This window comes from Hyperoodon ampullatus (assembly GCF_949752795.1).
Source record: "Hyperoodon ampullatus genome assembly, chromosome: 7".
In the NCBI taxonomy this organism is placed as follows: domain Eukaryota; kingdom Metazoa; phylum Chordata; class Mammalia; order Artiodactyla; family Ziphiidae; genus Hyperoodon; species Hyperoodon ampullatus.
The window spans coordinates 56,504,403-56,648,581 of NC_136920.1; the positions used below are offsets into that span (position 1 = coordinate 56,504,403).

The following is a 144,179-nucleotide window of genomic DNA, read 5'->3' on the forward strand; positions in this document are numbered from 1 at the left end:
GTACTTCTGGAGAGCCAATCTGATCTGGTCCCAAATTTGTGTAATTCTTACCAGCTCCCACTGTTCATAGAAAAAAGTCCCCCTCCATCCGAGGTCTGCAGGCCACACCGAGGCTGGACACGCCTCCTCCGCCTGCCCCAGCCTCCTCTTTCTTTGTGCTCTGAAACCAGGCTGGCCTCTATCCACTCTTCAAACTGCTGACAAGTCACCCAGGAGTTTCACAGGCTTCACCTTATTTCATCCTCACCATGACCTTCAGGCAAGTGTGCCTTTCAGGGCCAAGGGTTGGGAGGAAGAGATGTTTGCAAATATGCCTGCCACACAATAGGGCCTTAATAAATGTTGGGTTTCTTCCTTCCTTCTGAACACACACCCTCTGTTTTGTTTTTTGTTTTTTTTTTTTAACAAAACCCCAATGGCATCACATAAATCTCACTCCAGCAGCTGCTGCTGTTGGGCAGGCATGGGGACAGGAAAACCCAGGTGAGCCCACACCAGGGGCAGGCGCCAGGCCCCGGGACATGAGGCTCCCAGGAGCCCTGCTCACTAATGCTTCCCGGCCTTCGCCGTAGAGCTGGGAAGCTGTGCAACGAGCTCTTCACATCCTCAGCAGAGACGGGGCTCTGTCTCCTACGAAAGCCTGGAGGAGGGTCTTCCTGAGGCAAGTCCCAGCGGGAGGGAGGAGCAAATTGAGACTTCTTGATCCTGAAGGTGAAGCAGGAGTGGGTGGAGAGGAGAGTCCCAGAGAAGGGAGGACGCGCTCCCCAGGAGGAGTTTCAGGAACCTCTGGACAGCCCGGGGTCGGGGTGCTGGAGTGAAGGGAAGGAAGCATCTTGAAGCTCCAGCCACTTACCAAAGGCCAGAGCCGGAAGCCCTTAGGGCTCCTCCAGCCTCTTGTTCTTAAAAGGTGGTCCAAGGGCCAGCAGCATCAGCAGATTCTGGAAGCTTGTTAGAAACGCAGTCTCTCAGGCCCCGCCCCCGACCTGCTGAATCAGAATCTGCCTGTTAGCAAGATGCCAGTGATTCACAAGCACGTGAGAGTCTAAGAAGCACTGATCTTGGTGATGACCCCATTTTACACTAAAGAATGGCCTTGGGACTTCCCTGGTGGCGCAGTGGTTAAGAATCCGCCTGCCAGTGCAGGGGACACTGGTTCGAGCCCTGTTCTGGGAAGATCCCACATGCCGCGGAGCAACTAAGCCCATGCGCCACAACTACTGAGCCTGCGCCCCAGAGCCCGCGAGCCACAACTACTGAACCCACGTGCCACAACTACTGAAGCTCGCGCGCCTAGAGCCCGTGCTCCGCAACAAGAGAAGCCACTGCCATGAGAAGCCCGCAGACCGCAACAAAGAGTAGCCCCCGCTCACCGAAACTAGAGAAAGCCCGAGCACAGCAACAAAGACCCAATGCAGCCAAAACGAACTAACTAACCAACTAACTAACTAAATAAATAAATAAATAAACTTATTAAAAAAAAAAAAAAAGAATGGCCTTGAGAGGAGAAATCCTCTCCCAGTTTCCCACAGCAAGTCAGTGACAGCCTAAGCCTAGAGCCCAGCACTCCTGGCCTCATCCCAGGTCCTTGGACTGGTTCTGCCTCATCCTGGCCTCCCATGCAGGAAGCTGTCCTTCCTACCTGAGTGTGTTCAGGACAGAAAAGACTGAAACTGGGGTAGAAGAGCCCTGGTTGTGAAGACAGGGACCTGGAGTCTGATCCCAGCTCTGTTAACAGCTCAAGGTGTAATCTGTGCTCTTGGGGCCTCAGTTTCCCCTGTGGTTCTCTGAGATGGGCTGGAGTAGGCAATTCAACCAGGTAGTACAAACAACCATATTCATTTTCTCACAGCTGCCTGGTGAGGCAGGCAGGGCAAGAAATACCATCCCTGTTCTACAGATGGGGAAACCGAGGCCCAGTAGGTAGTGGCTTCTCCGAGGCTGCCAGTCCTGACTGCCTTGCACCATTCTGCCTAGCCCAGGCGACCCTGAAACATGCCCCTCGAGCCAGGCTTCCTCTCTAATGGTTCTTTCAGCTCCTGTCAGTTATCAGGAGCCCTGGCTCGGCTGACAGCCAGCGTGTCTGCTGCTGATGCTTGGATGCCCACATTCCTGGGCTGTGACAGGGAGCGCACCCGGAGCCCAGGCTGGGGGTACCCGGAGGGGTTCCACTTGGCTGCAAGCCCTGGGGCCCGGCTGTCTGGGGAGTGTCAGGAAGCAAAGAACTTTCTCTCCTTCTCACTGATGGGGGCAGGGGGAGATGTCTCTAGAGGCTGATATGGCAGGAGCTGGATAGGGTGCAGGCTCAGCTGGGCCCTGAGGCAACACCCGGCCCTACGGAGGACAGACGGAGTGGCAGGGGTGGCGGAGTGCAGAGGCAGGAAGTGTGAGGGGGCAGGAATGAGGCTAGGGGTCAGTGGCTGATCAAAGGAGAGCCATCTGAGCCGCAAGACTGAAAGACCTCAGGCTAGAAAGCCAGACCTAGCTGGATTTGTGTCCAAGCTCTGACATTTCTTAGCTCTGTGACTAGGGGTGAGGCTCCCACCACCTCTGACCCTCAGTTTCTTCATCCTTAAAGTCCTTAACACAGCCTGGTACATCCACAGCAAGCCTGCAGTGGAGCCCTTCTGAGGCCAGAGACACTCAGAGTTCACTCTCAGACTGGAATTGCATTAAGTGCACCTAAACAGATAAAGCCAATAGAATAATTTATCCTTTTTTTAAAAAAATCATTCTAAACATTATTCAAGTTTAATATAGAGGACAAACTAGTGGTTACCAGCGGGGAGAGGGAAGAGGGGAGGGGATTAAGAGGTTTAAACTATTATGTGTAAAATAAGCTACAAGGATATATTGTACATCTCAGGGAATATAGTCAATATTTTATGATAACAAAAGAATTATTCAAGTTTATTAAACAAATTTTTAAGGTCTTATAAGATGTTCAACTTTCATCAGCTTCAAGGTTTATGTTGCCCCAAATTTTGCATATAACTGAACTTCCGAATCTAACACTCACTGAATTGATTGCAGTCTGGATGCTAAGGCATCAATTTCTTCTGGTAAATTTTTCTTTGCTTCTTCTAACACTTCTTGTGCTCATTGTTGAGAATCGCTAATGAAAACATCGCCAATTTTAAATCATTTTGATATCATTAAGCAGTCATCACCTGCAAGCATGATATCCCCACAAGCATCTTCCAGATTTCGAAGTTGTTTCTTTTTTACTTCTATTTCTTCCTTCAGTTCTGGGATTCTACTTGTATTCTGTGCAAATGTGTCTTTTGTTTGTCTTCAAAAGTAACATTGACATCTTCTGCAGCCACCTTCTTCATAGTGGCCACCATCTTGGTAGAATAATCCATTCTTTACTTGATTCTGTTGAAAAGAAAAATGAATCTAAAAACACTCCATGCAATGCTCTCAGAATCCATTTTCTTCTCCTGTCCACTTCTATCCTCTGCTTAGTTTGGCTGCTCTCACCTCAAAGGCCCTGAAAACTTCTCCAACACCAAACTATTCAGCTCTTTCTCATTTCCCTCACCTCACCCCCAGTACTTTATTATGTGGATTAACTTGGCCTCTTGTCCAGCAATAGGGAAAATAAAGGGGAAAACTGCAGGATCCCTCATAGGATTCCCTTTGGCAGGATGGGATCCTGTGTAGTGACCCCCTGTCCCATTCCAATTACTACTATTATTTAAAGTTGTGACAGGACAAAAATGATTAACATATGAGTATTCAAGAGCTTGTCCTAACCCCTGCCCACTAAAAAGACTACATTTTCCCTTCAGTTTCTGCCCATCCTCGCCTGTAAGGAGGGTCTTGCAATGCCAGGTAGAATCTTTTACTTTGGGAATGGAGAACAGAGTTGGAGGGAAAGCAGAGAGGAACCAGATCAGAGGGCAGCAGGGAGGGGGAGGGACTTGGCAAAAGAAGTTAAACCTATTTACTTTCTTAAGAATACAGGAGGGAGGTTTCACTACTGCCCAAGATGTAGAAAGCTGGAAGGAATTGTGCCCCCATCCTCACAAGAAAAAACCAGATAAACTACAGATAAGATTATAAAAAGGCAGCTTTGGGAGTGAGGATGTTCAGGAGAGGTAGTAGAGGAAAGGTACACAGTACTGTCCCCCTGCCAAGACCCTTCTCTCATCTGGAACAATACCCTTAAGCTACTTGGGCAAAGGTAGTGAACATTTTTGTCCCCAGGGGCACAGGCAAGATCCCACTGCTGATGAGAGAAGGATAAAAGAAAACTCCCTCTACCCTGATAGAGGGCAGAAAACTGTCCCAGGCCCAGAAGCCTGAACTAATACCACTGCTAGAGGTCCCCTCCTGCTGGAGGAGGGCAGGAAATCCTATCCAGTGCAAGACTCACCACAAATATAAGGCAGAGATTGGCTTCTATGGGGAGGAGCGGTAGGAATGCTGAGAAAGCCCCACCTCTGAGGCCCAGGCACACAGGTCCAGCCCAAGACTCAGCCAGGAACATGACAAAGAGAACATCTCCCCACTCACTGATCCAGATGTTGGGACTATCAGAGGAGGACTTTAAAATACCTAAAAATAACATATTATAGAATCTAGTGGAAAAGGTGGACAACACACAAGAACAGATGGAAGAATTTCAGCAAAGAGATGGAAACTCAGATTGAGCCTAGTGGAAATCCTAGAAATAAAAATCAAAGTATCAGAGATGACAAATTCCTTCAGTGGCTCATCAGTAGACTGAAAATGGCTGAGGGGTGATTCAGTGAAGATAGACCAATAGAAATTACCTAAACTAAAACAAAAAGCAAACAATAGTGACAAAAAACAAACAAGCAAAACAGAGAACTCAAGAGCTGTGAGATAATATCCAACAGTCTAACGTAAGTGTAATTGGAGCCCCAGAAAGGGGAGAGAGCGTGAGAGCAAGAGCGAGGGTCCTTTTATTGTTCAAGAAGAGGGTAGGGCTTCCCTGGTGGCGCAGTGGTTGAGAGTCCGCCTGCCGATGCAGCGGACACGGGTTCGTGACCCGGTCCGGGAAGATCCCACGTACCACCGAGCGGCTGGGTCCGTGGGCCATGGCCGCTGGGCCTGTGCATCCGGAGCCTGTGCTCCGCAACGGGAGAGGCCGCAACAGTGAGAGGCCCGTGTACCGCAAAAAAAAAAAAAAGAGGAGGGTAAAGATATTAACTACATTGGATTTTGGTAAATTCATGATGATCTTTTAATGTCTAAAGAAACCACTAAGAAGATAAAAACAGAGCATATATCTTGATATGATTTCAATTTTCTTAAATTTACTGAGGCTTGATTTGTGACCCAAGATGTGATCTATCCTGGAGAATGTTCTGTGTGCACTTGAGAAGAAAGTGTAATCTGCTGTTTTTTGATGGAATGTCCTATAAATATCAATTAAATCTATCTGGTCTGTTGTGTCATTTAAAGTTTGTGTTTCCTTATTTATTTTCTGTTTGGATGATCTGTCCATTGGTGTAAGTGAAGTGTTAAAGTCCCCCACTATTATTGTGTTACTGACGACTTCCTCTTTTATAGCTGTTAGCAGTTGCCTTACGTATTGAGGTGCTCCTATGTTGGGTGCATATATATTTATAATTGTTATATCTTCTTCTTGGTTTGATCCCTTGATCATTATGTAGTGTTCTTCCTTGTCTCTTGTAACATTCTTTATTTTAAAGTCTATTTTATCTGATATGAGAATTGCTACTCCAGCTTTCTTTTGATTTCCATTTGCATGGAATACCTTTTTCCATCCCCTCACTTTCAGTCTGAATGTGTCCCTAGGTCTGAAGTGGGTCTCTTGTAGACAGCATATATATGGGTCTTGTTTTTGTATCCATTCAGCAAGCCTGTGTCTTTTGGTTGGAGCATTTAATCCATTCATGTTTAAGGTAATTATCGATATGTATGTTCCTATTACCATTTTCTTAATTGTTTTGGGTTTGTTTTTGTAGGTCCTTTTCTTCTCTTGTGTTTCCCACTTACAGAAGTTCCTTTAGCATTTGTTGGAGAGCTAGTTTGGTGGTGCTGAATTCTCTTAGCTTTTGCTTGTCTGTAAAGCTTTTGATTTCTCCATCGAATCTGAATGAGATCCTTGCCAGGTAGAGTAATCTTGGTTGTATGTTCTTCCCTTTCATCACTTTAAGTATATCATGCTACTCCCTTCTGGCTTGTAGAGTTTCTGCTGAGAAATCAGCTGTTAACCTTATGGGAGTTCCCTTGTATGTTATTTGTCATTTTTCCCTTGATGCTTTCAATAATTTTTCTTTGTCTTTAATTTTTGCCACTTTGATTACTATGTGTCTCGGCGTGTTTCTCCTTGGGTTTATCCTATATGGGACTCTCTGCACTTCCTGGGGGTGGCTATTTCCTTTCCCATGTTAGGGAAGTTTTCGACTATAATATCTTCAAATATTATCTCGGGTCCTTTCTCTCTCTCTTCTCCTTCTGGGACCCCTATAATCGAATGTTGTTGCGTTTAATGTTGTCCCAGAAGTCTCTTAGGTTGTCTTCACTTCTTTTCATTCTTTTTTTTTTTATTCTGTTCCTCAGCAGTGAATTCCACCATTCTGTCTTCCAGGTCACTTATCCCTTCTTCTGCCTCAGTTATTCTGCTATTGATTCTTTCTAGTGTAGTTTTCATTTCATTTATTGTATTGTTCATCTCTGTTTGTTTGTTCTTTAATTCTTCTAGATCTTTATTAAACATTTCTTGCATCTTCTCAATCTTTGCCTCCATTGTTTTTCCGAGGTCCTGGATCATCTTCACTATCATTATTCTGAATTCTTTTTCTGCAAGGTTGCCTATATCCACTTCATTTAGTTGTTTTTCTGGGGTTTTATCTTGTTCCTTCATCTGGTACATAGCCCTCTGCCTTTTCATCTTGTCTATCTTTCTGTGAATGTGGTTTTTGTTCCACAGGCTGCAGGACTGTAGTTCTTCTTGCTTCTGCTGTCTGCCCTCTGGTGGTTGAGGCTATCTAAGAGGCTTGTGCAAGTTTCCTGATGGAAGGGACTGGTGGTGAGTAGAGCTGGCTGTTGCTCAGAGCATGTATCTTTCAGACTAGTAGAGGGGAAAATGGAATGGCACCAAATAATCAATCCAAATGAAGGTGAGAAAGGAGGGAAAAAGAAATAAAGTAAATAGAATAAATAGAAGCACAAGTAAGTGATAGATATAAAACCAATATATCTGTCTTTAAATTAAATATAAATAGAGTAAATGCTCTAGTTCAAATACAGAGGTTTTCTGTTCATCAAAAGGCATGATAAAGAGTGAAAAGCAAGCCATAAAGTAAGGAAAAACATGTTCAATGCATTACACCAGAAAAGAAATTACACCCAGAATATATAAAGAAGTTCTAGGAAATAATGAGAAAAAGATAAGAATCAAATTGAAAAATGAGCAAAAAAACTTGAACAAGCACTTCATAAAGAGAAAATTCAAATGTTCAATAAATATATGAAGATAAACTCAACTTTAATAATAATCAGAAAAATGAAAATTAAAAATATGATTACACTCAAAATAATTTGTCATTAGAGAAACACAAATTAAAACAATGACATTCTACTACACAATTATTAAAATGGCTAAAATCCAAAAACTGGACAATACCAAATGCTGTTGAAGATGTGAAGTAACAGAACTCTCATTCACTGCTGGTGGGAATGAAAAAAAAAAGTATATATACACACACACACACACACTAGGCTTGGAAAAACTTGTACATATACAAAAATATTTCTAGCATAGCAAAAACTAAGAACCATCCACCTTTGTTAGACTGGAAAATAAATAGTGGGATGTGCATTCAATGGAATACTATACAACAGTAACAATGAACAGCCACATCCATCAACATAGAAATAACTTACAAACATAATGTCGAGTGAAAGGAGTAAATCATAGAAGGATAAATTCAGTATAACTTCACTTATATAAAGTTCAAAAACTGAAAAATGTATTATTTAGTCATGTACAAGTAGATGATAAACTATTAAAAAAAACAAAATCAAGGACATGACTATAATAAAAATCAGGAGAGTGGTTTTGTCTTGAGAAGAAAAAAGGAATGTGACAAGAAGAATCACAGACTTGGAGGGTAGCTGGCAGTGTCCTATTTCTTAACTTGGTTGGCTTCTACATGAATGTTTGATTTATAACTATCCTTTAAACTGTATAAAAATGTTATATACTCTTCTGTATAGATTATATATTTCTAATTTTAAAAATTATTAATGAAGAGTATAGAACCATCTATTCCTACTGCATTAGCCTCTTTCTAGTGCTAGCACTTTAGCCTGCTAACTTGCAGAGAGCAGTCAACCTACCCCCTCAGGCCCTGCCACTGGTAGAGGCAAGGTTGGTATCACTTAGGCATGACCTTCACCCACTCCTGCTACACTTCATGCCTTGCTCCCTAGTGCTACTATTTCTACCACCAGTGCACACTTCTGGCAATTCTCTTTGGCCTGGGTAGCTCTTATGCAGTTAACAACTATGTGCCAGGTACTGTTCTATGAACTGTGGATATAGCAGGGAACAAGACAAGAAAACTTTTCCTCAACAAATTTACATTGTATTCTAGTGCAGGCAGACACATATGTCAATAAACAAAGAAGGTGGTTTCAGGTACTAAGTTCCATGGAATAGATAAAATAGGGTAACATGGAGTCAGAAGTAGGCTTTTGCCAGGACAATGTGGGAAGGCCTTTTGGAAAAGATAATACTTGAGAGGAAACATGACTGACGAGAAGGAAGCAGTTCTGTAGAAAAGACTTCAAGACAAAAGTAACAGCAAGTGCAAAGGTCCTGAGACAGGAATCAGTTTGCCATGTTTAGGAACAGAGAGAAGGCTGCTATGGCTAGAGCATATGAATGAGGAGAAGGATGAGATGAGGCTGGAGAGGTAGGCAAGGGTCAGTCGCACCAGGGTTAGGGGAAGGGATGTCATCCTAAGTGCAGTGAGAAGCCATCGGGTGTTTGTTTGTTTGATATTTAACCCAAGGGTTAGTTACAAAATTTAAAACAACTCTTTAACAACAGCTTAACTGAGGTATAATTCACAAGCCACAGAATTCCCCTTTTTAAAGTGAAAATTCAATGGTTTTTACTGTATTCACAGTTGGACAATCATCTCCACAAACAACTTTAGAACATTTGCATCATATCAACATGAAAAAAAAAAGATGAAAACCACATACCTATTAGCAGTCACTTCTTCTCACTCTGAAACCCAAGCTCTAGGCAAAGGATGATCTACTTTCTGTATGGATTTGCCTATTCTGTACATTTCATATACATGGAATTATACAATATGTGGAGTTTTGTGACTGGCTTCTTTCACTTGGCATAATATTTTTTTGGGGGTCCTTTTTTCTTTTTTTTTTGGCTTTCTTAGTGTAAAAACTTTTTTTTCCTTTACTTCTTTTCTGTCTATTAATTAATAAGAAAGAGATGTTGAAGTCTCTGAACATAATTGTGATTTTGTCTATTTTTCCTTGCAATGCTAGCAGTTTTTCTATAATATACTTTGAAATTATTAGGTGCATATGCTTTTAGAATTATGTCCTTTTGATGAATTCACTCCTTTCTCATTAGGAAATGATATTCTTTATCCCTGATTATATTCTTTGCTCTGAAATCTACTTTATCTGACATTAATATAGTCACTCCAACTCTCTTTGTACTATTGATAGTATGGTATATATTTTTCAATCCTTAAAATTGAAGTATAGTTGATTTACAATATTATATTGATTTCAGGTGTACAACATAGTGATTCAATATTTTTTATAGATTATACTCCATTTAAAGTTATTATAAAATATTGGCTATATTCCCTGTTCTGTAGAATCGATCCTATAATCTTGTATTATTTTATATATAGCAGTTTGCACATCAGTCTATTTACTTTTAACCTACTTATGACTTTATTTTTCAAGTGAGTTTCTTGGAGGAAGCACGACGTTGAGTCTTGGTTTTATATTTAATCTAATGCTTTATACCTTTTAGTTGAAGGTATATAATTTACATTTAATGTGATTATTTATATGGTTAGGGTGAAATCTATCATCTTGCCATTAGATCTATCTCTTTGTTCCCATTTATGCTCACCAAGCTTCCCTTAAGGACAACATCCCACATAACCATAGTGGGTTGTCAAAAATCATCACCTTCATTTTTGAGACTTATTTTCAGTGGGTACAGAATTTTAGGTTGATAGTTCCTTCAGTACTTTAAAATATTGTCCCACTCTCTTCTTGCTTGTTTCTGAAGAGAAACCTGTTATTATCCTTATTTTTGTTCCTTCGTGTTGCAGTATGTCTTTTTCCTCGTGCTGGTGCTAAGGTTTTCTCTTCATCATTGATTTTGAGCAGTTGACTGTGAAGTGTCTAGGTACAGTCTTCCACATTTCTTGTACTTGCAGTTCATTGAGCTTCCTGGATGTGTGGGAAGCTTCATCAAATTTTGGGAAACGTTGGTCATTATTTTCAGGTATTTTTCTGTCCCCCACTCCCTTTTGTTTCCCCAGGGTACCAAATTACACACATATTAGACTGCTTGAAGTTGTCTCACAGTTAACTGATGCTCTTGTTCATTTTTAAAAGTTTTCTTCTTACTCCCTGTGTTTCAGTTTGAATAATTTCTATTATTGTCATTAAGTACCCTAATTTTTCTTCTGAAATGCCTAATCTGCTGCTAATCTCATTCACCATATATCTCAGATATTACAGTTTTCATCTCTAAAAGTTTCACTTGGCTCTTTATATCTTCTATGTCTCCATTTAAAATTTCAATACATATATGTAGTTATAAAAACATTTTAAAACGCTCTCCTCTGTTAGTTTTTACATCTGTGGTAATTCTGGGCCTGTTTTGATTATTTGATTTTTCTTATTGTAGGTTGTATTTTCCTGCTTATTTGCATTTCTGATCATTTTTATTCGATGCAAGTAATTGTGAATATTACCTTGTTGAGTGTTGGATATTTTTATATTTCTATAAATATTCTTGAACTTTGTTCTGGGGTGCACTTAAATTAGTTTGAAACAGTTTGATCCTCTTGGGATATTTCTTTTAAGGTTTGTTAGGCAGGATGAGAACAGCAATTCATCCAGGGCTTATTATTCCCCACGACTAAGGCAAAACTCTTTTGAGCACTCTACCTGAAGCCTTGTGAAATATTCAGCTTTTCAGTCTGGCTGGTGGGAACCAACACTATTCCTGGCCCTGTATGGGTGCCAGCTACTATTTCCTCTAATCCTTCCAGGTGGTTCTTTCCCCAGTCCTTTGATAGTGTCTTCATACACGTCCCATCAGCATTCTGCTGAACACATGAGGTGTCCCTCTGCAGATCTCAGGAGTTTCTCTGTGATGCGCTCCTTCCCTGTACTTTGTCCTGCACAGTCAATCTCCCTTAGTCTCTCTGGACTCTTAGTTCTCTCTTCTCAAGCACCAGCTCTTCCTGGGTTCTCCTGTTCTAGGGTCTGGAAACTCTCTCCTGTGTTTGGTTTCCACCTCTCAAGAATCACTGTCCTTTGGTGTTTGCTGTCTAGCATCTTGAAAACCATTGTTTCATATATTTTGTTTGGTTGTTGTTTTTTCAGGCAGAAGAGAAATCTAGTCCCTGTTATTCCATTTTGGCCAGAATCAGAAGACCGTGGCCTGAGGCGTCCTATTGAGGCATGTTTGTAGGTTGGAATGATCTAGGAAAGGGAGAGAGGGAGAGAGAGAGAGATGGTGCTGCAGAGAAAGGAGATAATTGAAGGAGGGAAATCCTTAAGAAACAGGAGGATGTCATCCAGATCCCTGGGAGAGGGTGTGATCTTACTAAGGAACTGGAATACTTTCTCCATTATGACTAGAGGGAAGGCAGGCATGTGGGTCCAGCTGTAAATAGATCAGTAGGAATAGTGGTTGGGAGAAGTGTCTTAATTTGGGTTCCCCCAGTGAACCATGAGACAAAGAGTTGCGTGTAAGTCATTCTTTAGGAGGGGATCCCTGGAAACACTATTACAGGAGTGGGGAAGTGAGGCAGGGAGGGGAAAGCAGCAAATAAAGGCAACATAACCAAGCAAGTTACCACTGTGGGTAAATGGAGCTTAGTGTGGGGAAAATGCCTCTGAGTTATCCCAAATTAAGAGGTGAGAGAGCTGGGTTATTTTGTTATCAGCTCCCATTGGTCCCTGGTTGACTGGAGGGCCATAAATTTCCCAGCATTTCAGCACCTGCATGGGGCACAACAGGTCCCTGTGCCAGAGAAAGCCCTTGGGTGGACAGAGAGGCCAAAGCTGGGAGATGGAGCCCAGCCAGCCGGCCCTGAAATGGAAATGCTTAAAGGGGCAATGAGTGGGGCGCCAACAGCATCTCAGCATACGCTGCAGACGGTCACTGCCGCTTGTGAGTCCAGGGTTTAGTCTATACAATATGAGGCAAGGTCATTGTCTGAGGGGGAGATTTGAGGGATGAGGAAATGTCACTCTCAGTTGGGGTGTCCTAAGTGAGATTGCACAGGCCCGGGTGCTACAGCTGTTGATCAGCCCTTGATTTTAATACAGGCACACACGTGTGTGTGCACATGCAGCCATCTTCCTCAGAGCATCCCCACGGCGCTGAGTCCATAGGGCTGTGCAAGGCACACAGCACAGATGTGGCGGAGGGAGCAAGAAGCAGTGGAAAGAGCACTAAACGTGGAGCCATGAGCCCTGGTTCTTCCCTTTAGTGATCTGTGAGATGCCAGGAACTGGTTTCCCAGTCAGTAAAATGGCGCTAACTTACCTCCCAGGACTATTGTGAGAAAGAAGGGAAACAGGGCACGTGAGAGCACTCCATAAACTTAGAGCACTGTGTGCATACTGCCAGAGGCCACCTGGTACTTGTAAGACGCCCCACAGAAAGACTCGCTAAAGAAAACCACACAAAATCACAAGCAAACCTCTGGTAGGTCAACAAAAGACTTGATATTGAAAGTGTGGTCTGTGGTTCAGCAGCACTGGCATCATCTGAGATCTTGTTTAAAATGCAGAATTCAGATACCAGCCCAGAACTGAACCCAAATCTACTGTATCAGAATCTGCTTTTTAACAAATCCCCATGTAGTTCAAATGCACAAAGAAGCAGGAGACTCACTGGTCCTGTGGTCGGGTCAGGGCCTGCCTCTGTTCCCTCACTTACCCCTCTGACTTCTGGGGCAGCTCAGCTGCCTCCACCTTAGATTTTGGGCTCTGGTCTGGATCTGCTCCAGGGAGAGACTGAGCCTGAATTATGCCCCCCTCTTACTCCTTTAGCAAGGCTGTGTATTCTCATTGCGGAGCTGAAAAATTATAACTATGTTCATAATAATGATTCTGAAGAAACAAGAGATGGCAGAATCATGTTCAGGATGGTAGGATAATGTATTTCTGAAATTTACCTTCTAAAGAGGTTAAAATTAACAACAACAACAACAATGTCCTGTTGCTTAATTTATTTGAACTGTGGCAATCCGGAAAAGTCGTCACTATGAAATGACTCATTCCCTGAGGGTTCTGAATAAGATTCTAAAATCACCACCCATGGTTTTCCTGCACTTTGAAGTGACAGAACAAATGACAGCAGAGATGGGCACTGTGCTCTGAGTCCAGAGTGGCTGATATACAAATATTTCACAACAATAACATCCTCATCCAAAAACAGCCTGCAATAAGGATGTTATTTCTGGGATTTGCTTGTGCATTTTAATGTTAATAAGCATTTGTGCAACTGTGGGCAGAGCCCCAGGACCAGAATGGTCTGAGTTTTTTTTATACAGCCAATCAACAAATTTGTTGATGCCTCATCCACGCCAGGTCCTATTCTAGGGACATGAAGAGGAATCCGACTCTCAGAGCAAAACTTTCATGGAGCAAAAATTGGGAGCCATAATGAAAATATAGAAGAGCTATAATGGAGATATAGATGAGAGGCTCAGGGGGAAAAGGTTCGGGTAAGTATCTCTGGAAGTGACCTTGGAGATGCAGGGTGAGAAGTGATTTGGTCAGTAATCAGGGATAAGTGCAGTGTAGTAGGAACACAAGGCCCAGGAGGTGAAAGAGCTGGTCGGGGTTCTTTTTCCAGCAGGATAACAATCTAATGCTATGGAGAAAAACTGAAGATAAATAGCCCTTTCGATCATGTAACAAACCATGGATAACTCCATAAGACACTGACAGAATGCTTTGTTGGCCTCTGGGTGTGTAACAGCCTCCAGGGGACCGCTCTGAGCTCACTGCTCCCTAGTCACTCCACACTCAAGCCCAATTTCCCACCCCATCTTTGGGTTACCTGCCTATTCCATTCTCTTACCCTCTTGCCCATGGAAGATGTCTACCCTCCTTCCAGCATCAGCTCTGGTGTCGCTAATGAAACCAAGAATTAGAAGAAAAGGAGTTGATTTTTCTTGGTTTGGGACAACTTGAGGCTGAAGTACTTATAGGAAATCCAGTTGGGGATGTCTCAAGGCAGTTTGGTTTTGGCTCAGGGAAGAGATAATGTTGTAGATACGGATTTCTGTTGAGACTCAACAGAAAATTGAAGCAAATGTTACCTACCCACCTACCTGCTTCTGTTCCTGAATATCTTTTCTCTTCTGTTGTAATGGATGAACCCAGCACGTCCGCAAATCCCTTCCCTTCCCACTATTCAAGAACAGTGCACGAGGGCTTCCATGGTGGTGCAGTGGTTAAGAATCTGCCTGCCAATGCTGGGGACACAGGTTCGTGCCCTGGTCTGGGAAGATCCCACATGCCACGGAGCAACTAAGCCCCTGCACCACAACTACTGAGCCTGCACTCTAGAGTCCACGAGTCACAACTACTGAAACCCACGCGCCTAGAGCCCGTGCTCCGCTACAAGAGAAGCCACCGCAATGTGAAGCCCGCTCACCGCAACGTGAAGCCCGCTCACTGCAATGAAAGGTAGCCCCCGCTCTCCGCAAATAAGAAAGCCCGCGCACAGCAACTTAGACCCAACGCAGCCAAAAATAAATAAATAAAACAAATAAATTTATATTATAAAAAAAAAATAAAGAACAGTGCACGAGCGATTCTCCTCTCCTGAACTATAAACTTTCTCCTCTCCATCGGATCAATCTCATCAGGAATCCCATTTCCTTAAGTTACAAAACTAAAATAAAAAACAAACTTCTTGACCCCACTTGCCTTTCTAGAAATTGCTCTTTACAGCAACTCATTATCTATATTCTCAGTCACCAGTTTCCTCCTCACATTCTCCTCTAGCTTTTGTCCCTATCTCCACCATAACTGCTCTTCCCAAAGTCACCAATGACTTCACATGGCTAACTCTGTGAGTTCTCATTTTATGACTTAGCAGCTTTTTTTAGCTGTTTCCGAGATACTACCACCTCAATCTCCAGCTTTACTTCCCATCCTTCTGGCCACTCCTTCTCAGTCTCTTTTCTGGTTCTGCCTCATCTTCCTGACCCCTGTGTGTTGGACTGCCCAGGGATCAGCCCTTGGACCTCTTTTCTTCCCTACCTATCTACTTGACTTTTCCACTTGACGTCTAGCAGGTATCTTGAATTTAATTTATCCTAAACTGAGCCTTTGATATTCTCCTTCAAAATTAGATCTTCACAACATTTTAAAGCAACTATACTCCAATAAAACTTAATTTTTAAAAAATTAGATCTTCCCACAGTCTTTCCTACTTCAGTTAATGGCTATTCTACTCTTCCAAATAGCTCGTGACAAAATCTTGTGTTGATGATGATGCCAGCAAAATGGTGAAGTAGTCAGCTCCAAGCTCCCATCGTCCCACAGAAACATTGAAAAACAAGCAGAAACTGTCAGAACCAACTTTGTCAGACTCTGGAATATAGTCAAAGGTTTACAGCAATAACCAAATGCTGAATCAAGCAAAAGGCAACTTGAAAAGTGTAGGATAGTCACTAGGGGCTGGGGGGGTGGGGCAGGAATACAAGTTATTATATAATGGGTACTGAGTTTCAGTTGGGGATGAGGAAGAAGTTCTGGAGACAGATAGTGGTAATGGTTGCACAACAATCTGAGTGTACATAATGTCAATATGCACTTAAAATGGTTAAAATGGTAAATTTTATGTTATGTATATTTTACCACAATAAAAAAAATGAGACAGAAAAAAACATAGGAAAGCTTTATCACATTTTACTAGCCTTCAGCCTATCCTTTCCCAGGCTTGGCAGTAGTCTTAAAGATGTCCATGTTATCAGTGTAGGACCCTGATTCCTGGTTCTGGAAGGAGCACAGCGAATCTTATTTGCAAATTATTGTGTACATCTGTTCTAACCTGCCTCAGGGCTATTTGAAGGACTGATGCAAGGCACTCGTTGCTGTTTCACTTAAATCAGAACTCACTCAGGCTGAAAAAGCAGCATACATTGGTTGAAAACATGGTAAGGCTGACAAACAACCTGTAGAAACCTGAAGCAAAAGATTATGGTTGAGACATCAATAAACCACCTAAGGACTGGGAAGAAAAGCTAGGGGAGTGTTTTTTTGGGGGTGTGGTTTTTTGTTGTTGTTGTCTTGTTTTGTATTTTTGAAATTAGGGCATTCAAAAGCGCCTTATATAAGGAGAAATTTTGAAAACCATGCATATACTTAGGAAAAAAAACTGAGAAGACCTCAAGCTTTCACCTCAGGATGGTCTCTAAGCTCAGTGGAAGTCTGGGTAAGTGTTGAAGGGCCACAGGACAAAGCCAATCTGCAAATACAAGGAGGTGTGTGTGTTTGTTTAGCTCCTGGGGTTCAAGGAAATCTGTCAAACACTAGTTGAATACATGCTGAGGAATAGAGACTTCAGTGACCACACATGAAAAGGAAAACAGTTTCTGAAAAAAAAAAAATAGGAGAAGTCACTAGACAAGTGAACGATAGCTTTTAACAATCAAAATAAAAAACAAAAACAGGGGCTTCCTTGGTGGCACAGTGGTTGAGAGTCCGCCTGCCGATGCAGGGGACATGGGTTCGTGCCCCGGTCCGGGAGGATCCCACATGCCGCAGAATGGCTGGGCCCGAGAGCCATGGCCGCTGGGCCTGTGCGTCTGGAGCCTGTGCTCCGCAACGGGAGAGGCCACAACAGTGAGAGGCCCGCGTACCGCAAAACAAAAAAACAAAACAAAACAAACAAACAAAAAACCCTGCAAACCTCAGGGGGAAAGGGAAAATCTGATGTCCAGAGTTACCACATCATAATATTCAGATCTTCACTTTTCAACAAAAAAAATCACAAAGTATACAAATAAAAAACAGAGTACAACCCATTCAGAGGAACAAAATTAATTAATTAACTGAAAGCCACCCAGAAAGCTCAGACATTGGACTTACTACACAAAGCCTTTAAAATAACTGTCTTAAATATGCTCAAAGAGCTAAAGGATAACATGGACAAAGAACTAAGGAAAGTGATGTCTAAACAAAATGAGAATAACAATAAAGATAAATTATAAAAAGGAACCAAACAGAAATTCTGGAGATGAAATATACAATTATTAAAACGAAAACATCATGGAAAAAGTATAAAGGTTCCTAAAACATTAAAAATAAAGCTACCATATGGCCCAGCAATCCCACTTCTGGGTATATATGCAAAGGGAATAAAATCAGTATCTCTAAGAGATATTTGCACTCCATGTTCATTGCAGCATTATTCCCAATAGCTAAGACATTTGTCCATCAACAGATGAATGGATAAAGAAAATGTGTGTATGTGTGTGTTGTATATATATACAATGGAATATTATTCAGCTTTTAAAAATAAGGAAATTCTGTCATTTTCAACAACATGGTTGAATCTGGAGGACGTTATACTAAGTGAAATAAGTAAGACACAGAAAGACAAACATTGCACGATCTCACTTATATGTGGAATCTAAAAAAGTAGAACTCATAAAAGCAGAGAGTAGGATGGTGGTTGCCAGGGGCTAGGAAAATGGGGGAGATGTTGGTAAATAAGTTTTTTAAAAACTTCACTAGAGGGGCTCAACAGCGAATTTGAGAATGCAGAAGATGGAATCAGTGAACTTGAAGGTAAGACAACTGAAATTATCCAGTCTGAGGAGCAGAAAGAGAAAAGAATGAAGAAAAATGATCAGAGCCTAAAAGGCCAGTGGAATACTAGCAAATAGATCAATATATGCATTATGGGAGTCCCAGAAGGAGAAGAAAGAGAAGAAAGGGCAGAAAGAATATTTGAATAAATAATAACTGAAAACTCCCCAAGTCTAATGACAAACACATGAATCTACACATTCAAGAAGCTCAATGAACTCCAAGTAGATAAAGTTACAGATCCACACTAAGACACATCATAATCAAACTGTCAAAAGACAAAGAGACAATCTTGAAAGAAGCGAGAGGGCAGCAACTTGTCATGTACAAAGACTCTTCAATAAGATTACCAGCCAATTTCTCACCAGAAACCATGGAGCCCAGAAAGGCAGTGGGATGACATATTTAAAGTGCTGAAAGAAAAAAAAAAAACTCAATCAAGAATTCAATATCTGGCAAAGCTGTCAAAAATAAGGGAGAAATTAAGACATTTCCAGACAAACAAAAGCTGAGGGACTTAATTACCACTAGTTCTTCCCTAAAAGAAATGCTAAAGGGAGTCCTTTGGGTTAAAACAAAAGGCCTCTCAACAGTAACTTGAAGCCATATGAAGAAATAAAGATATCCAGTAACTACATAGGCAAATACAAAAGCTATTATTATTATAATTTTGGTTTGCAACTCTACTTTTTACTTCTTACATAAAAGACAAATGCATTAAAAAATTATAAATGTTATTGAGCACACAATGTATAAAGATGTAATTTGCGATTACAACATAAAGAAGGGATGAAGCTTTATAGGGGCAGAGTTTTGTATGCTATCAAAGTTAAATCAGTATCAATTCAAACTAGATTGCTATAATTTTAGGATATTCAATGTAATCCCCATGGTAACCACAAAGGAAATATCTAAATATCTAAAAAATATACTCAAAGGAATTGAGAAGAGAATCAAAACATTTCACTACAAATAATGAACTAAACACAAAAGAAGGCTGTAATGGAGGATAAAAAAGGTATAAGACATATGGAAAACAAACACCATATGGCAGAAGTAAATCCTTCCTTATTAATAATTACATTAAATGTAAATGGATTAAAGTCTCCATTCAAAAATATTGGCAGATTGAATTAAGAAAAGATCAAATCTGCTATACACAAGAGACTCATTTTAGATCCAAAGACACAAATAGATTGTAAGTGAAAGGATAGAAAAATATACTCCATGCAAATGGTGACCAAAAGAGAGCTGAGGTGACTAAACTAAATATCAGACAAAATAGACTTTAAGTAAAAACTGTTAAGAGACAAAGAAGCACAATGTACACTGATAAAAGGGTTGATTCATCAAAAACACAAAACAATTATAAGGATGTATACACCAAACAGAGCTCCAGAATACATGAGGCAAACATTAATAAAACTGAAGGGAGAAATAGTTCCACAATAGAGACTTGTGGAGACTTCAGTACACCACTTTCAATCCTGGATAGAACATCTATGGGAATGAAGATAGAAATCAATAAAAGAAGTAAAACTGAAAAATTCACAAATATGTAGAAATTAAACAACAGTTGAAGAAATCACAAGAGAAACTAGAAAATATCTGAGATGAATGAAAAAAATAAATAACCCAACATACCAAAGTGTAGGGAAAATAGCAAAAGCAATGTGCAGGGAAATTTATAGCTGTAAATGCCTACATTAAAAAGAAACATCTCAAATCAATAACCTAACTTTACATCTTGAGGGACTAGAAAAAGAAGAAAAGCTAAGACCAAAGCTAACAAAAGAAAGGAAATAATAAAGAATAGAATGGAGATAAATTAAACAGAACAGAAAAACAATAGAATCAATGAAGCCAAAAGTCAGTTATTGGAAGAGAAAACTGGCAACGCGTTAAGTACTGACCAAAAAAAAAAACCTATAAAGAAGATCCTTATGCAATACAAATAGCTCACAGTAGGTAACAAATAATAAGTACTTAGTAAACATGTTTCTCCCAAAATGCTAGAGGAACCTAGCAGTGGGGGGGAAGGGGGGGGATGAATCCTCCTTGAAGAGATCTGGACAGTCCTAGTGAAGGAGGTGAAATTCAAGCTGTGCTTTGAGAAACGAGTGAGACTTTCTAATGCAGAGCATAATGTGTGTGCAGTGGGGGAGACAGGCAGTAGGCCAGGGTAGTGTAATGAGTTATGAATCTAGAAATGTAGGTTGAAGCTTTGGCTAAGACCCTTGAATGCCAGATTCATACTACAGTGCTGGGGAACCACTGAAGATCTTAGAGAAAAAGGACATAGGAGATGAGACTAGCATCAAAAAATAAATGTTAAATATATTTTTCTGTTCCAATGGACCAACATAACTCCAAATATTTTGTAAATGTATTAATTCATTTTACCAGCTCTAATGGCTTAAAACTTTTTAACGACTTCTCATCGTTCTTAGAAAAAAGACCCAAACCTTTATAATAAGCTGCAAGATCCATATAGTTTGGTCTCCACCTTCCGCTCCCACCATGCTCACTGCTCTTGCTCTCCACGCTGCTGTCACACTGGCCTAAGTTCCTCTTCCACCACAAGGTTTTTTATCTGCTGTCTATCTACTGGACAGCTGTCCCCCTCCTCTATGCCTAGTTCAATCCTCTTCCTTCAGATTACACTTTAAACAATCCTTCCTGAGGGAAACTCCCCAACTTCTCATTTATATGCTATCATGGCACTATTTCTCTGTCATGGCATTTGGCATTGAATACATTTAGGTGTGATCTTTGATGAACATATCTCCTTTGCTAGGCTGAAGCTCCATGAGGACAGGGGCTTCTCCCCCTGGCTAACAACTGTATCCCCGATGTCAGCCCAAAGAAAGTACCCAGTAACTATTTATTTGAAGGAAGAGAAAGAAAAGTCAGAAAGAACCACTTGGGAGGAATATTACTCATCTATGTCTTTTTTAAAAGTAGGAATTATAATTCATTCCATCTTCTGCTGTTTTAAGCCTCTTAGAGCTTGTCCAAAATCACATGGCTTGTCAGGGTTCAAACCAAGGCTTGTTGGTTTTTTTGTTTTGTTTTCAAAGCAAGCACGTTTTCAGTTACAGTGTATACATAAGCAAGGAAGAGAGAAAAAGGCAGAGTGAGCCTTCTCACAAGTACAAAATCTACAGTGTTTCTTTTTTCTATATATAGGTCGTCAAACCTCGCTTACTTAAAGGCTTACAAACCTGCAAGCAGAGGCAGAAGACTGTTTTTTCACTATCCTTTCTTGGAAAGGCCTTGCTTATATGGTGCTTTTTTACTCCACTTCCTCTTGTCAGGAGCTTGTGACACATAATTAAACTCAAACTGAACTGAGCACCTCTGTGTGAGGCACGTAAGGCTGGTGAAAAGATAGTGTTATAGACAAACGCCAAGTTCCTCTGTCCTTCCAAAGGCTTCTGTCCTTCCTCTGTCCTTCTGTGTGAAGGCAAGTAAGGCTGGCAAAAAGATCACGTTATAGACCAATACCAAGTTCCTCTGTCCTTCCAAAGGCCAGTCCTGTGTCTGGTGGCACACACTCCTCTAGAGAAAGCAGCAACTTGTGTGACTTGGCATGATACCTATTAGTGCCTAATTTGTGAGTTTTGGTACATCATTTTTCTCCGAGCCCTCAGTTTTCTATTTATAGAGTAGGAGTGGTATAAATACTAGACTTAAAAAAATACAGCACGTAACTGTGCCTGGCACTTTTTTGAGATGAATCTGCTTTTTAAAAAATGCCTGACATTTTTACATAAACTATTTCATTTAGTCTTCACAATAATCCTATGGGGTCAGAAATATTCACTTTGTATTATGGGGAAAGTGACTTCCTCAAGTTCATATGACCAATAAACAGAGGAGTCTGGGACTCAGACCCAGACCACCTGACCACTATTTCCTTTGTACTATCCCAGGTGCTACTGAGGTCTCCTAGCCCAGCAGGCTATTGACAGAACCTCACAAAGAAATGTATTTAAAAGCATTTTCAACTATAAAGCTCTGTACAGTTTTAAGGATGTTAAGCAATTTGTTACATTAGAGAGGAAGAACGAAAACCTGATTAAGATTTTAAGGGTGATGAATTAATTTCCAGAAAACAGCTTACTTTTCTCTTAAGAGTAGTATTATTTCTGTACTTCTCAATTTAAATAATTGAGATCTCAAAGTTCTCAATTTAAATAATAAAATAGAAAATAATTCAATTGAGAAATTGGCAAAGGACATTTCTCCATAGATGTATGAACAGCCAATAAGCACATGAAAAAAATGCTCATCATTAGCCATCAGGGAAATGTAAATCAGAACCACAATGAGGTACCACTTCATACACTAGCATGGCTATAATTAAAAAGGCAAATTATAGCAAGTGTTGGTTAAGATGCAGAGAAATTGGAACTCTCTTACACTGCTGGCAAGGAGGTAAAATGTGTAGTCACTGTGGAAAAGAGTTTGGCAGTTCCTCACATTGTTAAAAATACTTACCATATGACCCAGCAATTGCACTCCTAGATATTTACCCAAGAGTATTGAAAATTTATGTAAAACTTGTACACAATGTTCGTAATAGCATTATTCATAAGAGCACAAAAGTGGAAACAACCCAAATGCCCATCAACTGATGAATGGATAAAATGTGGTATATCCACACAATGGACTATTACTGAGCCATAAAAAGTAAAGGAGCACTGATACATGCTACAACATGAACCTTGAAAACACTATACTAAGTGAAAGCCAGTCACAAGAGACCACATATTGTATGATTCCATTTATATGAAATGTCCAGAATAGGCAAATCCATAGAGACAGAAATTAGTTTAGTGGATGCCTAGGGCTAGGGTGGTGGTGGTTTCAGGGGTACAGGGTTTCTTTTGGGGTTATGCAAATGCTCTAAAATTGACTGTTGTGATGACTGCCGAACTCTGTGAATATACTAAAAAACCACTGAACTGTAGACTTTAAATAGGTGAATTGTATGACATGTGAATTAATCTCAATAAAGCTGCTACGTTTTTTTTAAGTTCTCTAAGTTCACCATAAACTGCATCTGCAGTACGAAGTATTTATCAACGTTTACTTTAAACCAAATGGACTTTTCTTATCACTGTCTTTAACAGTTAGGGTTTATTAATTTTGTAGCATTTGCATTGTAATCTCTAAATATCTTTCACGTGGATGACTTAAATTTACATTTAACTTATGGACTTAAACATATGAAATACTAATAGATCTAATGCTAAGACTTTCAATAAAAGTATGCCTGGAGATCCATGTATGGCATCACCATCCATCTACTTAATCAAGAAATCTAAGAGCCACTCTTGTGACCTCTTTCCTTTAGCCTTCGTGTCCATTTCATCGGCAGGTAACCTTGTTTATCAACTCCATTAGGGTAGGATTTTCTGTTTATTCACTACAGTATATTCCTGGTGCTTAGAATGGCACCTGGCACACAGAAGATGCTTAATTAATATTTGTCGAATAAACTGAAATTCATGCTCTCCTTGAAATTAACAATTTTAAAAGAAAAAAGATTATATCCCACACTTGATAGTTTGTTAAAATATATACTAATTTTTAAAAATGAAGACCATGGAAATTTCATTTGCCATCTCAGTTGCTGAAACATATTAAGGCTAAATTCTCAAAGGGACACAGGTATGCTATGGTGCCAGAATATGTAGAAGTAGAACATAATGACTTTATTCAAGTTTGCTCTTGTTACCTGATGCATGAATATTTAAAAGATATTTTATTTTATAAAAACTTACATCTGTAAGTAATGGACTGACCATAACAGAGGGCTTAACCTGGAATACATGGATAGGCTTAGGGGCCCATGAACCCCTAAAAATGTATGCAAAACCTAACATGTATATTGGCATGTGTATCTTTTTGGTGAGAGAGTTCATAGTATAATTAGATTTTCAAAGAAGTCTATGACCCAAGAGGTTAAAAAAAATTACTTAACTAGAAACAGTCACAAAGTCTTTTCAACGTGAATTTGTACAACAAAATAATAACCAACAGCTCCATCTATGGGTATAAGTCATTATCGCGTAGTAGAAATAATGACAACTACCAGAGATCAATGCATCTTGTGAATGCTTGTGTTTAAATCTTCAGTGTCACTCCAGTGGGAATTTATTAACTACAGGATCACAGTTTTTTTTTTCCAGATATAGATGTAAAAATTAGGAGACCATTGATGAATTCTACTTACAGTACTTCAGCACCAAAAAATTGGGCAGTTATGCTGATATATGTATGTACAGTTCAACATTTGTCAGTCTTAAAATGCTTATTTATAGTGAAATCTATATAAAACCGTTAAAAATTTTTCTATTTACATTTTAAAAAAATGAAAAGTATAGTTTCCTTTGCCACAACTTGTCAAAACTGACTCTTACCCTCCCACCCTCTTACCCCTCACTCTACTTGTGACAGACAGTGATCACAAGACCCAAACATATTGCTTCAACAAATCGTGTCCTAAAAAGGTAGAATGTTTAAAACCATTACATTTAGAACTGTAAATGAACTTTTTATACATTTCAAAGGGGATTAAACAAAAGTATGTAAAAGTTATTTTCAAAGTCTCAGTCCAACATGAATGTGCAATTTCAATGTTAAGATAGCATCATATGAATAATTTGTTTTCCTGAACATAACTGAACATTTCCTTTGGATCAGAAAATGTTTCTTTTCCTCTGTTTCACAATGAAACATTTTCTCATTAAGTTTTCTTAAAGGAGAAGGGGGAGGTTTGGAGATGGAAAAGGTAGGCAATCCCGGCTTACAGGAAATTTGTCAGAAGGAATATGGCCTGCTTTGAAATGTTTACATTTAAATAAATAGAAGGCAAGTGCGCCGCCTAGAGCACAAAAGAACAACAACACAATAAATTAGCATACAATTGGTGAGAATGTACAAGCCACCCAAAAAGTATTTCCCACGGGTTAGGGACCTGATATTTACCATCTAACAAGGATTCTTTAATGCCAGTATTAAAGAACTAGTTATTTTATAAAATATGAACTGAGCAGATGTAAAATGTTAACCAATTCAGCACTTGCAGGGATTTGCAAAAACATACAAGATTTAAAAAAAAAACCGTTCCTGACACACTGTTTCAAAATACAAACTATTCACATTCTCCTTTTTTGATGGTGCTTTGCTCAGTAGAAACCAGCTGAGGAACATTCACAGGAAAAGTCTCTTTCCACTGCAAGACAAACTTTTCCATTAGCCATGGTCCAACAGAGAAAGAATATCATGTCTCACGTCACTGTAGATGTGCATCTTTTTCTTTTTTCAAAAAAAAGTACATTCCCCTGTGAGTTTTATCTTGTTTTAAAATGCTACTCCTGCAGCAATTCTTGTTCAAACACTGCTGTTTCAGGGTCCACAGCCTAAGCATGGGCAAAGTGCTCTTTTTAGACATCAAAATACAAGGGCTTCCCTGGACACTTGGTAACCAAGTAGGTTTTAAAGTGCACTCCTGTGTCCAAAACACTAGGACCGTTCAGCAGAACTCTGAGAGGGGCTGGGTTCGGGTCCCTCTTCTGTGCTACTGTCTATGTCCTGCTCCATTGCCGTCTCATCGTCATCCAACTGCTGACTGGTGAAGTTGTTTAGCTCAAGGAGCCCGCTGGGCTCTACTACCACATTGGAGCTGGAGTGGCAAGGAATAGCATACTGGGGAATGGCCTGAAAGAGAAGACACAGGAGAGCTTTACGGTTTAAAAAAAAAAAAAAAAGGTGACAGAAGGATTTCCTCAACAACAATAAGGAAGGAAAAAAGGAAACTGACATTAATTGGACAACTACTAGATGCCAGGCACTGTGCTAGACACTTAATATTATTCCCATTTTACAAATGAGGAAACTAAGATAGTAAGCGACTTAATCAAGGTCACACAGTTGGTCAGCGTTAATGCCAGGATGCCAGGATTCAAATCCAAGTCCTCTACAACTCAAAGTGATCTTTCCACTCCTTGATGGTGCCTCTTCTAACAAAGGAGGCTGAAGTCTGGGCCTAATTCAAGAGACAGACTTTAAAGGACATTTTTATTTGGTCATTAAGCATATTTTAAATGTAAATGTAATCAGATTTTGATTATTATCTGTAAGATGAATGATTAATCTGCTGATACCACAATATATTTTAAGCCCTTTGGTAGTTCAAAGGGGAAGTTATTTGTTTGGGTCACATAATAACAATCTTTATTGAAAATAAGACTAGGGAGGACAAAACTGTCTTTTGAACAATAAAAATACCAATAATAAACACATATTAGGCCATATTGCCTTGTCAGATTCTTTTTTCTCAACTTTATTATATACCTTCTTAAAAGGTATATCAGTTCATATCATACCCCTACTTAAAACTCTACAACTGTTTCCTATTGTACTTGCTATGAAATCAAAAGCCTTACCATGGATGGCTCCAGCCTTATGCCAAACTCACTTGTACCATAGGGTGTTTGCACTAGCTCTTCCCTTCTTCCTGGAATACTCCTCCTCCAAATCTTTACACGGCTGGTTCCATCTTGTCATCTGCATCTTAGCTCAAATGCTTAGAGTAAAAGGCTTTGAAAAGCCTTCCTTCTATGAAAGGAAACCAGAGTACTGGCTCGATCCCACCCCCCACTCCTATTATGTTCTGTTACATTTTCTTCATTGTATTTATCATCTCTTTGTTTTCTTCTCACCCTTAGAATGTAAGATCCAAGACAGTATGGACCAGAGCACAGAACTCGACTATCTTTTTCAGTGTTAGATGCCCATAACTTTAAACAGGGCCTGGCACACATTAGATGCTCAATAAATACTTTCCAAATGAATAATGTATCTTTAACATAAAAAACCCCAGAGCAAAGCTGAATATCAGCACTTTGAAAATATACCTAACCAAAACAACCTTCTTCTGACGGAAGATGCAAATTTAATTTTAATACTATCAAGAAAATAGTGTAAGATGCCTAGGCATTGATTCTAGAGTGCTGAAGTTCTTTTTGTTTGTCTTCCCTCACCCTCCTGCCCCTGTTCCATATAGCTAATCATTGTGAAAAAGTCTCAGGTAGGGGGCTTCCCTGGTGGCGCAGTGGTTGAGGGTCCGCCTGCCGATGCAGGGGACATGGGTTCGTGCCCCGATCCGGGAAGATCCCACATGCCGCGGAGCGGCTGGGCCCGTGAGCCATGGCCGCTGAGCCTGCGCGTCCGGAGCCTGTGCTCCGCAACGGGAGAGGCCACAACAGTGAGAGGCCCGCATACCGCAAAAAAAAAAAAAAAAAAAAAAAAAAGTCTCAGGTAGGGTCAGAATCTTAGTTCAGCTCTGGCTCTGACTTGCTGTGGACCTCTGAAAAAGTCACTTCACTTCCTTGAGCTTTAGTTTAATCTTGTGTAAAATAAGATAATTAGAGAATATATGCTCTAAAGATCATTGCAGTTCTAAAATTCTATCAATTCCACATATATAAACTCCTTCAGAACAGAAGATACATTCATTTTGTTTACTCCTCTATCCTCACACCTAGCACAGTGCCTGGAAAGACAGAGGTTAAATAATACATGTGGAATGAATGAATGAATGAATAAATGAAATACAGATTATCTGTCTACAAAGCATTTAATATTAAACATGCTGAAGTATTACAGAATAGTTTTTAAGGAATCAAAGAACTTCTGCAGACTTCCTTCACTCATGTCAATAGGTACTTTACTAAATCAGTAAAAATCAATACTTTGGGTCAAAGGTAAGCATAACTAGTGAGACCTGAAAATGTTCTAACAGTATATTAGTGATGATTATAATAACAGAAGCTATCCTTATTGAGTATTACTCTATATCAGACACTTAACCAGCTGCTTTATATACATTTTCTCAATCCTCAAAACAACCCTGTGAGTTAAGTGTTATTGTTTCCATTTCATCACAGGGACAGAGGTTAACTCTGTTGCTCCAAGCCACAATGTGGTTAAGGAGTACAGGTGAGATTCAAATCTAGGCATTTCTGACTCCAAAAGCTTGGTTCTTAATCACTATGCTGCTCTTCCCTCTGGCACAGCAACCCAGCATATGGTACATGCTAAAAGTTAGTTGATATTCTTGTAGAGAACCCACTCATTAGCAATCATCCTTGATACTTGAAGCAAATTACATTTTCACCCCTTTTCACAAAGTACAGAAAATAATTTCTAAATAAGTTATTCAAAATTATTTTCAATTTAGTGAGTATACCAATTTAAACTCCCAGGAGCCACAGTAAATTTTAGTAAAAATAGTAATAGCTACCATTTATTGGGCAATCACTACAAGCCAGGTACTGTGCTAGGTGCTTCATCTCAATTTTGTGTAATCCTTATGTCAATCGTGTAAAGTAGGCATTCCTTACTCCCAGTTTACTGATGAGGAAACGAAGGCACAGTGAGGTTAAGTAGTCTTGCCCAAAGTCACACAGTGAATGGCAAAGCCAGGAAACTTCCTTTTCCACCAAACCTTACCTCTTCAGGTGGAAAGAAAACGTAACAAATCCTTCGGTCAAGGATTATTTAGTTCACTAATATTTGTTCTGACAGGAAGGAACAAATTATTTGAATAATTTAATGGCCAGATCTATTTGCATTTAAGCATTTCCCCCATATTAAGTTAAATCATATTTGGATTAATATTGGTCAATTTGCATTCTCTCATGGCTTGGCATCGCAGGAAAGGCAAAATTTACTATAGGAACACCTAAGTCACACAATAGTGAGTCTACGGTAAATACTAGACTATCCACGTTTCAATAAATCCAAATTCTCAATTAACTAAAATGTGCTGCTCTGACACCTTCCAAGCAAAAATGATAAATGTCAAGAGAACAACCTGATACCTTGCAAGGAGAGAGGGAAATAAAACACAATTTCTAAAAGCTACTCTGGAGCCAGTGTAACTTTTCAGTCTGGATCTGTTATACAAGATGATAGATGAGTTTTAAAATGAAGGGAATGTGAGGTATAGTTAGATCTACTGTCAATGAATAATCCATCATGTTCACTAGCCTGTACTTACCAGGGCAGGACAGTAACCATAATAAGATTTTTCAATAACACAGTGATTGAAATAAAAAGCAAAGCTTTATGGTTAATCCCAAGTTAGACATAAAATTAAATTACTAAGAAACATTCTCTTACAACATGTTTCTCCAGACATTTCAGTTAATTAAGGTTTTATTGTCCTGAAAACCATAAATTTGGATCAAGAACTGTGTTTCTGCAAGGAAAGGGTCCCTGAAACTAACTTGAAATAGGAGTACCATCCAGTTATATCCCAGAAGTACAAACTACTTATATTCTTTGGGCAAAGACTGGGGAGCCCAAAGTTTGACCTGGGAAGTTGCTGATCTTGTAGGTTGACTTGCTGAGTCAACACTGGCAAGTGTGGCTTGCATCTATGAATCAATCAAGCAGACACATGGGCTCAGGGCCCTTGACTGCCTCTAAGGTGTGCTGTTGTGACAATATCTATCAATTTTCTAGGACTTTGTTTGAGAAAATAAGTATAAATTTGTAAATTTGTAACAGGTAGTAAACCAAGTTTGTCATATGCCATCTCAAAGATAAATCTCTTTCCCATTTTGGCTTGACTTTTCCTGTGACATCCCAAAACACACCAAACCCACAACCCCCAATATGCTCAAGATTTCTGGTGTTCCTTCCGATTCTTACCTGGATGATAATTTCTGCTGGGCTCTCTTCAGCTTTCTTTTGGACTACATTCTGAATACGCATGAACTGGCCTGTCGTAGGCACTCCTGGTGCATCGATTTTCCTTGTCGTTAGGGGAGGGCCAACAGCAGATGGACTTGAACAGGACTCTCTACATTTCTGTTGCTGGGGAGTGGAATTCGCCATCCCTGCCACCACCACATGGGTGGAGGGTAATGATCCTGCTTCACCAGTGAGCATACTAGTGGCAAGAGCCTTCTTTGGGGGATCCACTACCATATGCTCTACATTTGTATCAATCTGAGCTTCCATCAAAGACATTTTCAAAATGTCTGACACTGCTGTCTTCTCAGAGGCCTGAATGGGAGTTATGCTTGTAACTGGTGATGTCAACTTAGGCACAGAACTGCCACCAGTTATCTTTGTAACTGTGGGAGGCTGGCGCCCCTCAAAAGTTATCTTTGTAACAGAGGATCCTTGGGTTATAACTGGCTGCTCCACCTGAAAACAAATTGGGGTTGTGTGTGTTACAGCTACATATCTTTGAGAAAACCTATCAAACACCCCAGACAATATGGCAAAAGAAACATTCGTGCGGTATACTAGGAAGATATTTTGAAGCTCGGTGTTTTAAAAAGAGGGCTGATGGGTAAGTATCTGATTACTTGTCAGAAACCTAGTAAAAGAGGAGGGGTCAAAAGAACCTTTGTTCAGCCAGCCAAGGTTCATAACAGTAAAGGAAAAAAAAGTCACAGCAGCCTTGTTTTCCTTTGGGATTTACATCCCCACACAGTATACCTTCAACCGATCTCAAATTATTTCATATAATCTTCAGCTTTTTAAAATAAAAAGTAGGGGTTTTTTCCAATCTTCTGCTTCAAAATACATTTATACAAACATATTCTATATATATGTATTTATAATACACACATACACACATACATCACTTCAAAGCCACTGATTTTCCGTAATATAATTTTTCTCAATATTCACAGATAATTCCTCCAAAATCTAGAAGATAAATCTAGAAGATAAATTTATTAACCAAATGGTGATGATGTAAAACTACAAAGGAAGACGGTCAATGAAGCTCCTTAAAAGACTATATTTTACTTAGCATTATTGCCACAGAAATAGAGTTTACAGGCACGGAAATAAATATTTTATACCTAAAAAATAAAAATAATTTAGGGATATCGCTTCTAGGCACTGTTGATCAATGCTGAAGTTATTTCATTAAAAACTGCCTGGAAAATCAAGTTCTGAGCGCTATGCTTTTTTTTCTTCCTATATTAACGCGTGCATTTCTTCCCTAATGTCAACCTTCTGATGGGGTAAAGTAATACCAGTGTAATGAGGCTTTTGAGCTTCCTCTTGCCAGGAGAATGCATTGCTAATCACGATAGGGCCATGATGTTCTCATTTTTTCCGTGAACAGAGAAGTTTAACTTTGCATGCTATCAATATTCCGTTACCTGGCTTGCCGGCTGTTTCTCTGACGAGGCTGGGAGCGGCATTTGGCTCTGGGGGGTTTGGGGCTGCACGTAGATTTTTGGTTGGTTCGGAGCCTGCTGCAGTTTGGGGAGCTGCTGCGTGGTTTTCACTGCAAGCACCTGTACTACAGTTTGTGGGGGCTGTGCCATTAAGGTAGGAAGCTGCCTGTCTTTGGCCACCATGGGATGCTGTGTGTGCTGTACATCTGGCTTGGGCTGTGCTTGTTCTTGCTGGAGAGGGGTGAGTTTTTGATGCCTGATGGAAAGCTGGGGCATTTGCGGGAGTTTGTGCTGGAGCTGGTCTGCCTGCAGGTGGATGGTCTGCTTCTGTTTAGTCTGGAAGCACTGCAGAGTTTTCACTTGCAGCTGAGTCTGTTCCAGCTGTGGCTGGCTAAGTTTCTGCTGTTTAGCTGACTGTGACTGAGTCAGGGCAGATCGATAAAACAGACCTGTCTGAGGGTCTAAAGTGTCCATCTCTTCAACCTCGCCCTCCTCAGTTCCAAGTTCCTCGCTGTGTTTGGTAAAAGCAGTGTGACTGCTTAATGCCTAAGTAAAAAAGGCACAAAGTAAGAATGAAATAAGAAAAACACCTATATTGCTACATTTTCCTCAAATTGGAAAAGACTTGATTACAAGAATCATTCAAAAAAATTTCAGAAGGGAGAACCTAAAATGACCAAAAAACCTCAAGGTTTCTAAACCTAAAGGGGGCCTTAGATTGAGACTCTTATAATTTCAACTCTTAGTACTTCAACATTAAGTACTGCAAAAACTGGCCAACTCACTGCAATAAGCAACGTCCTAGAGGGCCCAGAACTTATAGGTAAGAGAAATAAGGATGCCCTGCAAGCACAGCACGACACAGAAAAAGAAAAGGCTCCCTGGCTCAGGACACAGCTCTCCGGCCTGGTCATCAGAGCTCTTCACCTGTCCAAAGGAAGAACGCAGCAACCCAGGAGTGAGGCATCCAGAGAAAAGCCAAGGCTCAGAGAAGCCCACTTTGGCCGTGCGCCCATCCATCCAGCACGGTCCAGAAGGTAGGCGTTATCTGAAGGCCGTGCCCATCCCAGTCCCCACAGAGGGCCTCTCGGCTCCGAGTGGAGACGGTTCGTCAGGCTTCACACCAAGGTCTGCGTGAACTGCCCTCTGCCCCAGCCCTCCTCGCTCTTTGCTTGGGTTCCAGGCCCACCAGGCAATGGCTCCCCAGAGACCTGGCTCCCAGGAGGGAAGGAGACCGGGGAGGGGACAAGAGTGCTCCTGTCAGTAGAAAGGGAGATGGCCTGGTGTCAGTTATAATAGTGTTGGGAGGAGGCAGCGATCTTGAGTGACATGGTTAGGGCCAGCTGTCCGACCTCCCTGGGTGTCTTGAGAAAGGTCAATGTCAGGACAGCCAGATAAGGGCCAGACTCCAGGCTGAGAGCGGACACCCAGCAAAACCTCTGGCCATCTGGCTTCCCTCAGTGACAGAAGATCCACCCCAACCCCATCCTTCCCACTGCCTTGTCAAAGGCTACACATCTACTCTAAACTTTAAAACTTTGAGATTCAACTGAAACCCTCCCCTATCTCATAATGACCTTACGCATATAGGTTTTTAATTCAACAATTTCTTCACTGCCTTTCCAGTAGTTTGCCTGTAATTAGGGTCAACCTCTACCAGCTGAGTAATGATAATTTATGTGGCTACTAATAATAAGTCATGCTTAAATCTGATATTTATGATATAACTTTATAATAGAGGCAGGATGCTTTGGGTTTAAATCCTGGCTCTGCCACCCAGAATAGGTTATTTAATTTCTATGAGCATGAGTTTCCTCATTTGTAAGAGAGATAATTCACCCACCTTGCAGGATCATAGCAAGAATTAAACAAGTTAAAGTATTTAAAGCTCAAAGCACAGTATCTGGCACAAAATCAATGTCATCAATATATTTTTTCCTTTTTCCCATTACCCTTGGTACCAGATTTTCTGTTTCATATTAATTCATTCTCCTTCCTGTGAGTCTCTTCCTCAATTGATCACATACAGTAAAAGAAGTAAAATATTCAATAAATATGTTAAAAAAAGAAAGAAGTCAAATATTTATTTACCTACTTATTCTTAATATTTCCATAAGGATTCATTATAAAAGCAAAGAGTAAAACGAATGAAAAACCCGGCAACAGCAACAAACAGCTAAACAAGCCAACTTCTGTTTCATCTGAAAATCTTACCTCAGTGATAAATCCTTCCATAACGATAAAATACATAGAAACAGTGACCAATTCTGATGTCATAGATTTATCTAGATAGCCTCACCCTTCTGAAATGTTAAGAGTTCAGAGAAGATCCAAGAATACTATTTCTTAATTACTTTCTGGTGTTAAGACTCAGTTCATTTCCCTTACTCACTCCTCACAGATGAAAGAACTATATAAACACTCCTCAACTCAGTTATTTCCCCTCTTATAAAAGGAGATGAAACTAAACCTTATTTCAGGAAGGAGGCAGTTACAGAAGGTAGGAGGAAAAAGAAGAGATACAACCTGCTGCATGATGTGGGTGATTGCTCCAGGGGAAGATGCTGGGATGGACTTCACCACCACCGAAGTCTGTGTTGCGGTCTGTGACTGAGCCACGTGCTGGAGGAGGGTCCGCTGAGGCTGGGAGGGCTGTTGAGGCTGGGAGCGATGGCTGACTGAAAATAGAGGAGGTGATGATATTTCTCCAGAAATCACCACAGCATCTGTAACCAGTAGTCATTTGAAACAAATGTCTGTGAGATTGCATCACAGAGAGAAAGTGTGGTACTAGGAGGCAGAAGACCAGAGTCTGCCCACTTATGAGCTGTGTGACTCTGAAAAAGTCACTTATCTTCTCTGAGACTCTGTGTCCTCATCTGTAAAGTGGGAATAACAGAGCTATTAGAAGGATGAGATGAGAAATGTATGTGGAAGCACTGTGAAAACTATTATCACAAAGGAGGAACAAATCCCTTAAAGTTATATCCTCTTGTGAGTTGTACTCTTTCTCCAGTGACCTTTACCCCATTAAGGTAACAAAACAACAATCAGTTTCTGCAATCAAATCCCAGACTAATATCTTTAAGGACAGTGAGACAGTACAAGTTCTTTAATCTCTTGGTCCCGGTTCCAGACACAATACAAAAACCAGAAGCATTCACTCCTTTATATACAAAGTGACACTGTCTCATATCCTAAAGATGTAAGAGGTCAAGGTGATACTGCAGAAAGAGAACTGGACCAAGAGTCACAACTGGATTCTGTCCCACTCTGCCACCAACCAGCTATGTGAATTTGAAGAGGTCACTTAAACTCTATGTTATTAACCTCTAAAATTTAGAGGTTTTATTTTGTTTGTTTTATTTTTGTTTTTTTATTGGGATAAAAACTTATTTCTTAGAAGAGGACCAAATGAAGTATTGAATTGAAAATGGTCCTTAAATTGTTAAGTACTAAAATATAAAGTTAACAAAATAACAGAAAAGTCAGTGTTCTTTCTTTCATCTATTCAAATTTAGCTCATCTGACACAAATGAGTGAGAGTATAGTTTAGGAAACAACCCCACCTCTTAGTCTCTTGCTACAAGGTCCCATGGAGTAAACTATACATTTATATTTACATTTATATATAGATGCAAAACTATACATCTACATTGATGCCAAACTACCATTTTTAATCAGCCTCAATTTCAACTTTTTTTTTCTTTTTTAAATGTATTTATTTATTTTTGGCTGTATTGGGTCTTGGTTGCTGTGTGCAGGCTTTCTCTAGTTGTGGTGAGCGGGGGCTACTCTGTTGAAGTGCGTGGGCTTCTCATTGTAGTGGCTTCTCTTGTTATGGAGCACGGGCTCTAGGCACGCAGGCTTCAGTAGTTGTGGCATGTGGGCTCAGTAGTTCTGGCGCACGGGCTTAGTTGCTCCACGATGTGGGATCTTCCTGGTCCAGGGATCGAACCCGTGTCCCTTGCATTGGCAGGCGGATTCTCAATCACTGTGCCACCAGGGAAGTCTTCTCAATTTCAACTTTTTAAACAGTATAAACAATCATCACTTCTTATTCTACAGACCTTTAAAAATGCTTATGGTCACTAGGAAACCAACTTTTTGAATCAGGAACAGATTAAAACAAATCTGTAAAATTAGCTAAGGATTTTGAGAATATCAAAACTCTCTCAATAATCCGTGGTTCTAATTCTCATATATCTTGATCTACAATTTCAAGTAGTAGTGGTTCCATACTTAGAAAAGTCACAGTGGGGTGCCCAAGGGTAAGATGAACACTACAGAAATCAGTGTAAAAGTGCCATTTATGTGTTATAGTACAGAACTTTAAAACTAGCCAGTGAAATAAAAACAAGCTTTATTTTTATAACACATTCTATCTAAATTCACAAATGCAGTTTTTCTATTGTTGTTATACATATGCCTACATGTGATATGAGGTTATAGGTAGCACTAGCAGTGCTCTTTTATAAATGTACTACAGTATTTTACTGTATTCCACAATATGCTTTATATGTACATTTTAAATTATATGTGTTAATAAAATCTTTCATATGTGCTCAACCAAACTGAAAAAAAGGTTTATATTAAAATAAGTATTGAATCATTTATAACTGAAAAAGAGAAAAAACAAATCATACTAATAATATTAAAATTGAGCAAGCAAATTAATGAAGTTTTTTACTGATGTAAGCATCATCAGAAATGAATGACATTTGAAAAATAAATAGTACATAAATATAATTTCTGATGAAATTATCAGATTATATGGCAGATTTCTGTTGCCCACACTAATTTTCATAATTATTACATTAAATTTATTAAGAAATGAAATGGATTTAATAGATGATCAACTAAAACCATTTAAAAATAATCCTCATTCAAGATACTATAAATCTCTTCATAGTAATTCCCCAGAGTGCAGAAAAGTTAGAGAAAAATAATATCCACTGCAGGATGATACAAGAGGCCAGGGCCAGGAAGCTGGCTTTGAAGCCAAAGAAAAAACTCAATGAGGCTGAGGATATGATGGGAGGAGATTATGGAAGGGAGGTCACAGAGTGCATATTTGGAAAACAGCTGAAGTGACCTTAACTGGGCCATGTAAACACCATAAAACAGTCACTTATTTCTTTAAACAACTCATTTTTCCAATGTCAAACTGCTCATTTCTGAGAAAGAATCCTAGTATTCTGCAAAAGGAAAGTCTCTCTCCCTTTCACTGAGTAGAGCTTACCTTTCCTCTACCAGATCAGAGTAGAGCGCATCCATTTAAGTGGTTCCCCCTCAAACAATCATATTTTACCTTAGGTTATACTACAAATGGATGCACACCACTTACCTAGAAGGGGAAAAGCAACCTCTGTTCCCTCATCAGTGCGTTCTGAAAAGGATAAGTAAGGGAAGAAATCATAGGTCTTTTCATCTATTTACTGTTTGATAATCTAGTCTATCCCCAGAGGTTATTATTGATTTCCCCAACATACTACGCTCTGCTTTTTGCTAAATAGCTCTAAAGAAAGATACTAGATGGCTTTCCATAATCTTTAATTGGATTTTTCCCTTTAGGCAATTTTAACCCATTAGTCTTAACAATATCTCCTAAAATGATGCCAAAGAATTCCTTTTCCACTTTGTTATTTACATCTTTCAAATATCAAATATTTGTAACTTTATGTTCTTTTTTAATCACTGCTAAAGAAAACGTAAGACAGGTGTTCTTTACATGCTGCCCCATAAATTATCTCTCCTAACCCCTAATTATTCACATTACTACTCTCTGAACTATTTCACATCTCAAGGTAATGAAGTGTCCAAAACAGAAGGCAGTATTCCAGGTGTGGTCTCACCAGAATATGAAAGAATCTATTATCCTTCCTGCGCCACTTCTCTACATATGCCATCCAAAAACCTCATTAGTGTTTTGCTGCCAGGCCACATTTTAAACAAATACCTAATGTGCTTTCCACCAGAACTCCTAAGTATTTACAGGGATTTAAAATTTTCCACATTTTTTTCTTTACATTTTAAAAAAAGGGTTGGCTTTTATACCTTCTTTCTCCCTTGACCCACCTCCCCTTCCCCAAAACTAAAAAATCCAGATGCATATGAATATTTATTCTTATATAAAAGATATTCTATCCTCTCACTGCAACTATTGCCCTATGTTCACAGATGTTATTTATGGCCAACTTGCAGTTTTATATTACTAGCAAACTTTCTAACAACCTATTGATTTTTTTCCCACTAGTCATTAAAGACAGGGTAAATCCCAAGGACAATGTGAATTTGCTCTCAGAGAAAACTGGAAGAGATCTAGAAATATAAAAAATATATTCTCCCCAAAACAACCATCTCATGAAATCCAGAAATGTAGCTCTCCTACCTTAATACTGCTTTTTAAGAGGACACCTACCAGTAGTGATGTATTCAGCAACTAGTTCGGACTCTACCACAGCAATTGATGGACTCTCAGGAGAATGTCTCTTTTCCTGGGTCATCTGAATAGGCACTGCCATTTGACTCAAGTCAATAGTGGGTTGTCTTGGTTTAGATTCCAATTTTTCCTTTACTGTATAAAAAAGTCAGGGGGAAAATTAACTTTTATTACAAACAAGTACTAAAACCAGAGTTGTCCTCGGGAAAAATGAACAAGACCTCTGGGGTGCCACGTGGGCAGTGACTAAGGAGTCAGTGAATTGAAAACAAAAGAGCAGACTGCTATGTATGGCTGTAGAGTGCACAACTTGTGCAACCATACCCAGCAGCCTAGCAAGAACTCATATGCAATCAGACTAAAATCCCCCCCTATTATCACTAGGCCAAACAATTGCATCTGTTTCCCCTGTACATACTCCCCTTAGAACATTTCCTTTACCCTTCTTCAAGGCAGTACCTGGTATTGTGGAGTTCACCAACCTGAAAACAAAGGGTGAGTAAGCAGTACACAGCATGATTTGCTCTAGGGCACACCAGTATAATTTGATCTATTAAAAATTCAAGATAATCTCCAAAGAAATGTTACAATATTTTTAGTGACTCTTAAAGAATAAAAATTTTCAGTGCCAGGAAAATATGGCCTCTCTGTTCCTGCAAAAATGTCAATGGAATGGTCTAGAGTCAAGAATGGTTTCCATGGATAGAATAACTTTCTATATTATCACTTTTTCTACAAAATCATTTGGTTTCCACCCTCTATAAGGCTTTAATGGAAATAGCTGAGTATGTAAAAGATAAGGAGCTGAGGAAATGCCTAAAGCCAAAAATAACACCAATAGAAACATTAACCAAAGACTTACAATAAAAGCTAGTATTCTTTGGGTAGTGTAGAGTGGATGTTACAAACAAATAGTAACCAGTAATTAAGTACACTGAATGATCATTCAGATTATTCTCACCAAGCATATAATGTAACAAAATCAAGATAATCATTTAAACAAAGAAAGCAAAACAAAACCAAAGGAATACAAAAGTCACCCCACAAATAGAGAGGACATTGAACTAGGAATCAAAAGACATGGACTCTCACTCTGCCACTAACCAACTGGGTAACCTCTCTAGGTCTTGGTTTGTTTATCCATAATGAAAGGGTTGGATGAGATCATCGCTAAGGTCCCTTAAATACTCTGACAATATTTGACCTATTATAATAGAAAAGTCAGTATAACTAACACAGTTTTGCCTAGAGTTTATCAAAGATATTTAGTAACTAGAAATACTGATTGGATCTTGTTAAATAAGAATAGCTTTGCATGGAAGCTCAAGTTGTTAAATTACACAAAGAAGTATGAAGATAAAAAAACAAATTAGAATGCTAGCAAGGCCATTAATGGTGTTTTAGGACCACAAAACTGCCCCACCAATATCAAGGAGGATGGCAGGGGCCCTCCAATCTGCCTCCTACTATTCTTGAATAGAACTGGCAACTGTACTGCATTTATCTTCGTGCTTAGAATTGATAGACCTACTCCTTTCTGGTGACAAAAGGCAACAGGATTGTCCATTTTAAGCAGGAGACAGAGAAGAAAGAGCTCTGTCATTTTTTTCTTCTTTCTACTGACTATAGTCTGTCTATCCTTCAGTACTCCTGTGAACATCTTAATGAACTGACAAGTAAACAGACTGCACCAATGATTATAGACAAGTCCAGAGGGGGGAAATGTGCTCAAATAATAACAAAGAAAATATAACAGTAGTAGTATTTTAGCACAACCCATCTCTAGAGAAAACATGCTTCATTCAGTTGAGCATGTGAATTCATACCTGTTGTCTGTTGGAGTTCTAACAGAGCTTTGATTGTTGAAGTAGCTGATTGTGATTCACTGGATACATCCTGATAAATTATGGTGGGGCTAGTCTCCATTGCAATCTCATGTTCTGACCAATCCTGACGCCGGGAAGCAATTACATGAACTACAGGCTGGGAATCTGTTTTATATTAGTTAAAAAAAAAAAACCCTATAAACAAAGTTTCTCTTAAAAAAAAACAATTTGTTTTTTTTTTAATCTTTGTTTTACTATAAACTTCATGCTTTATCTCCCCAAGAAGACTGTAAGCCCCCAGAGGGCATAATGTCTTTCATGTCTGTATTCACTTATTCATTCATTCACTGATTCAACGGACTAGGCACCTATGTGCCTGAGTCGACGTTTGGCACTGAGGATATAAAGGAGCTCACAGAATAATCAAAGGATGCTCGAGAAGCACACAATCTGGTTGGAGAGACAGACATGTAAAGAGACAAATTACAATTCAATGTTATGATTGCTATAATAAATAGGTGTGCGTTTGTGTGGGTGGGTGCATGTTTGTGTACAGTAAGAACAAAACGCTGTATGAGTCTTGTTTTCCCCAATGCACCTAAAAATGTGTTCTGTATTATAACCTGAGCATTCAGTGAACACTTATTGGATGGCTGAGTTACTGAAAGGAAATCCTGTCCATTGACAACAAGAATGGATAAATGACCTAGAAGCAGCATGATATGACACGTATAACATTTGGAGTTCAAAGGCTTATGTTACAGTCCTAGCTCTACCAATTATCAGCAAGTTAATTCTCTGGGTCTTAGTATCATTATTCCTAAAATGGCAACACTAAAATTACCTCTCTACCTCACAGGATTTCTGAGGATATAATGAAATGATGTACATAAAAGAGCTTTATAAACTATGAAGGACAATAGAAGTGTTTTATTTTGTTGTTGTTGTTCTGGTTGTGGGCTGAAAAGTTCTAAGCCTTTTTGTTAGTTTCCAAATAAATTACAGCCCTAACTCAAGGCTTATTATATTCATGCTATATAAGTATGCATGTAAATACTAAATACACATCAAATCAAACAACAAATTATTTATTGAGTTTTCCATCTACGGAATAAGTAGGTTGTATTAGACTATTGTTAAGTTCCTAAACTCCTTGGTCCAAGATACCACACAGGAAATTATACAGGCTATAAAAGCATGACTCTTACTCCCAAATTTAGATTATAATGGAGGAGACATAAAATAAACATATACATATAGCTTTGTATTTTGGGATAAAGTCAAATGATTAGGGCAAACAGGGCAACTATATAGAAAGAAAAAGACTACTGTGAATTGGAATGGTCAGTGAAAGCATCACAGAAAAGAATTCATGCAGCCCTAAAACCAAGAATAAATACTTAAGTTCAACCTTCTATGAACTTTGTATTTTTGAAAACCACAAAGTTGTCCAAAAAGGTGAAGCAGGGGGGAATGACTGTTAAAAAAACAAAAACAAAAAAACTGTCTTCCCAAAGAAAACAAAATCAATATACAAAATATCTGGAATTTTTATTTACCATTAACAAATTGTATTTCCGCTCCTCACCCTAGCCTCTAAACACTAGGTAGAGTATATGCTACACCAGGGATGTATAATTTCCATTAAACTTTCAAAAAAAATCTAGATGATTGAAGGACAATATCCTGTAGTAATATCAAATGCCACATGAGGCATATAACAGTTTTTCTTTACTCATTCTAAGTTTGATATATAGAATTTAAACTTAAGAGAACTGATTATATTAGGGAATCCTTAGTTTTATATAAACTAAGTTCTCAATTTTAAGAACTTCTCATGATGCTATAAGTACCCCTGGCTAGGTGAGAGGACCTATAGGCAAAGAATGACTTTGCAACCCAACTCTGTAAAATACACATACTGAATACCCAGAAGAAAGCAAAAACTGCACTGGTAGAGAGATAAGGTAGAATAAGACTGGAAAAGGAGAACAAATTTCCACATGGGACCACCTGTCAGAGACATCACCCCACATAACATCATCCCATAGGGACTGGGGAGATTGGTCTTTCTCTTTCTGCCCATACTCAGAAAGTGTAGCTGACCATACAAAGCACCAATGCAGCAACCCCAACTGCTGTGACACAGAATGAGGGTGTGAACCTAAATGTGAAAAACATTCCTTGAGTGATTTTCCTCTCTACTTTTGGCTTATGCTTAAACTAGATAAATCTACTGCCTACCAAGTCTGATGCTGGGGTCAGAGTGCAATGACTGAGACACCAGGAGCCTGATCTAACAGTTCCATTTGATTATGCAGTGTGCATCCATCTAGACTTTCCTATGTCTCTTGAGGATGATGGCCTACTGACCCTCAGATATCTTTCCCCACAGGTCATTTAACAAATATTTATCGGGCATCTACTACATGTTAGGTACTAGAGATAAACACTGTATTGCTATAGCCAAAGGCAGATTCAGGCATCTCTATGGAAGAATGTCTCCTATGTCTTTACAATAAAAAGCCTACATCACATTTGCAAAGAATCATAAGATCTCTCAGCTAGAAAAGACAATCGAAAAGTATACTATCATCAATGATAGTATGATCATTGATAGATGATGATATCATCAACTATCATCAAGTAATACTATCATCAATCCTATGCTAAAATCTTCAAAATATCCCTAAAAATCTAGGAATCCAGCACCACAGAACTCACTGTTTTCTAAGACAGTTTCTTTCCATCTTTGCACTGTTAAGACAATTAGAAAATTTTCTTATATAGAGTGGACGCAGGTCTTCTGATTGCTACTCAATGGTTCTAGTTCTGTCCATGCACCTACCAAAGACCAATTCTTTTCCCTCTTCCATGTCACAGTCCTCAAGATAACTGACAACAGTTCTGTGTCCCCCACAACCCCACCCAATTTTCATCTTCTCTTCTCCATGATAAATGTCCTTTCTCGACCTACCATTCTTCATATAAAATGGTTCCCAGATGCCTTATGCATCTAAACCATCTTTTCTAAACTAAACCCAAGATGTCTATATCCCTTCCATGATGTAATAGGTACCTTCCCTCTGAAGTACTGTCATAAAGCCCAAGGCCTTCACAGTATTTAACTGCTTATACAGCTTTGCCCCACATGTTCCAGAGAACATTAATTCCTCAAGATGTTCTGCAAAAGGGACTTCCCTGGTGGTGCAGTGGTTAAGAATCCACCTACCAATGCAGGGGACATGGGTTCGAGCCCTGGTCCGGGAAGATCCCACATGCTGCAGAGCAACTAAGCCTGTGCACCACAACTACTGAGCCTGCACTCTTGAGCCCACAAGCCACAACTACTGAGCCCGCATGCCTACAGCCCGTACTTTGCAACAAGAAAAGCCACTACGATGAGAAGCGTGCGCACCACAATGAAGAGTAGCTCCCACTCGCCGCAACTAGAGAAAGCCCGTGCGCAGCAACGAAGACCCAACACAGCCAAAAGTAAATAAATAAATTTTTTTTAAAAAGATGTTCTGCAAAAGAAGGGCTCCATGGTCAAAAAAGTTGGGGGCATTTTACATTATATCCTTCATCTTTCCCAACATATATTAGCATATAATGGCTCTGAAAAGTTCTGCAACAAGTATGTTTTGCTTAACCTCGATTTATTCCTCACCCTCACCATGACCTACCAAGATCATGAAGCTTCTGGAAAAATCATCCTAGAAACCAAGTTGTGGCCTACTTAAAGCAATGTCTTTACAGGATGCGTTTTTATATTTGCCTCATGCCATGTTCCATCTTAAATCCTTACCCTTGGTTTTGTCTCCTTTTTCTCTTCCATTTTACTTCACATAATCTTATATTCTAGCTAATCTACCTTAAAATCTTTTGGAAATAAAGAGAATATAAATAAAGAAAACTTTTAACATTTTTTCTTTCTTTTTTAAAAAAAATCTATAACCCAATAAGCCCAATAACCCTATTCCCAAGTGAGAAAGGGAAAATAAGAAGATCCAAATAGGAAGGAAAGCTCAGGAGCTATGGAAGGCATACGGTCCAATCTTCAGTAAGTGATCTAGGCAAGTATGACCTTGAACTATTAGGGTTGGTCATCTAGCTATCAGTATGTAAAAATACTTCAGGGGTATACAGCTTAAAAGGCCCCCACTAGGTTAGGGGAAACGCGAAAAAGGAAAAAATGTTTTGGACTCAGGCAACAAAAATTAGTTTATAAGGCTGAAGTTTAACTCTGTACCACAGTTATTATGGTTGCTGTTCTGCTGTTTGTTCATTCAGGGACTTTTACTGGTGTCTACTTAGAGCCAGCTAACCTCTTCGCTAAATATTGAATATATAGAGATGAATATGATCCTTGCCTTTGAGAAGCTAGTAGCCTAGTGGAAAGGAAAATAATTATATTAAACAAACAAAAAAAGTACAAAATAAAATGATCAATGATAAAATAGCTGGTAGTACAAAGCAACTTCGGAAGCATAGTATATAGAAGGAGGGATGAACCCTCCTAGGGTGATCAAGGAAAGTGCCACAACAAGGTGAAGATGAAGGTCTCTATTCTAGCCTGTGAGGAGATAGTTCAGAAATAAGGTATAAGGCCTAAACTGCTCCTCCTTGCGGGTGGGGAATGGTGGGGAAAGTTTTGAAACCACAAGTAGAATCAAGAAATTCCTTGGCATAAAAGACATCCTTATTCTAAGACTTGTGTAAAGGAAGTCACCAGAAAAAGGATATGAAGTCAAGCAAAGTTGATTCATTATTACAGTAGAATGCCAACTATCAACTATATAACAAATAATGGGCTTTAGAAAATTATCAATGGATGCTTAAACTAGTAGATAAATGTTTTATGAGGAATATGATATTTATATAGTCTCAAAGCATCTCCCATAAATTACCATTAATCTCAGAGGGAAATATGGTAACTTCATAATGCAAAAAAAAACAGGAAGACATCACCTTAATTAACCAAGAGATTGACATTAACATCATCAATATTGGGACAAACTGACATCAGTGGCTCCTGATAAGACAAAGCTAAGGATATATCACATCTGTGGAATTCCTGCTGAATCAAATGATAAAGAAACATCAGACAATACCAAATTGAAGACTATTCTACAAAGTAACTGATTATTTCCTTCAAAAATGTCAAGATCAAGAAACACAAAGAAAGGCTAGAGGATTATCCAAATTTAAGGAAAATAAAGAGTCACGACAATTAAATGGAACTAAATGTAATGCATGATCCTAATTTGGATTGTGGACTGGTGGTGGGGGGCGGGTGGTGGTAAAACTACAAAGAACATGACTGGACAGCTGATGACATTTGAGTGGATTATAGATTACAGAACTGTAACTTCATATGTCTTGATTTTGATAACTGTATTTTAGTTATGAACAGACTAACCCTTAAGAAATATAAACCTACAAATGTAAGTATTTAGAGGTAAAGGACATAATATCTACAACTTGCTCTCAACTGGTTAAAAAATTTAAAAATTATAGACACACGGGGGACCGAAAGAGAATCAACAACAAAGCAAATAGGGCAAAATATAAATAAGTGGTGAATCTAGGTAAAGAATATACACAGGAGTTCTTTTTAATCTTCTTGCAACTTTTTGTAAGTTTGAAATTACATTAAAAGTTACTAAAAAGAGGTGCGCTAAAAACTACAAAAGCAATATAAAGAAAGAATGGACTCATATAGTGCTTCTATTCCCCGTTAAGTATGACCCTCTTATACCTTGAAAACCAAACATGAGTCTTAGACTGATCAAAACCTTTATCCCTTTCCCTGGCGGTCCAGTGGTTAAGATTCTGTATTTCCACTGCAGGGGGCGTGGGTTTGATCCCTGGTTGAGGAGCTAAGATCCCACATGCCCTGAGGTGTGGCCAAAAAAAACCCCAAAAACCCAAAAAAGCCCTTTATCCCTTTCTCTCTCTTTTTTTTTTATCCCTTTCTCTTAAATCATAGCATATATATTCCCAGCCCCTTGTTCTAAGGAACTATACAAGGGTATGGTGAGAGGCGTAAATGCGGATTATAAAAACTGGCTTTATAGGCAACTATATTACATATACCTACTTTGAATGGTGAATTTTTTCTGTATTACAGAATATCTTAAGAAGAAGTAATATGCAATGAAAGATAAACGGCAAAAATAAATGATGCCATGTATAATAACAGATCAAAGAGCAGAAAACTTTACACTCAATCAGTTCCAAAAATAGCCAAATTTTTGTCCCTTTCTTAGAATGAAAATTGAAGGCTCACTAATGAAATGGCATGTTAGGGAAGTAATGATTGGCTTATAGCTCTCTTAGGAAAAAACTAGCAATTTCAAAAGATAACCTGAGATTATGTATACACAGACATCTACTGTTCGGGTCCCCATTTCAGCACCAATTCATAACCTAAACATTTTACCAGCCCACTATGAAAATATTTCTCAAGGGAAAAAAAAAAGGCTGGTATTATTCAAATAACTACAGACTTAAAAATAAAAGAGGAAAAAAAATCTGATGAGTTAAGCTAAGAATGGAATCTATACATATCAAAGCAGAAGGTCTAAAAGAAATAAGAGAATAAGCATCATCTTACTATAATTAGACATAAACTGATTCATAATCAATACAGAATGATAAATTAAATCTTAGCAAATTGATTCAGAAAATATTACTATTATTGATAATATGCAGAAGAAAATTATCTATTTTCTAAAATGAGTGCCATATTGTTTGTTAAAATCAACATTTTAATTTTTAATTGATGAGTTTTCAAAGACCATTTCAAATGCTACCTCCTTCATGAAGTCTTCTCATGAAGTTTAATATATAGTATAAACTAATAAATAAATGTCAAATTGAATTAATGGAATAATCAGCAATTTGAACCATTAGTAAGACTAATCTAGGAAGATTCCACTGAAGAGTTAAAATAATAATTCCTGTACAATATGAAGAAGCTGTATTGAAGGTGAAGGTGCTAAGAAAGCATTCCAGAGACAATAATGGAGAGGTGAGGAGAGGAAATGGAGTAAGTGAGGAATGATCAAGAAGATAAACAGTTTTGTTTGGATATATCAGAGCTTCTAAGTACAGGCATAAATATGCTACCTGACAATATGGGTGGTTAAGGTAACTGACAAACATGGGTACTAGATTTGTAGAAAGTCTCAAAGCTTATGATCATGAGTCTATTTCAAGTGACTTCCTAGAAAAACATAATTAAAATAGTACTAAGGATAATGATTTTCCCTATTATGGAGTCTGGCTTCATAGCACCTTCCTTATAGTTAGGACAACCATATAATTATCATCTAAACTGGAACACTTTTGAGAGAGAAAGCGAATGCTATTAATAATTATTCTAGAACAGAAATAAACTAAGACTTGTCCCATGCAAACTGCAATGTATGATCACCCACTTACAGCCCACTTATGGCCCCATCTCTGACCACCTTGATCTTTTCTCAAGATTCAGCAACAACCATTTCAAAAGGTATATTCACTTTCTTGCATACTTCTCCTACTTACTCAAAGCAAACAGAAGGAATCACAGCTCTATCCAGTTTGATAATACCTACCTGCCAAAATCATCATCTAAAATTTACCAATTACTTGATGAACATATACCAGGCAGGAAAGAATGGTAATAAGCCTTACCAAAAACAAAACTTCAGCTCACTGATTACATATCAAACAAAAGACAATAAAATCAAAAGAACTAACAAGTCAAAGCATACATGTTTGTTTGAGATCCCTAGGTTCAACTATTTTAGAACTAGGGCACTATGTCAGCAGTAATTACATAAATCAGAAGTAAAATGGATCTTACCTTGGGAACTTTGGGAGGACTCCGTAGAAGAGGAACTACTATCTGTATAACTCTGTGGTTCTTCTTTTCCTTCCTGAATAGATGAATTACCAGCCTCTGCCACCCTGGATGCTTGCTGTAATGTTTCCGTGACCAGCTGCCTTGTTTGTTCACTAACAACTGTAGCTTGAAACGTCACTGGTTTAGGTTTAATAAGAACCTAGAACACAAGCAAAAATACAACCAGTATAAATTTAGAGCATTTAAAAAATGCTTAACTTCTAGGTCACGATGAAACAAATATTTTCCTGACACAGAAAACGGTACTCTGTACATTTATTATACTTTGGGCACAGCACTGTTCATCAAAGACGAATTCAATCTATGAACAAATTATAGCAGGCCACATACAAAATTTCAAGCGGTACATGCTACATTACAACAGCTATGATTCTAACAAGAGCCTTTGACCCTGTTTTTTCTTGCCTGTAATGACTTCAGGAGTCATTTTACAGTCTGTAGGCTATACAGTAGAATGATAGTCACAAATTAAGGATGGCAGAACAGAAAGACACAAGGAGCCTAGATTCCCAGGGGAATTTTTGAGTCACAATAACAGTCCCAGGATTTCCTCCCTCTGAATATTTATCAACATAATAAAAATAAAACCCTAATTTGTTTAAGCCACTGTTCTTCAGGTTTCTTTTCTTTAGCAACCAAATGAAATTCCTAATTAACACAACTGCACAAAGTAAAATTGCGAAGGACTTAAGTCATCTTTGAAGAAATCCCCAGAGGAACACTAATTTAGACAACTATTAGAATCCATAAGGAACATGTGATAGATCAACTCTTGGCAAAGGTCAAAAACCACAGACACTACAACAAGTGAAATGGGAGAAAAGTTTCACAGTGAACCATTCCACTTCAAAATTTGGACTCTGGGAGTTAACTTCAATTGGGTGCATGGAATAAAAGTATTACTTCACCACAATTATTTTTTATTTCTCCCATATATAAGTTTCTAAACCTTTTCAGACTCTTTAAGTCACCATTTCTAAAACTTCAAGAATGAAAACATGGGTTATGACTTAGATGATAGAGTAAATGGAACTGTTAGAGTTGAAATTTAAAGGCAATTTGAACTTATTAGAAAATCACAAAACTTATTGTTTAGATATGTAAACTATTTGGCTATAATACTGAGGGAACTGATTCTAAAGGCAAATTATTAGTTTATAGGTAAATTAGTATCTTTTACAAAAATTCTAGCATTTCTCAACCAAAGCTGACATCGATTCCTTTGATATTCTCAGAAAAGTAAAGTACCTGCAAAATAAACAGTAGCCCAGCAACACAGGATTAAATCCTGAGCCTCAATTTCCCAGACAAATCCCCAGAAAAGCTCCCTTATCATTTACTTGTCGAAAAATGAACAGATCTCCAGCTTCTCCAATATTTAGGTTTCAAGTAAATCAAATTTTATAATATCCAAAGTGCTTTCAAAGGCCATATAAGCTTATAAAAAATACTTTTCTTTGAGAGATTATGAATAACAATCATCCCTCAACCATCTTCTTCTCAAAAAACAATATATACCTTCAGCAAATTTTATTCCAAGGGGATTCTTTTTTTTTTCTTCAAAGATTTAATTTTATTTATTTTTTTGGCTGTGTTGCGTCTTGGTTGCTGTGCGCAGGCTTTCTCTAGTTGTGGCGAGCGGGGGCCACTCTTCGTTATGGTGCGTGGGCTTCTCCTTGCAATGGCTTCTCTTGTTGTGGGGCACGGGCTTCAGTAGTTGTGGCTCACGGGCTCTAGAGCGCAGGCTCAGTAGTTGTGGTGCACGGGCTCTAGAGCACAGGCTCAGTAGTTGTGGCGCACGGGCTTAGCTGCTCCGCGGCCTGTGGGATCTTCCCAGACCAGGGATCAAACCCATGTCCCCTGCATTGGCAGGCGGATTCTTATCCACCGTGCCACCAGGGAAGTCCTCCAAGGGAATTCTGTTCTCTAACCTTTGCTCATGACATGACACAAATATTTAAGATATATATATTTTTAAGTACTGAAAAGTACTATTTTGAAAACAGATGATTATATACATTCAATCATAACTTTTAATAATCTGATTCTTTTTCTAGGAATTTGAAATATACCAGAGTCAAGAAAAATCACCATATCTTAGCATACCTGTGTTTTCCCTTGCTGCCCATAAACAATTTTTGTTGGGATGATTTTAGCTGCTGGTTGAACTGTGGAACCTATTCCTTTTGGCTGAGTTACAATCATTTTGGTGATGGGTCTTGTAGCAGTGATAATAGCTGGCTTTGCTCCTGTTGGTACCGTCTGAATAGTCTTTTCTCCCTAAATTGAAGTCAGTAAATATATGAGATTTATATGCATTTTTTCACTGAAAATCACAGAAAGGTTTTACCAGGATGATGGGCAGAGGGCTGTAAACTCTGCAACAAAGTACAATGTTTCCAGGTGATCAATAATCTTAGACCTAGTTGAAATGATCTCAGAAGTTCTCTGACCAACCTTCTGTCCTATGAAGGCATTAAATACTTCTTGGTGAGTGAATTTAAAAAATCACCTTATGTAAGAATACTTATTATACTGTCTCATTCACAAAATATGTATATAAAATAGAGTCAAAAATTATAGAAGAATATATACTAAAATGCTAACAATGGTTATCTCTAAGTGTTGGGACTATAGGTCTTGTGCCCCCAACATTCATCTTTATTGACAGTTTATCTGAAATGAACATATGTGTAATAAAAAAATTACTGTGCATTTTACCAATAGCTAAATGTTCACATACAAAATAAACTGCCTCAGTTCCCCAAACATGAAATTATAAGGATATATAGCAGAATGCCTATGTGAAACAGTATGGGCAAGAGATGAAATCAGCAGAGATATTAACATTCTTTCTGAGGTTACATGGGAAAATACAAAGAAAAAACTTAGGACTTTTCCCACATCAGCATGTTACTAATATCACTTTAGTCTATTAACTAGATAGTTTAAGCCCATTAACTTTTCACCATTTTCATCTGCTTTATTCTTAAGTACCATTTCTGGTCATTTATGGAGTCAATACTTGAGCTAAACTAAATTAAATTCAAATATAGTCATTTTACTAAACTATTAAAATTTTAAAAATTAAAATCCGTAAAATTAAAAAGCAAAGGATCTGAAATTTTTTCACCTTATCAGTTTTTCTTTTTAGTCATCATCACCTAAATGTGTGGCCATCTAAACTTAGCAGCCAGTAAAAACAAAGCACCCAGGTGAGCTGGCAAAAAGCTAATCACTCTGTGAATTTAGAGCTAAATGATTACAAAATTCACATGTTTAAATATCTGCCGCAGTTATCTAAGGGAAACATGGAGTGTCTGCCAATCATGTGATTACTTATTTTATTACATGTACACCCTTCACAGCAGCATCTCTGGAAAGAGCTCTAGTTCATTTGCCAAGAGCTGCTAGTTTGCAAGTGGGCTTGCCCTTCTATTAAGTAGCTCAATGGGCCCTGTCCAAGTATAATTAAAGACCATTCAAAACCAATCAAAACCGACTAGCAGGCTATTTTTTTGAAAAAGCTCTTCTGGTGTGTGTGTGTGTTTACACATGCACAGGTAAGCAAGTTATGAGTACAGGTACATGTACATATGTGGTTAAGCAGATGGTCTTATACTCTGATCTGCTTGTTTGACTATCATTTCCTGTGTCAAACTGTTACTATTAGATGTATATAGCAGCTAGTACTCACACACACTATTCTTAGATCTATGTGACCAGAGGACCTAGAGTACATGGCACTCCCCTCTTTTAATATCAAGTTCCATGAAATTACAAACCAAAAGATAAAGCATTCTGAAAATCTGAATTCTAATCCTGGCTTTACTTTTGGCTTACTATGTGAACTAAGGCTAGGAACAATCTATGTTTTCCCACGTGATGAAAAATCTAATACTAGACCCCTACCAATATTGTAAAGACTGTGATGCCTAGGAAGCTACTAGAGATCAACTACAATGAAGTATAGCATTTTTTTTCTAGCAAAGTAGGGACACTACCAAACCTAGACAGTTAAGTACAAAGAGTAATAACAGTAAGAAAAAAAAAATTATGGAGGACTTCCTATGTGCCAGGCACTGTTCTAAGCACTTTCAACAGCTACCAGTTAGTTACTCAACAAATTCACTGATAGAGATCATCATCCCCAACGTACAAATGAGGAAATTAAGGATGAGAGAAGTCGAATAAGTTAGCCAAAGTCAAACAATTATGATACCCAGAGACAAAGCCTAGGTTTGGCTAACTCCAAATCTCTTAACCTCTTAACAAATGCCTTCAGAACTATAAATGAATCTGTTATTTATTTGATTTTTTTTCACTAGCTCAAAGAAGTAAAAATGAAAGTAACAAATCGTTGTCATTAATTTAGTCTTAGTCCCAAATATTTCTCTTTGCCTAACCTAGGTGAAATACTAGATTGGTATCTATTGGCCAAAAGCAGGAATAAACAGTCCTCTGACAGAGGTCCCTCTGTAGTTAACCCAGTGGAATCTTCCACCTGGACTAAGCTAAGTATCTAAATCATGGTCATAAGCAACTTAGCTATGAACAACATGTTTTAGAAATTACTATAAAAAATGGCATCAGTAGGCGGTGGTTTTTAACAGTTATTACATCACAGCAGGGGTAAATCAAGCCATTCTGGCCATTGTGGGTTCTGAAGTCCTTAGACAAATATTTGTATAGCTGGTCTTTAAAATCCTTAGTGGACTGCTGAGTCTGCAGTTCAAGCTCTTACTTACTCCAGCATTTAGCAATGTTGTGACAACGTTTTTGCCCGGGAGGCCTTGAATGGTGGTTCCTTTTCCTGTAGTCTTTTGCACAACAATCACATTGGGCTTGGAAGTCATTGGGATTGTAGTGATTTTGGTAGTCGTTCCTTAGAGAAGGGGGGAGAAAAGGAGGCCCGAGTTAAGGACTAGTGATATTTGGTTACTTCTGTTTATGTTGTATACAATTAATACGTGTAGTTGATGTCATCCCTAGATGACGTGAAAGCTGTCATGAGGATGAAAATGAAGGCCTGGAATAATAAATTACAAGTTGTCCTAGAATGAGAGAATATTAAGAATTGACTCTTACAGCATTCATCTTTTTGGAATCTGAGGGCCTACACACCAAACTCAGAATCTAAAAATATCACTATCTGCTTCCCCATCAATATTCCCCTCCTGACTAGTTAACTGAAACAAATTAGAAGCTCTATTCCATGACAAACATTTCTCCCAAACTCAATGGTATTACCTATGTGACTAGTGTGATAGGAAAACTCTTCAAAAAATAACATAAAAAAGAGGTAAATATGTATCAAAATTCTCATATAACACTAGACTATAGAGAAAATTGATGAAATGTCATTTATTTTTATGTGACAAGAAAAAGACAAAATAAACACACTCACAGACCAAGTCAGATGAAACGTATACTCATCACCTGCAACACTCTGAAAAGTCTGAGGATGAAACCCTAATTTATATACTTATATATATAAACTTATATTTTCCATCATTAACATCTATGTAGTAGATCTATATCTACTGATCCAAACATATTATTATCTTACCCTCTCCCCCACATCCTTCCACAAACTGCTGCTCTTCCACCTATCAAATCTATCTACCTATCAAATTTATATCCTATATTCTTCTAATTGTTCAAGTTGGAAATCCTGGTGTCAATCTTTGCTTCTTGCCTTGTCTTCACTCCATGAAAGCCCCTTAGCTCCACACTGTATCTTTTCACGCCACTGACTCCTCAGTGCTTAGCACACACCATACGGCAATTACTCAAGTAATCGTTCAACGAGTATGTGAATGAACTAAATTTGTCACCAACATATGTCTTCTTTCAAAATGTTATCAATGCCAGCTCAATAGACAGGCCCACATCTCTTTTGGCTTCCCATATTTTCTCCCTATTTCAAGTTTCTCTATCATTCAAATAGCTCTGATGCATCCTGCCATAGCGAACATCCTAAAAAAACAAAAAAACAAAAAAAAAAACTCATTTCACCATATCAAGAACCAACAACATGTGAAATTGGTCAAAAACCTTCCAAATCCCCATTGTATTTAGTCCCAACTTCCTGTCTTGTGTTTCAGAATCCTTTATAATCTGGCCTTAAATCCACCAATTAGATCTTATTTGTTCCTACTCCAAAATACACACCATAAACTCTAGTTTAACAAGTAACTCCTTTTACTATGGCTTCCTATTACCTACCACACAAAGACCAAACTCCTCTGCTTAGCCCTCCAGGTTCCATCAGACCTTAATTTTCAGGATTATCCAATATATACCTCTCCTTCAATGTGCTGGTTTCCACACTGGTCCTTGAGCACACCAATCCCAGTGCTACTTCTGCACCTATAATTTTCTCTGCCTATGAAAACAGGCAAGTCATATTTTTCTGCTATAGGCTTGTGTATCATTTATCAAATGACTAAGCACAGAATGGGTACACATTAAAAACACAACTGATTAATATACTCTCAAGAATAAAAGTTAAAATTTAATCTCTTCTACTGGGAAAACTTAGCATTCCTTACTAGTTTTAGAAATAAGATTGCACAAGAATAAGAATATTCTAGTTATATGTCAGTTTTTGGCCATCTTGTTACAATATCTTTATAATACGCTTGCCATCATCTAATGCCTCATCAGTCCAAGGTAACATGCTCAGGTAACATAAAAAGGCACTTTTATCCATGGGCCAGTTTCACAAATGTTTTTCCCTTTACCTGCAGTCTCTGAATAGTGAACTGTTAAGAGCCACAAAAACCAAGCTGCCTCTTATCCACTTACATCAACTTTAACTCTTAATTAACTCCAGTCCCTCATATGTGATTATGATGCCTCCTCTGACAATGCTCCCTCACCAAATAATTGGTTAATAAAAAAGTGTTCTTAGAAAGCATTAAAAACTATCTCAAGGAAATGTGAACCAAGATTTAACTCCATACCAAAGTACAAGGATCACTTTTTTGACAAAACTTGCTTAACAAATGAATTATATTTATAACTATGAAAATGTCAAATCCTTTCCATTACAGGTGTGTCAATTTATGAGACAGTTGCAAACCCAGTTCACCAGCTTAACAAAATGGGAGGTGGGGGCAATGTTAGAAAATAGAAGAAAAAGGCATAGCATAAGGAAAAGCAAGTACAGCATTATATTACAATTATGAATAAACTAAGAATACAATTTATGACTAGAATTATCAAATTATAAAAGTTTAAAATTTCAATAGCATGTTTCTATATCTCAGGTGACATCTACATTATATTGAAGAAAGAAGTATTACTCATTAAAAAAAATGTCTTCCCCGGACTTCCCTGGTGGCACAGTGGTTAAGAATCAGCCTACCAATGCAGGGGACACGGGTTCAATCCCTGGTCCAGGAGGATCCTACATGCCACGGAGCACCTGAGCCCGTGCACCACAACTACTGAGCCTGTGCTCTAGACCCCGTAAGCCACAACTACTGAGCCCACGTGCCACAACTACTGAAGCCCACATGCCTAGAGCCCGCGCTCCACAACAAGAGGAGCCACTGCAATGAGAAGCCTGCGCACTGCAACGAAGAGTAGCCCCTGCTCACCCCAACTAAAGAAAGCCCACACGCAGCAACAAAGACCCAACACAGCCAAAAATAAACAAACAAATAAATAAATAAAATCTTCCTCTGTGTTTTCATAGTATTCAGTGTATAGTTCTCATGTTACAAGAGACTATACAAGTTCATCTGTTTAGCATTCTTTAGGGCAGAGAATGCACCTCATGTACATCATGGTGTATCACAGCATCTGACCCCATATCTAGTTCATAGCGTATTAGAGAACTCACCTATACATAGTCTTTACTTATAAAGAGTCAAGATACAATGGGTGCAAGTAAATGTGAATCACATTTGGATCATGGGCCATGATACTGATGCATTCCAGAGATTCCTATTCAAAAATAAGATGCCTGTAAAAGTTTGAGCATTATGGTAGGTAGGCTTAAAGAACACAAATTTATTGGCCCAGATTTTACTATTCACAGATTCTTAAATCACTCTGACAATCTTGGTTTTTTGGATAATGTTTTATGTGTTACTTTGCTCAAAGAATGAGCAAATGAATGAACAAATGGACAAGTATATAGATGCAAGCCTTGCCTGGACATTGTACTAAAGATCAAGGGAATCAAAATCAAGTCCTGCCATTGTCAAAGGTTCTCATAATGTCTTTAGAGTCAAGATAATGAGTTTATCTCTGAAGGAACACATCTTCTGCATAAAATAGGCATGATTTTTCAACCAACCTTCAACAAAGCTCTCCAAAAGACTTACGTATCTAATAGTTCTCTCTATATATACACATATAAGTAAATATTTGATTCCATAAGATATGAATTAAATAACTGCAAAAATAGTCATGCCTTCCACTTAATTGCTTATTCTAATAAAAACTTGACCTTTCTAGAAAGCAATTTGAAAGCATGAACTTGCCTTCCAAGATATTATACAAAGAAAATAAGAACTTCACCTAATAATTTATGGATAATGATGTTCGTCACAGGATTATTTATGACAAAAAAATTGTTAAGTAACCTAAAACATTCAACAATGAATAAACAGTTAAATCATGGTGCATCATACGAGAGAACACTGTATAGTAATTAATCTGGGGCGGGGGTGGGGTGTCAAAATACATTTAATGGAATGGGAAAATGATATTATATGAAAAAAGATTAAAACTGATTGTATTAGATCTAAATTTAATTTTAAAAATATACATACATACACAAAAACATTTATACAAAAATCTAAATAGAAAAAGGAATAACAGAAATATATACACTTAAATTTTAACATATTTCTCTAGATGGCGAAAATTATAGGTTTTTAATTTTCTTTGTATACCTTTCTGTATTTTCCAAATTCCCCACAATAAAGGGGAAAATATCATTTTTTTAAAGCCTTCTATTCTTACAGCTAGGTGTTTGAGTATATTTTAAGAAAAGCATTTCTTTTTGGTTGTGGGGTGGTGGGGGCATGGACTCTAGTATCCAGCATCTGATCCTGGATGAAGGCAGAAAACTATCTAAATTCATCCAACCAGGCTTATCAGTATACTGTAAAAAGACAGGGATTGAAAACTACTAATAAACTAACCGATAATCCCAGTATCATGGAGCAACAAGAGTATTATAAAATAAGAAAACTATCTTTATAAAGAATATTGATATGTAACATAAGGATCAGTTTAAAGCAGTCAGAAATGAGAGAAGTTCTTTAGAATTAAAGTGTCAAATAGTGAAGCAAAGGTTGAGGCAAAATGAGCTCCATGCAATGAATAAAGCTATTTCAGCTATGAGCCCAGTACATCCTATAGTGCTGAAAAAGTTTCAGAACTCTTCCTCTGTATACCCATACACTTGAAATAGCGACTAACCATGAGTTACTTCATATTTAAAAACAAAGGTGGATGAAATGTATACACGTGTAGGGTATATATCTCACCGCCTCTTTGCTTCTAGGGCAATGTGCTTGCCTGTATTGCTCTAACCTCATACAAAGCAGCTAAATCATAAATAAGGTTTGAAAACAGAGGCTTCATGATATGTAGACATTTCTTCAAGCTATATGGTATTAAGAATTCATATGTAAGTAAAGAAAAACCCTTATGGTCATAAAAAGCTATACACTAATAAAAAACATGATTACTTTTTGAAAAATGTTTAAGTATGTGCTCTATACTATTTAAAGATATTGTCAGGTAATAAATTATAATTTGAGTTTTAACTGTGTTATTTAAAATATCCTCTTAAAAGCTGGAGTATGATGATTCTTTCCCTACTGGTTTCACCCTCCTCAGTTTGGCAAACATTGAAACTTACACTTAAAAAGTAGAGCCAAAATGAGCAGCTTTAAATATAGTGCTTTATGCCAATACCATGCCCTGCTTTGTTTTTTTTTTTTCACTCCTTGAGTTATCAGCAATATCATATTACTGCCAGGAACTTCAATCCCTTCACTTTAAAATGTTAGAACAATTCACCTGGGGCATACAAAATATGGCTAGTCTACAAAAATGGTAGACAAAGTCCACAGGGCTTGCTTGGTCAGAGATTATTCACATCATTTTAATTAAAAAATAATAATCAATGAAAATGGATACCATGTTAACATTCCACTTCAGGGTACACAAGGCAAATATCGCAGGAATAAATGAGCCAATAAAAACCAGGTAAGGTTCCAAAATACCAATAAATATTAGCCTTCACTATCTGAGTAAAACATTTTTAAAAAGTAAATAGCTAATATAAATGGTGAAAAGCAAATAAAAATATTCAAGTATTTTTATTTTTAATATGCTAAAGTGACATTAGTAATTGAAATTATGAGATACGATCCCTCAAACATATTTAGACTAATAAATACTAGTTCTTCCTCTATCTAGCTTGTATGGTTTTGGACAGGTCAAGTTCATCCTCTAAACTTAAACATGTCTGTAGACTGGGGCTGATACCAACTATTTCAGAGTTATGAGGTATGAATGAATTGATAAATGGGGCAATACTCTGTAAATGAAAAATCTCTATGCAAATGTAAACCATAATCCTTCCATCCTGATTAAATGCAACTAAATGTTCTAAAACTCTCAAAAGCTTAACATATGAAGATTTAATACTAGAACTAAAAAACTATACTTAATCACTAAAACATCAGGACTAAAAACAAAGCTCTAGATTTCTAAGCAGAAAACTGTGATCAAACAGAATCCTTCAACAGTGAAATGTTTTTTCCTCTTATTGGTCACCTATACCTTTAACGTATTTCAGATATACCTACCAGAAACTATATTACTGCTAATTATCTTGCCCCCCAAGGTAGCTAATGATTTGGGTACTACTGTAATAATGCTACCACTGGTAGTTTTCACGTAGGTTGCAGCTCCAGGGGTTGCAGCCATCCGACCTATAGATGGGCTCACTGTTGGCCGAGTATAGGTTGCCTGTGTGCCTATAAAAGGGAAAAGCCAAGAGAAAAACTTGTCATAACTTTTAGAAGAATGACGATTTATACAGTTTAACTAAAATTCAACATAATCTACATTGCTTTAACTTGAAAATGGAATTTCAAGGTGTCAAGCCATTAAGTAACAATTTATAGCCAGTTTTCAATGCACATAGCAAGAACTATAGCCAACTCAATTTGAATTAATTTTACACGTAAAATTTTGTGGTGCGTTGCATCAAATTACTAACCCCAAGAAAAAGTATAACCAAGTCTGTTCCCTTCTTCCATTACCCTTCTTCCACTAGTTTGATGCCAAAAGAAACTTAAATTTAATCATCTTTCCTGCCAGAGCATTTTAGATATTTCTGTTATAGATTTCAAGGTCTCTGCATCTGTTTTAATGCCGTCTCAGTGCCAAACCCAACGGCAGCACTCAGCAAATAAGGCAGGATACTGTTTGCCTAAAATTTTATAAATTTTTACTGTTTTGTACTCTGCTACCCTCTAAATATATTTCCATCTTTTAAAGAGTTATTCCATCATTTTACTAGAGATTAAAATTGAAGCTGCCAAGAGTTACCAGGAATATTTCTTCTTAGCCTAAAAAGTTCACTATTTACATATTTCCTCTTAACTGACCCATTAGAATATTTTTCTTCATATCTCTCAAAGGACTTTACATTCTTCCCCACTACTTCTAGAACTTTTTCCTTTTCCCAAACAGGAATTAAAAATTAACCAGATAAGCCTGTTGCAGTTTGTCACAGATCTGGTAACTCAGAAACACTATTCCTAAGCACTGTTCCTAAATTCCTAACACTGTTCCTAAGAGCCGTTAGTTTTGGGGAGAATGAAGATAACTCAGGTAACACCTTCTTCAACTAAAAAAAATTTTTTCAAGATAATTAGATTCAGGGGTCACTGTGATAACTATTTCAACAACCCCCTCCCCAAAATGGTTTTACCCAGTTAGTATTTACCGTTTTAAAATATAATCACTACCCAAAAAAGGGAGAAGTGGAAGAACATTAAGTAGAATTACTTTAAATTGATTACAAACATACATCTAAATCAGAAAAAAATCTAGTGCAAAATAAATATGCTATGAAGATACATAGTTTGAATTAGTTAATAATAGCTGGAAAATATTCCAACTTAAGCTTTTGTTTTAAAATTAGAAACACTTATTCTAATATATATACATAAGCACAGACACAATATTATTTTTCACTACCTTTCCCTAACATGAGGAATCATATCTACATAACACTACTATCTTTGTACTAAATGGAGAAAAGCTCTGGGTGAAGAATGATAGATTTAATGCAAGAATAACAGTGTTTTTAAAGCATAGGCTTTTCAAAGAGACCGAAAGTAGAATGGCAGTTACCAGGGACTGGGGGAAGGTGGGAATGCAGAGCTATTGTTTAATGGGCACAGAGTTTCAGTTTGGGAAGATGTAAAAAGTTCTGGAGTGGGCTTCCCTGGTGGCGCAGTGGTTGAGAGCCCGCCTGCCGGTGCAGGGGACAGGGGTTCGTGCCCCGGTCCGGGAAGATCCCACATGCCGCAAAGCGGCTAGGCCCGTGAGCCATGGCCGCTGAGCCTGCGCTCCGCAACGGGAGAGGCCACAACAGTGAGAGGCCCGCGTACCACAAAAAAAAAAAAAAAAAAAAAAAAAAAAGGTCTGGAGCTAGATGGTTGTAATGGTTGTAAAACAATGTAAATGTACTTAATGCCAATGAACTGTACACTTAAAAATGGTGAAAATGGTAAATTTCATGTTATCTATGTTTTATCACAGTTTTTTTTTTAAAGCAGTTTTGGGAGTCAAACAGATCTGGATTCAAATCCCAGTCCTGTCTTTTATTGGCTGTGTGGCCTTGTGCATATTACTTAACATAAGCCTCTGTTTTGTCTCTGAAAATGAAGATATTAAAGCCTAAGGGAGATTAAGGGTAATGCTTATATATACTTCTATATAATGGCCAATAGATGATAGCTTATAAACTTGAGAAAGGAATCATTTTACACTCTAGATTCTATTATCTAAATCTGGCCCTCTTCAAAAAGTTTTGTAAGAGTTATACAAATTTAAAATAATGGTACTGACTAATTCTAACATTAATTAATAGTAATGGCTATTAAGCAGTCTGTTGGGGACTTTACATACCTGATTTAACACTTACAATAACTTTATGATCACATTGAAATAGACAATGGAAAAGACTAAGAGGAATTAAAGTAAACTGCTCAAGGTCACAAAGGGTGGTACTATTTAAAATGTTCTATACTGTCACTTCCTTGGACATAGCCTGGATGCTCTCATAACTGGATAAAATGGCATCCTATGCTTTTCTCAGTCTGAGTAATGCTTACTACACTGTAATGTAATATAGATTCTCAACCTCATCAGAGTGAGATCCTTGCGGGTTGGGACTGTGTTTTCATTCACTCAACAAATCCTGACTAAACACCTACTTACAGACTAGCTCTACATATATATGGTGAATAAAACAGACAAGGTCCCTTATCCTCATGGAGCTCATGGTCTAATAAGGTGAATAACATTAAACAAATCGACAAAAAGTAGCTAAGTAATTAGAAATTATAGTATGTGTTATAAAGGAAAAGAAGAGGACCATGATAATAGCAGAGAGCTAATTTCAGTTGGGAGGAGGGAAGAGTCAAGAAAGACCTCTTTGAAGAACTGTCTCATTAATTTCTATATTCCCAATGTCAAGTATATTGCTAGTACAGAGAAATTACTCAATAAGTATGATGAATGAATGGACTGACGCTCAAGAAAACTTACCAGTAGGAGTGGTTACAAGTTTAGTTGTCATAATTGCACCATTACTGCTAACCACCATAATAGGAGAATTGCTACTGGTGGGCAGAGTTGCTGTCACTGGTTTGGGTAAGATTTTACTTGGTTGAACTTGTTGTGTGATGATTTTAACACCTTTGAAAGAAGAAAGATAAATCTCAGTACAAGTTATTTTTAATAACATGTGCTTTGTATCAACCCAAGAGGGCAGCAGTTACACACATTTACTGAGTCTTGCCTAAAAAGAGGCTTTTGTTCATACTGATGAAAGATATTCTTTTAACTTTTATTCCTCAAATTCCTATCTTCCCAAATTCCTCTCATTCAGAAATATAATTAAAATACCACAAAAGCTATTAACAAGTTTTAATGAAAAACAATTTTCCTTTTGTCTATGATCACATCATATAAGAGCTTTCAAACCAAATTAGCCATTGATCTGAACTTTTACAGACAAATAACCTGTGTTCCATGCAAATACTTGGGATAAAAGGATTAGGATAAGAAGTCAAAAATAAATGCAGGGCAGGAATAGTGATGCAGACGTAGAGAACACAGGTGTGTGGACACAGGGTGGGAAGGGGAGGGTGGGATGAACTGGGAGATTAGGATTGACAAATATACACTACCATGTGTAAAATAGATAGCCGGTGGGAACCTGCTGTATAGCACAGGGAGCTCAGCTCGGTGCTCTGTGATGACCTAGATGGGCAGGATTGGGGGGTGGGGGTGAGGGGTGGGAAGGAGGCCCAAAAGGGAGGGGATATATGTATATATATAGCTGATTCACTTTGTTGTATAGCAGAAACTAACACAATATTATGAAGCAATTATACTCCAATAAAAAAAATTAATGTAGCTTTTATATATTCTCAACTCTACCAAAGATTTCTCTAACCTCTTAAGACTATAAAGAGCAAGAACATTTTCTTTTTGAACATTTATTTTTAAATTGACTTCTTTTAAAAGTATTTAAATAGCTCACTTTGTCAAAAGTAAAGAATGCACTATTATTGCACCTACATAAAATATGTGGACAAGAACTTGAAGGCAGTATATAAAAATAAAATTAAAATGTTAGGGTGGTGATGTTATGATATTTTTTACATTTTTCAAATTTTTAATTTAAATGTTATAAGTGTTACACTGTCTTTTCAAATGTAAGATGTCCATTTAAAAGAAATCACTCATGTTAACTACAAATTTAAGTACTAATAATTGTTAATTAAGGAAGGAAATTTTTGGTAACACTTTTTTCCCACTAAACTTCAATGAAATAATTCATGGGATAGAATACATTTCAGCAGACAACTAAAATTTTTATTACTTTTTTGGATGGTGATTTAGGTTAAGACATTAGGAAGCAAACAAATTTATTTATTTAATAGCCTTAAATAATTTTAAAATACTTGTAGCCAACAAAGAAGTTAAAATTATGACATCCAGGCAAATTACTTAATAATCTCTATGACTCAGTTTTCTCATCTATAAAATAAAGATATTATTAGTATATACCTTCTAGGGCTATGTGAAGATTAATTACATCACAGTTGTGAAGTGCCTAATACATAGCAAGAGTTCAATAAATAAAGTATTATTATTGTATAAATAAATTCTGATTACAATAAATCATAAACTGTGAAGTTGTAGGGAAAAAATGATTTCTAATATTATCTATTAATGAATTACAATAATGCTTAAGGTACATAAAAAGAAACCCCCGAAGAAATAACCACAGAGAAAAAAATTAAGGAAATCATAAGACACTACTTTGCTTGGTGCTACACAAACAAGCTGAAAATTTGGATCAAATGGATAATTTTCTAGAAAAACAGTATTTAGGGCTTCCCTGGTGGCGCAGTGGTTGAGAATCTGCCTGCTAATGCAGGGGACACGGGTTCGAGCCCTGGTCTGGGAAGACCCCACATGCCACGGAGCAACTGGGCCCGTGAGCCACAACTACTGAGCCTGCGCGTCTGGAGCCTGTGCTCCGCAATAAGAGAGGCCGCGATGGTGAGAGGCCCGCGCACCACGATGAAGAGTGGCCCCCACTTGCCACAACTGGAGAAAGCCCTTGCACAGAGGCGAAGACCCAATACAGCAAAAATAAATTAATTAATTAATAAACTCCTACCCCCAACATAAAAAAAAAACAGTATTTGTCAAAAATTGACCTCAAAAAAGATATATAAATAGACAAGTTTCCTTGAAACAAAATTTTAAGAGATCCTCCCCCTTCCCCCCACAGCAGAGCAGGCCCAGATAGTTTCACAGGACAATTCTATGGTCCTTTAAAAAGAAAATAACTCCAATGTATTTAAAATCATTCCTCTCATCACAAGAAAAAAAAAATGTAACTATGTGGTGATGGATATTAATTAAACTTATTGGGGTAATCATTTCATAATATATGCATATATCAAATCATTATGTTGTACACCTCAAACTAATACAATGTTATATGTGAATTATATCTCCACTTAAAATAAACCAACAACAAAAACCATTCCAGAGATTGATTTCTGACAAGAGAGCATAAGGAGCTCTGCTAACCTGCTAACCCAATGAAACTGGCAAAAATGATTTAAAAAAACAACCGATGAAAAGCTCTGGAAATGGTCCTAACACCAAATGAAGAAACATCTATTCAAGAATACACAGAGGGCTTCCCTGGTGGCGCAGTGGTTGAGGGTCTGCCTGCCGATGCGGGGCACGCGGGTTTGAGCCCTGGTCTGGGAGGATCCCACATGCCGCGGAGCAACTAGGCCCGTGAGCCACAACTACTGAGCCTGCGTGTCTGGAGCTTGTGCTCCGCAACAAGAGAGGCCGCGACAGTGAGAGGCCCACGCACCGCGATGAAGAGTGGCCCCCGCTCGCTGCAACTAGAGAAAGCCCACACACAGAAATGAAGACCCAACACAGCCAAACACAAATAAATAAATTAATTAATTAAAAAAAAAAAAGAACACACAGAAATATTTGCTAAGAACAGTGACATCTATGACATTTAAACTAACACCTGTTCCTCCTCCCTCCCTACAGGTGAAGTAAGGACTGCTCTCCAGACTGCTGCTGCAGTCAAGAACACAGGGTTGGGCCTCCCTGGTGGCGCAGTGGTTGAGAGTCCGCCTGCCGATGCAGGGGATACGGGTTCGTGCCCCGGTCTGGGAGGATCCCATATGCCGCGGAGCGGCTGGGCCCGTGAGCCATGGCTGCTGAGCCTGCGCATCCGGAGCCTGTGCTCCGCAACGGGAGAGGCCACAACAGTGAGAGGCCCGCATACCACAAAAAAAAAAAAAAAAAAAAGAACACAGGGTTTCCTCCTACTCCAGCTCCCAGTTGGAGGGCTTTCTTCTGAGGAGCAGAAGGACTTCAGCTTATCTCTTTCTGCTCCCAGGCACCTGTTTTAAGTCCCAGGCAACTGCAGTCAATAGGTGGGTACTCCCTTCTTCTGCCCAGCCCCTAGTTCATGGAACAAAGGCTCTACCTTGGGCACAGAGCCTCTGAGAATACTGGGGTCCTGACCACCACTGCCCTGGCTTGTGAGGGAGTGGCTCCACCAACCAGGGGAAGCAAGCTGAGAGGATCTCAGGCTGCTTGCCCAACCTCCCACACTTGCCTTTACTGAGTGCTCAGCTCCTAGAGCAGGGGTATCATTCAGAGAGAAGTCTGCCATTGACCCTACCCCCAGAGCTCCAGAGCTGCCTGGGGATAGAAACATGTCCTGAAACAGATAGCTCCTAGCCTCTTCCCAGAGGAACTGACTTCATATGTAACAGAGCATGGAGAAGTTCAAGCCTAAGGGTGCTCTCAAAAACAGTGGAGGATGTGATGAAAGGCAACTAGAAGGAGAATCATGGATTTAATTAAGATACCTTCTAGACTATAGCCCAGATAGTTTGCAGGACAGAACTGAATAGTAAGGAAGCTGAGAGGAACACTCCTTTGGTCAGAACAAATATCAAAAATGGACCTTTGAGATTATTCCTTCAAAGAAGCCACAATTTGGATGAGTTCGTAGAGCAACTTATGCTCCAAGAATTGTTGAAAAAAACAGAGCAATCAGTTAGTGGAGTTTAACAGCTGGGTGTGGTCAGGAAAAGAGGAAAAAGCCATACCAATATCACTGTCACCTCAGAAGGCCTGGGCATACCCAGAGCTGTACCTCCCTGAGGAACAACAGCAGAGGCTTAACTTCAGCAAAATAATTGATCTAGTCACTAAACAACAAAGAATCATGCCAGTAACAATAACAAATCAGGGGTGGGGGTACGAGAAGATCAGTACCCAGCTACAATATATAATGTCTAATATCTATATATCTAATATCTAAAACATCAATGTAAATATCTAAAATGTCCAGTTTCCAACAAAAACTTGCAAAGAAACATGAAAATATGACCCACACAGTGGAAAAAAAGCAGGCAACGGAAACTGTGAGAGCAACCAGATGTCAGACTTAACAACAACAAAAGCACTTCAAAATAGCCATTACACATATGTTCACAGAACTAGAGGGAAGCATGATTACAGAAGTAAAAGAGGGTATGATGACAAAGTTGCATCAAATAGAGAATATTAATTAAGCAATAGAAATTAGAAAAAAGAACCAAATGGAAAATGCAGAGTTGAAAAGTACAATAACTGAAATAAAAAATTCACCAGAAGGGCTCAAGAACAGATTTGAACTGGCAGAAGAAAGAATTAGCAAATTTAAAGACAGATCAATTAGAGATTATGCAAGCTGAAGAATGGAAAGAAAAAAGAATGAAGAAAATGAACAGAAATGTGGAACACTATTAAGTACACAACATATGTAATGTAACTACAAAAAGGAACAGAGAGAAAAGAGAAAAAGAAGTATTCAAAGAAGTGATGGCTGAAAATGTTCCATATGTATTGAAAAGCAATAACTTACACATCCAGGAAGCTAGACAAACACTGAAGAAGATAAATATAAAGAGAACCACACACAGGCACATCATACTAAAAATGCTGAAAGTCAAAGACAAGGAGAAAATCCTGAGACCATCGAGAGAACAAAATTTCCATTTACAAGGGGATTTCACTAAGGTTAGCAACTGACTTTTCAGTGGAAACAATGGAGACCAGCGGGCAGTAAAATAACGTATTCAAAGTGCTCAAAGAAAACCTGTCAACCAAGAATTCGATATCCAGCAAGGCTATCTTTCAAAAAATGCAGGTGAAATAGTCTTTACCAGAAAAACAAAAACGGAGAGAGTTTGTTGCTAGCAGACCACCTTACAACAGACACTCAAGGAAGTTCTGTGAATAGAAGGAACAAGAAACAAAACAATGATATCCACTCTTGCCAGTTATATTCGACATTTTACCAGAGGTTCTAGTCAGGGAAATTAGGCAAGAAAAGAAATACAAGGCATCCAGACTGTAACAGAAATTATCTCTCTTTGCAGATGATTTGATCTTTTATATAGAAAATCCTAAGGAATTCACTATAAACTACTAGACCTAAAAAGTGAGTTCAGCTAAGTTGCAGGTACAAAATCAACAAAAAGTCACTTGCATCTCTATACATTAGCAATGAGTAATCCAAAATATGAAATTAACAGTTCCACTTATAACAGCTACAAAAATAAAATACTTAGAAATAAATTAACAAAAGAAGTGTAAAATTTATACACTAAGAACCACACATTTCAACACTGTTGAAAGAAATTAAAGATCTAAATAAACACAAAAAATCCCATGTTCATGGATCAGAATATTTAACATTATAAAGATGGTAATACTCCTCAACTGATCTACAGATTCAATGCAAACCCCATGAGATTCTCAGCTGATTTCTTTGTAGAAATTGACAAGCTGATTCCAAAATTCATACAGAATTGCAAGGGACCCAGAATAGCCAAAACTATCTTTTAAAAAAGAACAAAACAGGAATACTCACACTTCCTGATCAAAACAATGTAAATCAATGGTAATCAAATCAGCATACAAATAGACATATAATGGAACAGAATTGAGAATCCAGAAATAAAGTCATACATGTGCTCAGTGAATTTTCAACAAGGGCGTCAAGACCATTCAATGAGGGGGGAAGACAGTCTTTTTAACAAATGGTATTGGGACAATCGAAGAGCCATGTGTGAAAGAATGAAGTGAGATCCTTATTTCACACCATAACAAAATTAATCAAAATAGTTCAAAGACCTAAATTTAAGAGGCAAAATTATCAATCTCTTAGGGAAAAAATAAGGATAAATCTTTATAACCTGGGATTTGGCAAAAGATTCTTAAATACAATACCAAAAGCACAAGCAACAAAAGAAAAAATAAATTGTACATTACCAAAATTAAACATGTTTGTGTTTCAAAGGACATCATCAAGAAAGTGAAAAGACAACCCACAGAATGGGAGGAAATATTTGTAATTTATGTACCTGATAAAGGTTTAATATCTAAAATATGTATAGTAAAAAAAAAAAAACCTCATACAATTCAATGATAAAAAGACAAATAATTAAAAAGTGGCAAAGGATATAAATAGATATTTCTCCAAGGAAGATATATAAAGGGCCAATAAGCATATGAAAAGATGGTCAACACCATTAGTCATCAGAGAAATGCAAATCAAAACCACAATGAAATACCACTTCACACAAACTGGGATGGCTAGAATCAAAAAGTCAGAGACTAGCAAGTGTTATCAATGGACAAGTGGATAAACAAAATGTGAATTATTATTTGGCCATAAGGAGGAATGAAGTACTAATACATGCTACTTCATGGATGAACCTTAAACATTGTTAAGTAAAAGAAGCCAGTCACAAAAGATCACATATTATATGATTCCATTCACATAAAAATCCAGAATATAGAAATCTATAGACAGAAAGTAGATTAGTGGTTGCTTAGGGCTGGAGAGGTTGTCATGGTGAGTAGGGAGTGATAGCTAAATGGTACAGGGTTTCTTTTGGAATTGATGAAAATGTTCTAAAATCAACTGTAGTGATGGTTGCACATATCTGTGAATATACTACCTACCACTGAACTGTACACTTTAAATCAGTTAATTGAATGGTACGTGAATTATATCTCAATAAAGCTGTCCTTTAATAGAAAAAATTCCAGAGCGTTTTAAAAAGGAAAACTTTACAATTCTTTCTTGGAAGCACAAATACCATTGAAACTAAAGCCTGACAGAGACTGCAGGCAAAGAGAAAACTACAGACCAATTTCCCTACGTCTATCAATGCATTACTATCCATACCTCATACTAGGTATGAGGCAGTGTTGAAATGGTAAAAACTTCCAGTTATAAGATAAATAAGTGCTGGGGATGTAATAATGTACAGCATGATGACCATAGTTAACAATACTGCATTGTATATTTGAAAGTTGCAAAGAGAGTAAATCTTAAAAGTTCTCATCACAAGAAAAAAAATTGTAACTGTGGTAATAGATGCCAACTTATTGTGGTAATCATTTTGCAATAGATACATATATCAAACCATTATGTTACACCTAAAACTAATACAAGGTTATGTGTCAATTACATCTCAAAAAATAATAATAAAATGTTCGTATCAAAAAATAAAACAGGTCTTCCCTGGTGGCGCAGTGGTTGAGAGTCCGCCTGCCGATGCAGGGAACAAGGGTTTGCGCCCCAGTCCAGGAGGATCCCACATGCCGCGGAGCGGCTGGGCCCGTGAGCCATGGCCGCTGAGCCTGCGCATCCGGAGCCTGTGCTCCGCAACGGGAGAGGCCACAACAGTGAGAGGCCCGCGTACCACAAAAAAATAAAATAAAATAAAATAAAAATAAAACAAGGGACTTCCCTGGTGGTGCAGTGGTTAAGAATCCACCTACCAACGCAGGGGACATGGGTTCGATCCCTGGTCCAGGAAGCTCCCACATTCCGTGGAGCAACTAAGCCTGTGCGCCACAACTACTGAGCCCACATGCCACAACTACTGAAGCCTGTTCACCTAGAGCCCATGCTCCACAACAAAAAGCAGCCACCGCAATGAGAAGCCCACACACCACAACAAAGAGTAGCCCCCACTCGACGCAACTAGAGAAAGCCTGCACACAGCAACAAAGATTCAACACTGCCATAAATAAATAAACAAACAAATAAATAAATAAAACAAACAAAAAACTGAAAATGTCAGCATCTCCCAACGTCCTTTTCTATCACCAAATAAAATCCAGCTTCAGTGGAGGAAAAAAATCCATTTTCTTTTCTTAAAGATATTAAGTACGTTAAGAGGCTTCTTCGTCTCCCTGTATCTAAGCCTTCATCCTACCTGCCTTTCTATTCAATACTTTTATGATTCGATAACTTAACAGTAATTGCCTCCTACCCCTGCATTCCCACTGTGCTAGAGATGCTTTCAATAAACTGCTAAATTGTTATACCACAAACTTCTTCACTGTACACAATGTCTTTTAATCTTAGAACCTCTGCCCATGACAAATTTATGCCAGATTCACAATATGGCCTCTAACACAAGACTCCCCAGACTAATTTTTCCACTGCTCACTTCCCATAACCCCAATGGGCTCCAAAGTATAGTTCTAAAGTCTGGGTTTGTTTCCTCGGTTTCCTTTATCTCTTTTGAGAGTTCACTGAAAAAAATCTCTTCCTGCTATGCAAACAGCTTTTTCTCCCTTCTCTATTCCCAAGAACCAGTTCTCTCTATGTAAGTACTTCCAACAGGAGGGTCTCAAAATATATTTTGGAATTAAAACTCTAATGCTTGAGGAAACTGTATGTGGGAGTGAATCCATATATATCACAATCTTCAGAGAACTGGTGACTGGGGAAGAATTACCATCTCCTGAAACATTTTCCATTTACCTGACTCCTGTTTGATTTGAATGGTAGGCTTGATACCAGGTGGCAAAGGAGACTGCTGAGGCTGTTGCTGATGAGATACTGGAGAAGGCTGGGCCACCTGTTGCTGTGTCTGTTGCTGTACTTGATGTAACTGCTGCTTAGGAGACTGTTGATGCTGTTTAGGAAACTGTGCAAGAATCTGAGTTGGGGCACCCACTAAGCTTTTGGGAGAAGGAAGTCTGGTTGATGCCATTTTGATTGCTGATGTAGATACACCTATAGAAGAGTAAGGATTAGAACATTTAATAGTAAAACATAATTAAAGCTACTTCTGGTTATTGTAGTAAGTAATAGTTTAAAACTAGGTAAATCAACAAAAATAATGATTATTAAGCACCTAGTAAGTGTCAGATATAATGTCTATGGTATTTTACATATTTTATATTTAGTCCTCAAACTTTGCAAGGGAGGCATCATTGCTCTAACACTCAAAAAACTAACTGATTTTCCCTTGGTGAAGAGTCAAAACAAAAGAAACAAAGTATCAGGCAGGATGTTCTCACACATGTCTCTCAATAGGTTTTTCTCTTAAAAAACATAGGTTCTCAATGTGAATAAAAGAACACGGGTGGGATAGGGAGGGTGGGAGGGAGACGCAAGAAGGAGGGGATATGGGGATATATGTATACGTATAGCTGATTCACTTTGTTATACAGCAGCAACTAACAACAATGTAAAGCAATTATACTCCAATAAAGATGTTTAAAAAAAAAAAAAAGAACAAAGCAAACTAGGTTTTGAATCTTATTTGTAATACAGTTTTTCGAATATTACTTTTCAGGTTCTAATGAGTCAATTTAAACAGCATTAGACAAAATAATTCACACTGAAACATTCACCTTTTGAATTATTCAGCATGGCAAAGAACAACAGCTTTTCTATGTCTCATTTCCAATAATCTATAAATAAAATCATTTCTTGAGAACTGGGTCATTAAATAATCATGTGAAAAGTTACAAGTGGGCATACTACTCAATATATCCACAGCAAAAAAATTCTTGTGATACAAGGTTTTAAGACACTTCTTTTCAATGCAATACTAATATTAGCAAGCATGCGTAGGTAGCAAATACCAATAATTTTCAGTAAAGATGTGTAAGTCTGACAGAAATTCTTCCCTCTCCAAGATTTTTCATCAGTAATCTTATAATTCAACAACAACACAATAGGACTATTATCTGTAACTAAATTAATACTCCTCACAGAAAGAACCTAGAATATAACTCTCCGTATCAACTTTTTGAGCACTGATAAAACAATGAAAAGAAACTGATAATTTGATGGCCTAATTACCAAGTTCCAATTATCAAATAGGCTATTTCACTCCTTCCTCCACCGCAGCCCCACTATGACATTTACATTGTATTACAGAAAAAATTTTAAATAATATCACATTTTTATGTAAAATGTTTCTGGAGAATAAAATGAAGAAGAAGACTTGAGAAGTCACCCTGACTCTCTCAGGTTCCCCATATGTTGAATTTTCCTTGCCCTATAATTCTCTAAGGGTTGCTATATGTATCAGGTAAAATCATAGATTGAGGAATAGTTTGAGAGAAGACAAAAGAAACATGTAGTCAGAATCGCCTGGAGGGCTTACTCACATTACTTACACATTCTCCTGCCTTGCCCACTCCCATCCCTCCCTGAATGCTAGGATCTTGGTGACATGTGTACCTTATACTGCTTAGTTGTACTGAACTAGATTATCTCTGGAACCCTTTTCAGTACCAACATTTTATAACTTAATGAATATAAAGTGCTATTCAAGTAAAAGACACATTTTAAACTATTTGAAAACTTTAACCTTTATATTGCATTCATAATGAACTCTTGTATTAATTGAGGTAAACTGTGCACATGAGTAACTCCCTAACTAATCTACGTTCTCTATATTCTTTTATATAGGAAAAGTATCTAATGTAAAGGCAGTCAGGGTGACTTCAGAATCAGAGAACCGTGTTCAAATTATGTCTTCAGGGCTTCCCTGGTGGCGCAGTGGTTGAGAGTCCGCCTGCCAATACAGGGGACACAGGTTCGTGCCCTGGTCCGGGAAGATCCCATATGCCGCGGAGCGGCTAGGCCCATGAGCCGTGGCCACTGAGCCTGCACGTCCGGAGCCTGTGGTCCGCAACAGGAGAGGCCACAACAGTGAGAGGCCCGCGTACCGAAAGAAAAAAAAAAAATTATGTCTTCAACACATAAACTCATAATAGCTGGGTGATCTTATTAAAGTACTTAATTCCTTCAGATATTTATTCATTCAATAAAAACTTACTGAGCATATACTTTATGCTGTATCCTTGGGAAACTCTTATATCCATGAAACAGTCCCTACCTTCAGGAAGGTTAGAGAAGACAATCAAATGATCACACAAATCTATCATTACAAATTGTAATAAATGTTATTTTTGTTTTAACAAATAAAAAGCCCCCTTCTTCTTCCTTTTGCTCTTCGATTCACAAAAATTTAGTGCTAAAGCCATCAGATGCTGCAAAGTACAATGGACAACTAGATGGCTAAGCAGAATAATGGCTAAGCATGGGGTGTTGGAACCCACTGCAGAGACTGACTGAGCATGGGAGTCAGAGTCCAAGTAGGTTGAGGAGGGAGTACATGCTGTGGGAGCTCAGGGTACAGTCCCACATATAGAGTTAGAACTCAAGTAGGATAAAGAGGGGTTCCATGAATGTGAGCCACCTAGCACAGGGTCTCAAAGCTTGAACAGGATGTCCACAGGAAGGGGTGGGATCAGAGACCAAACCGGGTGAAGAAGACTTCTGGGTAGGAGGGTGGCCTGGCACAGGTGTCAGAATTGAGCAGGGTGAGAAAGACATCATGCAAAAGGGTGACATGGGGAAAGTGTCAGAACTCAGGTGGAGTGAAGTAGAAGTCTGCAAAATGTCAGAACCTGAGTGGAATGAGGAAGGTATCTGCATGAAGGGAGAGGCAACAGCAGCAACAATGACAGATTGGTTATAGAGTGGGGAACTGATAAAATAAGTAAGTATATGAAAGATAATGGAAGCTAGGTTTTTGAAGAAGAAGGGAGAAAACTAGAATTAACAAGCAGAGTTTGAAACTGGACATATCAGTATGGACCCAAAGTTTTCAACATATAGAAATAAATATAGATGTATATACATGAGTGTGTGTATAAATCTACATGCAGACACACACAAACACACACACAAACACACACACACACACACACACACACACACACTCTAGCAATGAGCATATCTAGCACCCAAATTTTCTTCTAATTATCACTTTCCACTAAAATGAATCAGGGCTCCTTAGAGAAATGGCTACACCAAGGACTAGAGTAGGAAAAGTACATGAGGTTGGTAAATATAAAAGATTCCCCCCCACCTTTCTGTAATTTCTTTAAAAGAAAATTGACTGCTTAAAGCAAAAGCAGTAACAATACAATGTGGGGTTTATGATATATATAATAAAAATGTATGATAACCAGAGTGCAAAGATGAGAGAGCAGAAATAGAAATAGAAGTGTATTATTCAAAGATTCTAACACAATACGGGAAGTTGAAGACAGACTGTTACAATTTACAATGTATAATGTAAGCTCTAGAGCTGAGTTCTTAACCAGGGCAATTGTGCTCTCCCCTTTGCCCCTGGATATTTGGCAATCACTAGACATTTTTTATTGTCATGACAGGAGGGCGTGCTACTGGTATCTAGCAGGTAAAAGCCAGGAATGCTGCTGAACATCCTATAATGCACAAGTCAGCCCCTCACAACAAAAAATTATCTGGTCCAAAATGTCCATATGTGGAGGAGGAGAACCCTACCCTAAGCAATTATTAAAAAAGAAAAAAAAAAAAAGTAGAGCTAATAAGCCAATGTAAGAGATAAAATAGAATCCTTTTTCTTAAAAAACTCAATAAATCCAAATGAAGACAGTAAAATGGGAGAAAAGAAAGCAAAGAATACAGAAAACAAATAAAAAACAATTATTAAGATAGTAGACATAAACTCAATCATATTGATAATTATATCGAATATAAATGGACTAATAAACACTTCAATTAAAAGGCAAAGATGGTCAGAATGGATAAAAAAGTAAGCCCTGACTATACAATGTTCATAAGAGATGTATTTTAAATACAAAGGCACAGATGGGTTAAAAGTAAACAGATGAAAAATATGATGCAGACCCTAATTATAAGAAAGTTGGAGTAGCTACATTAATATCAGAAAAGGTAAACACCAAAATAAGGAGTACTGCCAGAGAAAAAGAGCAATGTTTTATAATAAAAAGGAAGTCAATTCATCAAGAATATACAACAATGTTTCATAATAAAAAGGAAGTCAATTCATCAAGAATATACAACAATACTAAACGTGCATGCACCTAATAACAGAGCTCAAAATACGTGTGACAACAACTGACAAAGGGAAGAATGTACAAACCCACAGTTACAGCTGGAGGTTTTTACACTCCTCTCAATAACTGATACTACAAATAGACGCTGCCCAAAAAAGGAAAATTTGATCAATTTGTCTTTTGTGATTGTGTCAAAAGAATTTAGAAGCCAACTTGAAGAGGCTCCCTCTGCAACAGATTGGACAACTTGAGCACCAAAAGAATATTTGTGATGGATTGACAGACATCAGAAATCTTAATGATATGAGGAACAAAAATCTTATTGGTCACTGAACCATCCCATTATCTGAAAACATATAAATAAACGGAAATAATTCCTATATGAACTGTACCTCAGGATAACCCATGGTAGTAAGTTAAAGTTCTTTAAGAATTCCAGCTAATAAATGAAGAAAATGAAGATAAAATTCATTTTGCAACTACCAATAAAATAATGATCTAGGGAAAGATTACCAACAGCTATAAAAACACTTGGTAATACTTATATCTACCGATTAATGTTAATATCATTAGAGACCAGACATGTGCCTCCTAAAATGATGCACAGGAAGTACACTTAAATACACTTATAGGTACACATCAGGAATACCACTTATCGAACGTTCATTCCCCATATCTCCAAAAACAATCAGACTTGAATCTGATCAAGTTTCTTGATTTAACTACCAGTTTTATGGAAATATAAACAGGAGAGGGGCTTCCCTGGTGGCACAGCGGTTAAGAATCCGCCTGCCAATAGAGGGGACATGGGTTCGAGCCCTGGCCTGGGAAGATCCCACATGCCGTGGCGCAACTAAGCCCGTGTGCCACAACTACTGAGCCTGCGCTCTAGAGCCCGTGAGCCACAACTACTGAAGCCCCATGCCTAGAGCCCGTGCTCCACAACAAGAGAAGCCTGCGCACCTCAAGGAAGAGTAGCCCCCGCTCGCCACAACCAGAGAAAAGCCCGTGCGCAGCAACAAAGACCCAATGCAGCCAAAAATAAAATAAATAAAATAAATAAATTTAATAAAAAATAATAAATAGGAGAACTTGTTAAACCATGGGAATTAAAATCAGCAAAACCCAGACTACGGGAAACTCCCAGGAAAAATGACTGGTTTCTTCAACAAATAATTTGAAAAGAAAAGAAAAAAACAGAAGAGGGACCCATGAGTTAAAAAAGATATAACCGTATCAATCAATGTGTGGACCTTATTTAGATCTTACTTTAAAAAAAAATTTTTATGACATGATCAAGGAAATTTGGATACTAACTAAATATTTTATTATATGAAGAAATTGTTTAAAATTCTAGATGTGATAGTGGTATTGCGAGTTGTGATACATACTGAAGTATTTATAACTGAAATTATATGATATTTGGGATTTGCTTCTACACATTAGGGTCACTGATGTGTAGAGGAAAATAGCAGGTACAGATGAAACAAGACTGAGGATGTGTTGCTCATCCTTCAAGCTGGGTAATGGGTACAATGAGGGTTCATTTTACTACTCTATCCACTTATGTGTTTGGAATTTTCCATAATAAAGAAGAAAATTTCAGTTATCCTGTTTCGTGGATGACCAATTCAGAATAAACATTCTAATTGGTAGAATTTAAGACTTCCTGTATGAGCCAACCATACACAATCCCCCTACTCCCTACCTCTGGAACCATCTCTAGACTTACAAACATGGAGTCAGCCACGAAGTTATTGCTACTAAGACTCTTCCCCCTCTATGACCAGCTGCCCCTATAAGACTAACCAGAGACAGATACATCAGCTCTAAAACAGTCTGTCTCTAGTCCCCAACAGAAGCAGACACTGAATGCCCTTGTCCCCTAGGCACCCACACAAGAGCTGCTAAAGAAGCCCTGCAGTCAGAATCACAACTGCAGTTTATATATTAGCACTTCCACTAACATTTACCTTTTTAAAAGAAAATGCCTTAATTTCCTTAGCACTTATATCTAAATTAAATATCTCAAACAAAAACCCAAAATAATCATATAGTTTCCTTGAGTATCTACATTCGGATAGTTTACTTTTACATCTTTCATGCTATATTGAATTTATGAGAAATTTTGAGACGTCTAGCTCCCCTAAAATGACATAGGACTCAAAGAGATATAGGATGCTAAGAAACAAAGAGAAAATAGGGAAGTCATAAGTTCCCAAGAGATTCAGAAGATAGTTGGAGAAACATAAGAATGAAAAACAGAAGCATGGAATATTCACTTTGCTTAAAAATATTTCAATAGTAACTAAGAGAAATACCCCTCTTATCTCAAATAATAACAATTTCCTTGGAAGAACAGTAATCCTTCTAGTACAGCAACACTTTGGCAAACTGTGTGATGAGCACTAGAAGGGAACAACAACTATCAATGGATGATAACTTTGATACAGGGGTCAGTCAGGTGAGGAAACAGGTGGTCTTTCCTTCTCTCATCACCTTGAAATTTTGAAATGGTGAATTTGGATCATGTTTGCAACCAACATTTATATAGATTTTCTATATAAAAATTATTTCTATTTTTAATAATACTATGTTGTAGTTTACTGCTGCACAAACAGAAAGATTGGAATGGTTTATTTAAATTACTTAAGGTAACAAATAAAAGAAAATTTCAAGCCTACTATTTCCTATCATTGACTGAGACATTAAATGGGTATTGGAGGCAGAAAAGGACAGATACTCTCACATCTTACCAGTTAGACCTGCAGAATGAATGAATACTGACTGCATCTGCATCTATGTAACCTCTTCCTTGCTAACAGTTATATGGAACACACTAAAATTACTAAAGCAATTACGAAAAACACTGTTTTCCTATTTGAGCACCTGCATCGCCACTAGTTCATAAACTAGGATATTTCCAAGTCTCAGCCTATCTTAAGCTATATATTGTGCAAGTAAAATTCAATGAAAACGAATACTAAATACTGTTCTATATTGCTCCTGTGCTCCCTTTGAAAGACTACACCATGGCTATTAATTCTGTATAATAAATGGCTCCCTCTGATTCCCATCTTAAGACTTACCAACACTATAAAAAGAAAATTCTGACAGTGTGCTATCTGCTCTTTATATGAGAGGGACACAAAGATATGGAAGAGAGCTCAAGTGATTTAAGCTAGCATGGAACTGAGGTTTCCACATTTCCTTTCCTCTGCTATTAAGCAGCAACTGTCCTTCAGTTCAGCCTCAGTTCCTCTCAATACTTTCCATCATCCTCCCATATAGAAAAATTTAGAAGCCTGAAGAAAAGGTGAATGGCATTCCTTGAAATCATCCTCTTCCCCCTACTTCTTATCATTGGGTAACTTACTTTGAAGAGGTTGTAGACTGTATATTTAATGTTTCTTCTGAAAAAACCTATAGTAAAATAATTTCAAGTTCCTCACTTAAAAATTTCATTATATTACAGATATTTGTATATGCCTTTGTATATGCCTTTGAAATCTGTGGTGACAAGATTTAACCTACATAATTGTCTAGGTGACTAGGTACTGTGCAATTGAAAAAAAAAAACTCAGAGTAAGGATATTAATATAAGGAAACTGAGTAACCCACTATCTTGACATTCTCAAACTAGGGGAGGGAAAGTGGTAATCTCTGATATAACAGATGGTACCCTCACACCCAAAGCATACAAACACACCCACAAAGTCTTCTTCAAAATTCCCACACCCTAATGTTCACTGCAGCATTGTTTACAATAGCCAAGACATGGAAGCAACCTAAATGCAACCTAAATTTGTCAACAGAGGAATAGATAAAGAAGATGTGGTACATATATACAATGGAATACTACTCAGCCATAAAGAAGAATGAAATAATGCCATTTGCAGCAACATGGATGGATCTAGAGATTTTCATACTGAGTGAAGTCAGGCAGAGAAAGACAAATATCATATGATATCACTCATGTGGAATCTAATTTTTTAAAAAAATACAAATGAACTTATTTACAAAACAGAAAAAGACTTACAGATACCGAAAACAAACTTATGGTTACCAAAGGTGAAACGTTGCAGGGAGGGATAAATCAGGAGCTTGGAATGAACATACACACACTACTATATATAAGATAGATAACCAACAAGGACCTACTGTATAGCACAGGGACCTCTGTGATATTCTGTGATAACCTATATGAGAAAAGAATCTAAAAATGAATGAATATATGCATATGTATAGCTGAATCACTTTGCTCTATACCTGAAACTAACACAACACTATAAATCAATTATAATCCAATAAAATTAAAATATTTAAAAAGAAAGAAATTCCCATAAACACAGGGACAGAATTACCTGATGAATTACCACTTACCTTGTGCTACTGTTGACATGACCACAGATGGTGTGGAAGAAACCACAGCTGTTACTGCAACTGTATTAGGAATAGGTGATGGTGTAGAACTGCTGCTGCCACTGCTGCTACTACTGACCAGAGAGGACTGTGAAGCAGTTATAACCACTGGTGGCTTCTGAGTTGTGGAAGCAATGACTGATGTTGGTACAAGCTTAGTGACTGCTGCATAGTTATGGGATTTGGAGAGAATGTTGGGCACGAAGGTTGAACTTGGTGATGTGGTCACTATAATAACCTAAGGAAGATAAAATAAGTTATTTTCATGTACCTACCATACTACTAATGTATCTAGACTCACAGTTATATACAATTTAAAAATAGCTTATGAAACATGATGAAGCAATTCAAGAAAAAGAAATTTATAACTAAAAATATACAAAAGCTCTCCTTTACTAGTAATCATCAAAATGTATTTAAAAGAAACAATTTTTACCAACCAAACATTTTAAAAGACAATATTCAATGCTGTACAAGACCCAGTAAAGTAAGCATTTCAATATACTTCTTAGGGAGTATAAATTGGCACAATTTTTCTAGAAAATAATTTGGATAGTCATTCATTTATAAATATTTGTTGAGCATCTACCATGTGCCAGGCATGGTTCTAGAGGCTGAGGATAGTGGAATGAACAAAACAGACAAAGTTGTTATTTTCATGGAGCTACATTCCAGTAAGGGGAGAAAAACAATAAACAAAAAAATAAATATATGTCATGTAGAGATAAATGGGAGAGACAATAAAGCAGGGTAGGAAATAAAAGAAAATAGAAGTGGTGCATGATTTTTTATAAAACATTCAATGAAGATCTCTCTGATAAGGTGACAACTAAGCAGAAACTAGAAGTAGGGGTTGATCCATGTTGCTACCTAGAGGAAGAGCATCCAATGGAAGAGGGAGTAGCAAACACAAAGCCCCTGAGGCAGAAGCAAGCTTGGTATGTTCAAGAAACCTCAAGGACCCTAGTGAACGAGATTGAAATTTATAAGGTAGACAGCAGTAGGAGACAGATTTAGCAAAGTAATGGGGGATTAGGGGATGTAAGGTCTTGTTGATAGCATATCAACATGTTATGATGAAAATGGCACTTTATCTCTGTGGTCTTCCAAAAACCCATAACCTTAGTCTAATCATGAGAAAAACATGAGATAAATTGCAGTAGTGGGGCATCCTACAAAATACTTGACTAGTAATCCTCAAAACTGTCAAGGTCATCAAACACAAGGAAGTTTGAGAAACTTTCACAGCCAAGAGGAGCCTAAGGAGACATGATGAGAAAATATAATGTGGTATCCTGGAACAAAGAAAGACAATAGGTAAAAACTAAACAAATCTGAATAAACCATGGACTTTAGTTAATATTAATGCATCAACATCGGTTCATTAATTGTAACAAATGTACCATACTAATATAAATTGTTAAGAATAGGGGACACTGAATACAGGGTATATGAGAACTCTCTGTACTATCTTTTCAATTTTCCTATAAATCCAAAACTGTTCTAAAAAATAAAGTACTTTTTAAAAAGCATTACTCGATCTGCTAGGTGAAAAGTACAGCAGGGCAGAGACAGTAGAAACAGGCAGACAAATTAGGAGGTTCTTTCAATGACCAAAATGTTTGTGGTAGAACTGATGAAAAGTGAACAGATTCTGAATATATTTAAAGGTAAAACCAACAGGATTTGCTCATAGATACACAGAATGGAGGAAAATGCCGGCAGGAAAGAGACTTCAAGGTTAGCCAGTATGACTAGAAAAGTGTAGATGATACGGGACAAAGCATTTCAGACGGAGAGAACGGGATGGAGCAAAGGACCTAAGGTAGGAATTAGCTTGATGTATTTAAAAACAGAAAAGAGAACCAGTGTAGCAAAAGCATATAGGGTAAGGAGGGGTTGCAAAAGTAAGCAGAGTCCAGATCAAGTTTGTAAACCAGAGTAAAGAATCTAAGTTTTATACTAAGTATAACAGGAAGCCATGAGAGGATTTTAAGTAAGGAAACAACAAAACTTGATTTATATTTTAAAAGATCATTCTAGCTGCTACGTGGTAAGAGGTAAGAGCAGAAGCAGTGAAACTAGTAAAGAAGCCACTGCAGTAGACTAGGCAAGAAATGGTAGAGGCTGCTTGGACTGGGGTGTTAGTAGTCAAAATAAAGAGAAGTGATCAGATTCAGATTATTTTAAGAGGTAGAGTCAACAGGACTTGATGTATGGAAATGGCAGGGTTGAGGAAAAGAACAGAAACAAGATTAGCTCCTAGAGCTAATACACATTGGCCTATTTAAATCTCCCAACAATCCTATGACAGAGATACTATTATTATCCCCATTTTACAGCTGAGAACACAAAAAGTACTTATAAATCTGTAGTATCAGTTTTATTCTGGGCAAGTATAATGGTAGTTTAATGATACCCCAAATAACACAGAGTGTCTTTTTCCTCTTTCACCAAAATTACTTTCACCTACCTAGGAGAGAAAATTGTTTTGAAAAATCCAAAGAATTTAAGGGAGAAATTCTTTTTCATTTTTTTATCAGTCCTAAAGAAGTTCTGAAATTAAATCAGTCAGTCAAACTTACTGAGTATGTCTGTACGCAGTACTGACATCTCAAAGAAGCTTTGATTATATCATTATTATTATATATTTCAGTGTTAGAGAATTCTAAGTATGTATCCATTACTTTAAGGAGTTTGTTGATTATCTGAGGAGTGAAGAGAGACATACAAGTCTTGACCAGCAAACACCTCTATAGAGTTGACCAGCATACTTCTACATAGACTCAACCAGTAAACACATATATAGCACTACTACAAACACAACCATCAGCCATCATATAAACCGAGAAGTAGACTAATATGGCAAAAAGACCAGAAGTTAAGGGTCAAATGAACCTGAGCTGAATCCTGCCTCTGCCACTAACAAATGGCAGGGCCCTGGACATGTTAAAATCTCTGGGTTCCAATTTTCATCTATAAAATAGGGATAATAATACCTACCTTGCAAATCATTATAAGGATTAAATGAGATAATGATGTGAAGCATCTAACATAGTGCTAGGCACATAGCAGGTGGTCAATATTTGGCAGTTCACAAATGGTACTTATTAGTATCTTGTTATTACTACTTCATAAATGTTAGAAGGATATCAGTAACGGTGTTAAAGATCAAATCAAACTGGAAATTTATTTTAATGTACTCTATTTTTGTTTCATTAAAAAATTTTATATATCTTTTTCCCAAATTCTGATACCCTTGAGAATCCAAAGAGCTCACAGTTACTAGCACAGCCAAGCCAATTAAGAGTAGTAATAGCAATTAGGTTTCATATTTGCCAATTCTGAACTAATAGTAGTGCCTTCCTAGAGTACAGTTTTTATAAGGACTCTGTGACACAGATGAGGATTCACCGAGGCTTGGCAGGAAAGTAGGCCACAGTTAATAAACAATCTCTGTCATGGGTAGGGAAGGGGAAGCATTCACACTTGGGTCAAATATTTGCAATTTTAGAACTAGACTATGCATGTAGACTTCTAACATTAAGACAATAACTTCAGCAAAATAAATCTAGAGTCTTTGAGAGCATGTTATTAGGTTACAGGTACAAATGATAAAACATATTTTGAGATTTCAGTCTACAAGCTAATTTCTGATCTGAAAAGGGGTTATCCAAAATTAGAGATCCACCTTGAAGAAAATTTACTTGCACTTTAGTTACATGTTACAACAAGGGAAACAAAGGGATTTTGAAACCAAGTGAACCAAACAGTGTTTATTCAGGCCATAATTCAAATTACTGACCTTCTAGCACTCACAAAAACTCCTTAAGAGTGCTGGGACTTGCACCCTAAGGATAAAATGAAAAATATCAATCAAGCATGTGAAAGCATAAAGCTATATTCTGTTGCTTTGTTTATATAAGTGTTGTACCAACGTTATACTCAAAATGAAGGCACCACATTAACACAGGTGGAAATTTGTCTACCCTGAAAATATATGACCTATTTGAATTTGAATCAAGTCCACAAATTCAGAAGTAATTATACTTAATGTAAAAGTAACTTTAACTAAAGTAATTTCCTAAGTTGACTTCCAAATGATTTGTGAGAAATCCAAGGTGAATGCAATAATGGCAACAGCCTTACAGAGATTTCAAAAAAAAATCCAATTATCCAGCAAAAGGAAAACAAAAAACATACGAAAAATCCCAAAGAATATCTATTAGTCCTACCCACACTCAGATTGTCCAAGAAATAACAAAAGTAATGGCACTGAGTACACATGAAGTAAGAGTACAGTTTTACATCTAGAACACAATAGATACTTAGCAAATATTTGTGGAATGAATGAGTCTTATTTTTAATTTAATTTGTTTTAAATGTTTATTTTTTAAACACAGTAGGACAAATCTAAGGTTCTGAGCCTGGAATCTCATGGTATGACTCATGTATGACTTTGGAAATGAATATGTCCTCTTATGAGCATTGCAAGTCTGACAATCTCAACTATCCACTCTCAACTGACAATTCAGAAGAAAAGAAAAAATTAAAATATGGTAATGTCAGTGAATCAAAAAAAAAAGTTCACCAATTTCACTTACAGGTGAGCCCCCATCTACTACAAGTATTTTTACATAGGTCAACTAAGAAGATTGGAAAGTTAATAATGTTAGGTGACATTTACTGAACACTCATCATATGCACTATGTTAAGTACTTTCCATGAATCATCTCATTTAATTATCTAGTAAGCACTATTATTATCTTTGTTTTATAAGGAAGCTGAGGCTCAAGAGAGGTGGAGAGCCAGTACTAGAACCAGATATACTTATTCATTTATTCATTCATTCATTCAACAAATATTAGTCAACACCTACTGCATGTCAGGCACTGTTCTAAACACTATGGAATAGTGATGAATAAGACAAAGTCTCTACCTTCAGTAACTTATACTCTATGGGAGAAATAGGAAATAAATAAATATAATGTCAACTAGTTATAAGCAAAACAGAATAAGGAAATAAAAGGACATGGATTTGAGATGGGTGCTCTTTTAGCTATAACTTTGCTACATTATTTCTCAAATATCAAATTAAAAGAGCAGATGAGAAGGGGGAGGAGAAGAATTACTGATAAAATAGATCCAGCAAAGAAGGTAGTAAAAAATTACAAAAGTAGATTTAAAAATTCTTAGAGTATAGCAGGCTGAAGACACCTAATATACAGCTTGCCCAGAAAGCAATATTATAATAATATATAAAAATTGATATTCAGAAAGATTACCTTGGAGCCATTAAATACAAAAATTATGTTCAGTGTAACATTTAAGAAATCACCAAAAATAGTCAATTTCTATATATTAAGGGGTAAGCTTCAGTGAACTGATAAATTCATTATTTGGAACAGCGCATTCTCAACAGTGCAATTAATTTTTTTTTTTTTAAGTTCACTGACTTCACTTATAGGTTCACCCCTTCTATTAAAATATTTTTATATAGGTCTACCAAAGAAGACTGGAAAGTTAATAAAGTTAGGTAACACTGCTTTCCATAAAATACCTGCAAGGGAAGGGACCTAACATTTTCTGAGTACATACACTATGCTGTACTTTAAAATACCCAATTCCATTTAATCTTCACAATAGCCTTATAAAATTGGCATTATTCTCACCTCACAGATGGGTAAACAGATTTAGAAAGACTAATTTATCTCAGGTCATACTGGAAGACCTGGGGTTCTAACCCAGGCCTCTTTGACTACAAAAATTCTTATTTGATTTTAACACTCAACTATAATGCCTCATCCTAAGACTGAAGCTAGAATTATATTACACAGATCAACTCACTGTCATTTCTAGTTTGTTAAGAAAATTATAATTTTTTATATATTATATAATGACATATTTCCAAGAAACTCAAGGAGGTTCTTTAAATGAAAATTATCATGGACCTGAAGTTTTAAAAGTAGGAAAGACCGTCTATTGAAAACAAGAATTCGTCTCTACTCCTTCCCCAAAATCCCTCTAAAACAGTACGAAGGGATTTTTTAGAAGAGGCACATAAACCCATAAGGTCAAAATGGAAAGGAGACAATAGCTATCAACTTCTGGAAAGTGGAAAACAAACCGACAAGTAGTAACTGATCAAGCATACTCAAGAAAGTGGAAACCTAAGACAGCAAACAGAAGAAAAAACAAGACAGCTTTCAGAGAACCGCAGAAAGACTCAGTAATTTGAGAACACCAGATACTTCTGAAGTGGGGATAAAAGAGGGACTAAAAAGATGTAAATTAGTTGAAAATCTGTTTAAGCAGCATTAAGATCCCCAGCTATCCTCTCTTATCCTCAAGGAAGACTACTTAAAACTTATTCTCTTGAGGGAGAGATTGAATCCAAGGGAATTTGATGATACCAGGCTGAGGCAGGTAGGTGCTATGCTGAAAACAGAGAGGTTAGGTAAAGTCTATATACTGAATGATGAGACTATCCAGCCCACTCCCTGCGTTTACTCCCAAAATACTAGCAGACAGGCTTACTACTGTAGGCAAAAGACTGGAAGATTCTTCTCTGAGGAAACTGTCCAGTCCATGAAAAATCCCTAATGAGAAGGACAACTGGTGGAGGTAAAGGGGTAGCAGGTGTTCATCAACAAAACAGCCCAGCTAGGTCAACCTACAATGAAAGTCACCAGCCAGCATGTCCCACCCTACACACAGAGCCTCCTGTCACCTTTTAGTGTCCGTTTCCACAACCAGCATTTAAGGAAACTGAAATGGAAGAGATCAAAATGAAAAGATAAAAGAAATTTACAGGTAAGAGAGAAAACATGAAAGAAGAAAACATCAAAAAAAATGATCATGAATATCATCAGAAAAGAGAAAATAGTGACTATGAAAGAGCAGGATGCTATTTGAAAAAAAAAATAAAGAAACTTTCAGAAAACCAGACAGAGTTACTAGAAATTTAAAATAGGATAGCAAAAATGGAAAATTCCAGAGAAGTAATGAAGGATAAAGTTAAAAGATAAAGAAAATAATACTTACAGAGCATTTACTATGTGCTAGGCTCTGTTCTACTGGTTTGTATTTATTATCTCATTTATTTACACCCCAAAACCCTATAAAATAGATATATTATTTTCCCTATCTTACAAGAGAAAAACTTAGGTCTAGAGTTTAGTTTTCCCAAAGTCACATAGTTAGTAAGTAGCATAAAATGGGATTCAAATTCAGGAAGTCTAGTTCTAAAATCCAGGCTTTTAACTGCTATACTACAGTAGAAAAAGCAAACAAATGGAAATTGGGGGTGAGAAAGACTGAAAAATTAAAGGATCAATCTAGGCATTCAACATCCAGAATAACAGGCGATCCAAAAAGAGAGGACAGAGAAAAATCAAAGAAATAATTCAAGAAATTTCCCAGAATGGAAGGATATGAGTGTCTAGAATAACAGGAGCCACTGAGTATGTAACCCAATGGATAATATAAAGACCCACAACAAGGAAAATTACCTTGAACTTTCAGAACTCTGACTTTTTCCAAGAGAAAAAGAGGATCTGGAATTAGAATGGCATTATTGGGCTTCTCAAAAGCAATACTGGAAGCCAACAGCCCATGAAGCAATATCTTCAAAATTCTCAAGGAAAATGACCTCTCACCTAGAATACTTACCTAGTTAAACTTACATCAAGACGGTAGGAGGGTAGAATAAAGAAATTTTCAGTCTACCATGCAAGGTCTCAAAAACTTTACTTTCCATCCCACCCATATACCAAGAAGCTACTGGAGGATATGCTCCAGCAAATCAGTAAATAAACCAAGAAAGAGGAAGATCAGAATGATAGTGAAGGGAGATCTCCGACACAGAGGTATATAACAAGCCTAGGGTACCATCAGCATCCAGATCAGTGTGGCAAGTAGAGGGTTCTAACAACAAAACTGACAGAATACTGATGATGTGAACATACTGAGAGGAGTTTAGAAATGAATTAATGATAGCATTTAAGAATTAAAAAAGAAGATGATAACAATTATTCACTTAATCATATCCTTCCTTTCGTCTATGAAACACCTAACTATGGCAACTTCATTACTCTGGCAATATAAGAACTAAGTTCCTAAAGGTAAAGTTATCCAAATACAGGCTGAAAGAATCCTTTATATTTTAATTTTTTTTCCCAAATGGAATCACAATAGTAAAATATAATGAAAGTCTTAGAAGATCTGCTAGCTGTGTCATATTAGGCAAGTCATTTAGCATCTCTGAGCCTCATATACAAAAATATATACGAAAAGTGAAATAATAATACCTAACCCAAAGCTTTATGTGCAGAATTAAAGAAAGAGATGTGAACATTCCCACCATAATGCCAAGCACATAGTAAGCACTCAGTGCATGTTTGTTAAATCTGAATCATATTGACTGAAAGAGATAAAAACAGCAATTGGCAGACAGACTCCCTCCACCACGTACCTTCTGTGTTGTTGTGTTTGTTGTCTGTGTTGATGGTTTGGTGAAGGTTATTTTCACAGGAGACATATGGGGTGGTAAGGAGTTGGCAATGCTCTGCATGATGTTGCTCATCTTAGGACTGCCACTCACAGGTACAGTGATCGTCTTTGAGACTGGAACAACAGCCTTTGGAACTTCCTTTAGGACAACAGGGGAAGAGCTAGAAGAGTTTGTTCGCCTTCGTTTTCTGGGTTTTTCGTCTTCATCTGAACAGCTAACACCTGTAAGGCAGTGACAATATTGCTACATTTATAGCAATATAACCTTGTATTTTATACTTTATTTTTAAATCATTGCATCATCAGTCATCCTTGACCTCTCCCTTTGCCTCATGCCCAATCAGACAGTAAGTTCTATCAATCCTCCCTCAGAGAAGCTGTCTCTGAATGCCTTCCCTTTTTTCTTTAACCCTATAGCCATGTCAGGCCTTCTTATCTCCTGCCTGTATTTTAGCGACAACCTCCTAAAAGGTGTACATGCTTCTAATCTCTCCACTTCCATTCTACCCTTCATCCTACTACCAGCTATAAAAATCTCACACATCTAATAAAGCCAATGCCCTGCCTCAAATCCTTTAGTAGTTTTTATCTCCCTACAAGATGAGGCACAAAAATCATTACTTTATCATTCAAGGTCCCATATCTTTCTAAGAACACAATACCCTATTCCACCCACCTTATAATCCTGGCACACTAAACTGCTCACCATTCCCCAAAGCCACCTTATCACATATTCTATCCATCTCGAGTCTCTATATACTACTGTTCTTTGGGGAACACCACATACATTCAATGACCTCTTCATCATCCAGTAATCATCATCCTGCAAGCCATCTCCTCGGTGAAGCTTTCCCTTACTCCTCTAAGCAAAGCGAATTCATGTCTTCTCTGAGCTTAGAAAGCACTTTGTACATTCTCTTCTGTATCACTTACCCCATGGTAATGTGGCTGTCAGTCTGCACATCTCCTGTTATTAAGGGGCTCCCAAAGGACAACAACTAAGTCTTATCGGTTTGTTTCCCTGGTATAGTGTCTTGCACATATGAAGTTAGGTGAATGAATAATTATATCTCAAACTAATGTTGCCTGTGTGACTTCTGAGAATGAAACAATAAACTTCCTGTTACTTCAAACTATATATTGTGTGAAATGGTTTCTTCATGTCTGGGATTCACTTTCAACATTTTTTTAAAAATTTAAAAATAGACCTCTATGGTTATTTTAAAAGATCATCTTGGCTAAATCCACAGAAATCTGATATAAACTTAATACTCCCAGATTCTTAGTTTTTTCTTAATGCACTAAAGCCTCAACTGTTTTTGTACTTTTTAAAAAAATCAAGTGAGAAACATAAAACCTTGCAATATACATAGGAAATCTCTATAAAGCAAACATTTAAAAAGCATACAGCATGACTCATGGAATTGGTAATAAAACATAACTCCTTATACCCTCAATTTTTAAACCCTAAACAAGACTGACAATGACCTAAAATCATTTGTCTAAAACAACTAAGTCCACCTCTAAAAGCTACAAAGAAATCAAGTTTATAACTATACTGAGAAAAATGAAAGTCAAGTATCAATGATCTCCAGTTGATACCAAAAGCAAATCAATACTGACATAACAGACATTAAAAACAAAAAATGAACTGGACATTAAACTGCTTCACAGCGTAGAATCAAAGGGGTTAAAAACTGCAAATAAACTTCAAAAAATTACAGTCAACTAGAAATATGAAAGGAATCTCTAGAATGCTTCACTGAATTTAACAGTTGAATGATATGGTACCTAAATAATTTTTTAAAACACTACAAAGATTACATTATAGGAGTAAACACTAAATAAATGACATAAGCACATTCCTTTAGTTTCTATTCACATTTCTATTCCATGAAAACCAAAACAAGTGAATCTTAAGAGTATAGCACTGTTCAAGGCAGATTCCCCATAGAAAACAAAAAAGAAGTAATTTCTCAACCCCCAGAACTGATTAAAAAGCAATATATACCTAGTCACATGTAAAGAAAGGAATTCTTTACAACCTTCAAAAACTAACCACTGCTAATAGCCAGTGGACCAATGAATTATCAGGAAGGCAGATCTAATCAGAGCCTATGCTGCAGCTTTTAGTCAAGATGGCCCTGATAACACTGAGAGTATCACTTACTTTTGACATAAACAGTACTTCCACTTGGCAAGACAACTACATTGGAGGCAGGACTGGCAGGTCTTGGAGACTTAACCGTTGCTATGCTGCCACTTGGAACAGGGGTAGAGGTTGGGGTTGACGTGGTACTTGTGTAGGAATAGCAAACCACTACTGAAGGAACGATAAAAAAGTCTGCTGTTAACTTTCACCAAAACTGTCCATGCATACAGTAAAATTATTGTTTTTTCTGCAGGCCAATTTTAACATTTTTATATAATCAGAAGTTAGAGGCCAGTACTAGGTTAAAACATATTAATAAGCTTTCCTGAAAATCATCACTTAACTAGGTTTTCCCCAAGTATTTAGCAGCTGTCTACAGGTGACACTGACAATGGAGACGAGCACAGTTACAAAGAAAACAAGTTTAAAACTGAGAAAAATGAAAATCATTTTTCCTTCATGGCAGGAGTTGGACAAAAAGCATATACTTGTATTCTTTTTTAATACTAATAGCAGCATCAATGATGGAGTGATGGATAATTTTTCCCTAACCATAGCAATTTCCAACTTGGCTCCTGGAGAGAAACAAGGTAAGTTTCTTTTATCATAAACAACTTAATAGTCACTTGCCATCTAAGCAGTGCAATAATAACTAAGGTAATGACAACTTCATATTTCAATTTCTTGAATAACAACAACAAGAAGCAGGAGTAGCTCACAGGCACTATTTACAGGCACTGAGTACCATACATTATGCTAAATCCTTTCCATATATTATCACTAATTCTCACAACACCACATCCTCATTTTAAAGATGAGGAACCCAAGGCTCACAGAAGCTAAAAAGACTTGCTGGAGGTCACAAAGCAAAGAAATGGCAAACTAGGATTCAAACATAGATTAGACTATTGAAAATTCTATATTCTTTCCAGTGAACCAGAGAGGTGGTAAATAGAAAAGACAGAAGTGGGAAGAGAAGAAAGATAGCTCTCCTGCAACAAAGAAATCAGGAACTCAATGGAGGCCAAGTTTGCACACTGATAACTGTCTCTCTCTAAATATAGCTTCCTTCCGTGTAAAACAGAGTCTGGCATGTATGAAAGGAGTGTCTCATTCTGCTCCACAACCCATTGCTAGTCAAGAAAAGAACAATTCTGAAAAGTAATCTGACAACTGCATTATTTTCAGGGTCACTTTCATGTAACACCAAACTAAGCTACTGAAGTCAACCCAAACATGCGCTCTCAAATTTAATATTACTCTTGGTGACCTCAGGAGACTCCAAGGATTTTTAAAGCATGTATCAATTATTAGATTAAATAACAATAAGAAAGCCATCCCCATCGGCCACGTAACCACTAACAGATTCAGCACATTGACTGGAACAGAGAAGCAGCATATACCACTGATTCCAGAAGACAAAAACAGAGCTTTATTTTCTAAAGTATCAGTTCAGCATCTTTCTTCAGCAGACAAATGACTTCTATCATCTTATTAATTTTCCATGTCACCTGTTAAGGCCTTTTATCCACTTCTAACAAGACATGCTCATTTCAAAAATTCAATCCAAGAAGGCTTTTTGCAATTTTGTGATAAATATAATTCACACTTTGAACAAAAGGGATATTTAATTTTGGTTGAGACTAAAAACTTGGCAGTTTCTCGTTTCAGAACAAGTGTTGCTCATTATGTTTCACAACTTTTAAACACTGGACAAAAACAGATGAAAAATAAGACAACTTTTCTTGAAGAATGTGAGAAAAGTCATTTCTACACACAGAACTATTTCTCTACTCACCTTCCTTGCTTCCTGTTTCTGCAGGCACTGGAAGAGATGCATTGTGCTGGACAGCTGCATTGGCAACAGCATTAGCTGTTACAGTGAAGGCAGTTTGGGGAACCAGCCGAGGCATCAGGGGTACCAATCGACGACCTTCAATGGACCATTCTGAAGAGCTATTAGGTCCAGACATACTAAACAAAAAAGAAAACACTGCTACAAGAGTTCTCAATTGCTAAAAATGAAGCAAATATATACACTCAAATATAACTTTTTAAATTATAAAAAGTGCCCTGAGTGAACAGGAGAGGAGTTATTTTGAGCAAGCAAGATCAAAATTATGAATAACAATCAGAATTCAAGGAATTTCACACACACTTAGATTTTTACATACTTTATTCCATAATCTGAATCTTATAATGAACAAAATTGAAACTATCAAAAACTGTCCCATGCCTTTTAAATAAATATCAACATTATTTTCATTAGTTTAAATCTGGTATTGCTAATGAAAACTAGTATTTCTACTAACTTTCAGAACTTAATGTTATAATTAAGCTAAAAAGGTAAAAAGTACTCATTATTTCAAAAATCAAATTTTCCTGAATAATTAAGGATGGAATTCATTGAACTTTTGCAAAATTATCCTAACTGCCTGCATGGCCAGAGGTTCTAAGGCTTTTAAACAAGGGAAACTGAGGCAGTAAACGAGGGAGACTAGGTACTGGGGGATAGAAGGGAGCTGTATATATCACTGCATGTGTCACTGACAATGTGTTATATTATTATCCTTCCTGTTAAAAAAAGTATACTAGATGTGAGGACACTGCAAGAAACCTGCCACTACTTGAATTTTACTTATTTATACCATTCTTCACTTTAAGGAATGTTTGAGGCAATTGAATTCTACCCCTAAGCAGACATTAGTATCAGTTTTACTCAATTTCTTGAGCAAATTTTATCCTAGGAATCCAAACAGAGGTTGAAATATGAAAAGACAGTTGTTCACTTCCCTTGGCTTGGCTCCACAAAAGGTAGTGGTATCATTTTTCCTGACTAATGATTAGTGTCGAGGTTTAAAATTCACCCAGAATCAATCAATCATCCTCTTCAATAAGTCAGAAATATTTCTGCACCTTTTTCAAAACCAAAGATTCTACAACCCAACCTAGAGTTTAAGATTCTGTAGGTCCACTGATTCTTCAAATTTAGATAGAGTACACAAAAGCCCTTGTTGGTGGATAGTGGAATAATGATGATGATGATAATGATGATAATTAACATCAATTAGCACTTAGTATATGTGAGGCATTGTTCTAAACATTTTACATGTATTAACTCATACAGTTCTTTCAATCTTATGAAATTGGTAATATTATTATCTCCATTTTTAAGATGGGAAAACTGAATTACCAAGAAGTTAAATAACTTGCTTATGGTCACACAGCTACTAAATGTCTCCTTCAACAAGCATACATCATGCTACTGAAATTAACTGCCACATCACAAGTGGAAGGTATAAAAATTTTCAAATGTGTTTTGTCTAACTTCTGCCTTTGATTTATACTAAGTGGGCACTGATGTCTAATCACTAGTAACTTTCACTGAATGGAACAAATAAATTACTTTACAACTTGAGAAGAATTTACACTCAGTCAAGAAAGGAATTTCTAGGAGTTGATGAATTCAGTTGAGTTACAGTGGGAAATCTGCAAATTCCTTCATGGTATAACATAGTCCTACCTAAGACATGGGAAAGAGGGATTCTTAAGACCCCAATAACCTTCACAAATTTGTTATCACATAATCTCCAAGTTGATGCTAGTTCTGAAACAGAAAATTCGTACAAACAAGAAAGAGAGACAGAAATAGACCTATTGCTAATTGTCAAAGGAAAAAATTCTAAAAGCTATTCAGCATTTTCTTGGCTTACTCCTATTTTGCTATCATTTTATTAGAATATCACTAATAAATTTGCTTGGTGAGAGTTTACCATACAAATAAAGTGATGTCTACACTTACCTGGTACATTGTTAAATGGTGGCAGAAATTATGGAAGATTAATAATTTAAAATACATGAATATATATGCTATTGAAAAGACAGAATTTGCAGTGCAAAAGATACAACTGCAACTTTTAGAAAGATCTATAAATCTTCCAAATTTCTACTCAGGCAAACATGCTCACACATTTTTTAAGTGAATGAAAAATTAAATATCATGTTAGAATTAGATCAAAATTCCTATTTTGCTTACTAATGAGGGTGTATATATGCATTAGTTGCACAAATCATCTAGATAGAATTTTACAGGTTTCTGTAAACATCTTATTCCAGGGCTTTTCTGAGATTCCTAAGTTCCAAAGAACTCCTCTCTATTTATACTAAATATAGCAAGGGAGGGTGGAAACCTGGCTCCAGCCCCTTTTCTGAGAAGTCTAACAAGATACTAGTGGAACTACCTTGGCCCTCTCATCCTTTGGTATGCAGCGCACCAGCATGAAATCCTCATCCTCACATAGAAACTCAAACAGTATCCCATGAATGTCTGGCTGATGGAGAAGGAGTTAAGAGAACAGTAATTCTGGATAGCCACTTTATTTAGATACAATGCTGGCAAGAGTGGCCCAATTAAAAACTGTGAAGCTCCTTGACATTCCAGGCTTTAATTCTATAATATTCTGACACGTTTCGAAACTGAATTAGAGTATCAAACTTAATAAATGGTCTCGTGCCAAATAATAAACACGTGTTATGGTTCAAGCAAGGCTTTTCTTCGATACTAGACACTCTAGTCCTTTTGTTTCCATCTCCTTTGTGCTCAATCTTCTTGGCTTTCTCTTTACCTTTCAACCACATTCCTTCTGGCCTAAGCTGCTGTTTTGAGTGGGGGAGGGAAGGGAAGGGAGGGAAGGGAATGCAGTCAGTTCAGATGCATTCCTCCTTGGCTCAAGTTACTTTTTTCAGGCTCACAGTTTGAAGGCCTCCTATAGATAATCTTTAGAAGTAGGTTCTGTTACTACTTCTGAGGGAAAGAGGGCAGAGGAGACAGACAGAATGAGGGATCTATGTCTTCCTCACCATTCCCCACTCATTGACCCTTGGGCTCAACAAGTAAATACGACGTCTGGTCAAACTAAAACCACAATATAAAATATTAAAACAGGAGTATGGAAAGACCTAAGTAGCTTAAAATTATACACTGAAGTAAACGGTTTTCAAAAAATTAAATTTATGTGTTAAAGAAATCAGAAAGGAGAGGAAAAAAAGAGGAAACAGGTAGATAGAAGCCAACTCTCAATTATCCATGCTAACAGAGCGAGGAGGGAAAGGGAGAGGTCAAACAGATCAAAGAAACTGACATATTATCCAAAAATACTTTGGCAAATACTTGTAAATTCTTCCATCAACCTCTCCCAGGGCAACTAACAAGTAGTAAAATGAGTAATTAAAATTTTCACCTCCTCTCCCTTCCCACCCTCTGACTAGAGGTACTTTCAAGCAGCAAAATAGCTAAAGGGTGGGCAGTATTAGGAAGAGGAGGAGGGGAAGAGAAGTAAAAGCAAGGGGCACGGTTAATTCATAAATGGAATATGTGCCCCTGAATAATTGAGAGCTTCAATTTTGAAATAAATACAAGAAAAAGCCTGAAATAACAATAACCTATTTGCATACCTGTAACTTGGTCTTTCACCCAAATATAAGGATAAATTCATTCTTTAAAGGGGAAAAAAGGAAAAGGAGACTAAATAAATGTTATCTTTAAGTATGAAACTGATGCATCAACTTACAACTAATTGCCCCACAATACTGTTCCAATGCTTTTAAGGTACTAATTTTGTCTCTAAGTGCCTCTGAATGCAAACTATTATTTACTACTTTATTACCTAGCACATAAGTTCCTATTACAAGTTCTCAAATTAGAATCTAGGCTCAGTTACTATTTTTAGAGTATCCAAATTTAAAAGTTTAGAGCAATTTAAAGAAGGAACACAATATGTGAATGTTTTAGCCATGTTGGCCTAACAAGTAAATACTTAATGATGCTAGAGGAAAATTTTCAAATTTCTACAGTGCATACATACCAACCACTGAAAAATCTCCAAATTCAAACAGCTTAACTTTCAAACTACACAGTTAAAAAGGTAGCACCCCATTTTATCAGTCAAGTAAAATCAGTAACATTAAAGCACCACACGAAGCTAATGGATCTTCAGGGTCAATACAATACTGCCAATTGGGTTAAAAGCATTATTCATTACATTATGGAAATGTACTGAATTTTTTCCTTTAGTTTTATTTCACATTAAAACATAAAAATAAAAAACAGATGAATATTCTATAACATACCTTATTTTATAAAATGTTCCTACCATATTGCATTAACATTTAAAGGATAATTTCTGTTCTTTTCCGTTTTTCAGGAGGCACTGTCTCCATACATACTCTGTTAATGCTCGGTTTGTGTCTTCCACCACCCTCCACCCCATCTATCAAATAGTTATAATGATCTGAAAACAGTTTGATAAGAATCCTTTACAATTTTATTTTGTTGGCTTTTCAAAGTAAATTAAGGTATACTGTAGTCATATTTCTTAAAAGCAGAACATATATTTTACAATCTTTTTGCTGAATCTCAAAATACATGAAATATTAGTCAGTTATCAAAAATTTTATAATGCCTATTTATAAAGCAATATACATATCAAATACTATTACAAAGTAACTCTAAGGGGCTGTCAAATTTAGGGAGCACACTACTTTCTTATTGAACTTTGCTTCAAGTAAAGGAATCATCTGCTAAACTGTGGAGGCCTTTAGTTATACAGAGGTTACATTGCAACAGGATTTGACCTGAGTACTTAAAGCTTGCCTAACCAAATGCAAAAACATAACCAATTGAATAAATAGTTAACACAGCTATGGTCAGGATCCCTGAGTACAGAGATATTACTATCAAGATAAAAGACTCAGGAATCTGCTACACAATAGGAAGACTTTCAAAACTACGGTATACTACGTCATGAAAAATCAGGGGTGGTATGACTAATGGCTTACTTATGTGCAATTGTTGTTAACCGTTCATCGTTTACTGCTCTCCGAACTTCAGCACGGTGGCGCTCTGTTGAGATGCTATGAAAAAAAATAGCCATTATAGAACTCTGCCAAGCAGGCAGCTCTTTTCTATACTTTTATTAATGTTTAAGTCAACATTTTGCTTGGGGGTGGGGGGGCAAAATTGATTTGTAAAAAGATATAGACAGGGGCCTAATATATATCTTCAAATGCTTTAATTAAAGTCATAGAAAAGGATTCAGACTGATTCTGTGTAACTGCAGAGAGAATTAGTTACAAATTAGAAATCACAGGAAGACAAATTCAGCTTGATATCAAGTCATTACGTCCAAAACTCAGAAATATCAGACCATGTTCAAGATTAGCAGAGGTTCCTGTTATCTAAATGTAAACAGCCACTGAATGACCCCTAATCATGGTTACTGAGAAGAGGATTTTGGCACTTGGAAGAAAGTCTTCTAAAGTCCTTTCTAAAGCTTAAGATTCTATAATTTTATGTTTAGTGAATATAATAAAGAAATGAAAGTGGCAAGATAATGTTTCCTATAGCTATATGCTATGAAACTTGACACCAGGATATTATTCCTTTATTACTCAACACTTGAGCTGTATGTCTTCTACATTGTATAATATTACCACTATAGTAAAAATGTACTTATGTTGATCCTGATTAAATACATGTAAAGTTAAATCTAAACAACTGAAAAAAGGCTATACCCATTCCATTCATAAATACTCAATAAAGTGAATAGCACTCTTAAAAGTGTAATCTTTATTGCTAAGTTAAATCTATACCACGGACTAAAATATTTAAGGGGCTGGAAAGCAGAATTTATGAGGCAATATAAACAACAAACAAACAAAAAATACAAATTGTTAAGTATGGAGGCAATAAGACTGACAATTTGGCTTAATAACATCCCTATTTTAATGTTAATTAAATGCAGGGAAAAAAATCTCTTCCCTATTTTCACTTAAAAAAAGAATAGGACAAAATGGTCTTAAATGTAGAAAGGAAACTTCAGTTAAAACAGAACTGAATTTTCTGAGAAAGCTCAAGATGTTAAGAATGGATCAAGGCAAAGTATCAAAGAATCCCTTTCACCAGAATTTTTTTAATGAATTTTTTTAACTCTAGTGGGAAGCTGAAGGGATAAACTATCCCTAAGGCTATGACTATTAATCACCACCCATTTCTGTAAATTAAGACAACAACTTCCTAGTGTCTCCTTCTACCCCCTAACAAATGCCACTGGGCCACTCTAGATCTTCCTATCCAGTCGCTGCCAGCTCTTCTTTCCTTCACCCAGGTCAAAAATACCTCCCTTTTCCAAGCAGCCCAAACCTAAGATAATCTGCCTTAAACCTTTTCTGATTAGATTACAGAATAAATGGTAAATTACATAATTTTCCATAACAAAGCACACAACTGGGATGGGATCTCTAAATACCAACAACTTGAACACCTCTGTCTTCAGCTTAAGAGTGAAAAGTATTGAAACACCTCAAAATGATATTTCTAGACTCATCTCTCACAAACTTTTATGATAATTTACCTAAGAACTTTTGAGAGTTCTCCAAGAAGATCTTTCTTTTCCTTGGTGAGATCTCCCTGTGCCCGAAGTGCACTGATAACTCCAGCATATGCCTCCAATTCTAGAAGAAGAAAATTATTTTATCAAGATAGGCCATCAATATTTAAGTACTATGGCTACATAGAGTGAAACTTCAGGGCAGGAAACCTAAAAATCAACATGTGAATATTTCATTAATGTCCTCTCAAAAATTTTATCTAAAACCATAGGTTAAAATGTGGCTTTTACGCAAGAGAGGCATGGACATATACACACTACCAAACGTAAGGTAGATAGCTAGTGGGAAGCAGCCGCAGAGCACAGGGAGATCAGCTCGGTGCTTTGTGACCGCCTGGAGGGGTGGGATGGGGAGGGTGGGAGGGAGGGAGATGCATGAGGGAAGGGATGTGGGAACAGATGTATATGTATGACTGATTCACTTTGTTATAAAGCAGAAACTAATAAAAAAATTCCTTATAAAAAAATAAATAAAAATAAAATGTGGCTTTTATAATCTTATTTTCTTTTTTACTGCCTCACAGAAGTCATGTATATAAAAAGTTTAGGTAGAAAAATCTAATGGTGGGTTTCCCTGGTGGCGCAGTGGTTGAGAGTCTGCCTGCCGATGCAGGGGACGCGGGTTCGTGCCCTGGTCCGGGAAGATCCCACATGCCGCAGAGCGGCTGGGCCCGTGAGCCATGGCCGCTGAGCCTGCGCATCCGGAGCCTGTGCTCCGCAACGGGAGACGCCACAACAGTGAGAGGCCCGCGTACCGCAAAAAAAAAAAAGAAAAATATTTCGTCTTACGCATCATCCTGAAGAACATTCAACTCAGATGCTACCAACACTTGGGAGCAGGTTCCAAGTGATATAAAAAGGCTGATAAGAGAAGTTTTTAGCATTATTGATAGGTACCTTTACTGCCCAAACTTTGAAATAATTCCTTAGGCTTGCCTAAGAATTTGACCTATATTCTATCTGTGAATAGTGTGCAAGTGAAAAACTACTGGATCAAGAGTCAAATGACCAGATTCTGGCTCCAGTACTGACACTAGTTGTGTGACCTTGGACAAGTCCTTTCTCATCTCTGATCCTCAGTTTCTTTATCTAGAAGACACTTTGAAGGTACCGTCCATTTCTATGATCCTCTGCATCTATAAAAACCACCAGCAAAATGACTAAGGCAGATTAGCATACATGAATTGCTCTTACAGCAATCAGGACATAATACACTGAACCCTAATGCCAGACAGTTTCATTTCACTAACTTTCCACAGCAACAACTCTTATTTAATGAAACTGTCAGTCCCTAGTAGTGGTTAAAATATAAAACCAAAAAGCCCTCAATGGCTCCCAATGAACCATGCCTGCCTCTCAGTGTACTTCCTCGTGTACTACCTTCCAATAGTCCCTCCCACACTGACTCTGGGCTTGGCATGTGACTTACTTTGGCCAATGGAACATCAGTATACATGATGCAAATAGCAGCCTTGGACACAGGACCTTGCCCTCTTGGAAGCTTGAGATCACCAAGCTATGAAGAAGCCCAGGATGAAAGGTCACATGGAGAGAGAGAGAGAGAGGCCCAGCCACCTCAGCTGAGCCCAATTAACCAGCTAAGCTACCAGCTGAATAGAGCCACATGAGAGAGCTCAGGCAAGACAAAAAACCCATAGAATCATGAGAAATAATAAAATAGTTGTTTCAAACTATTAACACTATGAGACAAGTATACCTGAGCAAAACAAAATGATGGGAAATAAGTGTCCAGACTACAGTTATCTTCTTACTCAATTCAAGTTGCTACCAGTATTTGCCAATGCCTTACATACAACAGATACTGAATATTAGCCAAATAATTAAGGCATGCATACCTGCATCCAAGGTACTAAACCAACAATAAAACAGTAGCCTCATTCAGTTCATATTATTCACAGTTCTATCAAAAGAAAAGACTTTATATAGAAGAGTGAGCTTAAATAGAAATGTCTGGTCCAACTGAATTATCCCATGTGTAAACATCCTGCATGTTCAATCTAGGCTGGATATTATGTAGATGTTTCATGTGGTCTCTCTGGAAGGACAAACTCTGCTTCTCTGGAGTAGTGAAGGAAATACTTTGTTCCAGGAAACATATATTTCAGCTTTTATCAGAACCTAAAGTAGAGTTCAGAAAGACACTGGGGATAACTAAGAAACCACTATATCTAAATGTTTATGCCCCATTTATGGAATATTTTATTCAACAAATCAGTATTGAGTCCTATTATATATACCAGATAGTATGCTAAATCCTGCCCTTAAGAAGTTAACTCTAGAATAAAGCTACAGTGAAACAAGTCATCAGACAATTCTGATACATTTACAATACAGTGATAAAGGCACAGAAGAAAAACACATCATCTAGTCTGGAAGCATAAGCTTTAATCAGAAAGAGAACTGTGCTCTAGGCAGGCAGGGGGTGAAATGCAAATGTGCAAAAGGAACAGAGAGAGTAAAAGAGCACATAATGTTTCACAGAGACATTAAACTTCCAGTAATAGTCAGAGGCTATTTTGAGAGTTTTACACTAGGGAAATATGTCCGTACTTGGTTAGTCGCTAATTCAAACCAAACTACTAATTGAACACTACTACTACAAGGTACCATGGAGAATCCTTATATGAACAAAACAAAGTCCTTATCCTCAAGGTGATTAAAATCCAACAAGGATAAAAATGGAAAAACTGGGCTTCCTTGGTGGCGCAGTGGTTGAGAGTCCGCCTGCCGATGCAGGGGACACGGGTTCATGCCCCGGTCCGGGAAGATCCCACATGCCGCGGTGCGGCTGGGCCCGTGAGCCATGGCCACTGAGCCTGCACGTCCGGAGCCTGTCTCCGCGACGGAAGAGGCCACAACAGTGAGAGGCCCGCGTACCTCAAAAAAAAAAAAAAAAGGAAAAACTGTTTGGGGCCAGACTAAGAAAAGCCACCATTTCCAGTCTAAAAAGTTTTTGATAGAACTCAGTGATTGATTAAATGTGGAAGGAATGGCAGAAGGAAAAGAATCAGGTTTTTCAGTTTCCAAGATATTTAGTAGAATGGCAATACCATAAAAAGAAATGGAGAGGTCAGAGAGAGGAAGTGGTTTGAGGAAAAACTTCACTTTTGGCCTGTCGAATTTATGGTGATCAAAATTTCACTATTTCACAATATTTCAAAAAAAGTGAAATTAACTAAAGAAAGACAAAAATTCTTGACATCTCAAGTCTCATTCCAAGTCCAACTAAAAAGTCATGCACAAAAGTAAGAGGTGGTTGGGCTTCCCTGGTGGCGCAGTGGTTGACTCCGCCTGCCGATGCAGGGGACGCGGGTTCGGGCCCCGGTCCCGGAGGATCCCACATGCCGCGGAGCGGCTGGGCCCGTGAGCCATGGCCGCTGAGCCTGCGCGTCCGGGGCCTGTGCTCTGCAGCGGGAGAGGCCACAGCAGTGAGAGGCCGGCGTACCGCAAAAAAAAAAAAAAAAAAAAAAGTAAGAGGTGGCAACCTCACACAAAACTGTAACTCAGAACACAGTTCTCATTGCTACACAATCCAATGCATACCTCCCCCCTTCATTCAATGAGAAACTCATTCATTGTAAAGAACTTTTACTAGCTTTCCAACCTCATTCACATTTGTGGATTTCATTTGATGAGAATCCTAAGATTCTGACAAATATCAAACTCAGTTGAATTTCTGGTATTATTTTTGGTACCATTCTATTACAGTGTTAACTCTAATGACGCGTAAGTATAACGAAATAACACACGAAAAAACACAGAAAACAGAAGATTTGCCAAACTATTTTTATAAAGCCCTCAACCCGTTCCATTTAAACAAACCAGCCATTCAATTATACTATAGTTCATAAAGCCTCATGTAAGAGTTACAGTGCAGGAATGGTCATAAAAAAATAGGGCAGGGGAGAGGCAGGATAGAGGGAAGGAAGCATTTATCTATCACTGGTATGTTCAGTGTGTCATAAAGAAATTCTCTATCCCAATTTCTCTACATTTAAGTAAAATGTAATGTTTAGCATCTGTTAAAATAATTTATAACATTTTTAAAAAGAATTTTTTTAAAGCTAATTCTTTTTTTTGGCGGTACGCGGTTCTCTCACTGCTGTGGCCTCTCCTGCTGCGGAGCACAGGTTCCGGACGCGCAGGCTCAGCGGCCATGGCTCACGGGCCCAGTCGCTCCGCAGCATGTGGGATCTTCCTGGACCGGGCACGAACCCGTGTCCCCTGCATCGGCAGGTGGACTCTCAACCACTGCACCACCAAGGAAGCCCCTTAAAGCTAATTCTTAAAATATTTTAAACTAATTTTTAAATACAGTACCTTCTCTAAACTTTGGACCTAGAGCTAGTGTTTGAAAGCAATTCAAAGGTTTCACTGTTATGATAATGAGCCAACGGGTGGGGAGGAAGTCTTTCCGAAAATCACTCTCCAGGCTCACCTCCCAAAAGAAGGGTCATTGAAGATGACGTTACCCTCTAGGAAGGCTGTTTTCTTTTGTATAGAAGCCGTATTCAGCAATATTACCCACACAACTCTGACTAAAATTAAGGATAAATTTACACTTAAAGGTTACAATTTTTATATTCAAACATAATCTCTTGATTCAAGGTCCCAAAAGCCCAGAAACTCTAATGAAATCAACTTCAGTTGTGATCTGCAATTATTTCAGCTGTGAAATAAATAAAAATCCAACTTTATAACTGGTAGCTAGCAAGTTAGAGCAATTGCATATAAGTGTGTAGAAAATCACCCTCGAATTAGTACTAAAAGTTTGGATATAAGGTTAAAAAAAAAAAAGGAATAACTGACCCCCCAAAAAACCAACCCACCCCAAAACAAAACAAAAAACCTCTCTAGAGGTGCTAAAATACAATGCTAAGAAGTAGTTTAAAATATAGAAATCCTCATAGTGGCCTAAGGGGAAATAAAAAGGGCAAAGGTTATTAGCAGGCAGGGCCAGATTTGCTATGATTCAGATTTATGCATAGGAATTCCCAACAAAGATTTCCTTTGAAGAAAAGATTCACCTGAAAATAAATAAATGTCTGAAAGCAACTGCTTTAAAACGTTATATACTCAGATGTCAGGCACTGTGACAGGCCCTTTTTATATACACTTAATCCACATAAACTTATGAGGCAGATATTATTGTCCTTCATTTACAAAAGTGTCAATAGATTTAGGGAGATTAAACAACTTGTCCTTGGATCATGTCGGTCGTTAGTAACAGGACCAAGACCCCAGGTCTATCTGAATTCAAGGTCCACACTTTCCCCTTCAAAGTCATAGATATCTAAATAATTCCTATCCACTGCCAAAACATCTAATATTCTTTTTCAAATTATTTTTTCATTTACTGAGTCCCTACTATGTGCTGGCCTGAGACTATAGTGGTAAATAAGACAAAAAGGTTCCTTCTTGGACCTTACAGTCCAAGGCTGCATTTCTCAACCAAGGATACTCATGTAAACCACAGAATACAGAAAATGATTTGAGTAAATCTTTTTTTCTCAATTTTCCCAAGGATAATACATACCATTCTAGATACATGAAGAAAAGTTAGTTCATTACATACAATGGATAACTTAGTATTAGGGCTTAATTCTCTCCCTAAATGTTAGTTGAGAAAGGCTGCTCTAAAGGAAAAGAAGCACTAAATAATTCATTACAGGCATAAATGGTGTTTTATTACTGAAAGTAAAATATAATTTGGAAAAGTCAGCATAGCTTACATTAACTTAGAATTCAGAAACAGTATGTAATTCACACATACATTCATGAAGGTTAAAAGTATGTTAACATGAGACTGGAATCCTATTCCCTGGGTTGAAATTCTGACCCCATGACTTACTATCAGCATTACTTCAGGTTCTAAGCTTCAGGTCTGTCATCTGTAAAATGGGGACAAAAGAAGAAACACACCTATCTTTTTGGTTTGAATGAGGATTAAATGAGATGCTGAATGTAAAGGACTCAGAATAGCCCAGTAGCCCTGAAGAACTTTTAGCTGCTATTATTATTAATATGATTCATGCATCTACTGTGTACAAAGCACTATACAAAGCACTAGGGAAATAACAGAGTAAGACAAGAACTATACCTCAAGAATTTCTAACCATCATGAAATATGATATCCATGCAAACAGCCATGACCCAAACAGAAAGGGAAAAGGATCATAGGGAGGCATGAAACATCAAAAATGAAAATCATACCCAATTTTCGAAGAATCCTTTTGCATTCATCCCTGCTGAGATCCAAAAGTGTTGGCCACACAACAGGCATTGCTGCTTCTTTTTGGTAGCCCCAAAGAGCTTGTCTTCCCTACCAAAACAAAAACCAAAAACTCAAATTACGAAAGTACATTCAAAAGCCCACTCACGTGGAGATCCACACGCTAAGAAGCAAAACCAGTAAGAATATCTCACAATCCTATTTCACCTCCATGCTTTCCAACTTCTGACAAATGAAGAATTTAACCATGTGTGAGCTTACTATTCCAGCCTATCATAGTGGAAAGAGCATAGGCATTGGACACATATAGGTTCTAATTCAATCTTTCAACTTACTGGCTGTGTGATCCTGGGTAAATTGGCCTATCTGAACATAAACTTTACACATCTGTGAAACAGAGATTTTATCACTCAGCTTGTTATGAGGATTAAATAACAGTGTATATGAAGTTCTTATCCTAGTGGCTAACACATTATTTCATAAATAGGTGCCACTACCTGTGTAACCTGGGCAAGTCACTTGACTTCTGCCGGCTTTCTCACTATGAGCTACATGAAATAAAATAAGTAAAGTTCCTAGGATGTTAAGTGGGTTAATGGAACTTAATATAGTACTTTCTCCTCGAGTCTTAACAATGAAACATGAATTTACACCCAGCAGTCCTCAAAAAAAACATTTACCAAAAGTTTAGATGTCAGGAACTTGGTACTGGGAATTCCCTGGTCTAGAGAAAAAGACAACAGCGCTGGGCCCTTGCACTATACCTGCTTAGCACACAGCAGATCCGCTGCAAATATCTGTTAAATAAACAGATGAATGACTGAGAAGAGCAAGTAATATGAATGAATGAATGAATGAATGAGCGAGTGAATGTATGAATGAGCGAGCTCAGTGTCTCGTCTAGAAGTCAGGCATCGACCCGTAATAACTGCTATCTCCCGTTCCAAGAGCTGGGACTGCTAACTCCAACTCCACGCCTGAAGATGAACCCCCTCCCCCTACTTCCCAGAGTCCTCTCACCTAAGAACCAACCCAGAGCAAGGAGAACTGGAGTGCGCGCCCCAGCCGGCAGAATGACATAAAGAAAAGGGGTGGGGAGGAAGAAGAAGGGGCAGAGCCAAAGGAATCCGCTCCCTCCACAAGCCAGTCCCCGCCTCCCGACAGGATCTTGGAGGTGGCCGGCGACCGCCGGAATCAAGCACCACGTCACAGCATCCCGACGCGTCCCCGCCGGCGGACCCCATTGCGGGGCCGCATCGCACTGGAAACCTGGGCAGAGGTTGCCGGAGCCCGCTCCGAGAACCGGAATCCTGTCTAATCCTTCCCCCACTCAAGTGTCAAGGAGGCAAGCCCGCCCCGCCCCCTCCCCAAACACGCACTCTCTCGCAGCACCACAACAAGAGCAGCCCGCCCACCCTCCTCACCGGTGCCGCTCAGCGCTCACCCCAATGTCAAGCTCACGACCCAGGCCCTCTCAGGACCAGTAGCCGGAGTCAGGGGCCCCGGCAGGCATCAGCGCCTCTCTCCCTCCTCAGCGGAGAGGACAACGGAGAGAAAGAGTAGACGCTCGGACAGCCAGGCAGACGACCGAGACTCACCAGGAGGCCCCCAGAGCTGGACCCCAGCAATCTCGGCACCAGGCCTGCCAGAGTCCCCCTCAGCCCACCTCGGGAGCCCCACGATCCCGTTAGGAGACAACGGAGGATGGGGTTGGGCGCCCCAAGCCGGGCTCCGAATGCTTGGCCCGGCGCTCTTCCAGACTGGCTATCCTGCCAGTTCTTCCCAGCACCCTGTCTAAGAGTCACCCACCTGCCCGGCCTTTCTGGGCTCATCTAAAAGGCTCCTCCGCCAAGACTAGGGGACACCAGGAATTGGGTTTGTTTGCTGTGCCTCAGAAGGGGCAAGATGGCGACAGGTATCAGGGCGCAGGCGCAGCCGCGCGCTGCCAGTCGGGAGGTGTAGTTCGCCTTTCCCGCCTTTCGGAGAACGGACACCAGAAGGCCTCCATTCTTCTGTCCCTCTTTTCCTACACGTTTTGAAAGGAAAGGAGAGACATCGCGAGGGGTGCTGGGAGTTGTGGTCCGAACCCAAACTCCCTCCTCTTTCGCTCTTGGTGTGCACGCGCAAGGAAGGCTGGGATTGTAGTTTCCTTGGCTTGTCCTCCACACCCTCCTCTTCGGCTTCGCGCGCCTCGCCTCCGCCTGCCGTCTCCCAGCCAATGGGCTGCGCTCTCCACTACGTGCGGCGTCACACGTAGTGGTCAAGATGGCGTTGGTAGCTGGAGCTGATGGTTCTCTGCGATCTTTATTCTAGCGGGGGTGAGGGACGGTGGGAAAGCACGTTCGTCCCCGAAGCGCCGTTGAGGATTAGGATCGGATTCCTCAAGAGTCTTGGGAGCAATTATCAGCGGCCTCCAGCCCCGCCAGACGCAGCTCGAGGAGAGAGAATACACGCTACGACACCTGACACAGTAGACATCGCAGTTGCGCGTACCCGATCTGGGGGTTGCGGAGTTGCAAGTAGAGAAGAGGAAACCGAGTGTTCTCGACTTTGGGTTTCCCTGCGTGTAAAATGGGAATGATAGTGCTATATCTGTCAAAGGCAAGAAGGAGAAGGGGTTTATTTGAGGCCCTGCGACGTGGTAGGTTCACCCTTCAGCCTTTGTTCGTGTTTAATCACAGAACAGTTGTGTGAAGAGGGTATTGTTGCCCCTGTTTTACGGATGAGAAAAGGGGCCCAATATACAAATAATCGCGGCCATAAGATCGAAGCCAGTATCTGCTACTGTTGAAGATCCAATCAAGTTTTGTGATTGCTCTCCCTTTTAAATTTTGTACTTTGGGAGACATCGGATCTGGTAAAAATACTCAAATAGAAAGCAGTTTTTAATGTGCTTTATGATATTAACAAAGTTTTCTTATAAAATAGGTTAATATTACCCTATAGGGATGTTGTGATACACAAAGTAGAGAAAAGTTATTTGTAAATTTTGGACCACTATACAAACGTGTGAGACTGTTCATGTTCTTGAATCTCCATTGTAGGTCAGGTTAGGAAGAAAAAATAAATAACGGCATTTGTGTACTATTTGCCCATTAGCTAAAAATCCTCTCTGAGGCCCAGGAAAATTGTTATTGTTGAAACCCAAGTCTGCCCCTTCAGAAAGTCAGGAAGTGGGACAAATAGTCTCCAGGCTTTCCCACCATTCCCTCCCTGATCTTCCAATGCATTCTTTTCCATCATTTCCTACTGAATTGAGGTACCACTGCTTTCTGGCCAGATACTTAACTCTTGGAAAGATGATAAATGAAACTTTAATAGAAGATTTTGTAGTTGAACATATATTTTTTGATTTGAGCATCTTAGTGAGGCAGGTATAATTAAGATTACCACCTACTGGGAGTGAGAAAAACACAGATATTCAAGAACTCACCCAATTGAAGGGAGTTGGGCTTTATAACTCCAGATCTTCGATTGGAATTCACCCAAATCCTATAGATCTGGGTGAATTCTCTTCTTGCAGTCCCCCAAATATCTTAGAGTCCTTCCGCTTATCCTTGGGCTTGGTAGGTGCCAAGTACTGTTCTAAGCATTTAAAATATTTGTTCCATCCTTAAAACAACTTTAGGAGGTAGAAACTATTATCTAATTACAAATGAGGAAACTGAGGCATAGGAAGGAGGTGAAATAGCTTGCCTAAAGTTACACATTATAAGTAAATGGTGGTTATAGTCCAATAAAGATGTTTAAATAAATAAATAAATAAGTAAATCGTGGGACTTCCCTGGTGATCCAGTGGTTAAGACTCCTCGCTTCCGCTGCAGGGGACATGGGTTCCATCCGTGGTCGAGAAACTAAGATCCCCCATGCTGCAGTGGCACAACCTAATAATAATAATAATAATAATGATAATAAGTAAATGGTAAAGCCAGGATTTAAACCTAAGCAGCTTGGCTCCAGTGTGTGCTCTGGACTAGTGGTTCTTAAATTTCAATGTTCAAAGAATCACCTGAGTATCTTGTTAAAATACAAATTTTAATTGAGTAGGTCTGGGTAGCGCCTAAGAACCTATATTTCTAACAAGCTTTCAACTGCTGATGCTCTGGCGTCAACTACCTCTGATCTACCACACATCCTCCCTTTCCTTGGAACCGCATTTGTCTTTTGCAGCAAGAAACTGCCTTCCCCATGCTGTCGGTTACTACTCCATATTCCCAAATGTTCCCAACATTGAATTCTCTTCTTTAAGAATCAGACTCGGGGGCTTCCCTGGTGGCGCAGTGGTTGAGAGTCCGCCTGCCGATGCAGGGGACGCGGGTTCGTGCCCCGGTCCGGGAGGATCCCACGTGCCGCGGAGCTGCTCGGCCCGTGAGCCATGGCCGCTGGGGCTGCGCGTCCGGAGCTTGTGCTCCGCAACGGGAGAGGCCACAGCAGTGAGAGGCCCGCGTACCGCAAAAAAAAAAAAAAAAAAGAATCAGACTCGGGGCTTCCCTGGTGGCGCAGTGGTTGAGAGTCCGCCTGCCGATGCAGGGGACACGGGTTTGTGCCCCGGTCTGGGAGGATCCCACATGCCGCGGAGCAGCTTGGCCCATGAGCCATGGCCGCTGAGCCTGCGTGTCCGGAGCCTGTGCTCTGCAACGGGAGAGGCCACAACAGTGAGAGGCCCACATACCGCAAAAAAAAAAAAAAAAAAGAATCAGACTCAAACTTTACCCTCAAGAATATTGTCCTGCCCCTTCCTTTCTCTCTAGGATGAGACAGGCATTCTTGCCTCTGCTGCTACACCACTTATTATACATCTTGTTACAGAACTCAGAACACTGAGTTATGGTCATTTGTTTGAAAATATTTCTGACCAGGCAGTGAGCTCTTTAAGGAGGCACAAGAGTCTGTACATTCTTGTGCCTAGCACATAAGAATAATAGCTAATACTTATCGACGGCTTTCTCTGTTCCAGGTGCTGTTACGCACCTAATAAACTTGTTTAATCTCCACAATAGCCTTATGAGATATATTATTACCCCCACTTTATGGATGAAGAAACTAAGGCACAGAGATTTCAAGTAGTTTGCCCAGTGTAACAAGCTAGTAAGTAGCAGAGCCATGAATTCAAGTGAAGGCACTTTGACTCCAGGAAATGTATGGTAAATAAAGTGAGAACCACTCTCCTCTACCTCTGGTCTGGGAAAATGCATTGGAATACAATACCTATCTCAAACTTTATTCCTCTATTCACAAAGCAGATTAAGCAGGTTTCTTGGAACAAACTTCAAGATGCCTACCATCCACCATTCTAATTTTGTAGTACTCTGTTGGAGAAGGTGGATTTCACCATTATCATGAAAATATCTGAAAATAGCTCCTACGGTGTTGTACAGGTAGGCAAATTGAAATAGATAAGACCTTAGAGATTCATTTTCTAAATTAAAAAAAACTGAGGTCCAAAGAAGAAATGAGTTAACCAAAGTCATACAAGAATTTCATGGCAGGATTGGGACTGGGAACCAGCCCTTTTGACTTATAGGCTGTTGCTCTTTCCACTGTATCACACTGCCCTTAGATTCTTACCATCAGAAAGTTTTATTACCACACTGGTATAGCCAGCAAGTGTACTAAAGGGGAATAGCAAGTCCAAAAATTTTTTTAAATATACAAGTAGAATATCAAATAGTAGATCAAAATAAGTGGATTTGGGGGACAGAAAAGAAAGAAGGAAAGTAAACTGGAGATAACTGGCAATTACATATCCAGGCTTGGTAGAGGGTTAGAAGTGCTTGGAACAATCTAGAACAGGTTCAGAAAGGTAAAAGATCTGGCCACTGCCTTGTCCACTGCGTCCCTTACTCTCCCCCACTGTCCATTCAATTCTATAGTCTCTGCTTCCTAGGTAGCTGACCCCATTGTTTTAGTAGGCTGATGATGAGGCCTCATCACCTGTGTGAGATGGACCTTTATACCAACACTTTTTCTCCAAAGGAACCTCTCTGTATTCCTTGCCAGTACATCTACCATACTGCCACTACTGTCAGGGTGAGTTTTCTGAACTTCAAAGCACTTGTCAGTCCCCTGCATAAAACTTGGGAGGCTCCCAGATGATAACAGAATAAAGTTTTAGCTTTTTTATAAGCAAACCCATGCTAATTCAAAGAAACATCCTTACACGTCTAACCTTTTCCTAGAGCACTGCTGTCACCTTTTAATCTAGTCTAAAATCTAATGTTTTCCTCAAGTTCACTGCTTCCCTTGAAGCCCTTTCAAATGGAGTTCTTCCTTCTCCCCCCCATCTTCAATATCCTGAACCAGAAATAAAGGCTGGCATTCTCCTAACTTGTCACTACATCTGTACTAAGGTCAACTACCCCTGTTTTAAGGCTTTCACCATTAAGCCATTCAAACTCCATTTCACCCTCATTCCATCACTCTAGGGATGAAAGGATCTTAAGGAGAAGATTTTTTTAAAATAAATTTATTTATTTTGGCTGCATTGGGTCTTCATTGCTATGTGCGGGCTTTCTCTAGTTGTGGTGGGCAGGGGCTGCTCTTGGTTGCGTTGCGCAGGCTTCTCATTTCAGTAGCTTCTCTTGTTGCAGAGCACGGGCTCTAGGCGGGTGGGCTTCAGTAGTTGTGGCTCGCAGGCCCTAGAGGGCAGGCTTAGTAGTTGTGACGCAGGGGCTTAGTTGCTCCACAGCATGTGGAATCTTCCTGGACCAGGGCTCGAACCAATGTCCCCTGCATTGGCAGGTGGATTCTTAACCACTGCACCACCAGGGAAGCCCTGTTCCACCTTTGAATCAGTAAGCAAGGTATTACACATTCAAAAAACAAAACTTTCTTTTTTTGCAGATTCTTACTCCTTTACCCTCACCAAACCTGCTCTTCAGCTTCGGCGAAATCTGCAGTTTACAGTCTCCCAGGTCCAAATCTGTTCCCTCATCTGGTTTTGCTTTCTTCCCTTTCTACCCTGGATTCCATGATGATTTATTGCAAACTCCGTCTCATCAACACTTTCAAGTCCATTCAGCCATCTCTGTCCTTCCACATTGACCCTGAAACAGCCCTCAACCTTGAATCAGTTTCTTCCCTGCACCCCTCCTCATGATGATTGATCTATTATTTAACTATTAGTGCATAATACGTTATCCCAAACCTTAGTGACTTAAAACAGTAATTTTTTTTTAAATTTCATACAGTTTTTGCAGTTTCTATGGGAATCAGGAGTGGCTTAGGAGGGTGGTTCTGGCTTGGGATCTCTAAAAGGTTGCAGTCATCTGAAGGCTGACTAGAGCTAGAGGATCAGCTTCCAGGTAGGTCACTCACATGGTTGACAAGTTAGTGAGGCAAGAAGTCTGTTTCTCACTATATGGGTCTCCTTATAAGGCGGCTTGAGCATCCTTATGAAATGGTAGCTGGCTTCCCCCAGAACAAGTGTTCCAAGAGAGCAATGTAGAAACCGGTATTGTGATGTGCCTGTGTGTGTATATACAAAATCAGGTTTTATATTTGTGTGTATGTGACACATACCATGAAAGGGAATTTGTACAAAGCAGTAAATCTAGAACAACTTGACAGAAGTAAGTTGAAATAATATTAGGTAGCACTTGTTTAAGTCCCATTAAAAAAGAGCACCTTGTGTGTATTATCTCATTTAAACCTCACAACATTCCCATGATGTAGTAATTATTGTTCCATTTTACAGCTGAGGAAACCAAGGCCTAGAGAGAAGAAATTATCCAAAGTCTGATATCACCAGAAGACTTCCCAAGAACACACAGATACTACAGAGTCCTAGTTATCTATGGTTGCATAACAAACCATTGCTGTGGCTTAAACGATTTATTTTGCTCTCAAATCTCCAGTTTGGGTAGGGTTTAGTGGGAACAGCTCATCTCTACTCCTCTGGGCAACTTGAAGACTAAGAGCTGGAATCATCTGAGTGCTCATTCATTCATATGATTAGCAATTGATGTTGGCTGTTGCCTGGAATCTTTGCTGGGATTATCAACAGGAACATCTGTATGTGGCATCTCCATGTGGCCTAGGCTTCCTTACAACATGTGGCCAGATTCCAAGGGTGAGTGACTGGAGAGAAGGAAACTATATCTACTTTATAATCAAGCTATGGAAGTCATAGCATTATTTCTGCCATACTCTTGATTGGAACAGTCAAGCCCACCCGGGTTCAAGGGGAAGGGAAATCGATTCCATTGCTAGATAGAATAGTGGTAGAGTTCTGAAAGAACATGTGGGAACAGAAATGTTGCTGTGGCCATTTTTGGAAAATGTCCTCTGTCCACAGCAATTCATATCCCTCTCACATGCAAAACACACTCATTCCTTCCCCGCAAAACCCAAAGTCTCTTCCCATTATGACAGCAGACCTGGGCTGTTCAGAGACTAGGAGGTTGCAGTCATACTGTGAAATTCCATTTATATAAAGTTCAAAAGCAATAAAATATTTTCTGTAGTTATAGAAGTCTGAAGAATAAATACCTTTAGCGGAGCAACTACTTGAATGGAGCTTGTAGGAATGTACCAGGGTGCTATAAATGTTCTATATCTTGATCTGGGTAGGGATTATATAAATAGATATGCACATGTAAAAGTTTACCAAGCTGTACATGTAAGCTGTACATGTTTACCAAGTACACATGTAAATTGTGTCCTTTCTGTAGATTATACCTCAATAAAAAGTAAAAGGGCACTACAGTGGTAGATACAAGCCGTTACACATTTGTCAAAACCTGTGGAATGTACAACACAAAGAGTGAACCCGAATGTAAACTGTGGACTTTGGGTGATAATGATGTGTCATTATCATATCATAATCGATGTGTAGGTTCATCGATTGTAACAAAATGTACCACTCTGGTGTGGGATGTTGATAGTGGGGGAGGATAGGAGGCAAATGAGAATTTTCCACTCAATTTTGCTGTGAACATAAAACTGCTCTAAAAAATAATTAAAAAAAAAAAAAGCCGTAAGTTAAAAGGATTGAAAAAAACCTATCTGTGCCAGTTAGGGGCCGTGTGTGTGTGTGTGTGTGTGTGTGTGTGTGTATGAGACAAATGATAGATGAATGAATATTTGGATGGGTGAATGAGTGAGTAAAATGATTTAAGGAACAATGGAAATTTTTGGTTCACTTAAAAGTAAGTGCTGGGGTAGTTCTGGCTTTAGGCATTACTGAATCCAGGATTCTAACAGGGCCAGTCTTAGTATCTCTCCATCCCTCAGCTCTGTCTTCTACTGTGTTGGCTTCATTCTCAGGCTACACGTGTTGGCTCCCAGCAGTTCCAAGCTAATATGATCCCCCTGCTTATAGGCTCAGAAGAAAAGAGTACATGTCATTTCTTCCAGCAGTCTTAACAAAAGTCTTGCTCTGTTGCTGTTGACTCCATCTGAGTCACATGCCAATCCCTGAACTGTGGCCAGGGGAATGTAATGCCCTGATTTGCCAGGCCTGAACCACATGTTACTCTCTGGGAAAGGAGGAAGGGTGTGGGTAAAGTCAGTTATTCCCAAAGCACAGGGAGTGGGTGTGAGCGTGGGCTTGGTTTCCCTTAGGAAAGTTAGGGTACTATAATCAGAGGAAAATTAAAGAATGCCGCACAGCAAAATCACAGATGCTTACTAAAGTAAACGATAGCAATGTGATAAGAGTCATAAAAATGTTCCTACCCTTAGACATAGGATTCCCATTTGTGGGAATAATCCAAAATATGGGAACACTTACATATACAAAGATTTTAATTTCAATGCTATCTAAAAAAATTGACAACTTAATTGTCTTACAATAGGAGAGTATTTACATACCCCACACATCTGTTTCAGTATGTAGTCATTTAAGATGAAAATTACAAATAATTAACATCAAGGAATATGCTTATGATAAGTGGTAAAAGCATGTACATGTAAACATCAAAAAAATAATAGTAATAATGGAAGAAAAACATGCCAAAACAATAGCATACTAGAGTGGTAGAACCATGGATGATCCTTTTCCCTTCACTGTATTTCCAAGTCTTCTTTTAGTATTTATATTATTGTTATGATTTAATGTATTTTGTAAAACTCCTTAGTGTCTTACCAAGAATATTTCTTTCTCTTAAGTATGGAGTAGAGCCAGAATAAACAAACTGCCACATCAGTTGGCTAGTGATTGTGGTTAAGGTCATAGATCCTCAGGGTTAGAAGAAACCTCAGAGATATTCAGTTTAACTCCCCCACTTTACAGGAGAGGTGTCTGAGACCCAGAGGGGTAGATTGAACCAATCAATTAAGATTTGGATTTTGGTGAGATTGTCTGTTTTTCTGAAAACCCATCCTCAAGTTCAAGTTGATATCTAGCCTTCTATTACTAATTCAAATTAAAGCAGTTACCGTGTTTGTTGGGAAAGTGATGTTCTTAAAAGAATATTAGAAACTAACATCATGGTCCTTTAGGTCCTTCCCTTTCACATCCTTGCACTCTTTCTTTGTAAACAACTTAGTGAATAAATGCAAAGCAAGCCCAGATCTGGCTAAATTTAATGGGCCAATGTTTACTTCTTTTGGGTATCCACTTATTCATTCAATGAATGTCAGGCCATGAAATTATGAAGATGAATAAGATACAACAGTTATCCTCCTGGAGCTCACAGTTGAGTGGGGAAGTTAGACACATGCAGATACCTCTATATACCATAGGAGAACGTGGTAACACAGAACGTTCACAGAGGCATTTAAGGAGTGCTATGGGATCAGGGAGAAAAGGATTGTTTCCATCACAGAAGGCTTCTTAGCAGAGGTAGCATTTGAGCCGGGCCTCACAAAGAAACAGGATTTTACCAGGCAGAGAAGTAAGGAGAGGGTATCAAGGGTGTCATGGCAGAGAAAATAGGAGAAGCAAAGGCATGGAAGCATAAAAGGACACAAGTGAAATGAGGGATGTTGGATTCTTAGTGGTCCTCAACTGGGAATACCTGTCAGAACAACTTGGGGAGCTCTGTCAAATTTCAGAAGATTGTGATGTACACTCTTGGCTAAAAGCCTTAGGTGGCCACTGAAATCTTGTCCGTACCCTAAATAATTACCACAGTACCTCACAAGAGAGCACCAGACCTAATAACACAAGTTATTGCCATTTAATCCTCGTTGGAACCCAAGTGGCAAAAATATTGTCTGTGCTCTGGACGGTGATTTGACACTGATTAATGACTTGATCATTAGAAAGCCAAAGGGAATTGCAAATGAAAATAGAGACATAATCTCACACATTAAGTTTTCCCTAGTTCATTTTTGAAAAAAAAATTCAGGTTCACCCAAGTGCTAAGGTGCCTCAGGTGAGGAGCTGATTATAATCAGTGATTATCCAAGGTGAGATCCAAGATATTTCATGAAGATGGAAATAATAGCCCTGTCGGAAATGGAAATCAGCTATCATGGGGGAGGGGGCTATAAATCCAAACATAATATTCAACTTGTCTTCACCTCAGAGAGCTTCCAGCTGTTTATGACATTTGCTGTGATTTGCCAGAGATGAAATGCATTTTTTAAAACTCTGCTCCAGCCAGCAGAATGAAAGCCTTGGAGCCATAGTCTCTTTCAAAAAGTGTTGAGCACTTGTGAAGTCTTCAGAGAAATGGTAGAAAGTGTCTGCTTTCTTGTCAGTTCCAGTGAAGGTTTTTTTCCTGTAACCCTAGGATTGATCATTATTTTCTAGGTGAGCTAGTGGAAGACCAAGTCAGGTCTCTCATGGGTGAAAGGGCATTTATTGAGATGCTATGGGCTTTAAACTTATCCCACGAAAAAAAAAAACCCAAACTTACCACATCAAGGCCAGCAGTTCAAATCCAAGCCTTGTTAAAGGCAGAGAGATAATAAAGGAACACATGCTTATGGAGAGCCTGGGAAATATATGTGTTGAGAAATGATTGTGGGAAGGAAATGGTCCAAATAACGCTTGTGTGAGTGTGCTCATGTGTGCACGCGTGCACGCACACACACACACAGACGCACCCTGAGCTGAAGTGTACAAGGCAATCAGTGCTGATAGCAGTTTTCTCACCAGACTCTCATTAGATTGGAGACTCCTTGAGAGCAAGGACTGAGGTTTTTGGCTTCTGAGTCCCCAGCACTGTTGACTGAATTACTGAATGGTGTGTTGAACCCAAAAGGACAGTGGTGTGGGCATGTGGCAATGTCTTCCCACAGTCACCCAGACTGCCTAAGTTTCCCCAGGCAGGCCTTACATCTTCATGCTCTGCCCTGGGACTGTTCTCCTTCCATTCTTCCTCTGCCTGGAATGCTTTTTCCCTGTCCCTTCATCCACCCCCTTGCCTTTTGAAGCCTATCAAAATCCTTCTTCTTATTATTATTTTTTTTTTGCGGTAGGCGGGCCTCTCACTGTTGTGGCCTTCCCGTTGCAGAGCACAGGCTCCAGACGCGCAGGCTCAGCGGCCATGGCTCACGGGCCCAGCCGCTCCGTGGCATGTGGATCTTCCCGGACCGGGGCACGAACCCGTGTCCCCTGCATCGGCAGGCGGACTCTCAACCACTGCGCCACCAGGGAAGCCCCCCTTCTTATTCTTTTTTTTTTTTTTTTTCGGTACTCGGGCCTCTCACCACTGCGGCCTCTCCCGCTGCGGAACACAGGCTCCGGATGCGCAGGCCCAGCGGCCATGGCCCACGGGCCCAGCCGCTCCGTGGCACGCGGGATCCTCCCGGACCGGGGCACGAACCCATGTCCCCTGCATCGGCAGGCGGACCCCCAACCACTGCGCCACCAGGGAAGCCCCCTCTTATTCTTTATAGTCCATCTCAAAATGTCTTTTGAAAATAATTCTCCAGGCACAGATAGGAGCAGGGCATGTTCCTGAAAGTCAGTAAGACTTGGGTTTGAATCCAGTTCTACCTCATTCAAATTCTTGAGCAAGTTACCTCATGTCCTTGTGCCTCTGTTTCCTCCAGATGGGCTTTGGGGAAGATTTAATGTGATAACTTATGTACGGCGCCTGGGTCAGTGACCAGCACAGGATAGATTATCAGTAACTGTTAGCTCTCTGAAACCCAGCTCAGTTCTTTAAAAATGTTAGTTCCCTCTGCCTATACATTCTTCAGGTTTCCATTAGACTTCTTCCCCCTCCCCAACCCCAACTCCCTCATCAAGAATAACTGCTCCCTCCTCTGTTCTGTAGTGCTTTGTTTATGCCTGTTTTCTAGCACTTAGTATAAACTGACTTGTGCTGTAACTCATTGTGTTTCCCTCCCACTTTGGCTGAAAATGCCTCAAGGGCAGTATCTCCAGCAACTACATTAGGGACTAGCTTAGGACAGACATTTCACAAATGGTTATCTAATTGAAACAACATTTAACCCAGCTTTCCAGGAGGCAAAGTGAGCATGTAACATGTCTTCTCTCAACCAGCGTTGAATGGTCTAAGTAGCAAGGAGGAAATTCCCCTGCAATTAAGTGGTTCAGAGTTGATTGCTGTCCATCCAGCCCAAGTGAGCAGAGCCTCCACTTCCAGATGTCTTTGTTTCTCTCACTTCCAACTCAGCCCGGCCAGAGGAGCATTCCCATAAGGGTAACTCAATATATGGTTGTTGGTTGTTTTTTTTTTTTTTTTTTTTTTGCTGATCTGATTAGAGTGTGAAATATTTTCTTTGGAGAAAATGCACAAAAGTGAGGTTTCCTTCTTTTTCGCAAGGGATAGAAGGTGAGGGAGAAAGAGGAAAATTGAAGCCAGAGGAAAATCTGTTGTAACCCAGGAGATGAACACATACAGTCAACACATCAGATACTGTCCTGGGTCAAAACTTCAGAGCCTGAGCCATAAAGGACTCCATACCTTTGCATTGATCCTAGGAAAAGAATTAAACAGAAGCAAAAGCAAAAAAACAAATTTAAAAATCTCTTCCCCAGAAGCTATTCTTTGCAGTGATATCTGTACCAGTGAACTGGAGGCAACCTAAAAATTGAGTCCAATTCAATAAATATTTACTGAACTGCTAAGTGCAGGGGCATTGGATTTATGGAGATGATGGTGAAGATAGACTTTTAACCTTAGTCTGTTCTTCTATTCACTCAATTATTTTCATCCTTGGAAAAAACACAGTATTTCAGTCAGTGTTCACCTAAGGAAGCAGAACTATTATGAATTATGGGATAAGGGATTTATTATAGGAATTGGAACTTGTACAATTGTGGGAGAAACTGGGGCCATGTAGCTCTGAAAGTGGAGAGGGGCGGGGATCAGTGAAGTCACCAACCAGAAGAAACCAAGCACATCCAGCTGCAGAATGGGGCTGTGATGGGGGAGCTGCTGGAGAAGTCTAAGGGGGAAGTCTGTGGGTGCACAGCCAAGTGTCTGGTGGTGGGCTTGGAGCTATGATGGGCCAGCAGAGTCAGCAGTGGGAGGAGCTGGATGTGGAGTGGAGGAGAGCGAAGACAAGCTGGAACCTGCTAGCACCTCCATGTCTGCTGTCAGACCCATGACTTCAGAGAGCAATGGCTGCTGATTCACTTCTGCTTCCCAAGTCTCAAGCAACTATTCTTTTTAAACCAAGTTTAACCTAGAATCATACAGTTGCAGCTTAAGCAAGCTGACACATAAATTGCCTCCATCATCACAAAGTCATTTCTGTCTTTTCCCAATTTTCTACAATGGAAAAAGAGTGTCCTTTTAAGTCTAACAGGACCTGAGTTCTAATCCTCCCTAGCTGTATGTTCTCAGGTAAATTACATTTCTGGACCTTAATGGATCAGGAGCCCTTGCTCTGTGCTACCATAGCTCTCTGCTTCTCTCTGTTGTAGCATTTACTTCATTTTCTTGTCATTATCTATTTATGCATCCATTTCCTCCACCAGACCACAAGCTCAAGCACGGTGATCATATCTGATTCTGCTCTATAGTTGTGGTACCTAACAGAACCTGGCACAGAATAGATGCTCAACAGATGCTTGCTGAGAACGAATCCTTGAAATGGAGAAGAGAAACTCATCAGACTATCAAGCTAATAGTGGAGTCCAGCACAAAGACATTAAGGAAGTGTACCCTTCTCTGTCCCTATCATGCTCTCAGCACACTGTAAAAACAGGCTCCAGATACCCTTACTTCATCCGTAGCTTCTGTCTTAAACCATTCCACTTCCCAGCCTGTTTTAATCATCCCGATTCCTGGCTCCTGGGCTTGTCTTCTCTTTACTACCTGCAATCACCTCTTGGACTTTTACTTGAAATGTTCAGGGCTTTGGCTCTCTATCTTGTTTTCCCCTCTGATTAAACTATTTCTACTTTCTTGGCATATTTCTCACCCTCCGAACCCTAGATTCTCAGGTCAAAGACTACAAAAGTTCCTGCCCTCAAGGAGTTCTCAGGCTGGCGAACAAAAGACAAGGAAACCAGCAATTCCAGGACAGTGTAGTAAGAGGTCTGGTTGAAGTATGTGCAGGGTACTGTGGGAGCAGAGAGAGAATGAAGAGCACCTAATCTTACAAAGAGAAGGGTAGCTGTTAGAAGGAAGTATAGTTTGATCTGGGTCTTAAGAAATTGCTTAAGAAATTCCCAGGCAGAGAAAAGGGAGGACATGCATTGCAGACTGAGACCAGCATCGCAGAGGTGTGAAGACAGGAGAGATCAAGTTCTGGCGGGGGCTGCAGGCAGGTTGGTGTGGTGGGAAAGGCTTGGAAGCACAGTTGGGAAGTGGAGGGAAATGAGCCAATGTTTTAAAATTCGGAGATTTCACATAAAATCCTGGACTTCCAGCTTCTGTTGAAAAATCAGAAGATCTGGCCACACCAGGCTCTCATTCTCACGTTAGTTGAGTATTGTTTGTCCTTCTTAGATGCCAGGGGTGTTTTATAACTTGCAAGTCTCCACCACACCCTTTTATCATCACACTTGCACTCTTGTATTTCTTTAAGGGAAGAAATATTTCTTAGTACCCATGTCTGTGAAAAGTGGGGAAATGGAGGTTAGATCACAAGGGGCAGGCAATCAAAACAAAACAAAACAAAACGAGGAATAGCATGTTTCTTTGTGGACGTGAAGAAATGTGTATCTGTTGGAGAACTGCAACTTTCTCTTAAACCCAGGTCCCTCACTCATTTATGTTACCTGCAGGGTTTGCTATACACGGAGCGATGACTTCATGGGGCTGCCTTACTTTTCATAAAACTTTGCAATGTTCACAGGCCATCAAGAAGGAATGTGCCAGGAGTGCTAGTCTTAAAGAAGGTGTAGGAGACATGTGTATGTCTGGCCAGAGCCTGTCGAAGAGAAGCCAGCACTGACTTTCAGAGCCTCAAATAGGTGATGAATCAAGTAGGAAGAAATTGAGAGGGCTCAGAAAAGGGCTTGTCCATGGTCCAGAGGCAGCTAATGGCAGGGGTTCTCTGCAGCTGGTGACAGCGTGGAGGAAATGCTGTGCAGCCCCTGCTTCCAGATCCAGGGCCAGAAGACCAAGCTGCTCCCAATAATCATGCAGAACTGGCCCAGCTTCTCAGTAAGAGGGTTACTGGATCCTTCAGAAACCCCCCTAGTCCTCACATTCTGGGACTGACGGCCCTGCACTTCCAAGTACTATCTAAGGCCTCCAGCTTTCCCAGAGCCTGGAACTCCTCCTCTGAGCTCCTCACAGCTGGCTGAGAGGCTGCCTTGAGCTCCTTTGAGGCCTCCTGTCTTCAGTGATAATTCTCTGCAGCTTGGCTCTGGCAGTCTTACCTCCTCTCCCTGTGTAACTGATCCTGTCCTCTGGCTCTGTCAGCACCTCTGCTGAGTGCACCGTGACGTGTGTGAGCCTTGAGCTGGGCGGGAACCCTCAGAGCGAAGTGTGAGTTTCTTCCCAGGCCATTGAAGCTGCCTTTCCATGGTATGCAAGACACTTGGGCTCTGCTAGTAGGAAAGGAGTGCCTTCATTAGGTGGTAAGGGAGAAGGGATCCCTTAAATCTTCAAATTGATCCCCCCGATTCCCCATCTTTTCCCACATCAATTCTGCTTGTACCTGCTGAATTAACATACACTAAAGCCTAATGCTGAGCATGCTTGTGTGTGGTTTTGTTTGTTTGTTTGGCCATGCAACGTGGCTTGCGGGATCTTAGTTCCCCGACCAGGGATCGAACCCTCACCCTCGGTACTAAGGGCACGGAGTCCTAACCACTGGACGACTAGGGTATTCCCATGAGGATGTTATGTTTCTGATCAAAAGCCTTCATTGGCTCATTTCCTACCAAATTCAAACCAAGTCATCTGCCCTGGCATGCTGGAACTTTCTCAGAATGACCCCAAATGTTTTTCTAGGCTTCTTGGTATCTCTCAGGTAATCCTAGACTCTTCAGCAAAGGAATGGACCTTAGCTGTTATTTTGTCTAATCCTGCATTTGATGATAAGAATCTCTTTGTGACATCCCGGCTTCACTGCCAGGGGATGATGCAAGGTAATTTCCTGTTGGGGGAGTTGGAAAGTGGTTAGGTCCATCCAGGTAGAACTAAACCTGGGGCAAGAGAGAAATTTTATATACAAAAGCATTAGAGTTAGTCCAGTTGTGTCTTATTGGAGGCCAGGCTATCCCTTACAACAGATGTTCTCAAGCCACAGTGGCAGGAAAGGCCCAGTCTGCTGGTAACGGGGGACTCAGACCAAACCAATACATGTGTCTGTGTCCCTCTCAATTGCAACCATCCTGCCTTGCATCCTGTGGCTGCCCCTCCTCTTCCTAATGGGCGCCATCTTATCTTAAGCACCACACATCATGGATTCAAGTTTCTGAGAATTTCATCCCAGAAACTGGGAAGCAATGAAATGTGGAGGAACAATCCTGGTCTTTGGAGCCAGCCAGACCAAGTTGGGTTTTCATTGTCTTGCATAGTATGATGTGGTTAAGAACTCTGGCTCTGGAGTTAGGCAGAGCTAGGTTCAGATACTATTCTACCATTTCCTATCTCTGTGACTAAGGACAAATTACCCAACTTCTCTGAGCCTTCATTTTCTAATACATAAAATAGGGACAATAACACCAGCCTCATTGATTTTTGATGACAAATGATAAAGTACATGTGTATCAGCTAGAACGTCTTCAGCTGCAAGTAACAAATAAAAACTCAAAATTGCTGAAACAATTAGGAAAATTTATTATCTCACAAAACAAGAAGTCTAGAAGTAGGGAAGTTCCAGGATTGGTTTATTCTTCAAGGACTCAGATTTGTTCTGTCTTTATGCTCTTCCAACCTCAGCTTGTAGGCTTTCCTAGGCTGGCCTTCCTCATGAACATAAGATGACTGCCACAGTTCCAGACATCACATCCTGACACTACAATATGCAAAAGTAGAAGAGGATTATCTCTTTTGTGTTTTCTTTTTAAGAGTAAGAAAACCTTTCCCTGGTGTTATCACAGAACACACTGTCTCTCTCCTTGAAGTCTATATATGCTACTTCCTCACTGATGCCACCTCTCACATCTTTGGCTGGAGATGGGTCACAAGCCTACCTTTAATCCAATCACTGACAAAAGGGATAGAATCACCATGATTGGCTTGGCCAGTCATACTGGAGATAGAGTCCCCTTTCCTTAGGGATGGATATCTGGACCAAACTAGGATTCTGTGAGCAGAGAAGGAGTGGGATGGTTGTTATGTAGACAACCAACAGTGTCTGTTACCACATGGAATCTGGCACATGGTAAGCATTAAATATATGTTAGCTATTGTTGTTATTTACTCTTATTCGCTGTGCAAACTTATTCAAGTCACATATCTCCTAGAGTGCCAAGTTTCTAGTTTTTTGGATGATTATAAAATTAAATGAGATGGCATATGTAAAGTCTTAGGTGCTTAATAAATGTAGCTATTTATTGTAGTGGTACATAATTATTGCCAGAGGACTTGGGCAGCAGGCTGACATCTCCAACAAAGGTTCCTGGGATTGACCTCACTAGAGCACTAGAAGCAGTTCAAATTTAATGTTCTATAGTTGTGATTGTGCATGTTAATTTGCCAGCCCTAATCCTTCAGGAACAGTTACATATGCCTTTGTGTCAGGAGACCCTGTAAGACAATGATTCTGCTAAGTGACCCACTGTGCTGGTGCCCTTGCCCCTAGAGGGCACTAGAGGCCTCCCCTACTCAAGGGTTTGATGGCCTAAGACTAACAACCCATTTACCACCAAGAGTAGATCTCACTTCTTGGCCTTGAGTCCTCAGCTTAGGAGGGGAGCTTGATGGGCAAGAATCATCTTCTCCACGGCACTTAGGACTATAGCTTTGTCAGATCCAGATTCCCATCCCAGCTCTATCACTTACTAGCAGTGTGACCTTAGGCAGAACTCTTTACTTCTCTTTCAGTATCATTTTCCTCATCTGTAGAATGGGGATGATAATGTAATATCCATTAGAGTTATGGTAAAGATTAAATTAGATGGTAGCTATACATAATGCTTGTCAAATTGGGTGAAGCTTAATAAATGGTGCCTGTGTTCTTGTAAGTACTCAATAACTATTTGCTGATTGATTACAGAAGGTGAATTTGTGCACATATGCACTTGAAGACAGTGATAATTAACCCAAGTCCAATGCTTATAATTTTACAAACTAAATTTTCCCAGTAGAGGTAGAAATTAGCCTTGGCCTAATTTTTACACATGATGATACTGAGGCTCAGAGAATAAGAACTTAGTCTGGATCTCAAAGCAAGTTAATGGCAGAGCAGGGATTTGAACCCATGTATCTCTGATGCCAAAGCCCCATACTCTTCCCCTGACCCATCTTTCCCTCTTACCCTGCTCATTTGAAGGCAGTGACCCTCACTAACCACATGTTCCACATCCTTCCCCACAGCGGTCTCTTTAGCCTCTGAGTTCTGAGAGCACTTGCTTGAACCTTCCATTGGTTCACACTTATGAGTACATCCAGTTAGCCAGGCCATAAACCTGGGCTCACCCTCCATCCTTCCCTCTCTTTCACTCTTCATGTCTAATAGGTTACTAATGTCTGTCAATTCTACCTTCTAAATAACCCTGAAGTTGTTACATGCTTCTCTCTTCCCACTACCACCACCCTGTTTCAAGCCTCCAACATCTCTCTGAGTAATGCAGCCTAGAGTAATGCAGCAGCCTGTTAACTGGTCTCTCTGCCCCCATGCCATTCTCCAGAATGACATTTCTGACAGAGAAAGCTGACCATGTCACTCATACACCTAAAACTCCTTCAGAACAGGTGTCCCTGCTCACCTGCGCAGCCTCATCTTTCATCACTTTCCCTTCAAATTCTGGTCGCTGGTCTCTTGTGATGACCTGCTGTCCCTGAACAGACACACTGTCTCTCCTCTCCAAGCCTTTGCACATGCTACTTCCTCTGTCGGGATCAATGCCAACCCCACTCTCAGGCTTGCCTGGAAAACCCCTCCTCATCCTTCAGGATGAGGTTCAGGAAAGCACCCCCTCTTTCTCTACCTCCTACCCACAACTCAAGTGATCCTGAAGCACCTTGCACTTACTTCTATCATTGCACTGTCTCCCTGGATTGATAACTTGTAACTCTCTTTTTCTTCTCAATCTTTACCACGAGATTGTAAGACCATTAGTTGAGGGCAGGGTTCCCCAGCTTATTCATTGCTCTACCCTCTGATAAGTAGCACGTTGAAGTGTTATCACTGCACTGAAGTCTTATCAGTGAAGGGGAGCTCTGCAGTTTCCAATGAAGTTGCCATGGGTGTTGTGTGGAGCCCGACATAGCACCACGTTCACCTTCCCTCCCTCTTCACCCTCAGAATCCCAACAGCAAAAAAAATAGCATGATGACTTACTTCCTTGGGAGCCTTCCAGCAAGTGGAGCATTTCAATAAATAAACAATAAAAGTGTAGAACAAATGGGAGAGGGAAAATGTAGGCCCTCAAGAGGAGGATTGAAATCAGACTTGGCAAGAGGCTGTGAATGCTTCTAAGTCTGATAGATTTATGATTGGGAATTTTGTGTTTCCACATGGACCTTGCCTGCCTCTGTTATGCTAACAGGCAGGGCTGGAGTGAAAGTGATTTGAGGAGAGGAGACCTAGATTCTTCTGACTTGGAAAGAGCTTTGAGTTTGTACATTCTATCTTCAAACACAGGGATCCTAAACGGTCTTGGGGGGGGGTACAGATGCCTTTATGCACACGTGTGCTCTCTCTCTGCTCTCCCTTTCTCTCTCATGACACATACACACACACACACACACACACATATCTATATGTAAGGATTGATTTTTTTAAAAAACTTGGTCACTTTCTCATACTTACCCAAGAAATTAGATAGATAGAAAAGAGACCCATAGCTTTTTTATTTTTCTGGATCTCAGGAGGATTTAGGCATTTTAGATTCTCCTATTTGTCTGAATCAAACCAAATGTCTCCATTCCATGTCTCAGGATTCCATTCCTTCTCATTCATGCCCTAACTTTCATCAAAGAAACTCGGGGAACCTGTGACTTCACTAACATTATAATTGGGCAGCCACAGGATCAAAGTTTGAGTCTGATTTTCAATTATATTAGTCCTGAAGCTGTAATAGGTAAAAAAATTATTTTAGAGCCATAGTAGAAGCTCTCCATTTCTCTTAATGTGCCTAGAACTGAGAGTTTAGAACTCTGAGCTTGTGATTTTCTTCCAATAAGCCTTCTGGCGCCGTCAGAAGCAGCCAACCTGTCTCAAAACCCTTGTAGTCACAATTCCCACCACAATAGTCATTTCAGCAGAAATTTGGTCTCCCAAAGACTGGCCTTGAATAGGCATTTCATCCCAGGTATTCACAGGTGATAGTTTTTTTTCATTTTTTAAAAAAATTTCACAGGTGATAGTTTAAGTAACTCTTGCTGTTACATGTCATGGATTACTAATTACTGGAAGAGGCAGTCCACCACGGGCCCCAAGGGTCCCTTACATCCTTGTTTTTTATTTATTTATTTTTGGCTGTGTTGGGTCTTCGTTGCTGTGCGCGGGCTTTCTCTAGTTATGGCGAGCGAGGGCTACTCTTCGTTGCGGTGCTCGGGCTTCTCATTGCACTGGCTTCTCTTGTTGCGGAGCACGGGCTCTAGGCCTGCGGGCTCAGTAGCTGTGGCTCGCAGGCTATAGAGCGCAGGCTCAGTAGTTGTGGTGCCGGGGCTTAGTTGCTCCGCGGCATGTGGGATCTTCCTGGACCAGGGCTCGAACCCGTGACCCCTGCATTGCCAGGCAGATTCTTAACCACTGCGCCATCAGGGAAGCCCATTGTACACCCTTGTTGAGTGTGCCAAACTGCAAGGCCTAACCATGCTTGGACCCTGGGTCATTTCTGTAACTAGTCTCAAAGGTAATTAAGTAGACCAAGGTGACCACAGCATGACTGTTGTACAACTATTCACTCACTCGCTTGGGGAAGGAGACTGGCTTGTTTATTGCTTGTTGTAAAAGGTTCTGAGCCCTTGTCCAGGGCTCCTCAGTGACAGTGCAACCCCATTGCACGTGTAGCTGCCATCTGGGCCCATTGCATTGCCCCATGGGAATTGAGGGCAAGGAAACCAGCTGTACCATGCTGTTGTTCCTGCTCTTTGCAGTGCTGTGAAATACACTATCTTTCTCTGATCCACTGAACTTGTCTACTTTGGGGACCTCTGGAGTGTAGCAAGCCAGCTTGGAGTCTTGTTACTGCTTGCCATCTTCCATGAGGTTGGGGTTCTTCCCTGACCAGTATCCCATTTTCCACTGGCAAAGACCTCATAGCTGAATTCAAGCCCAATCAGGTCATATAACAATCCCAGAGTCCCATCTCTGAGGGTCAGTTTTCCAACCACTTTCCATATCAGCTACTGTATCAGCCAGTGTTTTTCCAGTCAGAAAAACAAATCCTTCTAGGTCTGTGCTGTCCAGTACTGTAGCCATTAACTGCATGTTTTTATTTACATTTAAATTATTAAAATTAAAAGTAATTAAAAAGTTAGGTCCTCAGTCACACTAGCTGCATTTCAAGTAGCTACATATGCCTAGTCGATACTGAACTGGTCAGCGCAATTAGGACATTTCTATCATCACAGAACATTCTATGGGACAGCACTGCTCCAGATCATTACAAGCAGAAAGGGATTTAAAACAGGAAATTGTTAAGCATATGGGAGTAAACCAAGGAAGAAAGGGCTTAGGAGTGTTAGAAGAGGAAAAAGGGACATGAAGAAGGTGCCGCCACCCTGGGAGAAGCCAGCCCACAGTAGGTAACTGATCTATTAGGGGTGTCGCTGCTGAGGGCACCACCAAAAAGCAGGACAAAATGATGCCTTCTTCCTTCCTCATGCCTTTCAGTCTCCTGCCAATACCTTCCATCTGGCAAGGGAAGGTACTCACAAAAAATGTAATTTGTGAGTTCCTATACTTCTTGTAATACTAAAGAGAGCAAAGGATGGGCAGAAATGTATCTTACAGCAAACAGACAAATAACTGCAGAGTAGGGGTTTTATCAATAATAATAATATTATTAGGAGACGCCAGGAATCCCACCCTGTAGCTCACATCCATTCCCTTATCTCTAGCAACTGCCCCCTGCCCTTTATGTTCCAGCTACATGGCACTGCTTTCAGTTCTGCCCTGAAACCTTATGATATTGCTCCTCCTCAGATCTTGCACATACTGTTCCTTCTGCCTGGAACATGCTCTCCCTTGCTCTTCACATAGCTGGCTATTCTCATTCTTCAGATATTAGGTCGGATGTCACCTCCTCAGAGAGACTTTCCATGATCTTGCCAATCTGTCTAAACTAGCCTCAGTTCCCCTACCTCCTGCCCCAGCCATCAAGTCATCCTGTTTATTTTATAGTCCTTGTTTCAATTGAAAATTATCTTCTGTGTTTACTATGTCTCCTCTCACTAGAATGTAAGCTATAGGAAGGCAGGGGCTTTGTCTGTCTTGTTTGGTACTGTATTCTCAGCATTTAGAACAGTGGCTGGCATGTAAGAGGCCCTCAGTAAATATATACTGTCTAAAAGAATAGTTTCCATCCATTCTTAAGGTCTGAAATCTTTCCTATCTCTCTAGCTGGGTGAGGTATTTCTGCTATGTGTTCTAAGAGGAACCCATACTTCTCCCATTGTGACACTTAAAATTACTGTAATTACTTATATCTGATCCCTTGCTGGACTTAAACTCAATGAAGCAGGGACCATGTCTTTCTTGTTCACAGTTGAGTTCCCAGTGCCTAGCACAGTGCCTGGGACATAGCTGAAAGTGAGAAATTACTTGATGGATTTGGTAATCATATTGTTCTACCAAAGAGTTTGGGAGAAGATTTATTAGTGATGGGTATATTGAAACTAAGCAAAAGAAAACAAGGCAATTATTAACTCTTGGAAAAACTCCAGGAAAAATCTTAGCAAAAATGGAAATGCTATCACACAGCCCTGCACAGCTTGACTATGAATAATATTTACATAGCTGTAATCAGGGTCAACAGAACTGTATTATTTATATTAGACTTTATAAGTTGTTAACGTTTTGACATTTTTCTATACTGGTTAGTAAATATCAATAGTAGTTACCCCAAGCTCCCTGAGTACCCCACTGCCACTGCTCCAGCTGCCCTTGTCCCCCATCTTAAAACTTCTTGAAACTTCTCAGGATCCACAACTACAGAGACAATACCTGGCACAGACTGGGGCTCCAGACCCTGCTGGAAAGGCCAGCATCTCTTTGGATCCGTCAAGTGTCTGTGTCAGTCAGCAGCCTACAGCCCCTCCCGGGCACTGCCTTTGGTTTTCCCAGAAGGCTTAACTCAGCACTGCTTGTTACACCTACCGGGGCCCAGGGAGCCCTGCATAGGAACCATCCAGAGACACCTGGCTACCAGCCAGTGGCCAGCCTGCCCCACCTCCCACATATCAACCCCCATTCCTGAATGCTCCGTCTTCCCCCAGCAGGCTCAGACCTCACCCCCGAGAGACAGCAGTCCTGGAGGGAATGCTGGCATCTCAGATGGCAAATATTTTTAATGGTACTCCTGGTCATAACATGTAAATACCACAGAATGATGTAACCCAAAATTGTGATATAATTATATTGGAAGATAGGCAAGGAAGTGGTGTTAGAGAAATCTTCCATTGTTCAAAGTCAATATATAATGTCTGAATTTAAAAATCAAGAAATAACAGTAGAGCTATATTATTTGGAAAACAGAAGTAAATACCAAAAGAAACAGCTGGAAGAGTTGAAAGTGTCTAGTTTGTCTCTGAGGAGAAGGGCTTGGTGTGGGGAGAGATGAGACAAGAATCTACTGTTTTCTATCATAGGCTTTAAAGAAAATTTGACTTTTGAACCATGTACATATTACTTTTTTTTTCTTTTAGGAGACTATTCCAGGAATTCTGATGAGAGGTGATGGTCAATGGTGATGGCAATGAGAGTGATAAGTGGATGCAAAATTATAATTAGGATATGAATTAGCATAACTTGGTAATTGCCTGGTGCAAAGAGTGAGAGAGGGAGAGAGGGAGGAGACTCACACAGATTTGGGCGTGTAAGCTGGGATTAGAGGATGACGGTTTCTTGGTGAGCACTTGGATGCCAAGGGTCCCTCCAGTCACCACATAAGGCAAGAGTGACTAACTCCGCTTAGGAGGATTGGAACTAGTTCACAAAGAAGGGGTATTTGAGCTGGGTCTTAAAGATAGTATAGAAGTTCCCAGTTCCACAAAAGATGAGCTCTGTGGTGAGAGGGTATGTTAAGGGAAGGATATTCTCAGGCAAGGGTGATGGGAAATAATAGGAAGTACAAAGGCATAAAAGCATGGAAGCATTATTTTGGAGGGAAGATATTGAGTTGTCCTGTGTGGCTGCAGTTGGGAGGCGAGAAAGAAAGAAAGATGTTGGGGAAGAAAATGGTGAAAAATAAACAGGAACGAGAGTCTGTGGCCAGAATCCAAGAGCCTGTAATGTAGTCCAAGTGGTCTTCTCTCTCGAGCTGGTGGCGGAATAACAGGTACAAACCTGGAAAATCAACTTGGAAATATACACCAGAAGCTGTTCAAATGTTTCTAACCTCTAGTGATCCTTTTCCTGGGGATTGTTCTTAAGGAATACTTTTTTTAAAGGATGGAGTAAGCAATATACATTAAGATATTTATTACATCAGTATTGGAAACAGTAAAAAATTGGAAAACAACCAACATTTCCATCAGAGGAGAATACCTAAGTAAAAGATGGCACATTCATCCAATGAATAATAAATACAGGGCTTCCCTGGTGGCATAGTGGTTAAGAATCTGCCTGCCAATGCAAGGGATACGGGTTCGAGCCCTGGTCCAGGAAGATCCCACATGCCGCGGAGCAACTAAGCCCGTGCGCTACAACTACTGAGCCTGTGCTCTAGAGGCTGCGAGCCACAACTACTGAGCCTACATGCCTAGAGCCCGTGCTCCGCAACAAGAGAAGCCACTGCAGTGAGAAGCCCGCGCACCGCAACGAAGAGTAGCCCCCGCTCACCGCAACTAGAGAAAGCCCGCACACAGCAACGAAGACCCAACACAGCCAAAAACTAATAATAAATAATAATAATAAATACACAAACAGGAGTGCTTGTCAGAATTTAGGTGAACTCACCCAGGAGGCCTGCTGGGCTCAGGGGAGAGGAGAAGGTCCAATGTGGGCAGGAGAAGAAGGGTGGAAGCAGAGTGGACCCAAGGCCAGTCCCAGCAAGGGCACAGGCAGGGCAGCCACCATTATGGGGCATTTGCCTTTTGGTATCTCATTTAATCCTCACAGCAATAGCAATCTTATGAGGGTGGTACTAATACCAACCCGATTTTACAGACAAGGACCTGAGCTCAAAGGAATGGAAAGATCTGCCCAGGGCTATCTAGCTTTGATGTAGATTCCAACCCAAGTCTATGTGATGGCAGAGTAGTCAGTGCTTTCCTCTGCACTATTATGGCAAGTGTCAACAACCACCACGTTATCTATGGGGCATCCCTTTTTACATGGCCCTGGCATCTTTCTTCAGTCTTGGGGTAACAGGGCCAAGACTGTGTGGACACCAGAGATTGGCAGTAAGTAGCAAAATGGGAAAAGCTGTATGACGACATATTCTTATTGCTGACAAAGCTGAGCAATAAGAATATGTAATTGTATCAATGATCAAAGCTGCCCCCCAAAATTGTGCTCACAGTCAACAGCAGGAAGGGGCAAAAAGAAATGGAAACAGATAATGTGTGAATGGGTTATCTCTTTCTCCTATTTTTGAGGTTTCTGTTCTTATCACTGTATTATTCGCACAATAAAAAACCAATTTACGGGGCTTCCCTGGTGGCGCAGTGGTTAGGAGTCCGACTGCTAATGCGGGGGACGCGGGTTTGAGCCATGGTCCGGGAGGGTTACACATGCTGCAGAGCGGCTGGGCCCATGCACCGCAACTACTGAGCCCGTGCACCACGGCTACTGAGCCTGTGCTCTAGAGCCTGAGAGCCACAACTGCTGAAGCCCACGTGCCTAGAGCCCATGCTCCACAAGAAGAGAAGCCACCACAATGAGAAGCCCGTGCACTGCAATGAAGAATAGCCCCCGCTCACTACAACTAGAGAAAGCCCGTGCACAGCGACCAGGACCCAATGCAGCCATAAATAAATAAATAAATACATATTTTAAAAAAAACATAAAAACCAATTTACAATGAAAAATGGAAACATGGAGAAAATATGAGTCCCTGGGGTGGCCCATGGCCATGCCTTGAGCCCAGCTGCAGCTCCTGGCCTTCCAAAACCATTCTGACAGCAACACACATAAAGAAGAAGTTGGCTTCTTCTGAACAAAGGAGGAAAGGAGAGAAATGTAGTGTGTGACCCATGCCAAGAGGCCTCAGGTCCTTGCCATCATGCTTCAGATGTTTGTGTCATGGCTGAATCTATGTGACTCTCTCATCTGGGCCAGGGATGTATGGTTGTGACCAGAGCTTCCCAGTCTAGGCCACTTTGTATCTGATGGTCGTTGCTGTTCCCCATTCATTTTTGTTGTCGGCTCTCCCACCTGGGGCTTGAGTTTGGCCTTGCTGGAGGGAGAGCCAGTACAGGATTCTCTCTGATTGAGGGACAGAGGCCAAGGTAACCTCAGCCAGCAAAGAGAACAGTGAAATAGCAACATCCATGCTTGGGTTTCAGAGCTGGGGCCCAGCGAGTCTTCTTTTGTTCATGCTCACACTCCCTATCTCACTCAGTTTTACTCTGTCCTCTAGATCACCATTCCTTTCATGATTCCATGCACTTGCCCACGCTGTTCCTTCAGTCTAGAGCACCCTTTCCAGTGCTTCTGACAGAGCTAAACCCTGCTCATCCTTTAATACCACGTTCTTGATGAAACTTTTCCCAATCTCCTTCCTGCTCATCCTTTAATACCACGTCCTTGATGAAACTTTTCCCAATCTCCTTTTGGGGAATGAATCATTCCCTCCTCTGACTCACACAGAACTTGATTTGTATCTTTCCTATGGCAATTGTATTTTTCTGCAGTATGTTATAGTTATTGTGTCCATGTCTGTTTCTCCCACTGAATGGCGAGCTTCTCAATGTGGCCAAGGAGCATGTCTTATCCAACTCTGATTCCCCACACAGCATGGCCGACGCCTGGTATATGGTAGGTGCTCAATCAAAGTGTGGAATGACATTAAATTACAAGGGCTGAGTTCTTTGTCTTCCTGTGTCATGGATTCTCTGGGAAAGCTGTTGAGATTGTAGGCAGATGATCAATTGGTTTTATATCCCTTTCTTTCCTGTGCATTTTGAAAGGGGCTGGAAGAGGAAGAGAGTTAAAGCTATCTGTGGATCCATATTGCAGAGATTTCAGCCAGGGGTCCTTGGAGAGGGTAGTAATATGAATAATAACTAACGTGTGCAGGGACTCTTATACTTTCACACCCATTAACTCTGCTGGGTCTCACAGGGACTGTAGGATGTAGGCTGGGTAGGCAATATTTGGCTTGTCCCAGTGTTACAGCTGAGGAACCCAAGGCTCAGAAAAATGAAGTGATTTGCTCAAGATTACATCAACTCAAAGGAGAGCTGGGACTCAGACCCAGACCTGTTGACTTCAAATCACACACTCTTGGGATTGCAGAGGCGACAAAAACACAGACTCTCTTCCTCTTGATAAATGTTTGCAGAATGAAGGAAGGAAACCCACAGTTTAACCCTTGAGGAGGTGTACTTGCATCAGACCCCACTTGTTATCCTCACACATGTTTAGTTGTTCATCTAGGGGTTTAGCTCCTCAAAGGTAGGATCCATGCCTTCTCCTTTATTTCTCTCCCCACAGCTTAGGCCTTTGGCAGGCACCTCACTTTTGCTGGCTCTTGGTTTCCATGTCTAGAAAATGAGGAGGCTGAGCTAGAAGTTTAAGTCGGGTCACATTCCCACCAGCGCCCAGCACAGAGCCTGGCCAACAGTTTCCATCACCCTCCCCATGGACGACTCTCAGCTCCAACACTAGAGGCCTCCAGGACTCTAGCTGACATGATGGAGTGTGTACCCTGCACGTTGCAGCCTCTTCCCAGTCTGGCTTTGGAAACCGAGCCTCCTCCAGACAGCAGGACTGCTCCGCTCACGCAGATCAAGTTGGGAGCCTCATTAGTCATGTCAGATGACATAGTTAACACTTGGGGCTGGCACAACCAGTTCATCAAAAGCTCCTATGTGCCTGGCTCCATCGCTGCAGCTGAGGAACTACTGTATGTGGAGCAGGCAGCACATCAGAGGAGCAGTGCCAGAGAGCTTCCAAATTGGTTTTGATTAATTGCATGGACATGTCTTTAATTGGTGCCAGGCTAGCGGCCAGAGAACTTATGGGAAAGCAGGATGTTATGCTTTCATTCCCTGAAGTCCCATAAAGCAATGAAAGATGAGGAACAGAATCACTGCTCGTTGAAAATTTATTGACCATGCAGACCCAGAAAACAAAAATTAACTATCTGAATCGAAACCTAACCTCATTTTCCCAACTCATTGGAATCCATGCATGTTCTCCTTTGTGCCCCTGGCTTCCTGCTGAGATGTACAACTGAGTGAAAAGTGTGATTTCTAAGGAATGAGTGCTGTAGCATGGAGATGGCACCCTCAGCTTTCCCAGATGGGCGCAGAGGTATCTGGGAAGGTCCCTCCCCTCAGAAACATCTCTTCCTCCAGCGCATCACCGTCCTATGAACTGATATCAGTCGTTGATCCGCTTTGGGCGAAGTATTCATTTACACATTCATTCTTTCTTTTCCATCCTTAGAGATTTGTGTTGAGTGTGTCCTAAATACATAGCACTGTTCTGGTGTCATGGAGAATACAGAATGGAATGGTGTCAAGTACAGATCCTTCCCTAAGGGAAAAGGTTATCTAGGAGAAAGGAGAGGATGGGTACACAAATGAACTAATGCATGATGGGTGCATCACAGGAAACGAAGCATTGAGATTTGCCATCAAGAGGACTTGGGTTCAAATCTCAGCCCTGATTCTTATTTCTGAGTCACCACGGAAGTCACTCTGATCCTCTGAGTTTTAACTACAGGATAGGATAATAACACTGCACCTGGCTGCCATGAGGCTTATAAGAGGTAGCAGAGTTGAAAGAACACAGTGCAGGACCTGGCACCAACCAGTAAAGGGTTGCTAATTCTGAATTAGCGGCACCAGGGAGGTTTTGAGAAAGTGCTATGTGAGAATTCATGTATTCAAGGAACAAATGTTTACCAATTACAGACTCTGTGCCAGGCTCTGTGATGGGCATTAGGGATTTAGACAGGAAGCTCTGCCATTGACAAGACTGAGATCCAATAGGGAGTAGCAATGCTATAGTATGGTAAGAATGGCAAGTCGTTACATGTGTGCTGACAGAAGTCTGCTCTGAGCCAGTGGGGAGGAAAGGAGACAGTGGTCACTTTTACCCAGGGAAAATAAATAGGATATATTTGCCTGAAGAGGCGATGCTTGAGCTAAGTCCTAAAAAATGAGAAGATTTTTGTTTGTAGATAAAGCACAAAAGGGTATTCCATGTGCAATACCACAGTGTTCTTTTTATTTCTAGAACAAGCAACGGTTATCCCCTGAGATTTTGGAATTAGCTGCTTTCTTTGTATGGAAAGTTCTTCCCCTAAATTTCCCCAAAGGGGACTTCTTGCCATTTATAACCTGGTATTTTCTTTCTTTTTTTTTTTTTTTGCGGTACGCGGGCCTCTCACTGCTGTGGCCTCTCCCGTTGCGGAGCACAGGCTCCGGACGCGCAGGCTCAGCGGCCATGGCTCACGGGCCCAGCCGCTCCGCGGCATGTGGGATCTTCCCGGACCGGGTCACGAACCCGTGTCCCCTGCATCGGCAGGCGGACTCTCAACCACTGCGCCACCAGCGAAGCCCAACCTGGTATTTTCTTATTCATTCCTTTATTTTATGTTTCCCTGACTAGAATGACAGGTCCAAGAGAACACAAGATCTTGGCTGTCTTTCTCTCCACTCTATCACAATGTCTAGAACACTGCCTAGCATAGTGTAGGTGTTCAATACATGTTTGTTGCCTGAATAAATAAATAAACAACAGGAGGCACAGGAGGGCCTACTGCAATCAAAGAACCATAAGCACACTGCCTGGTGCACAGAGGGCATTGAATTTTTTTCTCATAAAATTGAACAACAAGGAATACCTAAAGCATAGGCTGGAGGAATTGAGGTGGGAGATAACAGAAGAGGTGGCCTCTGAGCTGCTCCCTGAAGGCCAAGAAGGATGACAATGTGATGGGGATGTTGGGAGGGGATCAGGAGGACTAAGTAAGATAATTTTTAAATCTCTTCCAACCTTGAGCTTCTAAGACTTTCTCCCAAACAAATCATCTCTTGCCAACCTTCCGGGTCTCTTCACTCACACTCCTCCTCTCTACTCCACTCTGTCTGGAGGCTATAAGGACATCTGACACACCATTTCCTGCCAGTGTAAATTATGGACTGATATGTGATGCTTGTTCTCAGTTTTTACCATTCCCCAGGTGGAGATGGCCCTATAACTCAGGGTGGAGGCCCCAAGCAAAGGCAGCCTTTCCACAGGATGGCAAATAAAGGGGAACTTGTTTACCCACCAGCACCTTCCTGGCCCTGCTCCCAGGTAATTTTATGTCCTCTGGTCCTGGATCTGCTCCTTAGTTGGATGCACCTCAGTTCACTTGCTGGAGCACTGATGTGTGACTGTTTAATTGCCGCTGCTTCCTGTCCCAGGGATCCTGGGCCTCAGGGAGCATGGGGAAGAGACAAGAAAGAGAGCTTTATATGAGGTAAGCTTTGACAGTCATAATAAAGGCCAAAAACTAACTTACACTTATATAGTGCTTAACAATTTACATAGCCCTAGAGAACTCCTGTTCATCCTTCAAGACCCTGCACAAATGTTACCTCTTTTCACCCAACTTCAACTCCAGGTAGAGCTAATCCTTCCCTCCATTATAGCCCTTATTACCTTGTAATGAATTTATTTGCGTATGTGTTTCATTTCCTTCATCAAGCCATCAGCACCTTGGGGACAGATATCTTCTCTCCTAGTAAAATGCATTTCTTTTTTTCTTAAAAAGTAATTTTCATCATACATATTTTCTAATTATGAAAGTAATATTTATAGATATAATGATAAAAATTGTATATATAAAAGTATAATGAAGACAATTTTAAATCACTTATAATTTCATCACCCAGATAAAACCACTGGTACCATTTTGAGTATATCTTGAGCCTTTTTTTAGCATATAGAAGGTAAAAATGGACTATGTAATGCATGTGGTTTTATAGTCTGGCTTTAGCATCTATTCCATTGTGAACATAAACACGTCATTGACAGTTCTTCAAAAACATCATTTTAAATGGCTGCATTATATTCACTTATTGAGTATACCAGTTTACCTGACAATTTCCTCATTGTGGGACATTTGGACCAGTTACTTCTTTTTACTGTTTTACAAATAAAATAAATAGCTGTATACATAAATCTTTGTCTGCATCTTTGACTATTTCCCTAAGAAAGATTCCTAGAAATGGAATGTCTAGGTCAGCTGGTTAAAACTCTTCAAAGGTTCTTGATGCTCACTGCCAAATTGCTCTGAGAACCAATCTACAATTCCACCAATGCATGAGTGTGCCTATCTCACAACGCCCTGACCTACATTTAGTATTATCCCATTGGGAATCTTTTTTTTTTTTTTTTAAGAAGATGTTGGGGGTAGGAGTTTATTAATTAATTTATTTATTTTTGCTGTGTTGGGTCTTCGTTTCTGTGCGAGGGCTTTCTCTAGTTGTGGCAAGCGGGGGCCACTCTTCATCGCGGTGCGCGGGCCTCTCACTATTGCAGCCTCTCTTGTTGTGAAGCACAGGCTCCAGACGCGCAGGCTCAGTAGTTGTGGCTCACGGGCCTAGTTGCTCCACGGCATGTGGGATCCTCCCAGACCAGGGCTCAAACCCGTGTCCCCTGCATTAGCAGGCAGATTCTCAACCACTGTGCCACCAGGGAAGCCCCGCATTGGGAATCTTTACCAAGCACTGTGTTTTTTTCACAATGCCACTCAAGGTGAGTAATTTTTTCTTAAACACACCAAAAAGAGCAGACAACCCGTTCTTTTGCATCTCAGTTGCAATACAATTCTGTCTTTGAGGAATGATTTTTTATTTTTGGCAATAGTCAAAAGCCATTTGGAACTCATGGTAAATGAGATGAGGAGCTGCAGCTGGGTTTGGGTCAGAAACGAGGTGTAATTTTACAGTAATGACATTGAGGTTTTTTGTGACTTGTGAAGGGGAGTCCCACAGGAGTTTTTGGGCAGTAGTGGCATCATCAGAACAAGTGCCAGGCCTCCCAGCACGATCATTCCAAAGTGGCTACACACAAATGCAGGAAGTCTAGCACGTGTAATTATGGGACCTCTTCTCATGACTTCATCGTTACTCCGTGTATAGCCCCAGGTACAGGTGTCAGTTCATTTCAGAGCTGGTCCTATCCCACTTTCTCTCTTCATCAAGACCACTTGAGGCTGATGTGACTCCAACACCAAGATCTTAGGGGCCAGTTTAGGGGGAGGGTGGGCCATGGCGAGGCAATGGAAAGAGCGTTCGGACTGCAGTCAGAAAGAGCTGGGTCTGAAGCCTGGCTCTGCCTTTTACCAGCCATGTGTTTGGCCTCATTGGTAAATGATTTTACTTCACAGGATTGTTAGGAGAAATGGGGACTGCACAGAACCATGCAGACATAGATACACACATACATACACGCACACTCATGCACACAAAATAGCTAACATGTATTGAGCACTTACTCTGTGCCCAAGTACTGTGCTTTATATGCATGTGGCACACCCTGCTGTTTGGTCACCCAGAAGCCATTTCTCCCTTGCTCCCTCCCACCACAGCTCTCTCGTAGTTAGGGGTGATCGCATATGGCCCAGCTCTGGCCAATGAGATTTACATAGAACTCTCCTGGGAGTTATTGAGAGAGCTTTTTTTTTTGTTTTTTTGTTTTTTTGCGGTACGCGGGCCTCTCCCGTTGCGGAGCACAGACTCCGGACGCGCAGGCTCAGCAGCCATGGCTCACGGGCCCAGCCGCTCCGCGGCATGTGGGATCTTCCCGGACCGGGGCGCGAACCCGTGTCCCCTGCATCGGCAGGCGGACTCTCAACCACTGCGCCACCAGGGAAGCCCTGAGAGAGCTTTTGCTTTCCTCATGAAACAGGACTGCGAAGTAGGAACTGTCTTCCCATCCCCACCCCTTCCTGCTTTGAACTTGGAGGTGAAGGTTGGGCTTCGCAGCCATTTTGTAATCGATGGAAAGACCAGAGGAGCACCTCTGTTATGTCAGAAAGTAACTACCTATTTGTTTAAGTCACTGTTAGTTATTGCTTGCAGCTAATAATGTTCTAATACACGTGCATAAAAAGTGTCCACACATAATAGATGCTCTATAAAGTGTTTCCATTTATACTCATATTCAAGTATACTTCCTCCATCCAAAGAACTAATGATGTAAATGATGATCGTCTCATATTTATGCAGTAGTTGGCAATGTTCAAAAGGTTTTCACATCCATTTTGTCATTTGATCCTCACAACTCTGTAAGGAAGGGAACTTTTTATCCTAAAGATCCTTTTTAATTGCAAAAGGATATTTAAGAAGTATTTTAGAATGCTTATATGTTACACATAGGCTTGTCTTCGTTTCTTCCTTTTTTCCTTCCTTCTTTCCTTCCATGCCAGTCCTGGGCCTGTTTTCCTCAGACTCAACCCTCAGCCTTCTGCTCTGCCGTGCTCTGTAGCACACAGGGAGGTTAATCCATTCAGGCTGTGAATCCAAGCCCTAAGACATGTGACTTTGGCCCGAGGGAAGTACTAGCAGGAGACTGGGGGTAGATTGTGGTGGGGGAGGGGAGGCAGAGGGATGTCCCGCCCACCCCACCCCCCATAGCATCTGCCTGAGGTGGTATTTTCATCTACACATTTTCCATGGCTCCTGCTTCCACTGCTAGGGCTCCAGCTTCTGATTATGTGGCTCCTGGCTTCCATCTCCTGTCTCCTGGTGACACTGCCTCCTCCCTCTGCCCCTTTGCCTTCTGGGTAGCAGTGGTTTCCTTGATAAGCTCTGGGATGCCTCTCTGTCCCCTATCCTATCACCTGTGTAACCAGTCTTCCTCATTAAGGTCCCTCTACTGTAAATACTTGATGTGGCTTCTTTTTCCTCAGTTAGAGTCATTGATCCACATCACCTTTGTAGGGCACCCACTCAGGGCCAGGCTCTGTGCAGAATGCACAGGGCAAGAGGTGCTCTAGTCTAAGGAGCAAAGTGAAAAGCCTCAGAATGTGCCAGTCTCTGCCATCACTTGGGCTTCTTCCTTCTTCCAGAGGCAAACCAAAGACAATGTGCAAGACCCTTGGTTTGTCCCCTTCACTGCCCACTGCACGAGTGAGCTTGGGGGTGCTTCTGGATGGGGCAGAAATGTCTGTTGGCTTTCACTTCCTCCCAGGCAAATGCTTCTGAGAGCCAGGGGCTCTCAGGATCAGGACAGCCCAGCTTCCACGACCTACGTTTTACTCCCTCCCCTTCTCTTCAAAACAGCCTTAGCTAAGAAGCAGGAAGAAACTTTTCCAGAGTATTTGCTTCAGCAAAATGCCAGGGGTGAATTATCCATAAAGGCTAATAATGGAGAGAAGCCGGAGGTACCAAGTCAACTTTAAGATGCCTAGATACCTTGCATGGGATTTTGCAAACAGACTGGACACAAAACCCATTTCCCCATTTAAAGTTTTATGGCTTTGGCAATTTGGACAACCATTCTGAGTTTCCATTTTCTTATCTAAAAAATGAAGACAATAAATGTCTTTCTCACAGAATGATTCCTTCTGATCTGGGAACTTCCAGAAACATGATCGACTATCCTAATATAGATGGGTTTCCCATCCCACCCCCTGCTACAGACACGTAGAGATGCTGGATGAACTATAACAGACGTTATATTTTTATTGCCAAATTTGAAAAATATAAAGAGAAATCCCCAGATGCCAAAAATTAAAAAGAAATGAAAAACTCAAAGCCAGAACAGGTCATAGGTGTGTGCCTTAGCTGCCACAAGGATTTCACACTTAGCTATAGATCCTGAGATCTGCAGGCCAGGGTTCCACCGAACACTAAGGAGTAGGAGATGGGGCTCCAGTCCTGGGCAGATGAGAAAGCTGGAACGGAGCCCCTTGCATACAACCTCGACATTGGAAGCTCTGTCCCCTTCCATGAAAAGGAGACTGGAAAAACTCTACCCCAAGGTTAGAGAAGTTCAAGGAACCTTGATGTCTGAAGAGGCCTTAGGAAGGGAAGAAATGGCACTCAAGAGAAACAGAAATCCCAATCAGTGCCAAATGCATATGGAGGTTTAAATTTACTCTACCTGTCTGTGCAGACAGCTAGTGAGATAAATTAACAGAAAACTTGGTCCAGACCTTAAAATTCTTAGGTTAGGGCTGAAGTAAGACCTACTAAAATTCTTAGGTTTAGGCTGAAGTGAATTCAAAATAGCTCTGCAGGGATGTTTACCAATCCAGGGCTTGCAGAATCCACTAGAAAAAACAATCCCTGATGAAACTGCTCCTGAAAAGTATCAAACCACATGAGGAAAGGAATGAGCAAAATGGAGAGTCAACCAGCACAACAAACTAGAGAGAAGAAGGGTTAAAATAGAACCATTTAAAAGAGACTGTGGGTGGGAGGGAGTGTCAAGAGGGAGGGGATATGTGGATATATGTATACATATAGCTGATTCACTTTGTTATACAGCAGAAACTAACACAACATCATAAAGCAATTATACTCCAATAAAGATATAAAAAATTAAACCTCTTTTCTATTCAACTATAAATAAATAAATAAATAAAGAGACTGTGGGGACTTCCCTGGTGGCACAGTTGTTAAGAATCTACCTGCCAATGCAGGGGACACGGGTTTGAGCCCTGATCCAGCAAGATCCCACATGCCACGGAGCAACTAAGCCCGTGCGCCACAACTACTGAGCCTGCGCCCTAGAGCCCGCGAGTCACAACTACTGAGCCTGTGTGCCACAACTACTGAAGCCCACACGCCTAGAGCCCATGCTCCACAACAAGAGGAGCCACCACAATGGCACCGCAACGAAGAGTAGCCCCTGCTCACCACAATCAGAGAAAGTCCGAGCACAGCAGTGAAGACCCAACTCAGCCAAAAAAATTTTTTAATTAATTAATTAATTAATTTTAAAAAAAGAAGAAGAAAATTCAATCTAGAAAAATAAGTTAGATGTAAGGAGGGGGATGCAAGTGAGGTGCTAGAGTCAGCTCTTATCAGCCCAAAGAGCGACTGTTAAATTTTAAGGAATTTTGAGAACTGGTTGTAAAACACAGTCATTGCTAAAAATTAAATTATACAAACTTGCAATTAAATGAATTACTTTTAAAATAAAGGTAAAAAATCATCACAATGCATCACTTCTTAATTATTTTACTACAATTTTTCTATTATTTATGCACTTGAGGTTATTATCTCCTACATCTATATGGTAGAAATATTATAGAATGGTGTGCTGCTGTGCATTTTTTTCCTTCTCTATATTTCAGTGATGTCACATTGGTAACTTGAGTATTTGCACCTCAGAGCTCAACAAATGCTACAAGTCAGGGCTCCCTTACTCCTACTACATGAGAACTGGTTGTTAAACATCTATCAGCACACCACTGAATATAAGAAATAATGGTTTACACTGATAGGTATATATCCAAGAGAACTGAAAACATATGTCCACAAAAATACTTGTACACAAATGTACGTAGCAGCCTTATGTATAGTACCAAAAAGTGGAACTAACTCAGGCTTCCCTGGTGGCACAGTGGTTGAGAGTCCGCCTGCTGATGCAGGGGACACGGGTTCGTGCCCCAGTCCGGGAGGATCCCACATGCCACGGAGCGGCTGGGCCCGTGAGCCATGGCCGCTGGGCCTGCGCGTCCGGAGCCTGTGCTCCGCAGCAGGAGAGGCCACAACGGTGAGAGGCCCGCGTACCACAAAAAAAAAAAAAAAAAAAAAGTGGAACTAACTCAAATGTCCACCAACTAATGAATAGATAAATAAAATATGGTTTATCCATAAAATGGAATATTATTCAGGCATAAGAAGGAATGAAGGACTGATACATGTTCCAACATGGATGAACATTGAAAACATTGTGCTAAGTGAAAGAAGCCAGACACAAAAAGCCATATATTGCATGATTCCATTTATATGAAATACCCAGAATAGGTAAATCCATAGAGACAGAAAGTAGATTAATGGTTGCCAGGGGCTAGGGATAGAAGGAATGGGGAGATTTCTTTTGGGGATGATGAAAATGTTCTAAAATTAGATAGTGGTGATGGTTGCACAATTTTTTAAATATGCTAAAAACTATTGAATTGTGTCTTTAAAATGATGAATTTTATTGTACACAAATTATATTTCAATAAAAAGAAAGGACTAAAGAAAGGTAGGCAGAGAAATTGGTATGCATGTTTGTAAATATAAATAAATTCTGGCTGTTAAAACATCTAATGGAGGGGGGTGAGTGGTTAAGTCAGTTGGAACTAAAATACTAAAAACCAAATTAAGTGGAAGATAGAGGGGGTGGAGAACAGAATTAAAGAACTCTAAAAGTTCCTGAAATTTTCACAGTGTGCTAAAGATAGTGATTAACTTAACGTTAGGTTGAGTATGCACACTGATAACATAAGAACACCCACTGAAGGAATATAATTAGAATGTATAACTTCCAAACCACTAGTGAGGCAAAAAAGGGAGTAAAGAAAACAACCAAAGTAAAAGAGGGCAGGGTAAGAGAATAAAGCAAATAAAACACATGGCAAAGGACAAAACAAAGGGGGAAAATATCCACAATATGTCATAAGAAAAAGAAATGTAAACATGCTTAAGACAAAAATTCTCAGATTGGATTTTTAAAAATCCAGCTGTATGTTGGTTACAAGAATGCATTCAAAAGATAATGACACAGAAATGTTAAAAGGATGGGGAAAATATATTAGGCAAATACAAAATGAAATAATGCAACAGTAATAGATTTTAGGCCAAAAAGCATTATTAGGGATAGAGTCAAATGCCTTAATGATAAAAGAGACAGTTCATCAGGAAGATATAATGAGCAGCACATATTTGTACCAACTGGAAACATTGCCTCCAAATATATAAGACAGAATTAAAAGGAGAATGGACAAATCCACATAGTGGGAGATTTTGACACATCTTCCTCAGTAGCTGATAGAGGAAGAAGACAAACTATTTGTAAAGCTATAGAAAATTTGAACAACGCAAAGATCATTTTT

The 144,179-nt window shown here is 39.4% G+C and overlaps 1 protein-coding gene and 1 pseudogene across 10 annotated transcripts; both read right to left on the minus strand.

Annotated features, from left to right (window-relative positions):
- Positions 1-2,941: 2,941 nt before the first annotated feature.
- Positions 2,942-3,344, minus strand: LOC307056437 (prefoldin subunit 4-like; annotated as a pseudogene). The gene has a single exon. The product of its transcript is annotated as a prefoldin subunit 4-like (transcript).
- A 21,767-nt stretch (positions 3,345-25,111) lies between these two features.
- EMSY (EMSY transcriptional repressor, BRCA2 interacting) lies at positions 25,112-104,434 on the minus strand (the record flags this gene model as incomplete). 9 transcript variants are annotated; one of them, XM_079708473.1, is made up of 21 exons in its annotated part: positions 25,112-25,812; positions 29,815-30,315; positions 31,290-31,853; positions 33,834-33,985; positions 36,655-36,696; positions 37,729-37,884; positions 39,576-39,740; positions 47,431-47,629; positions 49,597-49,770; positions 52,239-52,375; positions 58,335-58,505; positions 61,315-61,464; positions 70,175-70,429; positions 78,949-79,225; positions 87,461-87,720; positions 89,669-89,821; positions 91,449-91,624; positions 95,105-95,146; positions 96,488-96,562; positions 98,062-98,161; positions 104,332-104,401. In XM_079708473.1, the coding sequence occupies 21 exons, from the start codon at positions 104,399-104,401 to the stop codon at positions 25,618-25,620; spliced, it is 4,014 nt and encodes a 1,337-aa protein (XP_079564599.1). In that variant the 3' UTR covers positions 25,112-25,617. The 9 variants fall into 9 exon arrangements, with proteins under 9 accessions (XP_079564599.1, XP_079564606.1, XP_079564601.1 ...); XM_079708480.1 differs by lacking the exon at positions 95,105-95,146 and having other exon boundaries at positions 104,332-104,434; XM_079708475.1 differs by lacking the exon at positions 95,105-95,146 and having other exon boundaries at positions 89,669-89,818.
- Between the last annotated feature and the right edge of the window lie 39,745 nt (positions 104,435-144,179).